The 144,179-nt window shown below is 42.5% G+C and overlaps 1 protein-coding gene across 1 annotated transcript; it reads right to left on the minus strand.

Moving 5' to 3' along the window:
- Nucleotides 1–8,175: 8,175 nt before the first annotated feature.
- Nucleotides 8,176–76,121, minus strand: GALNT2 (polypeptide N-acetylgalactosaminyltransferase 2). Its single transcript, XM_053382491.1, has 16 exons — nt 75,919–76,121; nt 45,524–45,617; nt 37,152–37,305; nt 35,182–35,280; nt 35,020–35,087; nt 34,078–34,143; nt 30,004–30,125; nt 27,284–27,371; nt 23,874–23,961; nt 21,204–21,307; nt 19,629–19,755; nt 18,334–18,426; nt 16,706–16,789; nt 15,240–15,366; nt 12,373–12,492; nt 8,176–11,094 (listed from the first exon to the last, which is right to left on the minus strand). Exons 1-16 carry the CDS (start codon nt 76,027–76,029, stop codon nt 10,939–10,941), a joined length of 1,701 nt encoding a protein of 566 aa, XP_053238466.1. The 5' UTR covers nt 76,030–76,121; the 3' UTR covers nt 8,176–10,938.
- Nucleotides 76,122–144,179: the final 68,058 nt, after the last annotated feature.

The raw sequence follows: 144,179 nt of genomic DNA on the forward strand, positions 1-144,179 counted from the left end.
CGTATAAAAATGCACATTAGTGAAAACAACATTAAAAATGCCTTACGGATGGGGAAATCATGTTGCAAAAATGTGTTTCTTGGGCAAGATTGCATATAAATATACATTAGGAGATGTGCACACTGCGGGCTCATCTCATTTTTGTGGCAATATATATATATATATATATATATATATATATATATATATATATAATGAAACTGATGCAGACATGTGCTGAACTGAATTCAAGACTAGAAATATAAGAAAAAGAGATAAAAGCAAAACTGACTGACTTGCCCCTTCCTAGATTCCAACCTCCAGAGGAAGATCTGTAGCCAACAGCTCTGCAGCTAAACCTGCTCAATAAATAGATACCTTTCAAAGTTAAACAGTGAGCTCTAATATTGATGCTCAGCAGTGCTTTTCTTCTAGAAAAAAAGGTGTCGGTACTCACCATGAAGTTGTTACAGTGCTTTTCTTTTAGAAAAAAGAGGTGCAGGTATCGCATACCGTTGAGTACCCCCGGGGGGAAAAGCACTGCTGCTCAGTGAGGTTCATAACAGAAATATTAGAAGTAACACCTTATCATTGTAACAAACTATTAGTATGTATAGATTTGAAAGAGCTCCTTAGTCTTCCTTCCATTGTGTCTTCTCATACTCTCTGTGAAAGAGCCTTCTCAGATATAAAGCAAAATAACACCCTGTAATAATTACAGGTAGGTAGCCGTGTTGGTCTGCCATAGTCGAAACAAAATAAAAAAATTCCTTCGAGTAGCACCTTAGAGACCAACTAAGTTTGTTATTGGTATGAGCTTTTGTGTGCATACACACTTCTTCAGATACACTAAGTGTGCATGCACACGAAAGCTCATACCAATAACAAACTTAGTTGGTCTCTAAGGTGCTACATGAATGAATTTTTTTTTATTTTGTTTCAACCCTGTAATAAGTTTAAGAGACAAGAGCAGAGGGGAAAAGGGGAGTTGTGATCCACTGTTCGAAGAGAGTAGCAAAGCCAGCAATATCCCATATATTAATGTAGGCTTTACTGTGGATTTTGAAAGATGTGGCAGACCTTCCTAAGGCTTACAGTGCAATCCTATTACACATTGACTCAGAAGAAAACTTCACTGATTGCAGCCTCACACAGTGTCTTCCCCAATTTTTCCAGATTTGGATCTTGGGATGAACCTCAAAAGTGTTGATGAGCTGGTACCATATGATGTTGCAACAGACCTTTTTCTTTTGGCCACAAGGCTATTAATCCATAGCCACACTGCAGTTCACTGCCTTTAGAAAACAAATTCAACCTGACTAGGATATATGAGCTTACCAGAGAATTTGCGATGGGTCTTGAGCATTAAAATCCACCACCACGGCCCACATACAAATACCCTGAGGCAATGGCAGCTTTCTCCAAGTAAGAAAGCAACACTCGTTCTCTGCACTTATTATATGCATAAGTCTGCCTTTGAAGTTAAGTTTACTTAGAGTTTTAAACTAAACAGTCAATTCCTATGCACCCAAACCCGCTGATCTCAAGCAGTTCAATTTTCTGTTATTAAATGCTATTTCTTTTAAAAACAATATCCTGTACCAAGATTCCTCGTTAACGTGTGTGTCACAAGCCTTGATTTTTTAAAGCATCATTGGTCCTTAAAAAGCCATTTTTGACTTACACTCCCGTAAGTGCTTAGACCAGGAGGTACCAGCTCAACCCCTCATGTTACACCAGTGCAAGTATGAAAATGCAAATCATTTTCAAGCATTGAACTTTGGCCATTTAGGTATGTAGGCATGTGTGTAAATTTCATCCAAATCAAGACAGGGTATATTGATGGCAATCACTGTGACAGGGCAACCTATTGTGGCAAAGATATCAGAGGTATCCCATCAGCCACCATGCTTTTTACTGTATACTGCATTTTTCTTTTTGGTAAATTCTATTGGGACACAGGTGACGCTGTGGGTTAAAGCACTGAGCTTAGGGCTTTCTGATCAGAAGGTTGGCGGTTCGAATCCCCGTGATGGGGTGAGCTCCCGTTGCTCAGTCCCTGCTCCTGCCAACCTAGCAGTTCGAAAGCACGTCAAAGTGCAAGTAGATAAATAGGTACCGCTCCAGCGGGAAGGTGAACGGTGTTTCCGTGTGCTGCTCTGGTTTGCCAGAAGCGGCTTAGTCATGCTGGCCACATGACCCGGAAGCTGTACGCCGGCTCCCATGGCCAGTAAAGCGAGAGGAGCGCCACAACCCCAGAGTCATCCACAACTGGACCTAATGGTCAGGGGTCCCTTTACCTTATTATTGTGCTTAATGGGATCTTGGTAGGCTTTTTAAACTGCACATGGCATCAACAGCTGTCTGGAGCCCTGTTCAAGTATACCTACATATCACTATGAAGTAGAACTGTATTAGATGTGGTGTGTATAAAATGTCACTCCCTTCAACTATTCACCTGTTTCCGGAAATAGATATTTGCCATCATGTGTGTTATGATTTAAACAGGAGAACAGCCCTGTTTCTTGATAACCTGTTACTGTTGTACTGGGGCAGGAGGTTTACTAGATGAAGACAAGAGCTATCTAGGCGCAGATGATGGGAGATGGCAAAATCCTTCTGAGCAGAAGACAAGACGGGAACAGCACAAATTGGGTAGCAGCACGAGAGGTTTTTATCCCAAGCAAGGAAGGGACAATGCTGCAGCTAAGTTTGAGGCAACACTCAGAGGGGTCTCCAGAGGGCAGAAATTCTAGTGAGCCTGCCTTCCCCACCTCTGATCAGAACTTTTGGCACCATTTATGGAGAACCTCAAAGGACAGAGCGTTGGGAAGTGTGGCTGGAGCATCTATTTGGCATGTGGGAGATTCTAAATTCAGTCCCTGGCAGCTCCAGTAAGGGCTGGACTGGGAGTGACTCCCGCCTGAAACCCTGGAAAGTCAGTGTAGACCGTACTGAGCAAAATGGACCAAATGAACGGTCTGACTCAGTATAAAGCAGAACCCCATGTTCCCAGTTTTGTAGCAATGCTTTACAAATTAATCTGTATCAAGGAGCAGAGACTCCACACTTCGCCGCAAGCATGGAACGCTGCTGCTCATAAAATTGGTACAGGGAAGATGTTGGACATTCAATTCAGATTGTTCCCACTATACACTTTATGGCTTGTTTTGTTTCCTGGGCTCTGATTCTGTAGCCACTTTGAAATCTGACCTGGAGAGAGGTTTATTTACAAAATCTGTATACTGGAGAGCAAAAGTGAAACTGACCCAAAAAAATATTATTATTTTTCTGGCAAAACTAAACCAATTTAGCAGTTATGATATGATGGCTGATATAAGTGGCTTGGCCTGTGGGAGGAGGTAGTCTAAGAGGAACCAGAAGTGCTGATAAATCTGAAAGGAAGAGTCAGGTTTTAGTGGCTTCCTTCACCAATTTCAATTGTTCTGGTTTAGGAATGGCTCAGTTTCTGGTTATTCAGTCCTCTTTTTCCCACAAAAAACCACACAAACAAACCCTACAAGCGGTTTTTGATATAGCCAGCCTTTGCAATTCCCCCTTTGGTGCACTAGAAAGTTATGGTTGAGATAGCACCAGTCAAGGCACTAAAAAAAGATATTGGGATTTGTTGTCACTTAAACAAAGGTAACACAGAGGATATTGTGTTTTGGAAGGAAGCCCTATGAGCTACTATTTTTTTTAAAAAAAACTTTTAGTTCTTTCCACCTTTGCAACTTACATTCCATCAAATGAAATGACTGTACAGAACACTATTGTAGTGCTGTTGTTGTGAAAAGTGCATTCAGCTACCCTTGTATTATCAGGCTATGTTCACAACACGACAATGATAGCAGTTCAGTTGCAAGCTTCCATTTTCTTCCCCAAAAAAATGTTCTGTTAAACAATGTCAATTATAGATTTAAATGTGCGGTGCTGTTTTGTTTACCATTTGGTTTGAAACTTTTAAGATCAATTTTATACATATATCTATCTATCTGTATTTGTTCAGGAAATGCATGTGTGGGGACCCTAACAGAATGTTCCCATCAGTATTCCTGGCTCCTTGGTTCACGTGAGGACCTAAATTTTGTGACTATGGTTTTTGTTCTACACAAAGGCACGCTTGCAATAAAATTTTTACAAGTTTTCTACACCATAAGCTAAATTCTGAGTTCCAAAATGTGAAGTGTGGTAACAAAACAACTGAATGGATTTATAGTATCACTCTGATATCTTGTCATGTGATTTTCCCCTTCCCAATGCAAAGTTTGTTTACAATCAACAACTTTGAAATACAGTCAAATATAGATTATATCTTCTCCTGTCTCATTTTTGCTGGAGGGAAGGGTGGAGGACATGATTAAACATCTGAAGCAGGGATGGGGAACCTCTGGTCCTCCAGATGTTATGGGACTCCAATTCCCAGCATCCCTGGCCATTGGCTATGCTGAATGGGGCTGATAGGAGTTGTAGTCTATAAACATCTGGAAAGCCACAGGTTCCCTAGCCCCAATCTAAAGAATCCCATCAGCCACAAAGAACCAACCTGTTCAAAGCTCAAATCTGATACCTGACAGTTTGGATAAACAACTGGCATGTTTCTTGTTACTTGGCCATATTTGTTTTAGCTGATGGGGTTCAGTATTTTGACAGTATGTGATAATTGCCAGGCAATGGTATTTGATCTTTGAGAACTATTATTGGAAAAACTGGTAGGTTTTGAAAATTGTCAGCTTATGGCATTTGTTCAACAAACAATTTCCAAGCAGTCAGAAGCACTCAAATTTATAACTCAAATTTTGAAGTCAAACATTTTGAAATTATATTAATTTCATTATCTTAATTTTAAATGCCCAGAATTTGGCTTAAGCAGATGCACTGCTTTTTCATAAATTCCATTCTCTCCAGTAGCATGCTGGATTTTTATAGTTACAGTTGTACCTCGGAAGTCAAATGCCTTGCAACTCGAACGTTTTGGCTCCCGAATGCCGCAAACCCGGAAGTGAGTGTTCTGGTTTGCAAATGTTTTTTGGTGTCCTGCAGCCAATCGGAAGCCACACCTTCATTTCCAAATGTTTTGGAAGTTGAACTTCCAGAACAGATTCCATTTGACTTCCGAGGTACCACTGTATTTCTCTTTTTTAAAAGCATACCAAGTGGGGTATGTAGACATGATTTGCAAGCCACAAGACGCAGCAGGCTCAAGTGGAGCCAGAACTAGGAACCAGTTGCTTGCGCTGCTGTGCTGGGAAGGCAAATTACAATTCCTGATTCATGCTATCCAGCTAAAAATATCTGAACACATGACTGAAGATATTGTGTGTCCCTGTCATTGGCAAAGGCACCAGCAGTAACACATTAGATCTGAGAGTTCAGCACAGGAGATTTCACTGGAAGAATAGCCTAGGACACACACAACCAATTAGGCAAGCATTATGTGCAATGATTGCAGACACACTGGAATGCATCCAACTGTGGCTTTACATTAGTGCCAGGCACTTCAATTTGCACAATGCTGTGTTAATTGGCAAAAACTGTTTATCTCATCTTATGCACAGAAGCCACTATTGGGCGCAATCCAGTCTCTTCTGTAACTCAATGAATTCCATCTCATACATGATGGCTATAATTATTAGAGCTCACATCTGTTAAGTCACATGTTGTGACATTTGGAATGTAATGGTTTCAGCAGTATAATAATATTTTTTTGCATTGATGCACCACCTTTCCACCAAGGCCCCCAAGGTTTGCAGTACTTACATGCAGGAACATGGTTTCTTTCCTTCTTAAGAAAGGACGGGGAGCGTGTGGATCTCCTGATATTGTTGGACTCCCAATTTCTATCATCCGCAGTCAGCTACAGAATGACGAAGGCTGTACATCTAGGGTCACAGGTTACCCACCCCTGCTCTGAGTAGTGCTGCATGGTCCAATTTCTAAAAAGGTTGGTGTATTTCTGCCTCGTTAGGAAATCTTTAGAACTGGGGTGGGTGCAGGGTTTTGATTTTACCTTATCACAGCAAGGTGACCGTGGACAGGGTGTGTTTTTCTTTCTCGTAAACATTTCACCAGCCCTCTGCAGCCTCCCTGGCTGTCCACGCCATCTGAGGGAAGGGTGGCTTCCTGGTCTCTTCCGCAGGGCTTTAATTTAAATATGGGCACCTGGGCAGGCTGCAGAGTGCAGTCCATTTCTAGAATGAAAAGCAAGGACACCCACAAAAACCCTTTAGCCACCTCAAAACTATGGTAAGTGCAATCTCACCCCACAACCCCTCTGCACCTGACCCATGAGAATTGCAGAATAAATTTTCTCTTTGTAAGTTCTGAATGAAGGACGTGGGTGGCGCTGTGGATTAAACCACAGAGCCTAGGGCTTGCCGATCAGAAGGTTGGTGGTTCGAATCCTCACGACGGGGTGCGCTCCCGTTGCCCGGTCCCTGCTCCTGCCAACCCTAGCAGTTCAAAAGCACATCAAAGTGCAAGTAGATGAATTGGTACCGCTCCAGCGGGAAGGTAAACGGCGTTTCCCAGCACTGCTCTGGTTCGCCAGAAGCGGCTAAGTCATGCTGGCCACATGACCTGGAAGCTGTACGCCAGCTCCCTTGGCCAATAAAGCGAGATGAGCGCCGCAACCCCAGAGTCGGTCACGACTGGACCTAATGGTCAGGGGTCCTTTACCTTTTTAAGTTTTGAATGCAATTTGTTTTCTCATTAACTGGTGAAGGGTTTTCATTAAAGCCCCAGACAATTATCCCCCATGCCACCCTACAGGATAATAAAGCTCTCTAGATTGTAATCTACACTGGAGGGTTTCCCAATCCTCTGAAGCAGATTTGGGCGATTCAAGAGAGAAGAGGGGGAAGTCCACCAATGCAAGGACACCATTGACTACAACTGTACCTAGCATTTTAATTCCCTGCTTGGACAAAGGAGAGGAAATTATGGTTTTCAACAGCAAGCATTGATTGTGAAGGGTATACATGTGGAAGAGTTATAGGTAGGGAGGTGAGAATAGGTGAGAACACTGGAAATCTACTACTTGGCAGGCCAACTATTGCTCTGCAATCCCTTCACTTTTCCAGATACTTGGTTCTGGATATCGACCCCACCTCCAGGAAATAGCAACAGGCTATTCTAACATTTGATACAAATCATTTCTCAGCTGTGGCTTGATGTGAAAGTTGAGGGGAGAGATAAGTTTCCGGAGCCCAAGTTGTCCTGAGCAAAAAAAGGCAAACTTTTACACAATTTGAAATCTGTTTCAAAGTTGTGATGAACTTCAGCAGTTGTTACAGATAGTAATATAGTATTACATTAGTAGAAATGGCCAGGAACTGGAGGAGGTGGAAATAGAATGTTTCTGGTGAGGAAGTCAGCTTCCTCTTCAACCTACATTAGATGCAACAATACTGTCTAGTGGGTATGGTGGAAGCAACTCATAAAACAGTGGAAGCAACTCATAAAACAAATCCACGAAATCGAATCCAAAGCAGCACAAACCAATTCAAAGCATCCTTGGTGTTTTTCAAATACCCACTGACCACGACAAATCTCTTAGGGAGATTCAGAAGCGGTTTCAGATCCAGCGTGAAGGTTTGCTGTTCAAAGTGAAAACCAAAAACCAAATCCAACGGATGCACCTCCCTGACTGGAAATGCCTCAAGCATTCTTTGGATCTGCAAAACTGGTTTACAAAAACACAGGCCCGGTTTGCACACTCTATTCAGCTACAGCTTATATGAAACTTAGGATTCGTGTGAATGAGCAGCATGCTGGTGCAAAAATCCCTGCAGATGTGCCTCTCACACACCTTTCTTCACCGCATGGAAGAAACAAACCCGGAACTGGCTTTTTTTAATGTGTAGACTAGTACTTGTAGTTTATTACTTGTGTAACAAAACACAAACATACCGCCATGGCTTGTTAGGAGAGAAGCCACCCACAAGGTTCACATGTAATGGCAATCCAGCCTCTTTTGGTTCACTCCATTCAGGAAAGGAAGCAATGTGGAGGAGTGCTGCACATGTTCACTTTAAAACCATAGTTGAATTTAATTTATGGTTAAAAGCAATGTCCGAACTAAGTCACTGTAAGAATGCTGGCTAGCCAAGGAGATCAAGTGGTCTTAGCTGAAGTTCATGTATTCTGGGGCCAGTTCCTGAGTGTACACAAAAACAGAATGGCAGCAAACCTCGCTATCTTATCTATAAAGTATTTATTTCCTTAAGTTAAACAAACAGGTTTTTTTTTTCAAGGATGGTTTCCATCTATAAAATGAACAAAGTACAAGCTCTGTACAGCAGATTTTAAAGAACCAACTGAAACGACAGTTTCCAAATGACATCTGATTTGCAAAACAAAATTCACATGTACCCCCATCATTTTTGCTTTGAAGACACTCAGATAAGGTTAGCACAGAGATAGCATTGCAATTTGTTTCCAAGTCTCCTAGTGATTTATTATAAAAGGAAGAGGGGTGGGGGTGGGGGAGAGATGTTGGCTACTTCTGATACCCAAGGTCAATATCTGCCACTGGCTGCAACTGCACACCCTCCGTTCATGTCAAAGGTTTTCACACAGTGCCCCTTAGTACACCCCACTGACAGAGGATCTGTGCAGCAGCAGTCGTTGGTGCATAGCACCAGAAATTCATAGACTTTAAAAAAGGATGAAGTCACAGTAAATAACTTTGGCACACTGTGTCATGTAAACATAGCGAACACCACATTACCATATTTCCATTCTCATCCATCACCCACAATTTGCGGTCTCAGCATGGAGATACTGTCTGCGTAGGATCTCTAGAATTTTAAGAACATATTCTCATTTTATAATACATAGACATTAGAGTTTCTGGAGTGGGGAGATATTATTAATAAAACTTACTAGCAACTCTGGTTAGGTTAACAGTCAAGGCAGCAAACTCCTATTATTTCAAAAAACAGCAGCTGGTTTGCCTACTAGCTTTTAAATCACAAGGAAAAAAATGTTAATATTTTAGCTCCCCTTCATTAAGTTCTTTTCCCAGAAGCGCTGGATCATAACCAGTTGGCTGTATAGTTGTGAGTTGAATGCATAGTCCCTCAAATATTAAAATATCACCACCTTCATCTTCGCTAATATTTTTCATGTCAAGTGTTGGGTGGCTGAAAATAAAGCGAATCTTGAAAAACTCGAGTCCAAAGTTTCTCTCTTTGTTGCCAAGGTCGTATGTAAATAGGATATACATGGGAACTTGCAGTGTGGGAGAAGGAAATTTGGTCTGGAAGAGGATTATATGCACAAATCCACATTCAAGGAAAAAGCAATGTGGATTCAAACCATGTAGAATTCATATGACATCTGTGAATACTACCTGCAGAGATCACAAGCATGTCATATAACAGTTCATCAGCCTGTTTTAAACCGGTACTGCAAATTTCAAAGCCTTTGTGTCATTTTGTGGCAAATACTGCAGCTATAAGGGAAAATACAGTTTATGGAAAAGTCTTTAAGACCTATGTAGCTGGAAGAGAACACTGTCAAAACATGATTGCATAATAATTTGTCTTTGTCCTTTGTAATCACCAGAGGGCACCGTTAAAAACTTATATAAGCTGTGTTTTTAAGAAGGGGGGGTGGGGTTTACAGGCAAAGACGTCAGAGTAACCCCAGACATTACGTTGATATAAAAACAGCAGTTGGATTGAAATGGCTCCTTCAATGTATCCAGAACATTTTCCTCAAGCCAAGTTTGAAACACCAGTTTAAAACAGGACACAGGTGTAAAGAAAAAACCCAGACCATGATAACTCCCGCCCCCCAAAAGCAGAGGCATAACAGCTGAAATGTTGATATTTAGTAGGTAGCTGCCCATGCTTCCACGAGAAGGCTATTGTGATCTTGTGCTGTCAGACAACTTTTTAAAAGGAGAAAAAGAAGCACATATTGATAAGAACACAACCTGAAGACCAAACCCTCCTAGCTGCATTATTTTAAGAAGGCCAAACTAATTTTTTTTTAAGTAGCCCCAAATTGCCCAATACAAATACCAAGTTTATAGATATCCAGAGCACATGGCATGAATTCCCCAACTGGAGGTGACAATGCTGGTGAGATGAAGCGTGCGAGCTCCTTTCTGCCATTTGATCACCCTCCTCTGCAGAGGTCCGACATTTCCCAGGAGGAGGAAGCGCAAAAAATAAAATAAAAAATAGGCACACTTCACAAAGCAGAAACATCCAGTGTTTGCATGAACACAACTCAGCAGCACAAACCTGCATCTTCACAAAGTTTTGTTCTTCTACCAACTGTCCAGTCCACTTCCCAGAAAAGTGTTAAATTGCTTTTCTTTGTTCTGTTTGTTTTGTTTTTTGGATAAATTACAGGATGATGAAAAATCGATAGAAAGTTGAAAATTTTGACAATATATATTTTATATATATATTTATATATAAACATATATAATGTTTATATTTAAGAGTTCTGTCATAGAAAAGTCCATGGTGAAATATACCAAGTACACATGGCAAAAACCTTCAAAATGCTTTGATTTCTGGAAACAACGAACACTGATTTCTATGTAAAATGGAGACTGCCAATGATCTTCTCCAAACAATTTGCGTCCCTCCCCATCAGTCCCTCCCTCCCTCCCACCCTCCCCCTCTTCTGTGTGTTGAAAGCAGTTTCCTACTACTGTACATCTGTTTTTCCTAGGAATCTTAGTCATCTGCTGTGGAAGGATTTAGCTTGATGCCGGAAAGGAACTGGTGAGCCTTTGCGGTGGAAGGGAGCGAGTCGTGCAGCAGCTACGTCTGACCAGGCAATGGCACGGTCCCCAGTTCACTTGCTTCCCTTTTGTTCACTTGTCGCCTACTTTCAGACAAAGATGGAATACTGAGGTATATAAAGTATCAGTAATGCAATCAAAATGTTGCCCAAGGTTTCGGAAAGGGGAACAGTCCTCCTGAGCAAGCCCTACTATTGCTGCAGGTTCAGTGTGAACTTCCACTGCTGCGACAGCGAGGGGTTGCAGACTTCAACCGTCAGACCACCGTTTTTGGCATTTCGGCTGTCTAAGCAGAGGTTACTGCCCACGTGCCTCAGTTTCGCGTTGCTTTCAATTTGTTCCCATTTCTGGAAGGAGAAGAACATTTAAAAAGTCACTCCAGTTAGATAAACGTTGATTTTAAAAGCCAGTATTTTCTAGGGTTATTTTGTCTACCATCTATTTTCCTTACAGCAAATAATTGCAACTCCTTAAAGTCACTACTGTTAAATTTGCTTTGCAAACCCGCTGTGGCTGTAAATTTTCCTTCAGCATTGTCCATGCAAACTTCCCAAATGGAAGCTGAAAGCCCCTGGTATACTGGAGTGGGAGATTAAATACTGGGAGGTGAATGAAACCTAAGGATTTAGTTACACTAGACAGCTTGCTGTAAGAAAGGCCAGCCATCAGTTCTACTGTTTGTGGAATGTTCTCTCCAGGGAGGCTTACCTGGAACCTTCATTATATACCTTTAGGCACCGGGCGAAAACATTCCTCTTCAACCAGGCCTTTGACTGAATAACATGCTATCTCCACCCCCATCGTTCAGCCCAGACATTGAGATCCAGTGCCGAGGGCCTTCTGGCGGTTCCCTCATTGCAAGAAGTGAGGTTACAGGGAACCAGGCAGAGGGCCTTCTCGGTAGTGGCGCCCGCCCTGTGGAACGCCCTCCCAGTAGATCTCAAGGAAATAAGCAACTATCTTACTTTTAAAAGACAACTGGAGGCAGCCCTGTTTAGGGAAGTTTTTAATATTTAATGCTGTATTGTTTTTAACACTTGATTGGGAGCTGCCCAGTGTGGCTGGGGAAACTCAGCCAGATGGGCGGGGTATAAATATAATAATAATAATAATAATAATAATAATAATAATAATAATAATAATATAATGTGTTTGTGGGAGTGGGTGAGGGGGTTATTGTTTTGTTTTTATTATGTATTTATTGTTTTATGTTGCATTTATATGCTGTGAACTTCCCTAAGATCAACGTATGAAGAGCGTTATACTACGACTGTTGTTGTTTAGTCGTTTAGTCATGTCCGACTCTTCGTGATCCCATGGACCAGAGCATGCCAGGCACTCCCGTCTCCACTGCCTCCCAGAGTTTGGTCAAACTCATGTTAGTATACTACTACTACTACTACTATTATGAGTCTCACAGCAGCCAATCCAATGGGCAAAGTGATTCAATGACACAAACCCAACAGTGCTCTACTGCCAGAAATCCAGCCGACATATATAATATCCTATGGAAAGGTAGGTGGCAGAACAAGGCACAGGGAAGAGGAATAAATATCTACAAGCATGCACATGATATTGGTGTGCTCTCAGCCCTATTTGCACATGGCTGTATTCTGTGTACTGACCTGTCTACCATCATTTTCTCTACAGCCCTGAAGTTTTATGAGTGAGCCAGGAGCTCGGTCTACAACAGTAAGGCACAAATCCATATGTTTCACTGACTTGTCCTTTGTTAAGGCCCATTCCTGCAACAGAAAGGAAATGAGACATAGTTATATTCATGCAGAATGTTTGCAAAACATTTCATTTACCTGATTGTTACAAAATTCTACTAATATAAGAAAAGGCTCTTACAAAGACAGAAGTGTCTGTTATGAAATGCAAATTGCTGATTTTCCTCCCTCTCCCTCTCTCTCCCCCTCTACCTAGGGAGAAACATTTGAGAACTCTGCCCCAATGATTTTAGATGGTGCTTTGGAATCCAATATTAATCCTGGAATTGTGAATCTGGAAGTGCCATACTGCTTTTAAGATAAACTGGAGAGAGTTGTCCTATACTGCCCTCTGCTGGCGGTACAGCACAACATCATACAGCTGGATCCTACCTTCTGGGAATACCTAAATGTATTGAATGAATTTTAAGGTTTTGCTTCACCCCTAAGAAAGTAAGAAACAGGAAAGACTCACAGACAGCGTTTGAACTGCCAGTGACATTTTATACCCATCTCTCTTATAAAACCTGTATTTCAGCATGTAAGGTAAAGCTTGCCTGGACAGTTAAGTCCAGTCAAAGGAGACTATGGGGTTGTGGCGCTCATCTTGCTTTTCAGGCTGAGAGCGCAGGTGTTTGTCCACAGGCAGTTTTCCAGGTCATGTGGCCAGAATGACTAAACCGCTTCTGGTGCAACGGAACATAGTGACGGAAACCAGAGCGCACGGAAACGCCGTTTACCTTCCCGCTGCAGCAATACCTCTTTATTTACTTGCACTGATGTGCTTTCAAAGTGCTAGGTTGGCAGAATCTGGGACAGAGCAACAGGAGCTCACTCCATTGCGGGGATTTGAACCGTCAACCTTCCGATCGGCAAGCCCATGAGGCTCAGTGGTCTAGACCACAGCGCCACCCGCGTCCCTTTCAGCACGTACACCAGGCCATTTCTGATGACTATCACCCACATAGGCAATGCATATTGAGGGTCTTGTTCCATCTCCAACTTGCTTTGAAGTGCAATTTCCCATTATTGGAGATGACCAAGATCGATCTCTCCGCTAACTACACTGTAAGAACCCAGCTCTTCCATAGGAATATTTCAAATGCAGAACTGCAGCAGCGCCACTTCATTTTCAGTAAAGAAACATGCAGCCTACTTCTGGGAAGTGGCAGCAAATGAAATCTGATTGTACTAGGAGTCAGATTAGGACGAAGGCGCCACTGAGCAATTGACTTAACTAATGGGGTTTGGCAAAGAAGCTATTTTGTAACAGTGTTTTAAAATGATTAATGGGCAAGTCAGCCCCTGAATGAAAACACTGAAAAACTATGTGAAGCATGAGATGTTAAAGGGTATTACAAGCATATCTTTTTTTTAACAAACAATTATTCTTGGTTTTCATTCCATCAGCTTAATTTTATTTCCCACATGATCTGACACGCCTAAGTGGAGACTCGCTCCTCAACTATTGGGGCAGCTTAAAGTATTTCCAAAATGGAGCAACACTCATAGCGAATGGGGAGGGAGGGAGACAGTGTGGAAAAGGATTGAGGCAAAACAAATGTAGAAAAAAGGCTGTGGAAGAAATTAGCAGGCTAGGCTGGAGGGAAAGGAGGGCTGCAGAGAATGAGGGCTTCCGAGTTGCAGACAGCATGGGTAGCCAAGAGGAGAATGGAACAAGGAGGAGGCATTTAATGAATGGCTGCAGTTAGAAAAAGATAAAATTATCATGCTTAAGGAGAAGGGCCAGGAGCTAAAGGAAAGCGTTCTGCTTTGACAAAAAGGCAGGAGTGATCTGAATTGTGGGAACTGCCTACTTTCCTTAAGTTCCACTCCTGCCTTTGACCACAAGATGGTGCCATTCCCAAACAATGACCTTCACAAGCCAAGGGGGAAAAGCAACTGAAGTTGCAGTGCTAAGTTGCAAGATGAGAACAATTTGACTGCAACTCTGCTGCAGGAAAAGATGACCACAGGTACTTAATGCATCCATTGCTTGAGGTCTGTTGTGTATGCATGCTCCACTTCTCCTTCAGCCTATGGAATTTGTGCTCCTGTAGTCATGCCAGATATTTTATTTCTTTTCACTCAGCCAAACTATCCCCCATGCACTGCGTGGGATATGGAAATAAATACGTATGTTTATTGACATCACCTCTGCACATCAGCTCAATGTGAAGCAAAAAGGCATGAATTTTGAAAATGTCAGCTTTGTGTTCTCTTGTTTAAGGCACCATTTCATTGGTAGCTGTTTAATTATGTTTAACCCTGAGGTTCAAGAGCTGTTAATGGAAATCCGTGTTCTAAAAGTAAGAATGTCTCTCTCACACGCATATACACTCAACCCATTCATTCACCCACCTTATCCTCAACATGAAAAAAAAAATGCTTGCAGGCCAAGTCTCAGAAGGATGAAGTAATACTTCAAATGTCTATATGTTAAGTTTCTGTATCTGCACAAACAATGAGAAGTTAAGCCTATTTACAGCCCACAAAAGTTAAATTATCCAGTATCCTTTCGTTTGTCGTGTCATATGTCCTTAACACAAACGGAAATCCACAAAGCCATATTTGGCAAACGTCAGAAGGAAAGGTGAGAAAACACAATTTAACAATGAATTTCCAAATAGGCAGGTCTAAAAGACTTAAAAGAGTAATATAGTAATAAACCTACTTTCTTTGGGGTGATAAAGAATATAAAATGTGATTTTCCCATCAGTCTTGTTTCTAACATGTAGTGAATTTAATTTATTGCCACTTATGAACCTGTGATTACTAACCTGGTTTCCCCCGGCATTATGACATTCATAAACACCAACGACGCCATCTGCAAAATGGCCTAAAGTGTCAAGGCAATTGGTTCCTTGCTGCAAGGCCCCAAAAGCTATATCTTGGTGATCAGGTACCCTGAAAAGTAAAACACCACCAAATAGTTTAGAATTCCAAACATCCGTCAATATTAAAAACTACTCTATGTTTGAGTAAAATTCAGAGGCAACACAATGCAATTCTTTTCTAGAGCTTTCCTGTTGGTAGCTTTCTTAGCCTCCATCAAAACGGCATTTTAAATTCCCCTGGATTTGAAGATAAATGACGCAACAGCAGCCAACTGCACCACAGGAAGTTTTCCAATAAGCAGGTCTTCAAACACAGTTATGGAGGTACAGCAGAGAGCAGAAAAATACTCAATGTGCTGTGCATCTCTCTGCCTTGTATCCTTTAATATAGGCGTTCAAAATATTCTTTCAAATCCCTTTCTCCCCATAACACACCTGATGAAGCAGCTAAAATAAACTGAACTGCATCCAGAATGACAATTGACAAGAGATGAGAAATTACTGATCTGGTTTAAAGTACTGTCAGGGCAGATACTCCCTTAACTAAACATGAATTCGTTATTCCTCAATGTCTTTTCACCCCACCCTGTTAAATTCACATTTATATGCAAAATAGGAAAAACAGGGATTCTATCTACTTTAGTAATTATGAGTATGAAATAAGGAGTTGATAAGAAATAAGGAGTTCCAGATTATTTCCCTAGAAGTGACCACACACAGAAGAAAAAAAAATATCCATGTGACTTTTATATAGTATGGGAAATACATGGCTTGAACCAGAAACTTTGTGGTTGGGGCCCAGTCTAGTAAGCCATCTGGGTTTATATATTCCAATCTTCAGCTGCTTTTTAGGTGCAGATGGGAATAGGGACATGAAATGTTAGCTTTTGTGATTGGCAAGCAGTGGCTGGCCTCTGAAGCAGCCTCCTATTCCAGCCTAGGCCAAATGGCAGAAAGGCAACTTTGCTTCCCAACAGTACAGGACACCACTTTGAGCTCCTTAGATCAGGCATAGGCAAACTTGGCCCTCCAGGTGTTTTGCATCTACAATTCCCATCATCCCTGACCACTGGTCCTGCTAGATAGGGATCATGGGAGTTCTAGGCCAAAAACATCTGAAGGGCCGAGTTTGAGGAAGCCTGCCTTAGATGAAAGGAAGGATAGAAATGAAACAAACAAACAAACATATATATGCTATGTGTTGTGTTTTTAGTGTATTGTGGATTTACAAAAGCAGCAAACCTAGCAATACTGTCACACTTGATGTACAAGCTGCATTTGAAGGTATTAAAACAGATGGACAAAAGCCACAAAATAAAAGTTAAATGAGGAAAGGATAATGTTGTTCCCACTCCCCAATTTGCTGAAAAGCAACAGCAAACATCATTTGTATAAAATAGATGACTCACCTTAGCTCAGGGTACACATTTTCAAGATACCATTTGAATGGTTTGCAGTTAAGTCTCCTTCTCAACTCCATTCGGCTTTGAATACTATTGAGAGAAACAGTGTTTATCAGCTATATTTAAATTGGCACAATCTAAAAAGAACCATTGGTTCCTATCTCAAGGGTAGTTCTGTGTTGATGGACGAAGAGCATCACTCAGGTTGCCACCTTGTGGTCAAAGGCAGAAAAGAGAACTTGAGGGAAAGCTCCCAGAGTCCTAGCCAAGCTCCAACAGGTTGCTCAGACAAGACACAGAAACATACACAGAGAGAACAAATGGCCACTTCCCTAATAATAACTAAATGGGAAAAGCATGTTAAGCTGGATAAACTATGGTGATTAATTGGAGCAGCCAAAAACAGGACGAGACCTGATGCCCCTCACTCAGTAACACAGAACTACCTTTCAGGCATGAACCAACGCTTCTTTCTCTCGTTGCTGGAGAAGAGCTTCAATGAGGAACATGTTAAATAGAAAGTACGAGGTTTGTTCTTCCACCCGAGATCCCTCACTCCACTCCCCTGGATCATATTCGGGGTTAACGAAGGGATCCAGTGAGCCCAACGCTGGTGCTAGAGGAGGGCGTTGCAATAATGGATAAATATTAGCTGTCCCTTGGGAAATGTCAAAAGGGTTACGGGAGTCTGGAGCAAGTTCAGCCCAATGTGGAGGCTTAATGTGGATGGGAGACCCTTTTGTTGTGGAGCTGTGACTGATCACACTGTCCGTTCTGTGAAGGCAAGACAGAAGTAGGTTTTGCCACAGGCAAGTCAGAAAGGATAGCAGTAGTGTGACCCCTTAGCTCCACATACGTATCTGCCAACAAAGCTTCCTTTATTTGTTGTGAGAATGTCAGTAGTAAGCTGAAAGATAGGAGCCTGAGAAGCAGTTTGTAGAGCGCTTCAAACAGGGATTTTATTGGGCACAGAAGGCTGAACGGACTGAATAAAGGGATGTGGGGGAGGGTGAAGGAGTTAAAAAACGACAACACAAAACCATAAATTGCCCATCCTCAGAGGACTGGGGAGAATGCAAAACCTCTAAAAGGGAACGCTGCGAGTTGTCACACAGTATCCTTAAGCCCTCACTCTTTATAAGGAAAGGGGTGGCAGTCACTAGCCTCAGTCAGGAGGTCTGAGTGCTGCTAGGAGGCATTCCTAGATAATAAGAGTAATTGGCTTCACATCCATTTGCCGCTTCCCCTACAGAAGCCTCAATGGCTTTAAGGTTTTGTGTTGCTCCGCAGATTACAGGTTGGTTAGTGCCACCTGAGGCCACATTCTCTGGCTAGCCGACTATCACTAGAGCAGCAAGGAGGAGCCTGAGAGGCCAGGAAGCTAAGTTCCCTTAAGGGAGAGAGCTAGGTGCAGAAAATTCTGGATTCTGGGAGCTTCCCTCACATCTTTCTTATCTTTGACCATAAGGTGGGACTGAAACCTTCACTGATGCCCTTCTCTGGAGACATGTGAAACTGTATTTCTATAGTCAACGATACTTTAAGCATTAACTTTATGATATTTCAAATCCAGGCCACCTCCGAAAGGCAATCTCAAAACGCACGAACAATAGGAAAGGAGTAATTACACTTACTTGCCATAAGGTACATTTCTGGCTGAAGGCACTGCTGCATAATAGAAATTTTTGTATTCATCCATCCAGACTTCTGCTGCTCTACGTGTATTTCTGGAAATATAATTCAGTATGTTATGATATTTTTGCTCTTATTAATGTGGCAGGGTCCTTATTCCCTTCTTATCTGAGTACTGCAGATCCTTGAACATTAAAGATGCTGCAGGAACCAAAATAATAGACAAGTTTCATTCTTTCCCTCCTTTAGGTCATGATCTTACTCAAAAAAATGAGGATCTTCCTTCTCCATTGACCAAGCGTTTGTAGAAAAACTGATTTTCGTGCCATTGTCAGTAAGATACATTTTGAGGTTAACATGTTCACAACTAGCACGGCATGTTCCTTTCCAATTTGTATTTTTATTGCTCCCAGTAATATTGTTTGAGGATTCATTTTGATCTCATGTCCTACTATACTTCTGATACACTTAGCATCTGATCAGTGTTGGCTAACCCAAGGACCTTGATACCAAATATGGGCATATGTGCACTCTTCCTCTTTTATACTAACAACTCTGACATATTCGGCTACATTTTGACTCCTAATTTTTTCTCGTTGCCATAGAAACATGCTGAAATCCAAAGACCTTTATTAATTCAATATGTATTGATTCATGCTCACTGGAATTTATTCAAAACCTTCTATTTTATCTTAACAGGCAATAAAATAAACATTATTGGTGGAAGTACTTACACAAATATTTGGCAATATACTTTCATTTTTCTGACTACTGCCCTTCCTAACCATGAACATGGTAGCTAGGTAGGCCTAACTAGTCATGTTCAGCTTTGCTTTTTCTACACTGGCCTGAAATTAACTTCTAAAAGATTTGCTGTATCAGTGAGATCAACCCCTAAACCTTCTAACTACAATTAGGACTTGTCACATTTTCAATGGTTGGTTGGTTGGTTGGTTTGATCATCGATACTGGTAATATCGGAATTCCCTAAATCGATTTTGTATCCCAGCACTTTTCTATAATATGGTTACTTTCTTCAACAACCTTTTCGACTGATGTCATTGGTCTTTGAAGGAGAAAAACTATACCACCAGTGTAGCACAGAATTTTTGCCCCATACCAGGGAATGTTTGCTAAAGGTTAGCTCATTTAGTTATTCTGACAGTAGTTTAAGCTGCAAAGACTTTTTAAAAGCCTCAATAGCATTTTACTCTTTGATAAAGAGCTCAGCCAGCTAATTATAAACTAATCATCTTTGGTTCCATTGGTTTACTTAAAGCAATTTCTTGACCGTTACCTTGCAAAAACAGTACCACTTCCTCCTGGGAAGGTATAAGGGTGTTGTTTTCGGAACACGTGGCCAACTCTGCTGCATGGAATTATTTCTAGGCTCCCTCCGCACTGCCAAACACGGAATGAAATCTCTGTCATTGGGAAACAAGCAATAGATAATAAAAAAGAAGAAGACAAGAATGCAGAAATAGTTCTCTGTTCCTCCAAACATTCCCACTGCCCGCAATGCATGCACAGTATGTATATTTTTAAATCCCTGGAAATTTCTTGGGATTTTCTTGCATCCTGAAAAAAGGGAGTTGGGAGAGTTTTTATTACTTGATTGACAAAAGGAAATACTGTGATGGGTGATGGGAGAGGGGCTGTGCATGCACAAATCCGCAGGAATATCTGAACCAACATTTCCCATTTATTTTCTTTCCTTTTTTGTTCTTTAATATGGATTTGTAGGCTATGGAAACAGTGCGGTTGCCTAGTCTTCTGAGGTTATTATCCCATTTTGCTTCAGCAATTTGTGCACACTGAAGCAACATTACATTAAAAGAGCAAGAATGAATGATAAGAAACACATCAATGTCAGGGGTGGTGGGATACATTTGTGCAAGAATCAAGCTTGTCTCTCCCACGTAGTTTCTATATTCTTATATACTGCAGCAATGTAGATGGCAACCACTTCCCTCAGAATCAATAAGAACAAAATTGCTACTTTTGTTCCAGTTCTTTCTACCCTGTGCTATTTTTATGTCCCCCTCATGTCAACACTTATGGCAAACCTGCGACTTCACCTCTCAAATTCCCATTTTGGATCAGGTTAATTTACTCCCTTTCTTTCCTAATACAGTAAAAAGGAAAAGCTTATGTCATCAGTACAAATTATTTAAAATGTCCACCCACTTACAATTAGGTAATTTAAAATGTTTAAATTCCAACATTCAATAGGCTACCATAACTATGTGGACATTCGTATTTCTTGACTCTTACATTAACACCTTGAAATAAGGACCAATAACTAAAGTGGGCATGGGGTGGGATCAATATTTGACGGTGTAATAGAACTATAAAATCACAATCCATCTTCGGCTAAGGTGCCAAGTGTCTACTAGGAATGATAATCAAAATTAATTAGCTCATCCCTCAAGTAACGACTTTACAATAGATTCCTTAAAGTATTCACAAGAAAATTAAACCCATGAACTGTGTGTGCCCAACTTTAAGTTTTAAAAAGTGTGGAACGTTTTTTAAACCCTGCTAAATGAGACACTTTTGCAACATTTTAATTAACACAGAATGGTGTTTCCAAATTATGCATGACTTGTTTAAAGGCTAAAATCCCTTTAGTTTTTGTCTGCTTCTCCCTTGTACAAAGAAGTCCTCTCAGCTTTTATTTTTCAACATAAAGCTCTAATTTTAGAATGCAGCCCTGTTGTGGCTGAATTTTTTGCCAATAATCCACTTAAAGTATTAGCTGTCATTTTAACCCACTCCAGACAGTGAACTAAAGGCCATGAACTCACAAAAATTAGATTACAGTATAATTTGCTTTTCTTCAAGAGAGAATTCTATGCAGGAAGATTCTTACCTAGATTTTCTCCACCCCATACATCCATCATCATATCATATTTTCCCAGCTCTTCAAAATAAAATTTGTCCATCACAAAGAGTCCACCAGCTATCATTGGTGTTCTAAAGAGACAGGAGGGATAAAAGAGGGAAACTGAACATTACATACTGGCACAGGATAATCGGATACGAAGACTCTTCAACAAAGCATTTTCTGTTCATACCTTAAATAGGCCATTTTGCTCAGTTCTAGCTATCTGAACATGCTACCGCTCTGAAACATGTTATCACGTAACTAATGCGGTTAAAACTGATTCCTGGTTAACCATTTCTCAGATTTCTTGGAAGTAGAAGTGGCTATTCCTAGAAATTGAAAAATGTTATCTGCACGCTTGTTCTGAAACAGACCATAAGTAGCCAGAAACTAGGATCCCTAGTTCAGATTATACAAGAAGCGGAAATTCAAACTGAAAGTGAATTCTGCTGCAGTCTTCCTCTGGACTGTGCAGAGATAAGTGGGGGAGAAGCGTGCGAGTCCAAGGCTTGTTAAGGCTCCTTCCTGCTCCTGCATATTATCATAAATTAGTATGATGTGCCCTAGAGCAAGTTATAGCTTAAGATATGTGAAAATATAACTCTTTGTCCTCTGAAGTTCTTTAAGTATTTTACAAACCAACATACAAATCTATCCCATTTATCAATTTAAATTCAGGATAACGCATATTCTGCTCAAAACATTCTTCGCCTTAGATATGAGTTATGTACATTTGGTTATTCTGCTTCTTGTGTTCATGGAGAGGGATAGCAACTTATGTGGCACACAAATCCCACACCTCTGACCACTGGAATTGTAGGAGATCCCCTGCCAACTTTTAAGTGTATCATTCTGAAGGAAAGGAAATTTACATTAATTTAAAGTGAAGGCAGATATCCCGTGAAAGAGCGTTCTATGCAGAGAACTAAATTTAGGATCTGCATGGAACACACACAGTGCAACAGTTTAAAACAGGGGTGGCTAACCGTTTCTTGGCCCAAGGACTATCTATTCACCCTTGGCCAGCCCTCTGAAGGGTACATACCATGGTGTGGCCAAAGTGGGTGTGGACAGCCCTCTCTTGCTCTCTCACACAATCCACACACCAGCTCTTGCAAACCACACACCCCAGAGGCTGCTCTCATTTGCCATGTAAAGTTCAGACTGCTGCCATTTTATTTCTGGTGGCGGGTGGGTGTGGGGCACTCAACCACACCAAGCTAAAAATGAATCCTGTTTTTGAAAACATGTTAAACTGAAAACCAAAACCAAACTTGCCAGTATCAAGCACAAATTGAGATGGGAGGGGAGTCAAGCTGGGAAAACACCTTGCCCGGGGGGGGGGGGGGAATCAAAGCAGCAACCACATAGACTACACTTTGCACATTCAACCTTTCCTATTTTGGATTTCTTTTCCTTGATCCCAAGGAGATGCAAAGTGCAGCTGGGACCAGTCTCAGCAGCCTGGCTCCACCCTCATTCCAAACTTGCATCTTCTCTTCCTCCCCGCAGGCAGTGGGTGTGGAATGCAAGGAAAAGGGGAAGGTCATCCTTAGAAGGCTAAGGGATGATATGTTGGCTGTGTTACGTTTTGTTTGCTTCAGAGTGCTGCTCCCTTCTGGGAAGGGGCTGACAAGGGAAAAGGAAAGGAAGGAAGGATGCACCACCAGCAATCCATTGCAAGATCTCTGTTTTTGAGCTAGATAACCATATCTGCTCATCCTGCCCAGCAAGAGCCAGTGACTTCAGCTACTCTAGGGAACAGACATATGTCTTCATTCATTAGGCATTGGCACAAAGGATGCTAAGCATTGCAGAAGCTCCCTTAGAGGAAGGAGCTCTTAATAAAGGAAGTGGCAGCTGCCTCTTGCAGTGACTGCACAAAGGAAATTCAGCCCTGCCAAACAATAAAACACAAACAGCCAAACACCCATGAAACACAGTCTCAGCGCCATTATTATTATTATTATTATTATAAAAAAGCTGCAAAAATTGAGGGGGTCCCCAAAGACCCACCAGAAACCCTTCTGGGAGGCCAGAGATTGCTCACAGGTTAGCCATCCTTGGTTTAGAAGTTAATAGTTTAAAAGTTCAATAGTAATAAGAATCAAACTGTGTACACAATAATAATTTGTATGCTCACTTTATGCTATTTGGGTAAAGCAGCAACTAAAGAATGAATTAAATTAGTACGCTATCCATTTTGTGAGACCACTACTGTTAAAGGAGTCTTGTATTAACTAATTTTCTATATTGCTTTCTTGGTATGTTGTGCACAACAGAAAAACACTAAGGTTCATAAAACAGTTTTCAATTTCTCCTTCCCTGAGGGCAGTTCAACCTCACCTTAAACGGAAGGTTATACCTTTTTATGTTTTCCAATGGTAAGTCTCAGATGACTCAATATCACTACCACAGCAAAGCTCTGGTATTTAATACACAGTGAGCAATATTTGACTTCAAGTACCAGCCTGCCATATTTCAAGTTGAGACTTTAATTTGCAAGACTTTCCTCCTGCATTTAGAGTTTGTGATGTGCAAAGTAATTCAAGAGCAGCCTGCCAAGCATAACCTGGGGAGATGGTAACTCAAAGTTGCACTTACTAAGAACCACAACATTGTTTTGTGAGGGGAAGGGTGGTGGCAGGAACATACTTTATGGGAGCAACTGGGTTTCCTTGCCGTGCTCTTCTTTGCTCAGGTGTCATGTAATCCCACTTGAATACCAAATTCCAGTCGAAGCCTAAGAGACAGTGGGGAGGTGGGGAGGGAAAAGAAAAAGTTACAAAAGTGCAGATCGGATATTACAACATTTTGTTTCTTTTAGTTTTTGGACCCATGGTTTAAAACAGACAAAAGTTTGCTTTAATCTATGGTTTCTCGTTTGCATGTAATGACAAGCAAGGGTTCTAAAGTTACCGTATTTTTTGCACCATAACACTCACTTTTTTCCTCCTAAAAAGTAAGGGGAAATGTTTGTGCGTGTTATGGAGGGAATGCCTACGGGTGGCATGCCTACGGATTTTCCTCCTCTAAAAACTACATGCGTGCTATGGTCGGGTGCGTGTTATAGAGCGAAAAATACGGTAAATTAAACAGTGTGGAAGTCCTGTTGTGCAGGAGAATGCAAGAACAGGAAGAATGCATGAGATTTCCAGCTCATTCACGTAACATGGAACCATGTGTGGTTTGTAAACAACAGCTAAGGGTTTAACAACAAATGCATCTTTTGAGGTTGTTTGTTTCCTCTCTGCTGATGCAGAGAGGAAACAGTATTATGAATGAATCGGGGACCGTGTTGTTTTGCTGCAACAAAGCACAATGAGCGAGCCAAGAACAAATAATGGCTACAGACCGAGGTAACAATTCCAGGTTAAGATGTAATATTATACAGAGGTCCTGGCTTGTCTGTTCCTCTCTGTGTGCACTTAGAGGGTCAAAGTGACCAAGATCAGAGCCCATTACTGGGATGCGCAAGAGAGACCGCTGCCTCCGCTCTGGCTGGGCTAGGGGAAATCAGAATGAAATTAAGGCTGCTTTTCCCTGTGCATTTGTTCAATTACTAATGCTAAATCAGGACAATAGTTGTGAGACGTAAATTATTCCCACTGCTCTGCAAAAACAGCCAGAAATAGCTTGCAACCATAACTACTGGCGTTATGGTTAAAGGTAAAGGTAAATGACCCCTGACAGTTAAGTCCAGTCGCGAACAACTCAGGGGTTGCGGCACTCATCTCATTCTATAGGCCGAGGGAGATGGTGTTTGTCTGCAGACAGCTTCATGTGGCCAGCATGACTAAGCTGCTTCTGGCAAACCATTTACCTTCCCACCAGAGCGGTAGCTATTTATCTACTTGCACTGCGTGCTTTCGAACTGCTAGGTTGGCAAGAGCTGGGACCGAGCAACGGGAGCTCACCCCGTCGCAGGGATTCGAACTGCTGACCTTCCGATCGGCAAGCCCTAGGCTCTGTGGTTTAGACCACAGAGCCACCTGCATCCTGGAGTTATGGTTAGGAGCTTGTAAATAGCTTGCAACTACTAACCATAACTCCAGGGCCACATGCGCAGAGACCAGCTGTTAGCTGTTACAGAAAATCTGCTGATATGGAGCTTACAGACAAGCTTCAACTAACAAAGAATCAGTGATTACAGTGTAGGGCTAGGATTGTGAAGACCCAAGTTGAAAGCCCCAGATTGACCTTGGGCCAGCCACACACTCTCAACCTAGCCTACTTCAAAGGGTTGTTGTGAAGTTAAGCAGGGAGGGGAAGAACCATGTTCTTCAACTTGTTCTCCTGGGTGGAAAAGCACAATTTAAATGTAATACAGGAGAGACAGATATTCTTGTTACCCCAGATGATTGCAATAATGAATATTCTGAATGTGCCACAACAGTGTAATTTATAATCCTTTTATAATTGCTGGATATCTGACACCTAAAAAGTTAGACAATTATGCATTTCCAAACTTTCCTTTGATGAAGAATTATTTTATTTTCCCCAGAAGGAAAGCGGCATACTTTTGGAATATGTATTTCCCAAGTCATACCTAAACACCGTCCAGAAGCATTTTAATATTTTTCTGTAATTTGAGACTTTGTACAAGAAGCCATTTTATTTCCCTAAGGCTAAGGGACTCTGCTTATCTTGCTAGACTATACACAAGGGGACTGGAAACTGGTTAGAAGTGTCAGAATAATTCACTGAATTTCAGTTGAAAATGAAGTCCAATGGTAAAATGTGCATAATAGGCTAATTAGTATGATAGAAGCAAAATGAGTCTCAACTGTTTTTTCTACATGTGTATACATGTGCTGTTCTTATTCATATGCCCTCCTCTGCTTAGCAGATCTGTAGGCTATCGGAAGCAATATACCAAATAAGATGCAAGCTCAACTTACTTTCATTGTACTTAGATCCTTCATCAGAAAAGCATTTTGCATACTAATTTTACACAGCACTAATTGTAGTGTTGTGATCACTAAAATGCTTTTTCAAATAGCAATTTGGCACAGAATGTTCTTAATCCAAACAGTAGAATAAATGCAACTGCTTCCCAGCTATTATTGAGCCAGAAGTTGTATGCACGAGAACGGGCATTAGGGGGCTCCTCTGGAGCAAGAACGAAAAACATTGAGCATAAGATATCTTGAAGGGCTGGCAGGATTAAGGAAAGTAATCTGACATGGAGGCATCAGCCCAATTTGATCAGACAAGTTCCACCTACTTTAAGGCTAAATGGAAATTGTGTACCAAGATGATTTGTACAGCTAAAATGGACAACACCATAAGGAAGTCTCCCCCCCTTTCATAAGGAAATTAAGTCACCATCACCTGCTCATAATGATTATCTGAAACTAGAAGACATGAATGGTTTTGAGGGGAAGGCCTCAAGGATATGGGAAGGGAAGAGAAAGGGCTTTTCTGTTCCCTTTTCCCTTTCCCGAAATCCAGTTCAGCCCTTGTAAAACCTGATCAGGACTGTAAGATAACTGTTTCAGGTTTACAGAAGCCCTCTTACGAGGAGTGGTGATATACTGAACATTCTGCTTGTTCTTCTTGTTATTTTATTTGTTGCTTTCTCCAAAAGATCTCCAAAGCTAATTACAGCAATAAACTTCACACAAATGTAGTTCATACAAATGCAACATTTAAAATCAACTAACAGAGAGAAATAGCAAGAGAACTAGGCATTGTATATTCTGTTTCCATGCATGCTACTCTGGCATATATGGACTTAAATTTGAGGTAGAAACATCCCACTTTATATCTCCTGAACAAACACTTCTGTTTTCATGGCTTAAGTATAGCCTTACATTTTTGTGAAGTCATTATAAAGATCCACCATTTCTATCAGATTTTTCAATTCAGAAAGTAACATTTCTTTTTTTAAAAAAACCAAACAAACTTAACAGGTATTCATTCAAAACTATGCCATAAAAGACCTGATTCAACAAGAACACCCCAACTCTTTTTTTTCCGATTTCAGCTGTATGTTGTGATACTTTGGTGTGTTCACATTTAGGGGTCCCGGGAAGATCCTATATTCCAGTGAAGGTACGTACCTCCTTTTAAATCAGCTGATGCTCCCACATACTGGAAGTTGTCCATATTAATCACATCAATTATAGGAGACACAACTCGGGTCTTGTCCTAAAATAAATATTTGGAGGGGGGTGGAGTCAGTGTAAAATATTCAGAGATGGAAAGTCATTGAAACTTTTTGAAATGGATGGAAATTGTCACAAAATCCATACAAAGGCAATCTACTTTTCTGATTATACCTCCCTTGAAATGTATTTGCTAGAAAATATTTCTCTATAATTAAGTTTTCCTTATGTCCTCAAGCCCCATTGTTCATTCTATACTTTATTTATGTGAAAAGTAAACCTGGGTACTGAAGGCACCATTCACATGGCAAGCAACAGTAATTTGTGCAAGCCTGGCCCTGCAATAGTCTCAAAGCTGAACTCTATAGCACCTGCCATCAAAGTCATAAATTTATTGGTATTCTATCTTTCCTATAAGAAGTGTTTAACCTCTAATGCATCTGTTGGAGGGAGATTAGGCAGATGAGTTGATCAAGAACCCTCAAGTGAGCCTTGGATCTGAGCAGGGATTTGAACGTAATTTCCCCCCACATCCAAGGCCAATAATCCAACTGGTAGGAGGATCATGAGGATCTGGGGAAGGGTGAGGGCAACACAGTGGGATGGCACCAAATAAAATGGGTCAGTAAACAAAGAAAGGAACAGTCCAACTTGTTTGGGTGTGTTCAGGAAAGCAGAGGGGGGCTAATTAGGGAACCCTACAGCTATTTCTCAATAAAATGTGTGCCAGGGAGGTTAGACGGCAACCAAGAGGAACCCCCAGGTAGCTGTGGGGCACAGGGAGCCCTGCGAAAAAGAGTGGGGGCTTATTCCTCTGTGTCTAGGCTGTACATGATCGCCAAGCAGGCAAGAAAAAGCAAGGAAGTGCTAAAGATCCTGTGTACGACACACAGAACTATTCACTTCTGTCTCTATCTTCTCTGCCCTCCATTTCTTGCTTTGACTCCTATGACCTGCCTCTTTCTTCTTCGCTCCATGACCCCCTTCCCTCTGCTTCCATTGAGTCCTTGTCCCTTGCCTCTCTAACCCATCTCTTTCTGTATTTTTCAGCTTGGTCTTCAGTCCTCCACCTTTTGCTTGCTCCCCCATAAACCAGCAGAGCCAAGAACTAGCACAGTTAAGTCTTAATGGTAAAAATGCAGGTCTTGAGGCAAGTGAGCAGCTTCACCCACCAGCTCCCTCACCTTCGTGTTTATCTCGGTTCATCCTCCTCTCTGGCTCTCTTTGTGAGTGCACACATGTGCACTTTTTAAATATAAAGATGTTTTATACTTGTGCATACCTCGGGGCTCCCTCCCCCAAGTCTCCCAATACCTCCCTCTTGAGTATGGTAGTGATGTTTTGGCTACATAAGCACTGTCCCTTGAAGACTAAAAAGAGTTGTAATGATGATTACAACAAGATTATGCTTACTCCTATTATACTGTCTATCCTACACTCAGTGCTTTTCCCCCAAGGGGTACTCAGGAGTACTCAAGGGTACACAGTACCGGCACTTCTCTTTATTATTATTAAAAAGTGTGGTATGTACTGTAACAACTTCATGGCGAATACAGGCACCTGTTTTTCTAGAAAAAAAGCACTGCTAATGCTACTATAAAAGTACAGTGGTACCTCGGTTTTCAAACGTCTCCGTTGACGAATGTTTCGGAACTTGAACACTGTAAACCTGGAAGTAAATGCTTCGGTTTTCAAACTCGCCTCAGAAGTCGAACAGGAAATGCGGCTTCCGTATTGAGTTTTCCATTTTGAGGCTTCTGTTTTGAGTTTTTGGACGTTTCGGAACTCAAGCGGTATTCCGGAACGGATTATGTTTGAAAACCGAGGTACCACTGTGTAACGTTTGCCAGTATCATTGCCAGTTATTAAGTAAACCACTTCCAAACTGTCTATAACAATAGCTGATTATAATATAAAAATTTCCTGAATTCAAAGTAACACTAAACAGAAGTGACAAAACTTGCCTGCTGTTAAAATAATCTGCTTTACAATAATGCATAACACAAAGGAATTTGACTACATTTTCTTGGAAAGAACTTCCAAACCCTTGTTCACTGGTTTCCTTTTCTGCAATTTTCTCAGTCTTATGGTATGCTTCTTGATATGGGTTAAGTGTGTATCCCAAGTGTAACTATGCTATAGTAACATTGCACTGTGATATGACCACTGTTTTCAAACACTTTCCTAATACCTAACAGAATTGAGGTCAAATCAATTGTTGGCTGACATGTCAACTATTGCTAGGTTTAATTGTGTGCCCTACTAAACCAAGAACTACCCTCAGGAATTCTTTATTTTAAATCAATGATTATTTACAAACAATTCTACTCTAATCATATGAGGGGCAAAATGTACAAATCTCCCTGCCTGAAATACTACTTTTTCAAATTTCATTTCATTCATTTATTTGGTTCATTTACAGACCACCCTTCATCGAGTTAGGATCACAGGGTTGTTCACAATACAGTAAAAAACCACTATCCATGGATGAAATCAGGAGTTCACAACTCTTTGTATCAAATTGGCATGCTAGTTAGTACACTGGGGATTATTTTGGAAGAGCGGTTTGAAATGAGATGCAGATTGAAAACAGCCACTACAAATGATTTTAAGCAACACAGAATTCAAACAAAACAGTGTTTATGGATCAATAGTCTATGCTCTTCATAACAAACCTCAGCTACTCTCTCTAGAAGAGGCTCCAGCCAGTGCTCATTGCATTCACAATGACTATCCAAGAACGTCAGTACTTTCGCCTGTGCTGCATCTGCCCCTCGGACACGAGAGCGCATCAAACCTGAAAATCAAGACCACATATTAGCCAATTTCTTTTCTTTCTTTTTTTGTTGCTCACTATTCCATCAGTTCTCAGGGACGCGGGTGGCGCTGTGGGTAAAAGCCTCAGTGCCTAGGGCTTGCCGATTGAAAGGTCGGCAGTTTGAATCCCCGCGGCGAGGTGCAGTCCCGTTGCTCGGTCCCAGCGCCTGCCAACCTAGCAGTTCGAAAGCACCCCCAGGTGCAAGTAGATAAATAGGGACCGCTTACTGGTGGGAAGGTAAACGGCGTTTCCGTGTGCTGCGCTGGCTTGCCAGATGCAGCTTTGTCACGCTGGCCACGTGACCCGGAAGTGTCTCCGGACAGCGCTGGCCCCTGGCCTCTTAAGTGAGATGGGCGCACAACCCCAGAGTCTGTCAAGACTGGACCGTACGGGCAGGGGTACCTTTACCTTTTTATTCCATCAGTTTAGTAATTCAGTTCAAAAAGAATCAGACTACTGACAAAGGGCAAAACAATTGAGTTTACTTATCATCCTGCTATACTTACACCTTCTACAACATCTAGCAGAGGCTGTTGTTGGGTGACAGGAATGTGAGCTAGACAGCCCATTAGACCAGATCCTAATAAACTTCTCCCGTGACTAATACAATTGCACTCGGCTTTCCTATTATCGTGTTACTGAGATTCACAACTGCCTTGTGTGAAGCATGAATCTGGTGTGCTTGTGGATGGACTTGTGCCGGTATTCTAAACTGGGCCAACAACTTCCCGCATCCTAACCACTGTGCGTATCCAGAGGTTGCAGCGGAATGAGGGAAGTCTCCCCTCTTCACATCATGGTGCCTGAAAATTAGGAGTGCCGCTGTAGCAAGTTCCTAAGCACTAAGGACATTATGAAACATAATTTCCCCAGCATCCCTGGTACCCAGGATGTTGCTGCTGCAGCAGCAGCATTCTAAATTCCAAGCACCATGGAGGAAAGAGAGCATCTCCCTTCCTCCACGTCGTTATCATTGCTCCTGAAGTGGTACGCTGCATTCGCCATAATAAGGGGACTGTGGGGGGAAGAATTAGGGAATCAGGGAGTGCTGTACTTCCAGGGATGTAAACAGGAGCACAGCATAGCCCCAACTGAGCTCTGAATTAACATAATTATTAGTTTGCTTGGGGGAAACAGCTCTATCTGCTGAGTCCAGCTCTAAACTAACCTAAAGTGAAATGTTGCCCATCACTACTTTACTTGGAAGCACTTAACACAAGAGGAAGGGGAAAACTTTCAGCAAACACATAAGCCTTGATATCTTACAGTGTTTCCATTTTTACATTCATCCAAAGAGTGTGATAGATAGCCTTGCAAGCATCACACAGACGCTAGTGCATTGCAGTTTGAATTTTTAATTTGCTTATTTCTCTCTGCACCATATTGTGCTTTGTTCATCTAATAAGCTACCCATGTGTGCATCACTTCATATAAAGACTGAAAAGACTACAAACATCCATGATGTAGTAATTAGATGTAATCACACATTCTAGTGCAATCCTCATTACTTTCTAGCTCTAATTCTTATGTGTTAGGCAGTCCCTCTCTGCTATAAAACTGATAATAGGAAGAACATTTTAGAATAATTTACGCTGAGATATTCACAACCTTAACCCTCTTCACACCTCTGGAAACAACACTACTAATGAGCTGTTAAAAATTGTATAGACCACACAGTTTAAACAAAACCAATGGGATGTTTTGTAAATCAACTCCAGTTTAAATTATTTTTTAATATATTTTGGTAGTATAAGGTCATGATAACTATACAAGGAAGGTATCTGGGATAAATAAGCAGTCACATTATTAACAGATAACCACCAGTACTCTAGGTCAAAATGATGCTCATGTTTCAGAAATAGAGAATATACGGGGGGGGGGGGGAATACTGCAGTAAGAAATAAAGGAAAACTTAGAAAAGGCAAATTATATAATTTAAAATTACTTGCACATTTCATGTTCAACAAATCTCTTCAAAAACACTCTCCTGGAGATACTACCTCTTGAACTTTTCAACTCCCTCCCATCTTTTTGTTTCATTTGCCCAGTGGAAAACTTTTCTTCTGATCATATTCTCCTGATTTATTTATTTTTTTAATACTGCTCTCTCAGAGATGTTTATTATGATCCAATAGCAATACTGAAAGCTGACTATCTCCTCAACTTAGGAGCTATTATAATTTTTATGCGCGAACCCAGTGGTCTGAATAACTTGCCACTCTTTCTGCCTTTGAACATACAGCTTATAATAGTCAGTGTTGCATTTGGGCGTATACTGATCTATACATTTGTCAGGATCAATATAATAATTTTACTGTTAACCTCAGCTGACTATACTTCTCTCTTTCTCTCCGTCATATTTGCAAATATCTGTTAATAAGATAGTAGTAATCAATCATCATATCCAGCTCTTAATGACAGGTTATTGCTTTTATTACTCTGTTTCTCAATGGCTGAAACCTAAGGTTTTGTATATTTTTGGCTAGCTTACAATATATACTTTTTAATATCTTATAGTGCAATTATTATGCATGTCTTTTCTTTTTTTTAAGAACCCTGTGCATTTTTTCAGCTCAGGAATCAATTGAGATGTGAATAATGAAATGCTATTTATGCCTCTACCTGATCTTGCCAAACATTTCATTAAAGCTACTTTGTGAGCAATCTATACATGTTATGAACTCCAAAAGAAAACAAAGTTTTAAGTTCAGCACAAGAACATCATTTAAACTTCACAGAATATAAGAGCACTAGAATACTGCCACTGAATGATGAATTTGTTCAAACTTTGTAACAGAAGTTCCTGCAGATGCAACTATGCCACTACTGACTATGAACTGAAAATACCTTCCATCTTTTAACTGCCTCTCGGGTATATGTTGCATGGTTACAGGAATTTTGTAGATAATACAGCAGTTATCAAATGTAATCAATAAATTAATTTAATTTCTAGCTCACCCTTCCTCGCAAAGGAGTCTAGGGTAGAAAAGACTCCTTCTGGGCCTTCTCGGTAGTGGCGCTCTCCCTGTGGAACACCCTCCCTTCAGATGTCAAGGAAATAAACAACTATCTGACTTTTAGAAGACATCTGAAGGCAGCCCTGTTTAGGGATGTTTTAAATGATTGATGTTTTATAACTTTTTTATATTTTGTTGAGAGCCACTCAGGCTGGCTGGGGAAACCCAGTCAGATGCGGGGGGGGGGGGGGGAGAGAATAAACAGCATCATCATCATCATCATCATCATCATCATTATTATTAGAACAAAGCGTGGTCTAGCCATCCACAGAGAACAAATTAACATTGACTTTGAAAGTTTCCATTCTACTGGAATGTCGCTGACGGTTTTATTGCTGCTGGTATTACAAATTACAATTTTATTTTTATTTTCTGACAATACATGTTACACCTACAAGGCAAGATTCAATAATCATCTCCTACCATTAGGGAAGAAAATACAAACATTAATTCATATACTTCTGAATGCTTAACTACTTCGCTTTACAATCTTTTGCAGATATCTAGGAGGCCAGGATTCTAACTGCTTGTAACTTAGTCAGTAGTTTTTCATAAAGAGCACCGACGATGCGGTGCAACTGAACAGTCATTCTTTCTAACTTATGGCAGTAGAACAAAGCAATTAGACCACCAGCTTTCCACACTTGACTTCTAAAGCCTCTATATAGTTAGGAAGCTGTTGATTTAGGAAGGGCTCCAGGCCTCCAGTACTGTGAAATGAGAGCATTTATAAAGTGAGCCAGAAGACAGAATAATAAAAGACTATCAAATTAAATAGCTGCCTCTTCTGCTCTATTCAGTGCATTTCATTTCTCTACGTACCATACCTGCAACAAGAGCATGTTTTTCCTAATAACAAAAGTAATTCTGCCTGGAATTCTTCACATTTTCCCCACTCAAAACAAAATGCTCACCTTCCCGGCGATCATTTCGAAGTATCCGCACTTTCTCAATTTTACCAAGGAGCGCACCATCCTCAGCTGAGGAAAAAGGCGTAACTGGTTAATCATTTGTTCATGTTGGCTCAAAAAACAGATGGGGAGAGTAACAGTCAAAGACCTACAACTACCCAGGTTTTGGAGCTAAGAAATACCTGATAACTTCTTTTCTGGGGCAAACCTGCTTTACAGGACATAACTATGAGCATGGGTACAAAAATTCAGCTGAATACTACTTAAATTTGTTTTTAAACATTCTGCTTTTAAATAGTGTTTTTTAATGTTTTTATTGTTTGATTATCATCTTTTTAAGGTACGCTGCTGTGATATGTTGTGTGATTTACAGGTATATAAATCCCTCTATAAATAAATAGATAGATGGAAACTCAGCTCAAGCAACTAGATAGATCAATTGCTTGTGATCACAAGTCAAATTGCTGTATTAGCAGCACTGAAGTGAGCTCCCCGGGTTGCAAGCTAGGCAGCGTGTATGGAGGTCCTGGGCTGCCCAGACAACAAGACACACACACCCTGGCCTTGTTGATGCGGTCCAAAGGAAAGCAGAGCAATATGCTTGGCACCAGCTTGGCTGCAAGAGTTGCTGGATGGAGGTGTACAAGGTGCCATCCAACTGCCTTAGGGACACCACTCTGGATTTGTGCAGGGTGTTAGCTTTTTCTACAACCCCAGGGGTGCACCCCATTGTTTCTCAAGATGGATGGATGCCAACAACAAGCTATTTCATTCATGACATCATAAAGAAAGTGTTAGCTTTGGTTGCTACAGACTAGGTAGGACCCTGACAAATACATGCCAACCACAACCACACAGAAATCCACTAGAGGTTCAACAACTATTTCAATATGTTATTTTAATCTTGAGATGACTTCAGGAGCAGAATCCTGTATGAGTACTCACCATCATTACTGTAGTCATCTACAAGTATGATTTCCTTGATAAGATGTGACGGGCTTTTCTTGAGAACACTAAAGAAAGAGAGGAATTTCAATTCATATTATCACCATATATCACCACATTAGAGCAGCCCCTTGCAGGTGAAGAAATTATTCTCAGAAATACCTGACAACTGTTCGAAGCAAAGCCGATCGTGCCTCATTGTGAAAGGTGATTACCACACTGGTAGCTGGCAAGTCTATCCGCCACTGCTTCCGTTGACACCTTGACAGAAACACAAAGCATTTCAAGCATTAGACCTCTTATGTTTAGCGGTGCCATCTAAGCAGAGATGCTTACTGAAAGATTCACAGCAGGCATCCATATTATATCTTGTAGGAGAGGAGCAATGGCAGAAAAGTCTGATGAACAATTGCTGCTGTAAAAAATAAACTGCAATTCCGTATGCTAAAATAAGCTCAGGAACAGTGTTAAAGATTGTGATTTGAGAACTGGTGGGAGTTCTGGGGCTGTTCTGTATGGCTGTTCTGCATGACCCTCACGGTCCCTTCCAACTCTACAATTCTATGTTTCTATGTGTGTGGTATTCTGAATGTTGCTGACATTTGAGTACATGGCATGGAGTACCAATTGTCATATAGGCCTCTGTAGAAATGTTATCCTTATGTTGCAAGACTTGTGTTTTTGAAGCATTCCCTTGCATAGGTGCAAGGTCTACTTCTGTTCCTAGGCACAATGGAGAGGATACCAACTTTTATAACCACTCAAAACTCCCACATCATCTCTGCCCACTTATTATTATAATAATTTCTTATTTATATGCTGCCCATCTGACTGGGTTGCCCCAGCCACTCTGGTGCTTCTAGCAAACTTCAGTGAAACATCACGCATAAAAAACTTCCCTATACAGGGCTGCCTTCAGATGTCTTCCAAAAGTCAGATAGCTGTTTATTTTCTTGACATCTGCTGGGAAGGCGTTCCACAGGGTGGGTACCATTACCAAGATCCATGCTGTACTAAGAGTTATCATTTCTGTGCGAGGTGGCATTTTGGCAAGGCATACTCTTATTGGGTTGAAGACCTTCGAAAGAGGAAGCTCATCCTAAATGGCTCAGACAGTCCTCGACAATGGATAAGTCAAGCTGCGAGTCATCTGCACAACGGTATCCCATTAAAACTAGTTGTCAAACTGAAAAAGTATAATAATCACAAAATGCTTGTAGCTTAAGAGCAGTGTGGTGCACCAGTTATGTTTAAATCAATTCCTACCAACGGCAGCAGAAAATTGTGTCTAAAGCAATTCATTTGATCAGCTTTAATAGTCCATGTTGAATATAGGCCTTCTAAAGTGAACCAAATCCTCAAAATATTTAAAGGGTCCATATAAAATTAAGCTGCTTAAAAGTCTCACTGGCAGTATGACTGAAAAGCCTTATTAATCCTTTGTTTATTCCACTCCAGAATTAATCGGGGCAGGTAACCTTCATGCATTTCTAGGCCTCTTTTAAACACATGACACAGGAAGGAAAAAATATATATAAATGTTTTTTCTCCATGCATAGCAGGGCAGGTACTTTTATCTTTAGTCTATTTTATACATTCCAATAGACCCTCAAGTATTTTAAAGCTTCTGTCCGAATAGAGGCCGATCCTTACATTATATTATGAAAAGCTTGAATACTGAAATATCACTTTAGAACTAGAGAAGACCACATTTCCACTGGCTTCATCCTTTGTAAATATCAGAAAGACTACAGTTTTAGAGAGGGGGCTAAAAGAAGCCACTAACTGGGAAATAAGGGGCTGACTTTGTTTTGCCAACTTGTAAGGGAGTTTACCTTGGATATGAAGCCACATGACAAATAGGCATAGCTTTGGAAGACAAACTGATGCCATGCAAAAAAAAAAAAAAAAACAAGGTAGCAACACTGAACCTAGTTAATCAATGATCCCACCAAAAGAGCCAAGCCTTAGTTCCTAATGAGGTAGAAAACATGTGTCTATATGATTTCAGATGGCATGTGGGTCTCCTATGAATGAATGAGTCCCACTTTAAAAAGGTTAACGGGGTGAGGGTGGGGGGAGAGGCAAAGCTACTTAAAGGAAGCCAATATATGCAGCAAATTGGTACTTACTGATCATGTCTAGTATCTGGTACACTTCTGTCCATGCGCAGCTTATCACTTTCCACTTGATTAAACTTATTACGGGCATACGGGTCTTGGCCAGCTTTGACCATGGTGACTCCAACATAAGCTTCCTGGTCAAAATCTTGCCACCTAACTTTCCCTAAGGAAAGGAAAATCTGGTGTTAAAAGTTTCAAACACAAAATGCAGGTTTTGTAAAGGCAATATACAATTAATAGAGAAGCACAGTAAAATTTCTAAATAGTCAGAAAGGTGGGTGACATCTTTCCTTCAAACTCAACAGGTTCCCCCTCCCCTCCAGTCACACACCGGCCAAGTTTGGATTATTAAATTTTGGTTAAACGAGCCAAGATATGCAAACGTTTCGGGCAAACGTTTCGGGCCACTTGCTTGCCCCTTTGTTCACTCACTCGTGCACAAGCAACCTCAAAAGCCCCAGTTAACCACAGCTTCCTATTCTATCCAAAGTAGGAACTATGGTTAGTGGCTTCCAAAGAAGTCAGAATATGAAACATAATTTAAGTTGGCTTCCGTACACTGGCATGTTCGGATATAACAGAAAGTTGGGTTAACTGCAGCATTCCAGCTTGTTTCTTTATTCATTCACATGAAAGGAAAAACAAAATGGCTGCATATGGGTTTGAGACTCCAAACATGGCTAAAGAGTCTTCCATGCCAGCCCTATCAACAGCATTTTCTTACAAGGTTCTGCAAGTACCATGCACTTTGTTGTAAAATAACAGCAACAACTCTGCACCAGCTGCTCAGTTTTAAAACCTATTGCAGAACTTGTGAAAAACTTAAAAGCGGGGCAAAACTACATGTTGCATTAAATGCATTAAGGAAGTTAAAATGACAAAAAAAAATTGAACTAACTTAGCTGGGGCTGGCCCTGCCATTAGGCACAGTGAGGGGGCTGCCTTAGACAGCAGATGCAGAGGAGTGTTGGAAGACAGGGCTGTATGTCTAGCTCTATACAGTGGAACCTCTACTTATGGACGTAATCAGTTCTGGAGGTCCGTCTGTAAGTCAATCCAGGTCGCTGGTAGAAGTGCCACTGTGCGCAGGTGCAATTGGCAGTAGTGTGCTTTTGCGCATGTGTAGACAGCTGCAGCCACTTCTGCGCGTGCGCAAATCACGGCAAACCCGGTATTTACTTCCAGGTTTGCAGCGGTCGCAAGTTGGATCGCATCCAAGTAGAGGCGGTCGTAAGTAGAGGTTCTACTGTACTCCCTTAAGCTAGTCTGCTGCCCTCAGCTGTAGTGAACACTGCTGTGTCCACAGTAAGATTCAGTGATCTGTCGAGTCTGCTTCTGTGCATGGAATGCACTTTTATAGAATGTACTTTTATATCTGTAAACCGCCTTGCGATCCTCAGATAAAGAGATGTATTGAAATAAATTTAAATAAAGAAACAGAATGGAAAGCGCCATCTTCTCATTCTCTCAGGCAGCAAGCATTTTGGTCTGGTTCTGAATTGCCGGGACAGTGACAGACCAAGAGGAAGAGGTTTAAGGGTTTGCTCCTGCCCGATGCAAGTCACATCCCCCAAGCTGCAGTGACAAACAACAGTTCAAGAGGGAGACTGTGAGCCTGGTGTGTGCATGTATACATTCGTGTGGGTTACGTTTTCCCTAATACTGTGACCGTTCTAATCCCTCTCCTCTCTCAGCAGTGGCCATTCAGGCCTGAATACCCAGTCGCTTTAAATGCAATTAAGCTTTTAACATAATGTGTATTTCGGACCTTAAAAGGGTTCTTTACCCCAGCGACTCTGCTTACTTTTCTTTCTTTCTTTGGTGATCACTCATAGCTGAGTAAGATTGTCTTCCATGAAGACGGTCTTAACAGTGAGTCGTAAGTGACTGTGGAGGCCATTGACTTGTCCACAAACTACTGGAGATGAAGTAATATGATTTAATTCCAGCTAAGCCAGTTGACCCTGATGGGACTAAATCTGCTTCGACCCAACAACTCTAGCCTTACAAGTTAATGAACTGAATGAGTAGGTGCAGCAAAGCATCATAAACCACTGATAAACCTACATAAGATCTCTCCCTCCCTGCCCCTCTCTCTCTCTCTGGAATGCATTATCATAAAAAATGCATACGCACAAGTGATATGAAGCACAAGTAAGGGTAAACTGTCTCCATTTCAGTTTGGCTCAGATACACCTGGTCAGCAGATACACATGGACTACTGAATCTAACAGGATCTATTGGGGTTCAAGTCTATTTGGGTTCAAGTTATACGTAGCACTTAAAGATGCTTCAAATGCATAAGGTGCTAAAAGAGGATCCCTTTGAACTCTGAAAGATTTCTAGATCTTGCATTAACTCCACTATTCTAACGTTCCAGTAGAATAAGAAATGTCCTAAGGCTTAAGCCACTTTGCAACTATTCCTTATTTCAGCATTTGTACCCTGCTTTTCCTTCAAAAAAGGAAGCTCAAATAAGCAGCGCCTGGTTAAGGGCAAGACCTACACCAGAGAGGCTGGCAGAACGTTCCTGTTCAGCCCAAAGTGAATTATGGCTATGATTGAATAATACTGAGTCTGTTGGTGCCCAGAGGCATAGCTGGCAAAGCAATGCATCAATCATGGTACAATGCAAAAAAAAAGGGAGGGGTGTGGAGTGGGGAATGAAATGCAAGTTCCAGTATTACACCACAGTAGTTCTCTGTTAACAGTTAAGCAATCGAAACCTGTACTTGCATTCATACTTGGCATGCGCCTGATAAGATTACAGGAAGAATCCATCCTAAAATAGGTTGTATCATATGACAAGGCAAAAGAGGCTCAGCTTCTCCTTAAATACCAGTTTAAATAGAAGTTAGCATGGGGGACCTCAAACAACCAACAGGTCCAAAATTGGGGGAGTTGTGGCCTTCACTTTTTAATGGAGACATAAAATATTAGTAACATTTCATTATTATATTAATAATATTTCTGAAAGATAAGAGTGCAAGAACGTAAGAGGAGCCCCGTTGGATCAGGCTAGTGGCCCATCTGTTCTCACAGTGGCCAACCAGATGCCTGTGGAAATCACACAAGTGGGACCTGGGGGCACTGTTACTTGTAAAGCCTGTGTGCACTCTGAAGTGCAGCCATTGATTAATTCCATAACCAACAAAAATATTTCACAAAACGTAGCAATAGCTTCATGCATAATTCAGTTTACAAGTTATAGCACGCATCATGACAGACCTGCTTTAAGGAAGCTCTGCTGCCAATGAAACATTTAAGAACTTAACTTTAAATATGTCATCCTTACAATTGTTAATAGCAACGAAGCTATTTATAACACGAACTAGGTAATGTGCCGTTTTATTACACAATCAGTGAGACCAGTATTTGTTTTCTACTCATCCACTGCACTTTTTTCCAGAGGTTACAGCAATGCAGATAAACACGATAGTATAAATTTGAAATACTCTGCTTAACTGTGACATTTCTTCAATATAAGCACACTGCAAAACACACAAACTCAATCTCAAGAAATATGTTCGACTTCCAGAGCACATCTTCTGAGTGCAAAATGACATTTGCATTTCAAAGTAAAATTTGATTTAGGGAGCATTTATCCTTTTGCCATCTCAGAGCAAATTACTTAGCAGCACCTCTATCAAGTAAGTTTTGTTTTAAATGTCTTTCTTGGACTTTTGGCCCAGGAATCTGGATCCTTCATGGAACCCAATGCTATTGTAACCCTAAAAACACTCTTTTATTTGATTCTGGAGGCCATTAGGGGGTTGTTTTGTTAAGCTGAAAAACATTAGCAGGCAAGAAGTGGTCTGAAAAACAGATAGGCCATTTACTTGAAATACTTTTTAAATATACATACTTAACATCAACTTGCTTACCAATTTGTATATTTAAAGACATTTAGTTTATATGCAACCCACTGCAATAAAATAAACTCTCTCATCAATGTTAACATAGCAACATGAACTATTGTTTCACCTTGGATTTGGAGTCCTTCCACAACTGCTATGGATGTGAACTCAGCAAGAATGAGAATGTAACTACAGTTCTAATACAAGAGGGAGCTACATTCAGTCACACTGCTTCAGGCACAAAGCATCTAGTTAACTGTGCCTAAGGAGACTCAAAGCCTTGATTCATCCCTGAATTCAGGTTGACAGATTCAAAAAGAATTTGGGTCAGTTTTTGCTGGTTGCTGTTTATGTCAGCAAGGTGACACTATAAACACTGCAGAGAAAAGGAAGCATATTTGCTTATTTTGAAGAGTATACTGCTGGAGGGACATGGTAAGAGATAATGAAGTGTTTCAGAAACCTGTATTAACTCTGGGTTGCATTCAGTTGTGTCCTTCCCCTGATGAGAGAGTATTTGATCCAGTGGAGACTAGAGGGGGTACAATCTTTGCTGGTTCCCCAAATCAGCTCTTTGCCCCCAAAATTTGCTTTGGAGAGTCAGAAGACCAATAGGTAGCAATATGGGAAGGAGTGCAGGAGAAAGGGGGAATCTGCAGAAGTCACATCTTCCCCCTTTCTACTCAACTCAAGCCTCTGCTAGGTCAACTAGTCTTGTATCAGCAGAAGAACATTGCTGGATGCAAGTCTACCTTCACCTCATTTCTAATGTCATGCTTTGCTCCCATCTAGTCCTTCCCAACACTTCAGAACACGGATCAGGCAGCCTGTCTCAGATTAGACATCATCAGAAAACAGATTCAGAAGTGACAGGCCACCAATAAGGTACTCAGTGCAAAGCAGTACTGATTACATTCTCTGGTAATAGGATAGGATGTAAGTGGAGGAGCCCATACTGGGAAAGTAGCCAAAGAGGAAATATTAGTTATAAAGGGTGCTTAGATTTATTCAACCTTTGTTAGTCTCAACCTTAGTTTTATTAATATTTATCACAGCTAAAATTAAAAGATTAAAGCATATTAATTACTACTTTATTAAAAAGGTCAACTGCAAGCCTTTCATTACAAAGTGTGTGGTCATAAAATGTTGGTGCAATTTTAAAATCATAGTAGCATTTGCGGGCTGGGACACATTAATTCACAAAGCTGCATATAAATCTTTCTTTTAAGTTGAGTGTCAAAAGAGAAGCTCAGGTTTTTATGTCCTGCATAAGCCTGCACTACTAAATTCAGTGAGCTATAATCCTCATACTTTATTAACAGCAGTGAGGTCATCAAGTTTTGCAGGATTCAGAAAATTCTGTTTAGAATTTCAAAACACCGAACATCTGTTTACCTTTTAAAACTTAATGGCTTGCAAAAGCCCATATTCTTTTCTTACTGGTTTGCGATCTTAAAAGATGAAGCTAGCACACAGAATTATCAATAGACTAAAGCCATTCCGACTGGACATTCCAGTTCAGTCACAGAAGGGACAAAGGGGCACAATAATGCTTATTGCTTCAATGCCCGGGGTCAGATTTATATGCCAAAGTGAACATAGGAAGAGAGATGAAGGACACTCCAAGAGGCTATGATCTTTATCACCAGGTTAGTAGTACGCATGTGTGCTTTCTATCAAAGGCCCTGCCAGAGAGATTATTTGCAGCTAACATAAGTGCTGTCCAAGTGTCATTCTAACAACTTGATAGCCCAAAGTAGGATCAGGTGGACATGCAGATATCATTCTTATGCATGCCCATTCAGCAGGGTTACTAGTCAGATAACACAGGTGTCACTCTAAACCCTTGGTAGAAGAGTAATGGGTTGGATGAAGTGATAATGAACAAAGCTCTGCTCAGGATATGGGCCTTTCCTGCCTTCATCTCATTGCAATCTGTGTAAAGGTAAAGGTAAAGGTAAAGGTAAAGGGACCCCTGACCGTTAGGTCCAGTCGTGACTGACTCTGGGGTTGTGGCGCTCATCTCACTTTATTGGCCGAGGGAGTTGGCGTACAGCTTCTGGGTCATGTGGCCAGCATGACTAAGCCGCTTCTGGCAAACCAGAGCAGCGCATGGAAACGCCGTTTAACTTCCCGCCGGAGTGGTACCTATTTATCTGCTTGCACTTTGACATGCTTTTGAACTGCTAGGTTGGCAGGAGCAGGGACCGAGCAACGGGAGCTCACCCCGTCGCAGGGATTCGAACCGCCGACCTTCTGATCAGCAAGTCCTAGGCTCTGTGGTTTAACCCACAGCACCACCTGTGTCCCTGCAGCCCATGTACTCTCTGACAAAGCCATTGCTAAGAGTGACAAAACGAGGGGCTATGGCAAGAAGGGGTAATTGGGATAGCTATACAAGATGGAAATGCCTTCCGCTTGCCTAGGGAGCAGTCTGGATCCAAACCTATTTGTTAAAGTGGATTAATAAACTAGAAACAGTGCAGCAATTAATTTAAAACCACCAGGAAATAATGTGTTAAGCAGACAGGACTTTGTACTTTAGTGTGCACTTACTAGGAAAAAACAATATTATCAAAATATGGCCTGCTTTTCTAGAATAAAAATTAAGCTGGGCTACAATTTCTCAGAAGAGGAACATTTTCCAATAATTTCTCTTTTTGGGGTCCCCCTAAACTATAAGTGAAATATCATCCCCCCCTTTTTTTGCTGCCCATGAATAACATGGAGAATTTCAGGCACAACTATGGATTTAGTTTTAATATTAATTCTAATTTATTTAAAAAAGGGAGTAATAAGCTTGGCTTCTATTTCTTCTGGTCTTCCTTTTTAATCCATAGCTCAAACTGCTGGTGAAAGAAACAATACAGTCCCCCCACCCCTCTCACTCACTCAAAATAAAGAACCGAACCTTGAATCTGATACGCCATACTATTGTGCACTATTATTGTTTTAGTGTATACACATTTCACTTTCTGTGCTTTAGTACCCCCAAAGCTGTGCACTGACACAGTTTCTCACAGCTATTCCAGAACAGCCCAGAAGCCAAATATATGACTAGTGACACATTTCATTTTTCGGAGATTGCTCTTGGCAATGATGAGAATCATAGCCTAGTCAACCACAATGTCCAGAAACTTCCTAGCATTTGCTTACGCTGAAGATTCAGTTACGAGTTGCTCATTCTCTAAAACATGGTATAAAAACACTGTCATCTTGATGCTTTAAGTGTCACCCTTTAGCAAACACTGCCACTTGGGGCCTCTCCCCACAATTGCAATGACCGGGGACTTTACATATTAATGATACTGAGATTTTCAGGGGCAAAACTTTCATTGGAGGAAAAAACAGTTATAACAATTATCATATACAGTCGTACCTTGGGTTGGTTGCCTATAAAGACAGCATGTTTGGGAAGGTGACAAGGAAGCACAGGGCATTAGCGACTCTTTATCAGGGCAGGGCCTACAGAGTTGTACAATATCCTCTGCACACCATGCAGCAGGGCATCATTGGTGGGCCAACCAGAAAGGGAATAATTTTCCTTTGGGGATGCCACTTCTTTGTTGATCTGCTCCTTTGTTTTTAAAAACCTATGCTCTTATATATTATTATTATTATATTTATAAAATTTGTATACCACCCTATACCTGTAGGTCTCAGGGCAATTCACTGTGGAATGGTAAAGGATACTTATTATCTGCCTTTTGGGACAATAAAGAGGGAGAATGGAAGCTTTTCCGCACTCCAGAATGAGAACCGACTGTTGCGGATCTGGCCGCCCTGGCTGGGAAACAGGTGAGGAGCGGGATGTTGTATGCCTTGTATGATTTTCTCTCTCTTCAGGATCTAGTTATAATAAGAAGTTGGTTACCTAAACTTCTCAATCTGGTTTCTACTTGAGGGTGAAATCATCCTGGGGATACCTGCTCCCCGTGATGAGAAGTGGGAGAGAAGTGCATGCACCCTGGGTGAAAGATGGGGGAGACTTGTTTCATGACTGGGGGGGGGGTTGATGCAGGGTTGTTGGTTCATACTTTTGCAATTTATACTGTTCTGATTAAAGTATCTTTATTGTTTTGATGCATTTATTGTTCTGGAGCTGGGATAGCTCAGTAGAGCATGAGACTCTTAATCTTACTCTGTCTTTACAATATATCTTTTCTGTGTATTTATATATTAAGAAGTGATGTCTTTATTTGTTAATGTTTTATTGTTGCTGTGCTTAGTTGCTGCAAAAGCAGCAAACATTAAATCAAAACGTAAAAAAACCAAATCAAATCCTATACATGCCTGCTGTAGAGTTCATGATGCTGACTCCCAAGTAAATGGATATAGGATTGCAGTCTTACAGGTTCTAACATTTTATTGTTCAGTTGTATTTATGATGACTTATCAAAACCTTAAAACACACCTGTCCCCTTCATACATATACCAAGCATATTTCCTACTCCTGCTATTAGAAGCTAATTTTCATAACTGGCCCATACTTTACCCTAAAATTAAGAAATACTGTTCAAATACCTGGAGGTAGGGTCTCGATGTTTTGCAATTTTTCGTTCCCATTATTGCTGCGTTGTTCTTTGTTGTTTAATGCATTAACGTTATTTGGGTCATCCTGAGAAGACAAAAAACAGATTTGTCATTAAATTCACACTTGACAAAGTTTGTCAAGGAGAGAAATAACTACTTTACTTCCTGGAATCAATAAAATTTTAATTCAAAGTAAAGTGACAGCCTCAATTAGCAAGAGGGATTATTGAGCAATGGAGCATATATTCAGTCATTTCAGACATCCACTATATGTGGAACAAGTGAATAGTACAAGATCTACTGCCAAGGCTACCGCAAAAAATCCTTACGACGACAACAAAAACCATTTACTAGAAAACTACGTACCTTTACAGCTAACACACTGTGGCTGGCCAAAAATTATTAAATATCCAATATTCAGGAATGTGCATGACATGCAATGTGTTAAAATATATGCTGGGTAATCAGACCACTTTATCAGAACCGAACACCACAACTGGGAACTGTCACATATCTACAGCAAGTTATTTTTCCCACCTGTCTAGATTTTACTAAGCTCTGTTGTGATATTCTACTCCACGTGGGAGTTATTCGACCATGCATTAACTTTCCAAACATCTGTTTCTAATTCTGTATACTATGAAAACGAGAAAGTACCCTGTGAGTCACTCCTCCCTCCAAGCAATGATGAAATAAATGAAATAAACAGCTTCAAATTCTGAGAAATTTTAAGATGCAGGGCTTGTAACATGAGCTTGTTTTCTGTGTCATAGTTGTTTGATTTGCCACGGAAGGGATTAGACAATATGCCTTAGACTAGCTTACAATTTTATAATGTTAACAGCCAAATTCATTTCTGCGTTTTCACAGAACCAAGCACGAGGTCCTCAGCAACAGAAATTACATGGCAGTCACAGTAATCTATAAATTTCCCCCTTCTAATCGCAGGTATATACAGGTGGGGGGGGGCAGCCAGGTGCACTTGTCCTAGGCCTTGGAGGGCTAAGCCGGCCGGCCGGGGGGCACCAGAGACTGGCTAGGAAGTGGGCTAGCTTCCTTCTGCATATATTATACTGAATATGAATACAGCTCAAATCAGTGGATTCATTGCTATCTTTAGCTTTAAAAATTGGGCATCCCTCCCCTCATCCCCCTATGTGCACTGCTGTACAATAAAGACAATATATTATGCTAACTTTTGTAAATCTTGTGTTTTGAAAACCAGTTCTACCCCAGTGTATTTTTAATGAGTTAACAGCAACTGGAAGAAATACCAACAAAAACCAGAAATGAGTAAATATGCCTATTTTATGAACTTGTTGGTCCTTATTCTACATCTTGCATGTGAACTTTTCTTCAGAGTCATGCTTTCGTGTTTTGGCCTATTGATTTCCCAATAATCGAGTTTAACTCAGGTGGCCGTTAAGACTTTAAAGTTTGTGAAATATGAGCCTCTATGTAAAAAAAATCCAAGAGAGAGAGAGAGAGAGAGAGAGAGAGAGAGAGAGAGGAAGAAACAGGAATATACTTATCGTCATTCTGATGGCTCTGTATTGGGGTGTTAGTTTATATCATTTTAGGAATTACTGCATTTGGTACACACCTTTAAATTGTTGCATAAAAAGGCAACCTGTTTGAAACAGAAGGACCACAAGTTTACTCTTCCCAAATTAAAAATGTTTGTAGTTTCTTTTAAAGGTTAGATTGTATTACATTTGCAACACAGCAAGCTGTCAGTCCAAGTCAGACTATAAATTCAGAATTCTACGCTGAATGACAGCAACTCTCCAGGGTTTCAGACAGGAATCTTTCCAAGCACAACCTGGCGATGGCAGAAATTGAACCAGCAATGTTCTGTGTGCAAATCATGTGTTTCACCACTGAGCTACAGCCCTTCTTCAATTGGGGGTGGAGGTAGTGAGAGAACTAGAACCATGTTTTCACTATAATCCTAGCCCTGAACATCTGCATTCCGGGAAGTAGGGAGAAAATGATGGGACAGAATATTAGCTGAGGAGATGGCAGATAACTGCATAACAAAACAGGCTCCGTTTATGGTGCTATAATCCATAATTAAACGTAATTCTTACTGAACTCAATGGGACTTGGCAATACAATTGTGACAGGTTAATGCCAACATAGCTTATTTGCTAAATTTAGTTAATATACACTCCACTTTTAGGTAGAAACAACCTCCCACAAGGCAACTTACAGCACTATAAATTTCAAGGAATATTGCTTAGATGGAGTTAATACAGCCCCTGCTTTGATTTGCTCGTGCTGTATTTTCCCCTATTGTGTTTCCCATGAAACATCTGAATGGAGAAAAAAGCTAAGCAGAGAACTACACAATCACCTCTACTAGCTGGATATATCTTCACAGAAGTTACAGAGCCAGGGACACCAAGTGGAAAAATCAGAATTTCCAATGGTAATAAAGAAAAGGGCACCCCCACCCTCACGGGGGCTTTGCCCTTTGAGATATATGACAGTTACTGCCCAAAAATCATGCACAACTGTAATTTTAAAGGAGACGATGGCAGCAGCCATTTCTCACGAACAGGCTTTAGTAAACTAAGCACAGAAGCCAATTTCTACAGACTCACGCCTGAAGCAAATATATAAAGGAAGTTATAAGTATTTAGATTAACTGACAAAGACAGCATGACGCACAAGCTTCACAGATGAGAATAATCCCCGTCCTGCAATGTTTTATAGCAATACATTTACATCAGCCCATGTAAAAAATGGCAGATAAAGCTAGGCAAACACTATTAGACAACTATTCAAATGTTCAGCATTGGGGGACTCAACTAATGATGCAGGAAGGTTTCTTCCGCTATGTATCGACTAAGCACTTTTTGTTTCAAGACACAATACAGTTTGGTATGTTGTCTGTTGTAACACAGTGGATTTAAAAGCAGCAAATCTATCATTTTCATGGTACCTTAGCTTTTTATTCCTATTTCTTATATTCACTACAGTACAAAAAGATGAAGGTAACACGACCTGTAGCATTCTACATAGACAACCAAGGTACAAAATTTATTTGACCGTGTTTCTAAAATATGTCTAGATATCCTGACCAGATTGGGCTGAAGCAGACTTCAGGCCAGACTGACTTGTTCTGAATTGATTTGCGCAGATCTGTAGCTCAAAACAGGCTCTCAGAAAGCCTGCAGTGTGTTTCTGAAATGTTGCAATTATTAATTACAACACCATATAAGGAGAATGCCAGGGTAAGTAGAGGGCAGGAAGGAGTCGGGAAGGCTAGTCACCCCAGCCAGCACTCTCCAATCACAGTGCTTGGGAGCTTCTGTTAATGTTGGGGCTAGTTAGGTAATTCCTGCCTGTGGTCCACAAGTGGGCAACCTGTAGCATAGAGGTGCATTTATGCAGCCCCTCGTACTTCCTGAAATTGCCTATCAGAGTTCCTTCCATTTGTTTTCTCCTTGTTTTCATGGATTTTAAAAGTCTAAGTGCTTGCTAACCGGGGCTCCTAAAATATGGTGTTATTTTAATCTAAACTTAGGATAGTCAAACCTAGGAAGAGGAAACAGCTTTTTATCATATATTTTATTATATAAAAATTCAGAGTAGTAATTGAATGCCGTGGGGTGAGGGGACAAAAATCAAAACAGAAAAAGTATCCTTTGGGACAGTAAATCTTCCCAGCTTGTAAGAGCACTAATCTTATAAAACTAACTCATCAAAATAAAGGGAAAAGATGTTTCAGATATATTCCAAACAGCCAACACATTGTAAGAATCTCAAGCAGGGATATAATTTGGAAAACATGGGAACATTTAAAAACCCTGTCAATGACTGCAAAATACATCTTCACTTAATTATGGTCATTGTTGACCCACCATTATGTTTAGGTAGTTTAATGCAGCGAAGTTTTCAACTGAAGGTTAAAAAATTCACACTCTAATTGTTTGTATCTAAAATGAGAGTCAGTCCATATCTGTGCAATTATACACAGACAGCTGGATGAATGCTAGGTTTGCTGAGATGAATTTCTCCAGACTGTGTGGAATGTCAATTATACCTTAAGACTGGCTTCTATAAAATAATATATTCCAAGCCATTGCCATTATTCTGAATAATGCCTAGTACTTTGGTTTTACAAAAAGATTCCCAAAGGATTATTAAAATGGACACTGCATAAATTTGGAGGCATTGGACAGAATGTCATTTGCACAGGGAAAATAGTTTGTGTGTGGATGGTTTAATAAAATCCAAGAACACAATTTAAGATCTAGTGAATAGATTTATACAATTTAGAATGCTGAATACAAAACACATTTCAGTCACTAGCATGTTCTCCATCCCAAGATGTAGTAAAAGGCTGGGAAAGGTAAGGTTGGGTTGCAGCTTTTAGGAGGAGTGTCCCTCTGTGTACTTTAGGAAACTCCAAAATTAACTCTGCCCAGAAAGCACATATCTAAGAGATATCTAAGTTAATTTAAGAAAGAAAACACATACCAAAAACTATGAACTAATCCAAGTAAGTTAATCAAAGAACCAGGTGTGAAATACAAAGAGCTTTTCTATTCTAGTAAAGTTCCATAAAATATGAGAGATACAATGCTCAAAAATGAAGAACAGAATTGCCTTTGCTACAAAAATAGTGGGTCAATTTCATAGTTCCTATGAATGGGGCTCCATTTACAACTTACAATTGCCCCAGCTTCATTGTTCCCATCCCCCCAAATCTGCTCTGAAGGGTTGGAGCAGGGGTCGGCAGCGTGTGGACCATGGGCCAAATGCGGCCCACGAAGACCGTTTTACCAGTCCACGAGCCACCCCCGAACCAAGCCGCTTGCTTGGCGAGTTCCCCACGCACTGTGCTAAACCAGCGCAGCGCAGCACAGGGACTCGCCGAGCAGCGCTGGATATTGCAGCTGCGCACGCGCAGATATTGGAAACTGCGTCTGCGCATGTCTAGACGCCAAAAATCGCTTCTGCACAGGCGTGATTTCCAGCATCTGGGCATGTGGAGAAGCGATTTCCGGTGCCGTTGACATGCGCAGACACGATTTCTGGCATTGTGCTGCGCCAGTCTGGCCCATGGACAATCTCTGTGGGAGTGATTCAGCCCATGGCCGGTAAACCTTGGCGACCCCTGGGTTGGAGGTTCCATACTGGGAGGTGGCACAGAAGGGAAGGAGAAATAGTGACAATCACTACTCCTCTCCCTCTGAGATTAGCAGCCCCCATGAATCACTAGCACTTTTGCAAATAGAAGTGCAACTCTGGATCTAAAACACTGTTTATACCAGATTAACAGGCCATTTCTGGAAAATTCAAAATGCATTGTGTAACAGTGTGACAGACATGAGAACAGCCTGGGATGTGTTGGAAGAGAAGATGCTTGCAATTTCTTAAGAGAAGCAATTTAACAGCCAAGTTTTCTACATATCCTGAAATAGCCATCTGTGTGTTTTTATGTCCACTTTCCATTTGTAAATATATGCAATTTCTTTGCATTTCAGTGGTGCAATATTTAACACATTTACTTCAAGAACGAAGTCATACTAATAGAGTTTTAACTATGGTAGGTTTAGAAGGCTGCAATGTGTATTTGTGTACCACGTTCCCCTTACAAGACCCTCAGACATTTAAATCAGATACAGATAACAATTTGCAGTTTAGCAAGCTAGGTGGGCCACTGAATAAAAGAAAGGTTTGCAGTACAACCTGTCAATGTAAGCAAAACTTGACACCGTGCTGTGTTTCTCTGAAAAGCAAGATACAAGTAAGACAGAGTGTCTACATCTAGCTTTCTCAACCTGGTGCCCTCCTGAAGTTTTGGTCTGCAACCCCATCAGCCCCAGCCAGCAGAGGGGGAAATGAAATGGATCATCCTGAAAGGCAACACGGTTGGATGGAGCCTAACAGGAGCACTCCATGCTCATGCTACATTTTATTGCAGATTCCACTTGTAATATTTGTAAAAGCAAAAATCAGGTCAAACTTCAAGACTGGCTAGGGGAGTTTATTACATCATATTGCTGACATTTCAAGCTTGCTAGTACTGAACCCAAGTTGCAACCATTATTGCCAACCTGTGCAGCACTAATATGAGCAAAGCACTTCACAATCGATATTAACTGGGGAAAGTAACTACTAGCATTTTCTGAATGTCAATACAGAAGTACCAGAACAGAACAGTATCGCGACGGCAATCCAAAGGCATGCATAATGTGCATGCATAATGCTATGTGTGCATACTGGTGCCTTTCCACCTTCCCATCCAGTCCTCCACATGCCCCTGAAATGCAACTTCTGGGAGTTGGGAAACTCTCTTAAGCTACATGTAACGGGAGAGGGATCATTTGATTCCATTTGTGTGTAGAGAAGCATTTTCAACTGGCACACAGAGCCCTTTGGGTCCTGGAAAATACTTTTCTATTATGTCATGAAAATATTATTATAGGATTATAAGAAGCCAAGAACAGAATTGTCCTCATAGAAAGGGTGCTCTGAGCACATACTAATAGAGACTGGGGCGGGGGTCATTTTCCCTGTAGGTCCCGGAGAGCTGCAAATTCTCCAGAAATTGGCAAAACACCTCCTCTCCTTCCATAAATGAGACCCTCTGTCAAATAACAAAAAAGCTCTTCTGTTCACATTCGGTGTCTGAAAGGGCACCTATAGGATTTCAACTGCATGCCAGTCTCTGATTCTATTGCCTCTGGAGTGCAGGCATGACCAAAGTGATTTTTTTAAAATCACTGCCCCGGAGAGAAAGCGAGACACAATACACATAAAAAGCTGCTGCCATGTTTGCTTCAGCAATAGCAGTGAATACCTTTCAGCTACTTTTCACTAGTTAAACTCTCTCTCATTTGAGAGTTGACTCAGTCCTGGCTCAAGCAGTTTCCATCTGCTAAATGTGCTTTGATTCTTAATTAACACCAATATATTCAGAACCAAACACTGCTAAGAAAGCTGAAAATAACAGTCTTTGTACATAAATAAGCAAAATAAAATTCTGAGAACTGAAGCCAGGCAATAGCAATCAAGCAGGAGCCTGTCTTGTGTGGTCTTGGCCATCTGAAGAGTCTTTCTGAAACCACAGATTAACAAGAAAGGGCAAGGATCTCTCATCCATGGAGGTAGGAACCTTGCAGGTAGCCAGCGGCTCACTAAACAAGAACTTGCTTTCTCCTTACAGTGCTCTGGCTAATGAGGTTAATGTTACTTGAACTACAAACAACCCTCAACTCTATCTAGTTTTATTAACATCTAATGAATTAAATACTTAAATATATTATACCATGCATATACTGTGGTATCTGAAGAAGTGTGCATGCACAAAAAAGCTCATACCAATAACAAACTTAGTTGGTCTCTAAAGTGCTACCCGAAGGAATTTTTTTATTTTGTTTCGACTACGGCAGACCAACACGGCTACCTACCTATAACTAGATTATTGGATGTTACCTGATTCTATAAATTATAAATTTTAATAAATTAAAATGAGTAACTATTATTTGTTTTGAATTCATTAAACATTTACCCATGCAAACATTTGCCTCTTAGAAGAGACTTTCACTCCTATTTTCCCCATGGGAAAGGGACACACACCAAGGGAGTCTAGCAATCTACCTTGAAAGCCTTGCTGCACAAGGCAAAAACCTGATCCTATGCATGTTGACTTAATAGTAAGTCCCACCAAGTTCAAATAAGCCCAAGAATACCGGTTCTATTTATCCAAACAAACTTCTGTTTGCGACACAAACACTTCCGTGTAATCTTACTGTAACATGGTGGTTTGATGACACAACCATGCCAAATCTTTATTTGTAGATCAAGAAAATCTTAGGACTAGTATTGCAAAAAAGTAAGTTCAAACAGGTAAGAGACAGGCATTACAGTAGTTTGCAAAGCCCTAGTATATTGGAATGAATTATTATATACAGGGTTATAGAAGGATTATTTATAAAAATCCTTCACATTTTCTCTTATAGGAAAAAAAATCATTTCCCCCCAATATGAAAATAAGTAATTATAGAGATGAAAAACTCAGCTACAATCAGCCCACTGAGCTGACAAGGATATTGCAATCTCACCCATATGACATTTGTTTAGCATTGCTCAGATATCGGTAGTCATTTGAAGCAGTCATACCTGTAAAATATGGAACTATGACAGCAGCATGAGCTGAATTCTTGAGCTTCTGAGTATGCATTCCTAGATCAATATACCAAGATGAACCCAAGGATGCATATATGGTATTTAGAAGAATTGACAACATAATGACCAATAACGCAAAAAGAATAACTGTGTTAAAAAGGCATGACTGCATTGATGTTATTAGAGAACATAGTAAGCCAGCCTAGACCTCGGAGAAGTGTTAATTTTTTCCAAGGCATTTGTCAAGAGAAATATTTCCTACTACAACTAGGTGCTTCACAGGAAGAGAAAACCTTAGTTAAAAACTGCCAGAATGACAGTAACAGAACCAACTCAAGTCTACAACTGACTGAGCAACTTTAAAGGTCATGTAGAAAAAGCAAGCTGAAGCAAGTTACAAACTGAAGTCCTAAAGTTAACCGAGAGATGTGTTAACAGTATAATATTTGTTTCTGGAAGACTTCAGTGTATCATTCTTAAAGCAAATCACACAGAAGGAACTTTGTTTCCAGCAAACAGACACCAAAGCACAGGTCATTTCATGATACACACGCTATCAAGAACATTATATAATGAAGAATATCTATCGGGCAACACTAACATCTGCAGCAAAACACTGCATCCTTTCTTGAACAGGCACAAGACCAAGCGCAAATCCCCGTCACCAGATAAATCCAAGTGCAGATCAATTAACCGCTGTTAAGTTTTGAACAAGTCAGACAAGGCCAATGTAGGAGCACAACAAAAGATTTATTTCTGACTACACGGATTTTTAACTTTCAACAGTTCCTTCCTCTGCAAAGGGAAACTTTTGACTTATTAACGCATAACTTATACATAGACTCAACTTTCTTCCCTTTTAGGTTTAAATTGGTAGGGAAGGCCATTCTTTTCTACTGAGCATTAAGAGGAACAGTTGTTTCACTCCCTACTGCTTATTTTTTTAAGCCTGCAGTTTGTTAGTTCAGCTTGCTGCTGTGTCTTTATGCTGTGTTTTTGTTATGGTTTTGGTGGGTGGAAATTCTTCATCTTTATCTGTGAGGTACCCTTGTATATAATTTTTGGGTAGAAAGGCAAGATATGTTATTAAACAAATACCGTGGCACCTCAGGTTACATATGCTTCAGGTTACAGACTCCGCTAACCCAGAAATAGTGCTTCAGGTTAAGAACTTTGCTTCAGGATGAGAACAGAAATCGGGCTCCGGCGGCGCAGCAGCAGCAGCAGGAGGCCCCATTAGCTAAAGTGGTGCTTCAGGTTAAGAACAGTTTCAGGTTAAGTACGGACCTCCGGAACGAATTAAGTACTTAACCAGAGGTACCACTGTATAAGTATAATAAAATAGCACCTTGAACATGCAACAGTAGAGTTGTCAAATACAAGTCCTTGTTATCAAAAACAAGAGACAGTACATTTTAGGAAGTTTTTAACATAAAAAATAATTGCCTTAGAACAGCACTAAGCATTGGGTTATGACTACACGTGTGTCTGCTTTAAAAATAGATTCTAATTGAGTTTCCTCGGTGGTTGATTTTATTATGCTAAACAACTAAATTGCTGAAAAATCAGTAACTAAATAGCTGCTTTTTCACAGGATTTAGAAACATCTGTTTGCTTTGATAGAAACCAAGGCAGGTCCAGGAGTCTGCTGACATATACAACCCACTAAGAGAACAATGAGGTTTATCAGAGATGGCATATAAAAACCTTAATTTGAAAACCATACTAAAGTATTAACAAGCACCAAACATTCAAGTCAAGGTAACAAAAAGTTTACTAATGAGTTGCGCCACAGACTGACTAGACTATAATACTTTACAGTAAAATCCTATGTGCACTTACCTGAGATTAAGTCCCACTGAACTAAATTGGACCTGCTTCAGAGTGAACCATCACAGAATTGATGGTTCACAGATATCCTTTTTTTCTTTTACTTCTCTGTATTCCCCTCAGCTATCTCTGCTCCTCCCAACACACGCAAATGGCAAAATCCAACTGTTGGGGCAGGAGTAGTTTCTCCAGTCCTTTCCACTATTGCAACCCACAAAATTCATCGTGTTTATAAGGTGTTCTGCCTTCCTCTGTGGTGTGCAACTTGACTCACTTGCATCAGTCAGCTGCAAATTCATTCTATATGCATCGTGCAGAATGGATCCATTTTCTTTGTGACATTCGGTTGCTTAGGTTTGTGTAATCTGATCTTTGAGGGTCAATGTCTGCTACATGAAAATAATGTCTAAAGGCCGTGATGAGAGGGTTTTTGATACAACAAAATACATTAAAGAAAAGAAAGCAAAATGAGAGGAAAGAGAAAATTTTGGAAAAGATAAAAGAAGGGGAAAGGAAATTAAGACTGAAGCCAAAATCGCAAGAGATTTTAAGAGAAATTAAACTGTACCAAACACAATATATGGAACTGATGAATCAAGAAATAGAATGGAAAATTAAACAAATGAGACAAAAGACTTTTGAATCTGCAGATAAATGTGGCAAGTTATTGGCTTGGCAAATAAAGAAGAGACAAAAACTCAACACGGTAACAAACTTAGAAGTGGAGGGAAAGAACATATGCAACCCAGTGGAAATTAGGAACTGTTTTCAGAACTACTTTAGACAACTGTATACACAAGGGCCGCAGAAAGAAACAGATATACAACAATTCCTCGAGAAAAATGGGCTGAAAAAGATTTCGCAGGAAAGTAAGACAATTTTGAACCAGGAGATATCAGCACAGGAAATAGAAGATGCCTTTCAAAACATGACGTTGGGCAAATCACCTGGACCGGATGGATTGACTTCCAAATATTACAAAGTTTTGAAGGAAGGGCTCATACAACCTTTGAAGGAAGTCTGCAATGAGATCATTGAGGGGAGAAGGGCACCAGACACGTGGAGGGAGGCCTACATTACACTTATACCAAAGACAGAGACTGAAAAGACCCAACTTAAGAACTACCGACCCATCTCGTTACTAAACGTGGATTACAAAATCTTTGCTGATGTTTTAGCAAAGAGACTGAAAAGAGTTTTGATGGAGGAGATTCATGGGGACCAAGCGGGCTTTCTCCCGAAAAGGCATTTGTCGGATAATGTAAGGAATATAATTGACATTTTGGAGAAGTTGGAAGTGAATATAAACACTAAGGTTGTTTTGATATTTGTGGACGCTGAGAAAGCCTTTGATAATATATCTTGGAGTTTCATGTTGAAGAACCTCCGGGGGATGGGGGTAGGCCAAGGGTTTGAAAATGGTATAGGTGCAATATACTCTGAACAGAAAGCAAAATTAATTGTAAATAATGTGGTAACAGAAGAGTTCAAGATTGAAAAAGGGACACGTCAGGGGTGCCCTATCTCCCCATTACTTTTTATATCGGTCCTGGAGGTTTTGCTTAACATGATTAGGAAGGACCAGTTGGTCAAAGGGGTTCAGGTCGGAGCTAAACAATACAAATTGAGAGCATTTGCAGATGACCTAGTACTTACTTTACAAGAGCCAGAAGCTAGTACGAAAAGAGTTTTGGAAATAATTCAAGAGTTTGGTCAAATGGCAGGATTTAAATTGAATAAGTTAAAGACTAAGGTATTGGAGAAAAATTTAACACAGATTGAAAAAGAAAGGTTTCAGAATGAGACGGGGTTGACTGTGGTTAAAGAAGTGAAATACCTGGGTGTGAATATGACAGCTAAGAATGTGAATTTATTTAAAGACAATTATGAAAAAACTTGGACAGAAGTGAAAAAAGATCTGGAGATTTGGTCAAACTTGAAGCTTTCCTTGTTAGGTCGAATTGCAGTTATAAAAATGAATGTATTGCCAAGAATGTTGTTTTTGTTTCAAGCATTACAAATAATGGATAAAATGGACTGTTTCAAGAAGTGGCAGAAAGATATATCTAAATTTGTCTGGCAGGGCAAGAAGCCCAGAATAAAATTTAAGATATTAACGGATTCAAAGGAAAGAGGGGGGTTTGCCCTGCCAGACTTTAAATTGTACTATGAAGCGGCAGCTTTCTGCTGGCTAAAAGATTGGCTGCTTCTTGAGAACACGGACATTTTGGATTTGGAAGGTTTTAACAATATTTTTGGGTGGCATGCATATCTGTGGTATGACAAGGTTAAAGCGCATAAAAGTTTTAAAAACCATATTGTCAGAAAAGCACTATTAAATGTCTGGGTAAGATATAAAGATTTGCTGGAAAATAAAACTCCAAGGTGGCTGTCGCCAATGGAAGCTAAGGCAGTTAAAAAGTTAAATATGGAGTCGAAATGGCCAAGATATTGGGAAATTTTGGAAAAGGAAGGGGACAAATTGAGACTGCAGAGTTTTGAAAAATTAAAAGGAAAGGTGAGAGATTGGTTGCACTATCATCAAATAAATGAAGTGTTTAAATTGGACAGTAAAATTGGCTTCCAGGTGGAAAAATCAAAATTAGAGACTGAACTGTTAGAATCCAGTACTAAGAATTTGTCAAAAATGTATAACTTGCTGCTGAAATGGAATACACAAGATGAAACGGTTAAATCAACTATGATTAAATGGGCTCAGGACATTGGTCATAATATTTTGTTCGCTGACTGGGAAAAGTTGTGGACCACCGGGATGAAATTTACGGCATGTAATGCCTTAAGAGAAAATATAATGAAAATGATTTATAGGTGGTACATAACCCCAGTCAAGCTCGCAAAGATCTACCACTTGCCTGACAATAAATGTTGGAAATGTAAGGAAAAGGAAGGTACATTTTTTCACCTCTGGTGGACGTGCCCGAAGATTAAGGCATTCTGGGAAATGATTTACAATGAACTGAAAAAGGTATTTAAATATACCTTCCCTAAGAAACCAGAGGCCTTTCTCTTGGGTATTGTCGGCCAAGGGGTGCTAAAGAAGGACATAGTCTTTTTTATGTATGCTACAACAGCAGCAAGAATACTCATTGCAAAGTACTGGAAGACACAAGATCTACCCACTCTGGAAGAATGGCAGATGAAGGTGATTGACTATATGAGCCTGGCAGAGATGACGAGCAGAATCCGAAACCAGGGAAGAGAAGCGGCGGAAGAAGAATGGAAAAAGTTCAAGGACTATCTAAAGAAATATTATAAAATTAATGACAGTTAGAATGATGTTGGACTAAAGTAAATGGTTACTATTAGTAATGGTTAAGACAAGGAGAATAAGGATGATTAGCTTAAATTTATAGTAAAATAAAGGAAGATTTGCTGAACAATTGATTAGAATTTGGAATACAGAAACGGGAGGCATGAGGAAGTCGAAGAAGAAAGGTTTAAGAAATTAGGACATGAAATGGTACTTGTTTCTTGTTTTGTTTTTGTCTTCTGTTTGTTTATGTATGTTTTGTTTGTATGAATATAAAAATTGTTTAATAAAAATATTATAAAAAAAAAGAAAATAATGTCTAAAGGGAGAGGGACTGACTAGATCAGGATGGCCCAGCCTTTCACACCAAGTGGGTTGCAAGAGTACTTCAAGATGGAACCTGCGGGCCGCACACTGCCTTACTGTGCAGGGTCGGGGAACGAGTCAAATATTTGACACCCCTGCCAGCCCTCACAATGACTTCCCAAAGCCAGCTAAGCAAGGTGCCCATTGTTCTGGTCTTCAGCAATACCCTGTTTCTTAATGCCATCATTATATGAAGTAACCATTGAAGAAGCATCTCAAAACACAAACAGTTTTGAGATTCTGAAGGTTTAATGGTGATTCCTTTTTGTTTCAGCCACAGACTGATCTGGCTATAGTCCAGAATCAGAAGCAGATTGCTGACAAGGCAGTTCCGTTGAGAACAATTTTTAATAGCAAAAGTATGGGTTATGCATACTCAATGAAGGCACCTGAACTCACTCACATTCTCAACCTTGTGTAGTTCATTAGCCCTTTTACTTAAAAACATACAACAAAGAGTTTTCCTAAGCCTAGAAGTGGGTAGGTGGGTGAGTTCCTCAAGCAAAGCCTCTCTAAAAGAGTTTGAAGGCTGGCGAGCCTTGCTGAAAGGAAAGTGAAGAGCGATGAATCCCTCCTGGGATAAGAGAACACTTTTTTTGTCAACTTGGGAAAGCAAGTTGCCTCGTTCCAACAGCCTCCACTGAAGCATGTACAAACAATGTAAACAACAGCAAACATGTTAAATTACGGGGGAGGAACATGGAATATATTATGTCTCTTGTATATAAACTGATGCACAAAGATTTAGGTACCCTGCTTCTCTAAGATGAAAAACCCTATTATGATCAATATTAATTCTGTGCCTCATCCCACTGGGGGCTATAATCAACCAAGTCATACTTGACAAACTCAGTGGGTGGTATCCAAATAAATAGATCCACTAACCCAAACATTTCCACTTGCACAACAGAACTTTTCCGTCTCTTCTCCCCACATGCCCCATCTACATCTGTTCTGGGGGTTCCTGCAACCCTATGGAATAGATTTGGGGAGGCCACAGGGATGCACAGGAAGAGGACAGAGAGAAGTTCTCCCTCTAAAAGGACTTAAGGTAGCAATGTCTATTTATTTCAATGCAGTAGCTGGCTGAAACACCCAGAAATAAGCTCATTGTACTCCCCCTGCCCCACTGAGGTTTTGAAACAGACTCTGTAGGAATGAGGAGATAATTTTTTATTCAAAGGGTGGAAACTTATTCTCTGCAAAACAAGATTATTTCCAGGTTTAACTTTCATTCGCCACCCAAAAAAACGTGGTAGTCCCTTTAATGGCACTACACTAAGGAAAACACACACATCCTATATTCCAAATTGCTTCCACAGCAAATGTTACCAGCTGGAAGGGAATAGGAACCTTCTGTTGCAAATTAATTCCTTTAGCATGCAACTGTGATTCCGCGCCCGACCCCCAAGTTGTTCCTAGTTTGCTTTTACTTTACCTTTTCTCTCAAGAGTCCATAAATATTTGTGTCTAAGTTATTAAGCCATTAAATAAACAATCCAGTCATCATAAAATAAGTTTGATAGCATGGGTGGCATTTGGAAAAGATGTGCTAGATTGAGCTTCAGAGTATTTCATTTCTTCAGCATATGAACAGGTGCTGCCCTGACAACCATTCAAACAGCTGTTAGACAGGCTTTTTTATTATTCAAGACAAAAAGAAACATGCAGTTCTCCAACCATATTCTTAACTACTGGTTTAATTATGTCTTTCAATAATAAATTTGAAAAGAGAAAGATGGCAAGTTTTTGATCACATGTGGATGATTATATCTTGGCTTAATAACCCAAGATATATATGAGACTTGCACCTACACATGCAGCCAGTGACTTCCCTTCTCCCTTCACAGTATGAATTCAATGCAGAAGTCACCGGTTAACCACAGTTTTCTATTCCATCCAAACTGAGGAACTGTTTAACTAGCTGCTGGGAAAACACGGCTCATTCATTCTATGGCTAATTAAGCTGAGATACAATTGTCCAAAGAAGTTATCTGAGTATTCTTTCAAAACAGAAGTATCCTAAACAGTGAAGACTTGAAAGAGTAAAATCCTAAGAATTGTTTTTGAGAAATGTTAATTTTTTTACCTGCCTTGAGTCAATGTTGTCAAACCTTTTAAAAATGCCACACAAAATCCAAAGGCTGGAAGAGACTTTGAATTACCGGTAGCACCTGACACCTGCTCTCTGCCTAGCTGTTTGGCAGGTAGGACCAGTGCTTTTCTGGCCTGAGAATACTCCTTTATGGTAGTTTTGCTGCTTTCTGAAGAATACATTCCAGAAGTGGCAGCGTACAACTATAGTTCCCCATAGGAGTTACTCTGGGCTTCAGTTGTGTCTCCCATGCTTTTATCATCAAAATAAAACCACCAGGAAAGGTCATCAAGGGGTAATATATCATCACTATATATTAATAATACCCAGCTGTCTTGCCTTTCCATTAAAAACTACATTTTTTGACTCCACGGAAGTTAGCAGCTATGGTAAGGAGCTTTGCAGTGGGGGGGGAAATGACATGAAAAGAAAGGTTACATGCTACTCTCCCCCTGTGGACCTGATCCAGACTGTGGTAATAGACAGCTCCTTTTTGATCAAATCACACTTTTCAATCAAGGAACTCCCATGCCACATTCGGGTTGACTTTCAAACCAAAAAGGTATCACAGATGAAGTCCTCCAACCTAAGGTTATGAACTTGCAACTCTGAAATGATAATTCTCAGCAAAGAATTAATTCGTACAAATGGTGTTATTCTGTATTAGGCTATAAGGTTTAACAGGAGGAGCATTCCATTTACTAGAAACAAATCACAGTATAAAGAACTGAACCAGAGTGGTTGAAATGTTGAACTTGGATGAGGGAAGCCAAGGTTCAGACCACCACTTAGCCATGAAACTTGCTGCATGGCCTTGGGCAAGTCAGAATGAGGTTACTGTGTGACCCTGGGCAAGTCACCATTTTTTAGCACAGGATGGCTAATCTCCCCAGGCAATTTCTTCTGTCTCCGCAAGAACACACCCATTTTGGCGGCAACAGCAAAAAGAAAAAGTCACCCAACTTTAAATACAAGCCCGCTCTTAACTATTTATTTAGGTTGTAAATTGTAACTAATTAATATTGTATTTTTATACTACTGATATTCACTCTCTGACTTTATGGTGAAGGCTGGATAACGAATCCAACCATTATCATCCTACCTAGGCTCCTTGGGGGAAAGATAGGATATGAATGTGGCAAACAAAATAACGAAGACAGTTTCTACTTCTACCTAAGTGGCAAACATTTTGTATAACATTAAAATGGAAGGTTCTTATCTTAAAAGCCATTTCTTCCTAGGAATTGTAATTCTGCTACTGGTATTATTATGCAACCATGAAGGTCATCAAACAATAATAGACATGGTTGCATAACTACTGTTCCTTAACTTTACCATCCACTTCAGGGCAGAGAAGTGGAGGTTGGAAAGATATGAGGCCAACTCTCCATTGCAAAAAAAACAACAACAGAAGTCCTTTGCATCCCACAACTGCTAGAAGCAAACACTGCACTTGCACACTTCCCCTTGATTCTATGGAGGAATAATCCCAACAGTAGAGAGCAGCACATGCACTAGTCTACTAGGGCAAAGGTTGTACCCAATTCTCTACCCACCTTCCATCTCTCTGATCACTCTGAGGCCACCTAGGCACTGAAGTGATCAGCTGGGGGAGGGATTCAGCTTCATCTCAGACCCTCCCCACCCCCTGTCCAATTCTGCCTCCTCCAACTTCTGTAATCTCCTTTCACTGAAATGACTGTGTAAAAGAGGCTTGGGCCTGGAACATGCCTTCCCCATTCGACTTGACAATCCTTTGCCCTTGCAATTCTTTTCCCCCCAAAGGAAAAAAGATTTACGGATTCCTACATTAGTTTTAGAGCAGCCATGTACAACACGTCGATCGCAAGCCCACGGTCGACCGCCGGGTTGTTTGGGTTGTTTCTATTCGATCGTGGGGCCTTTCTCTGCAACCTCAGATGCAAATATAGTTTGACTTTTCTCACTTGTTTAGTTACTTCTCCATCCAGTAACTATTTGGATCTGTCATAATGATATCCAGACATAACTACTATATCTGTGAAATAAAGATCCATTTATTTATTTATTTAATAAACTTAAATGACTTTGGAGGGTGGTAGATCACTGCCAGTTTTTGATACTTGGTTGGCAGATCGCAGGCAATTCAAGGTTGGACGTGCCCGGTTTTAGACTATGTACCAAACTGGATAAAGGCTCTGATGAAACTACTGCTGAGATTTTCAAAAGCAACTGCAGAGTTCTCTACTAAAATACAAAATCTTCTTGCCAGCCTTGAAGCAATAGGGTTTCTCTAAAAGAAACTGGGGTTGCTTCCCCCGTAAACCTGTCAACGGATTACTGTTGAGCATTAAAGGCGCTGCACATGTTTGCTCGTTCTACTAAATAGGAGATGAGGATTGAGAAGAGGCAGACTACACATAATTTAATGCTACAGCCTTTGCTCTATCATTCAACCTCCAAACGACTAGAGAACAGCTAGGATTTGATGAAACTCCAGGTGATAATGCAGCTCATTAAAATGAAAGCCTACCATTAATCTTCTCAAGTCCTTTTCATCCCAACTTATCAAAATTGTTCCCAGCACACAAGGCTACCTCTTTCTTCTTCTTGGATGCCCCATAGAGCACTTGGCCTTTTGCCTTGCTTTTCTTCAATGCTTTTGACAGTCAAAGGAAAGTAACACAAATAATGAAATAGGGAATACAAAAAAAAAAAAAAGGAAATGACAGGGCACCTCACTAAGTATTATAAAGAAGTTCGTTATTTAGACTTGCTCCCTACTTTTGTTACTCTTCACTGAATGTTCTGCACAGGCATCGCTCAGTCTCATGCAAAGCCCAATACTGTGGTTGTCAATTTGTCTCAAGACCCCAGTGACTAAGCAAGCTGAGCCAAGAGATCTGGTCTCCCCGGGCAACTACAAAACCCTAACAGCACAAGAAGCATGGGTTGCAACAGGGACTGGCTGGCAATTTCCTCTGGTGAAAGATCTGCCATCAGGGCTAAGCACGGCCTGCACTTTCCCAACTTCACACACCCACAAGAAGTGCCATGCCCAGCTGATGTGGAATAGGGCTGGCACTCTCATCAGGGCAAACTGCCTGCCAGCCCTGTCCCACCTAAGCTGGGCATGGCAGTTATTGTGGGGGTGCGAAGTTAGGAAAATGCAGGCCATGTGTGGCCCTGACGGCAGATCATTCACATGCTTTGCAGTTCTGACACACTTTTGCTACTCATTGCATCTGCATCTTCAACCCTCAGGTGGGTAACTGAATGCTCGATGTCGCAAACTTGGATAGCCAGTCCCCTTCTTAGCTCTGCATTTACTGACTTATACTATTGCCAGGTGATGAAAGGTGAGATCCAAAACCCCAAGGGTTTTGCTTTACAGCTCTAATTTCTATCTATCATAAAATGAGCCCCAAAAGCTATTTTTGTTTTGTTTTCTGACTTTTTAAATTGGCTGTTTTTATTTTAAAGGAAAAGCAGCTGTGTGGGGCTGAAACTGAGGTCACAATTTTGATACAAATTGCAGTCTCTTAGGAGTTTCTCATTAAACACCCTCCCCCCTTTGGTTGTATATGACTAAAGGTGCTGTTAGCAGCTGGGAAGGGGAATGAGGACCAAACTGGGACTCCACATGGCTTCTTTTCCTTCAAAATTTGCTAAACTGTTGTTTTGATTGCTGTAACCCCCCCTATGATCTTCTGATGAAAGGCAGGTAATGAATCTACTGCTACTATTTATTGTGATATTAAAAGTGAAAATATTTAACACTTCATTGAAAAGTGCTACTGAGTTCATAACAGTGTTTTTTTTTTTGGTTGTTATTATATATATTCTCAATTAACAGAGCCTAAAATTAGAACACAGCATGGGGGTTGACTGTACTTGTAAAGGTTAGGAACAGCTACTATTAACTAATAGTAATGGCTAGTTCAAAACCAGCAAACTTCAAGCTGATTTCTAATGCTGGTTTTAATTAACCATGGTTAAGGTGAGCCACAATACTGGGCATGAACAATATGACACGCTGTGATTAACTAAAAGCATAAGTGAATATTTCTAATTGGAGCTCTCAAATGAAACCAATTTCAGTCAAAAGCAGAGCAACTTGCATTTGGAGTGATACTTAAAAAGCACCTTATGTAAGTGGTGGCTGCAAAAAGCCACTGCAAGTTTGCTTTAAGGCTCCCCACTGTTCCTTTGCAGCTGCAGGCTTACCTGTCCCATACCAAACATGTATGAGGTCAGGTGGCTTGCCCAAAACAGCATCACTAGGCAAACTGAGAAGCCTCTTGTGCTTGCTGACCATAAGGTTGGGAGTTTGAATCCATGCAATGAGGTGAGCTCCTGTTGCTTTGTCCCAGGTCCTGCCAACCTATCAGCTCGAAAGCATACCAGTGCAAGTAGATAAATAGGTGCTGCTGCAGCAGGAAGGTAAACAGAGTATCCATGCACTCTGGCTTCTGTCACTGTGTCACTGTGCCAGAAGCGGTTTAGTCACGCTGGCCATATGACCCGGAAAGCTGTCTGTGGACAAACGCTGGCTCCCTCAGCCTGAAAGCAGAGATGAGCATTGTACCCCATGGTTGAATTTGGCTGGACTTAACCATCTAGGGGTCCCTTACCTTTACCCTACTACTGGGATAGTGGAATGTGCAATCAGATAAATATAAGGCCTTGCAAGGGAAGAAACACACAAATTTTACATACCCTTCAGACAGGTATGAAGGCTCTCCATGTGTGGAGAAGGGGAAGGTCTGCAGTTCACTCCTAGTTCCTTAAACCCTTAACAAAAGCTGTGTCAGCACTGATTCTTTTTTCTAGCACAGGGAGAAGGGAGCCAGCAGTCATGGCAGTTCAGGAGTCCAAATTCCAGAATAATTTTTTTGCCAGTTTAACTGGAGGACAAATTTTAATCCAGGCTTCCTCAACCTCAGCCCTCCAGATGTTTAAAGACTACAATTCCCATCATCCCTGACCACTGATCCTGCTGGCTAGGGATCAAAAACATCTGGAGGGCCGAGGTTGAGGAAACCTGTTTTAATCTATTGTTAAGAGTTTGCTAATTGCCATAATTCATCAATTAAGAGGCTTGCAAGCTGGTACTTTCAGCGTAATCCTAACAATATCGATGATAGCCAATTTATGACCTAATCTCCTGAAAGGGTAATATACACTTGCATTTGAGGGAATAACACAGAGGTGGGGGCCCTGTGGGCCTCCAGAAGGTATGGGGCTACAATTACCACACCTGGCCATTGAGCATGCTGGTTGGGGTTGATGGGAGTACATCACCATGTGAAGGGTCACAGGTTCCCCACACCTGCAATGATTTTTCAATGTGTATAATGCTCCTTTCCTTCCAACACTGCAATTTTTTCTTTTTCACAATAGCCATTTCACACAAATAGCTCCCCATGTGAAAATGAAGTGGCAGAGGATGTGAGTTTATCATGCCAAGAATAAGCATACTGAAGAGCCATAATAAGCCCATTCCATATTTACGAGGAAAGAAAGACCAAAAATAACACTGTGTGTTTTCATGAGCAGGAGTTCGTTCTGCAAGTCCCTGAATTAAATGATAAAACTCTATATACACCATTGCTGAGAGCAACTACTCAGAACTAGTAATCAGCAAACGCATCTCGCCTAAATTCACAAGTGGATCAACTTAACTTCAAAAGCTCCCTGCAAGTAATCAGTTTACATAGATATATGGCAAAAGAGATGCCATTCATCCAGAAGCCCTCTGGATGGAGAGTAAGAAGAGGTGATCCCACTCACTTCTGAATCTGGCCCTGCCCATAATAGGATGCAGCCCCCAACAACTTATCCCAAATAGAACGTAGCGCCCTTGACAGGAGAAAAAAGAAAAGGGAAAAATATTTCCCATTGCTGTCTTACCGTCAGATTTCTTTTATTTTTCATTTAGAACTTAGGCAAATTCTAAACCAAGAAATTGGGAACCACAGCTTCATCGCTACTCGGAACAGTTTAAACTGAAACCAAATATGTACACATTAGTTACATATTTAGATACGCTACTAGACAGCTGGGAGAAAGCACAGAGCTAAAAGCAATGAAGCTTCAGCGCCTAGAAATGCAATAAATTATCATGGCTTCTAAACAGTGTGATATTTGAAGCCAGAGAATATCATCTACTTACCATTCATTCTGGGATCACACCCTGCTTAATTATAGAAGACCACCATTTTCAACTCTGGAGTGCAAGCTAGGCTTTAGAGATTGAATTGTAAATTCAAACAGCATATATATGTTGCATTATAGCACATAATATGTAGAAGTATGACCAGATCACATATTAGGCAGATGTTCAGCAAAACATACCTCTGTTGCCTACCACATCCTTAGGTTTGCATCATTGCACCTTTTAAAAGTGTGAACCACCCTATAACACAACAACTATCAGAAAACATAGTGTCAAGATAGGGAGAGAGGGAGAAACATCCTGTAGTTTGGGCAGGCTCTCCTGCTGAATACAAAAAAGCAGCCCAGAAGCAAAATATGTCGGGTTTGAATATACATTAACTATACCCATGTCAATAACAAGAAACACACTCCTTTTGACCATATTAGACTATCTCCTACATGGGTTTCACATACAGTGGTACCTCTGGATACGAATTTAATTCATTCTGGGGGTCCGTTCTTACCCTGAATCATTCACATCCAGAAGCGCCTGTTCTGTGCATGCGCACACGGTGGTAGTCCGTCTCTGCGCAGGCAGCAAAAACCTTTCCTTTACTTCCAGGTTTGCCGCGTGTGTAGCCCAAAGCATTCGTATCCAGAGGTGTTCGTAACTAGAGGTACCACTGTACACCAAAGCCATTTGTTTTAAAGTGGTTTAGGAAGGATATATTTTCCTAAAGAAAAGCAGTTAGGTCATGCTTTTAAAAAGCAGTGGGAAATCATCTACTCAATTTTTAGTAACTTAAGTGGTAACTTATACTGCTATTATTTTTCACTATTAGTACACATTATAGGACTTCAATCCCTGCATGAATCTATTACAACTGATCAGCAGTACAGAAGTACAGGGACACTGTCATGCATCTTACGACTGAAGAATAATGGACCTTGTTACCTGGTGCCAAATTAGGACCAAGAATCTCTGTTTTTAAGGCAATACAAGATATGAAGAGAACTTTGCTAGTTCAGCAGCAACAGTCAGTGTCAGTGATCTACAGCAACCTTGGCTATGAAGATACACATTCTTCCAGGTTTAAAAATGTAGGGCATATGTAGCTATAAACTTTTGATATGTGCCAACCTGCTGCTTTTATAGTTAGTTTGTGGATCTAATAACTGTTTGTAACACTTTGTTGTTATTATTCTGTGACTAACTTGGCTTTCACAGACTTCTGGCATGGAAGCTAAAGAACATTGTGTAAATCCATTATTTGTCACTGATACAAATCCAAATTTCAGTTAAGCTCCTCATCAGTAAAGAAAAGGTAATGAACCCATCAACTGTGCCAGCTAATTCTCTAGCTGTACTGCTTAGACCTACATTTAGCAACATTCTTTAAAAGGCTCTAGCTTGTCAACCACACAAGCAGCTGGCACCGATGGACAATGCACTTGCCATATCAAAGAAGCCTATGGAAGTGCAAACTCTTATTTTTGCCCATTGTTTCTAGTTAAGATAAGCCAGCCTGCAGCCTACATAACCAAAAGTACTTCCAACATAACCAAGTTTACTATAAACAGCCAACAGAATTCTGTTCTTTATATGCACATATTTACTGCACCATAAAGATATCACAACTTCCTGTCCTGCTGCAGTGAGTGTCAAGTATCTATCTGAAGACTGCCGGTATGACCGACAGGATATTTGAGTTTGGCTCTCATGATCAGACTGTATAAATCTCAACTACATTTGCATGATTCTCATGGGGAAGCAGTATGTATGTATTAATTACCTCCACCAGGGGACTTCCATTACTGAATGATAGACTGCACTGGGGAAAGTAGGCATGATCTCCTGTATCCTGTGGAGGAAAGACTATGAGTGGAATTCAACATTGTGCTAACATGATCATTCCATCAGCACATGAATTTTGCTTGCTAAATGAAATGATATCCCCTCTCCTCCCCTGACACATTCTGGGAGTTTTCCTGACCCTCCAGAGCAGATCTGGGGAATGCATAGGGGAAAACATCAGGGGAAGGAGAGGAAGGAAAATCCTGTCGCACTACCAACAGTCCTTGCACTGACTTCAGTTAGTGCACTGGTTTAGTTGAATCCAGCCCAATGCTTTTAGATGCAGGCAATGGTGCCATACCCTCTGTGCAGGAACCACAATTGGCTAATGGGATTACCCAATCATTTTGCCGTAGAGGCGGCAAATGCATCTTGATATCTGATAATAAGGTAGGACATAGGCAAACAGATTTGTTTAAATGGCAGATTTGTTTAAATGGCAGGAGTTGGATTATCTATGAATATTTCTGACAAGAATACAAGCTGTTTTAATATATCATCTTGAAGAAAAGCTGCTATTAAGATAACATGCTAAACGTTAAACACAGTTCTAATTTCTCACAGCAGGTTATTTATTGTATTTTTTTACAATTATTTTGTCATTCAGCTGTCACCCAGAGAGAACATCAAAAGAAAGCCAGATGTTTTACTAATGGAAGTGAAGAAAACATTTAGCAATTAAAGCTATAAAAAGTATCGTTTAACTACTTCACTATGAACATAGCACTAAACAGCTGGTTAAGCCCAGAAAAATCAGTTGCCAATTTGTGAAAACCATACTTTAAAAACTGTGTCTCAGTGGGATTTTTCATAACAAAGTGAATTACCCAGTGCCTAAATTTTAGTTAGAGGTCATGAAGAATTTTCAGCACAACCAGAACAGTGTTTCAGTAATTAAGCAATCATTGATAACAGCATGCTAAAGAACATCTATTGTCAATATTCCTCTGAGATTATGAGTACTGATTGATGGTCCTTCTTCAAAAGCCACACAATATATAGTCACCTCCTTTTCTGGCAGTGCAAATCTTGACACAACTCTGCCATTTGCATGATTCTCAAGCTTTTTACCATATGTGGCAAGACTGTTTAACCCTAATCTGATGAACTCCCTAAAGCAAGTTATGTAACTAGGGCACAGACTGCAGCAGTGGTTTCATGAACAGTCATGCAGATGGAAGCTGCCATTATGTGGTTAAGCACTTTCAGCTAAATCAAACTGACCTGGTTTACCAGTAGTAGTATGGTTTTCATCTTCCACAAAAGCACTGTGGCAGACAGACAGCAGGAATGAAATGTAAACTTGCTTATTTTATACAATCTGCAAGATAGGCTGGGAGAGGAGGAAAGGACAGAGAATGAAGAAAGAGCTGTGAGTGCAGGGGGTCCTCTTCCCATTCCTTTGAACCTCCTGGGAAACTCAACAAACCAGTTGTATCTGAAACTGGGTGTGGAGAGGGCAGCTGAATGGCACACAGCTGTCGGTAGCCTGAGGAAACACTTATCCACCTTGAGCCTGCCCGTAAAAAGCAAATCTAGAGAGACTAGGGTGAAGACCACTGTTTCCAGGAACTCTTCTCATTGTGAGACCTTTGTGGGTGAGCTGAGAATTTGTTGGACCAGTGAGTAAGAACCCAGAGACTGAGAAGGAGGGTGTGTCAGAAGGAAAATAAATAAATGATATAGAAATTAAATAATCTCAATAGAAAGGACAAATCTTGTAGGATAACCAGTCTCATATAACAACATGCTTAAGTTTAATTAATGCATGATGGGGTTAATGCTGCAAAGTAAGCTGTCCTGCCAGGCTTAACCTAGGTCGCTTCCCATTACCAGGTGCAGTAGTAAGATGTAGTTAGGACACCAGACAAATACAAAACATGACAGAGCCAGTTTTGATTTGCATATTCAGCGTAAACAAAAATGTATTACTAAAAAATCACTTATGAATGACTTTCAAGTTGCTAGCACACCTTTTAAAGCAGCTTAAGCTAAAATTTATTTTTAACAATTCAAGTTACATATGGCTTTAAAAAAAGAGCGAAGGGAATCCTTCAACAGCTTCTGCAGAAGACTGGAAAACTGCTAGGACTGCCTCATTCAATAAGCCACTGTTCACCTGCCTGGCAAACATCCATATATATGAGAGCGACTTAAGTCACCAGCATGCAGCAGTAATGGCAAGTTATTCATCTTCAGTTAATTAAGTAATATTTTACACACATACACAAAAAGCTACTCTAATTTGCAACTTGTCAATTTCACTATTTTTAGCATCACATTTGGTGAGAGCCGTCTATTCAGTAGGGGGGGATTTGACTTCCATTTTGTGGGAAGCTCAGTTGGAATTCAGGAGTGCATTGTGGTATATATTATTCCATGTCCTTCAAAAGAAGAATATATCTAGTATACCATCAATATGCTAAAGTATTTATTTTCAATATATTTATGACCAGCCTTTCATCAAAGAAGCTCAAGGGAGCATAACTCATTCTTCCCCCCTCCATTTTATCCTAATAGCCCTGGGTTCTAATCTCACCTCTATCTCATGAACTCATCAGGTGCTTTTAGACAAATCACTCTCCCTCAACCTTAGGCTCACACCTGGGTGAAACAGTACCAATTTTCATTACAGAGTTGTAGTGTAAGGCATATGTTGAGCACACTGAACACTGAAAGCACTATACAAAAAAGTACTATCATTAAACTGCTAAAGAGCCAATCTAGAAGTGTTTTCTCAAAGCTCTGCTAATCTTGTCTCCAGAACTCTGCAAGTCCTGTTTTCCACTGGGACCACACAACATTTGGAACAAGGCACTGACAGATTAATGGACATTGAAAGCCATTTGAAACCTGTTTTTTAACTTAAGATTCAAAAGACAAGAATTATACAAGAGTTGGAAATCTCTCGCCCAAAGTAGGAAAATATCTTAACCTTCAATACAGTAATGTTGTGGAATGACTACTCTGTCTGCCTACCACAGATCCCTTGAGCAAAAGTTAAGACACAATTTTTCCTACAGCCACAAAATATTTCATACTGGACAAGATTTCACAGCTATGGAAATGAGTTCGGTAGAGGCACCAACGGATGTTGATAATCAAGGTATAATGTTTACTTATTTATAGGATACCAGTACCTAATGACCACACCAATCTTTTTTATTTTGTATAAAATGTAAGGTATTATAAACAAGTGAAATTTATCACCCAATGTATTTTCACAAACATAAGCTGAAATTAATATATTCTCAATATACACAATCACAGTCTGCATCACAGGGTTGAAATTAAGAGAAAAGCAATGGAAGCACATTGCCCTCATTGGAAAAATGTTATATGCCTGGACATCTCAATAAGAATTCAGTTAGCTCTGCATAATACTCAAGGGTGGGGAGGAACACTCTTCAATTTGCAAGTCTATGTGACACTCCTTCATCAAGATTAGCTTGGTGAATAAGTGAGTCAATGTAAGATAAAGGTTAGAGTGCTGCTACTAGGAACCAGAAAGCCAGTGGTTTGCTAGATCTTGTGACCTGGTCTTGAAGGTCACTGTGTGACCTAAGGACAATTCCTACCCCATAGCCTAACCTACCATACTAGGCTGTTGTGAATATAATAAAAGACAGAGGCCCATGCACATCTCCATTAGCTGTGCACAGAAATAAAGGATAGAAATATAATAAATATACTGCCATTTCAATGTTGTACTATGAACTAAAGCCCTATATAGGCTCATCCCCCACTTCTTCCTCTCTCCTATAGCTTGTACCTCCTCTACTAGTCCCACTGGCTACCAATGGACCAGTTTCCATAGAATACTTATGATATTATACATACATAAGAAAGCAGTGACCAAAACTAAGACAACACCAAGGATAAGTGACAGAACAGGGGCGCACACACCAAAAACTGGCTGAACTTAGTAACTGAATGAACTATCACTTGAGTACCATGTAAACTAAATAATCAAGATTTCAATATAGCCAATCTGATATGTTAAAGTTGTAATTATTTGCTTTGTAAGTAATTAAAGTGAATTTCCCAATTTCCCCAGCAGTAGGATTTCTATTCATAAAGCACGCACACCACTTCAAGCTTTATTTCAAAGTCTGACATCCCCGTTAATGAGCCTTTTACAACAATTTCAAAAGCTATTACGTTTACACACCTCTTCCTCTGCTTACAATTACTAGGCCATTCTAAAGGTTGGAATTAAATGTTATGCTTCACTGAGAGAAAATAGAATCCTAAATCACCAATCCATGTATAATTGTTCATTTCCCCCACTTGTGGTCACAGACCTTCAGCTCAACTGGGTCATTACTTCAGACTTTCTCCACTTTAGATCCATGTTAAGTTTGTAACTCATTTCTGTAATTCTAACCTTTTACATTCCACATTTCTTAGCTCCCGAAATGACAGGTTTTATTCTCAACTTTGAGCACACTATTCATAACACCCAATACGACAACTATGCTAATGGAAGCTTTCATGGACATAGGGCAACAATTCATTTGTTTACTCCTTTGGACCAGTACTTTGAAACACTAATGTGGTCACTGGTTCTGAAAGAGTGTCAATATTACAATCAATGCCAATTTTTGGCACACATGACCAACTAGCTTGGTTGGAGAATCGTTAAAATAGTACTAGCAAGAATTTCTTGAGCTTCTATAATCAGTTTATTACTTCCTGAATTCATAGTGACAATTTACTACATAATATTTCTGGCCACATACTATACTGTGTTTCTAATACTTAATCCTCGTACTTTTATTTGCCAAAGCAAGAAAAGAAGAAAACTTTCAAATCATCTTGAAGTCAGTTCTTGGTTTCCCTTTTATATACCAGAAACTCGCAATATATGAAATGAATCCCTGGATTACAAAATCTTGCATTTTTTATTTATTTAAAGCAAGTGAATTCCATTATAAAGACAGACTGTCAAACCACTGAACTGAACTCCAATGTAAAAATTTTCCAGGACTGAAGAAAAACCTCTAATTTTAGGGCAGGGGTGGCTACTTGTCTACTTGTAGCTCTCTAGATCTCACTGAATTACAAGACCCAACAGCCCCAGGCGGTATGATAAATGGTTTAGCAACACTGAGACTCTGGACATGAGTTAGTAACACTGCTCTATGCCTCTGATTCACATATTGCCTGAAATATTGCCTGCTCAATGAACTATCATGATAGGCCACCTGAAAGATTTAAACAGCTTAGTAAAGCAACTGTTTCAGCACTGCACATATTCAGCACTACCCAAATATTTACAGAATTATTTCAAGAGGACAAAGCCAAAGAACAGGTACTGGAAAAGAGGCCTGCTCTTTACATTCCAGAAATCTGAAGATCAACCCACTGGACCCAATTATAGCTAAAGAACACAGCACTAAACGAATACAGTGGAAAGCAGTCAATTGTCTGAAAAAAATAACATTCGCTTCTAGCTTCAGCAGTATTTATACCCTCAATACTGGGCCGGGGGTGGAGGTGAGATACACTACTTCACCATAGACAAGAGGGGCAATGAAAGTATTTCCAAGGTCGGAGCCTATGCAGAAGAGAGACTCGTCACGCCATAAATAAGCAATTCATCCAGAGAAGTGACAATCCGGAGCAATTCTTACCAGCTTCCCCCCTTTCCCCTAACAACGCTCCCTCCCACGCCAATTCCCCCACAAACTGCGACGTGGCTCGCTTCTGTTGGCTGCGAAGCGACTCGTGCAATGACGAGTTGGAAACCAGGCTGAAGTCCACAAAGAAACCATCTGCTTAATTTCTTTTATTTTCTTTCTCTATTTTTTTTTTGAACAGGGAAAAATGGGTAGAGTCAGGGACGCTACTGTGTTCCTCTCCGAAGAGAGCCAGCAAAGGGCGGGGGGGGGGGGAGGGCAGGCGATCCCTCGCGCTTGGAGGGCGAACTCCTTCCACAGAGCGAGAGAGAGGAGGAGAGGCAGAAGCAGCAGCGGCAGGCTAACCTCGTGTCGATTCCTGGATGGGGTGGAGACGGAAAGCGGAAGAGGGAGACGCTGGAGGGGAAACCCCCCACCCCACCCCCACAGCCTCGCTTCCCTCTCCCTCCCCACGTCGCAGGCGGCTTTCCCTCCCCGCCAAGACAAGGAAGCAGCGCCCTCTCCCTCACCGACCGAACGGAAAGCCCCCTCGACCCCCGAAATAAGAGAAGGGGCAGCTGGGGAGGAGGGGGGGCGCCATATTTTACGGCGCTGCTTTCTGCCGCCCAAACCCCATTTCGAAGGGACTCCTCGCCCTGACGGGAAAGGGAGGGGGGCAGGAGAAAGACGCTCGCCACCTCCTTCGCCCATCGGGGAGGCGAGAAGAGACGCGGGGGAAGCCGAGGGGGGAGTTCGTTCCCGCTCGCCTTCGGAGCAGGAGACGTGAGGAGGAGGAGGAAGCCGGTCCTCGAAGCGAGGCGCGTGGGGCGGGGAAGAGGAGGCGCCGGGCGGTTCTGCGGGCGGCGGGACGGGCAGGGCGGCGGGCTGAGGTGAGCCGCGGGGAGAGAGGAAGGGCAGGGAGCGGGACGCCGCCGCCGCGGTCACGGGGAGGCGGCGACGGCGGCGGGACTGGCACTGTTCCGCCACGGGAGGAAGCCGGCCAGGGAGCCGCGGCGTCGCCCGGCCGTTGTGGGCGCCTGCCTGCCTGGCGCTCTTCTTGCTCACCTTCCTGCCGCCTCCGGCGAGCGCGGCGCTGCCTCCCGAGTACATGTAGTAGGCGATGCCCAGCACCCAGAGGAAAGCGAAGCAGAGCATCAGCCGAGACCGGCGCCGCATTCTCCCGCCCGCCCAGTGCTGCAGCAGCGGCACCAGCCGCCGCCAGGCCAGCAGGAAACGGGCAGCAGGCGCCGCCGCCGCTACCTCCGCTGCCGCTGCCGCCGCCGCGCAGGGTCAGGGGGCAGAGGGCGACGGCCCACCCCCTGGCCAATCGCGAGCCGGCCTGTCCCGCGAGGGGCGGGGCCAGGCGCGTCGCCATGGTTGCAGCACGCTAAGCCTCCTGGGGTCCCTCCCATCGAGGCACGGCGGGGGGGGGGCTCGCCCGGCCTAAGTGCGTAGTGGGAGGGTGGGGGAGGGGTCCTCCTCCGGCGAGACGGACCGGAGATCTGAGGAGGAGGCGGAGGAGCAGCAGCAGCGGGTCTCCCCTGCCGCTGCTTCTTTTTGCCCAGCTCCTCCTGCAAACGCGGAGCTCAGCTCAGGCAGCAGGAGGAGCCGGCTCGGAAGGGCTGAGTGATCTCTGGAGACCCCCGGCGACGGCTGTGCGGGTCACCTCGGAGGGCAAATCGGAGCAAAATCGCGACCTGCCTTCCAGCAGAGGTTTCCAGAGCAGCGATGGGAGATGGCGCGCAGGGCAGCCCAATGCATGGTTTAAAGTTCAGTGGGGGCTTACTCCGGAGTAAGTGGGACCGCTCGCTCTTGTGCGCTTACTTGGGTGTAAGCGGCATCGGGCTCACTTGCAAGGAAACGGGCCTAGGATTGCACCGTGGATCGTGTTTCGGGGAGAGGGTGCAAACAGGCTCCTTAAGCCGCTCGACCTGTGCAGAGATGATTTCAAATGGCTTCTTGTGCCTGTGTAACTGCACGGGGGCAGGGGGCTCTTTGTGCAAGCTGCCCGACATTTGGCATATCCGAATAACGGAATGTCTGAAACTTAAATGCTCTTTGCATTAAATATGCCACTCTTACAAGCTGCGGGAAGAAGCAACTGGCTCTCCGATTATAAATAAGAATTAATGGGGAGAATGAAACGAATGCAGTTCAAGTGAATGGAAATTGAAACAAATTCATTGCAAATGAATGGGAAAACAGTTGGAACTTCTTGAATTAAAACAAATGGGAAACTAAACATTTCTTCTTCTTTGCATACCCATATTACCAAGCAAGACTACTGGCCTATACACCCATCATTCATCATACTGTACTGTGTCAGGTGTTTGTATGTGCCACCCAGAGTGGCTGGGGAGGCCCAGCCAGATGGGCGGGGTATAAGTAATAAATTATCATCATCATCATCATCATCACCTTCCCAGGAAGCTCTGGCTACAGATCAAATCCAGGTCTTCCTATATGTTAAGACTGTGCCTTTCCACAAACTTACATATGGCTAGGGACAAGGAGGGCTGGCCTGGGCTAAATCTCTGGGCGTCTATAAGGGCCCATTTACAATCTGTCTGTGGCTATGTGACCAGGGGTTGCTTTCTTGAGCATGGAAGATAGGTTCTTATCTGGCCATTCTTTCTTTATCCTGAAAGACCATAAGCTTTTGGTCCTGCCTCTCCTTGAGATTTTCCATTTCAAATGGTTAATAGAACCACTTGTAACTAATAACTTGAACTTGAGTTTGCATACCTCCCAATCAATTTTTCTTTTTGTGCTGTGTCTTGTTAGTCCTTGGCCTCAGGCTTACAATCTATTTCTTTTTTTAGTGATTTGTAAGCAGTCCAGGGAGCCTATTTTGACTGAAGAACAGGATATATACAGTGGTATTTTTCTAGAAAAGGAGTTGCTGGAACTCAACATGAACGCCTTCATTGTTATCTTGTAATGGCAATGTTGTCCACCTGAGAGGTGCTGGAACTGAGTTCTGGCTGTAAAAAAGCCCTGGAGATATATATATCACACACCCTCTGTAACCATGTATCTGTCATGGAAAGATAGGACATCTGAAATATATGAGAATTTAGCTCAGTAGCACCCAAGTTTCTTAAAATGCTCACTTCCAAGAGACAAAGGGTGGGAAAGCATTAGAAGAAATGCTAGCCCTTCATTGTCTTTACTCAGAAGGGGGTGAGAGAACTTGTCCCTGTTGCTGAGGCAACTGGCCTTTGCTATGCTGAATTTGTGGGCTATTAAATCACCTGGGCAGTGCAAGAACTGGGGGACATCTGCTCAGTTGCTTAGGCAAAATGGGGAAATCCAAACAATTCAATGCACTGCACTGGCTCATTCTGGCCACATTCCTTTTTAATGAACGCATGTGTGAATTGGAATAAGACATGAATAGGCAACAGTACTATGTAACAAGAACAATACTGGAGGCAACAGGCTAGTTTAGCAGGTATTGAGCAGCCTAGCTTAGGAAGCCCATGTAGAACCGTGGGGCCAGTTTATGCCTCTTCCCCCTGCCTCCAACACACCGGTTTTGCCCCACAGTTGGAGGCCGCAGTTCTTCAGAATACAGCTGCTAGAGACCACAGGAGAGCAGAGTCATCTTGTTCTTGGATTCTGCTTGTGGGATAAGGGGGAGATAAGACATGAGGCAGAGAGGGAGGGTCCCATACACCTTGCCTCTGCACCTCCTTCAATCAGAACCGCCCCCCGTGTTTTTTATATGACGGGGCACATTTTTACTTAAATGTAGGGATATGCCACTGCTGCTGTCATACCCTCTGTTAGTTTGGCTCTCACCTAACAGAAAATGGACTTTGGAGAGGAGTGATCCATTTTCTCTGTTTAGCAATCCTGGGTTTTTATGTTTTCATAACAATAGGCCATGCCTTGGAGTGATGCCTCTGAAAGTCAAAGCATGGCCTGAATAGTCAATCAAGTTGTTATTCTTTCTTTTTCCAGTCACTTAATGTTTTTTAACTCACTGTTCTTCTCAAGAGTAGGAAAGCATTGGAGCTTATCACTCTAGTAGGTCTCTTAACACGAGATGTTAATAAAAATAAAGGAAACATTTTCCGCCTGACTGGAATTTTGGTGAGATCACAGCGCTCATTGCTGGATTGCTGCAGTGTTTCTTTCCTTTTTTCTCTCTCCCCCCACCCCCGCCCACTTTTTACGGTGTTTTTTTCTTGGCTCAGTAGCCTGCCTGCATGTCCTGTTCTTTAGCTGACAATAACAAAAAGTGGAGGAGTCATAAGGAAATTAAACAGAATGGGCAGTGGATAAATTGGAATCTAAAAGTCCTGGGCAAATAAAGGGGTTTTGCCCAGCATGAAAAGGCCAGCTCTTGTGGCAGCATTAAGGGCCACAACAAAATCACTGCAGTCACCTATGGGATCTCATGGGCTAGAAGCACAGCTTCTGTCAACAAGGAGTCCAAGGAGTCGTGCATTCAGTGTGGTGAGCCCAACTCTAGGGAACTGCCTCTCAGCAGAAAACAGGCAGGCAGCATCCATGCTGAGTTTCAGTCACCTGCTTAAAACTGTTTTATTTCAGGAGGGCTCAGCACTATGCATGTTGCTCTCTGATCTATGATATTTAATTTATGTTTTAAATTTTGTATATTTTTATTTTGTAAGCTGCTTTGGGATGGTGAAAAGCAGGTTATACGTTTTAAAAATAAACAAGGGTGCAACTGATTCTCTACCCTGGGCCCCAGCCCTACTCAATTCTGCTTCTTTCTGACACACACATAGAGGCAGCTCAAATCTCTGGTTCTTGCATTAGAGTTTGTGCCCACAATCTTTTATATTGTAAACCACCCTGTGAACCTTGGATGAAGGGTGGTATAGTAATTTAATATAAATAATAATAATACCAACAACCAGATGTCTCTATTTATTACAACACATGCTCCCCAGTTGGGGAGGTGACAGATTGTGCGGTGGAGGTTTATTTTTAACACTAAAGGGAGTAGGTGGGAAATGAGAGCAAAACCCTGACAGACCCACCTCACCCCCAAGCTCTGCTGCTTTAAGATTCTTTTCCACAGCCAGTTCACCCCTGGTATCCAAGCCATTCTGGTGAAGAAAGTCTCAAAGCACTGGATTACTGATAAGGTGTGTGAGAGAGGGCAGCTTTTGTTTCTATTCCTTAAAAGTGAACCCCTACTTAATAACGGGGGTTATTTGGAAAACTTTCACCCGTGTCTGGTTTGTTCCTAATAGTCCTAGTGAAAACAATTGCCCTGTTGTGGTTTATCTATATGACCTGTATCACTTTCTCAGCATACCTTCAGTGCCCCAGGAGAATCACACACCAGGCTGAGCAACAACCATCCTTTTCATGCTAGGGAGCTCAAGATAATCAGTTGTTCAGATCCTGTCTTCCGTTCCTGTAACCTGAGTAGAGATATGGTTTAAATGTTGGAAACACTTGATAGCAATCTACACTTACCCCTTGAAGCTTAGCATTTGGTTGTTCCAAAGGCATCCATTGACCCTTTAAGAACACATCAACAAAGCAAAACACTCACTTAATGCAAGAAGAAAAAACCAACCTACAATCATTTTAGGTAAGAAAAATAGAACAACTTCCATCCTTTTTCTTACATTCATCTAGATCAATGCCATTCATGGCACTAATTGTTGGACCCTTCCATCCTACATCTTCATGATAGCTGATGTAAAAGGATTACACAAAATCTTTATGTGATGTTTATCATCTGTATAATCCAGGGGTCCAGATGTTATTGAACTCCAACCCACATCTGCTCCTGCCAGCATTTTCAATGATGAGAGCTGAGAGTTGTAGTTGAACAACATCAGGAGGGCAACCCCCGGTAGAATCCACCGGGAAAATTATTGTTGCTTTTTGTTCTCTTGCTCTGCAGGTGTTCTTTTTTAATGTCTGGACACATTTTTCACTTTGATGTTTGTGGGGGAAATGAGCCCCCTTTCTGTCAGTTTGTCTTCAGTTTGCATTATATCAGGCAGAATTAAGTGCTATCTAAAAATTGTTACCTTGACAGGCCCATAGGCTCCTCTGCTTTTATAATAGCAGCATGAATTTCCCACCAAGGAGTCTCAAGTTGACCTCTGCCAAAAGTTTTAAAGCCCTTGTCGTTTTTGAAGAGTTTGAGACATAGCCTTGAAAATGGATGGGATGTAATAGCAAGGTCAGCAGCATCCCTGATAAATGGGTCAGGCACCGAAGCCCCATACACTGTCTTGCCGCTGGACTGTTGATGCAATCCTTTCATCCACACAACCCCAAAAATGCACACACACAGATTCAGCAGATCTGATACTACAGCAAGAACTCAGAAATGTCTAAATTACATAGCCTGGGATTCCAGATTACTCAAGCAACATGGAATGCTGAAATGACACATACTACTTAATATCCAAGCTACCCAGCCTCTCTTGTCTGTATCCAAAAAGAAGTGGGTAGAACTTGTATCCAGTGAAGATATACAGTAACAGTGAGCCCTGTGTGTAAACCAGGGATGGGAAACCAATGGCCTTCCATATATTGTTAGATGCCAATTCCCACCAGCCCTGGTCACCATGGCCAGGGCTTTTATTCAGCCAGAACTTATCGGGACCCAGTTCCAGCACCTCTCAGGTGGGTGCTGTTCTCATTATAAGAGAACAATGGAGGCGTTCATTGTGAGTTCAACATCTGTTACCATAGTGCAACAACATCTGGAGGACCTAGATGTAAATGAAATAGTTCAATTGACGGTGCCACCTGGAGTGTTCAAGGTAAGGCAAGGCTTACATAAAAACAAAAACAGGAGAGCAGTTTGGTTCTCATCCATTCCCAGTGCAGGTCCCATATTGCAAAGGAGATATGTAAAGGTTCTGAATACAATTAAGTGTTGTCTGTATCACTCTGCAGATACTTTTGGTTTGAAATGCACAGGAATACTTCCATTTTACAAGTCTGGAAATACAGATGTTACATCTCAATGCTTGAGTTATGCAATTCCTTGGGCGGCGGAGACAGCAGAATTGCACAGATAAACAACTGCTTCTCCCAAGGGGCCCTTGGAAAGTACTGGCCCTAATGCTTTGCTAAAAGCACTTGAAAATGTGTGTGTTTTGGGGGGAGGGTTGATAGGAAACTACTTAGACTTAATTTGACAAAATCATCCACTTAAAGAGCAGGGGGAAGGGCAGAAGAAATTCAAATGGAAAATATACCTTATTTCAGTTTGGTAGAACAACAGCTCCCAGATAATTCCAATGTGTATATGTTTGTTCCAGAGTTGATGGCAATTACATGAAATAAACAACTCCAAAAACGGCAAATACTTTAAAACAATATGTACATAGAATAAGAGGCCATCTATGAGAAGAGAAAAGGAAGAGGATTTGGGGTTCTGACGTTCTGCTATGAAGCCAGTCAATTTTGTGAATGGCTGTGCTCTCACTTGAAATCTCAGATTACTTTTATTCATTAGAAATGCAAAATAGTTAGCAATAAGGGTGATAGGTCTAGAATGTGATTCCATTTTTGCCTGGTGCTCTGAGAAAAGTGCACATCAGGAAGTGCAACATCCATGTTGGTGAAACTCAGCGTCTGAGAGGCTAACAAAATCACCTTGTTTTATTGCTTCTTGGGCTTGGCATTAATCCAGAGAATGAGCCCACAAAAGTATTCCCATTTGTGGTTAAACATACGTTAAAAAGGGTTACGTTATGTAGGCTTGCAGACATGGGGTAGCATTCATATGTGGGGCTAGAGGCAAAAGTGGAAAGAGCAACAACTGTGAATTTCACCTTTGTACAACATCTAGTTTCTACGTATATATTCTTCCACAGCCATCTCTCTTGTCTATCATCCCAGCAAGGAAGAAGCCTGATCAGAGATCAAGGACACATTCCAGCCAAGCAAAACCACTGAAGAAGAATGCAGAGGTGGCAAGAGATGCGGTTATGGGAGGAGTGTGGCCTGGGGAAAGTTCCATGGAACTTTCCATAGAAAGATCGGGCAGGTTAAATTTGGTCCCCAACTCTGAGGTATCCCCAGGCATAGAGAGGTACCATATTCACTGGATCCTGCCTTCCATCAACAGTCTAGCAGTGCTAGCTGACATCCAAGCCAGCTGACAATCCAAGACCTGCCCATAGCAGCCCAGTTACCATATATCATACAATCACATCTTTCCCCTCAGGGCTCCAATCTACCACCTCCAACATTCATGCCATGTCAAGTTCTCCCAACCACTACGGTAATCAGCCAGCTCCCATTGTCCCAGTTACCTGCCAGCAGTGTGGGGGAGGTGAAGCCAGGCAGACAGGTGAGTAAGCAGGAAATCCAGTGACCTGGGAAGCAGATCAACAAGTAAGAGCAGTCTGATAGCAAGTGGTCCCTGATCCAAGGACTGAGGGCAGATAACTGGTTTTCAGCCTTGCGATATTACCACCAGCTAAACATCACAATGTATTGATATATCACAATGTCTGGAATAAGGGTGGAACTATGCAGAGGTAAACAAAGAATAAGGGGGTCTGGGTCCAGGGGTATGGTTCGGGACTCTCTGGGCCTTAAGATAGAACAATCTTTCTTCATATCCTCCTCCTCGTGCCTTCAGAGGAGGCTTTCCTGTGTATTCCATCATTAAGCTCCCAGTACGTTTCCGAGCACAATTCAAAGTGTTGGTGCTGACCTTTAAAGCCCTAAACGGCCTCGGTCCAGTATACCTGAAGGAGCGTCTCCACCCCCATCATTCTGCCCGGACGCTGAGGTCCAGCGCCGAGGGCCTTCTGGCGGTTCCCTCATTGCGAGAAGCAAAGCTACAGGGAACCAGGCAGAGGGCCTTCTCGGTAGTGGCGCCCGCCCTGTGGAACGCCCTTCCAGCTGATGTCAAAGAGATAAACAACTACCTGACATTCAGAAGACATCTTAAGGCAGCCCTGTTCAGGGAAGTTTTTAATGTGTGATATTTTACTGTATTTTTGGTTTTTATGGAAGCCGCCCAGAGTGGCTGGGGAGGCCCAGCCAGATGGGCGGGGTATAAATAATAAATTATTATTATTATTATTATTATTAAGAACATAAGAAGAGCTCTGTTGCAGGATCAGGCCCACCTGGTCCAGCAATGTGTTCTCACAGCAGCCAGCCAGATGCCTATGGGAAGTGCAGAAGCAGGACCTTAGCTAGAGTTGAAATGACGTGGGAGCTCCCTTGATCAGCAGGCAGGCAGTTTTTCTGAAGCCACTTGGCCCGTAAACTTCTTTTTCAAAGAAAGAAAGCTGAATATGACACCCCTTTAATAAACCAATGTTCCGCTTTGGAGAGCCAGATTCCATTTTCCTGAGCATGACTGCTGAGATGCAGATTTCTAGTGTTCCCTCTGCAATAAATGACTCAGTTACTATTGGCTGCTAATCAAGATTAGTTTTGTCATTGCAAAAGCGGACTGTGTCTTAGTCAACGGAGGAGAAAGGACATGCTTCTCAGATGTGCTCCACTTATGTGTCAATAGTTCAACCCTTGCAAATATGTTTAGCCCAATGCGTGCCTTGAACTCTGCATATTTATCGGCATCTGTTTTGTGCAGCTTCGTATGTATGTCATTTCCAACCACAACCCTTGCACTTATACAAAGGAGGATGACAGTCATATTCACCCACATACCATTCAGCTCTGTGGGTGGCCTTGGATAAAACCACCCTTCCTTAGCTTAAATGTTAAATATCCAAGTGTGGTTGTGAGTTAACAGTTGCTAGGCACACTGGGGACAGTTTATTTGTCCATGTAACTTATTGTTCCCATATTACCCCCTCCCCATTTTTAACCCAGATTTAGTGTTTTTGCTGGGGTTTTCTCTTGTTGCGGTTTCCATGCAAATGGTAAATCCGGATTAACCAGAGAAATGATATGGGATAGCATTTTATTTGTATATATTTCTAAAAATATTTGTATACCGTTGTGCCATAAAAAATATATCAAACGGGGACTTCCGGGTTAGCGCCATCGGCTAATGGCGGATTCCCTCCGAGCTCCGGAGGGAATCGGCTCCGCAGGATTGGGTCTTGACCGCTGCGGCGACGCGGGGACCCTCAAAAATCACAGGTGGTGAAGCCTGTGAACCTGGTGACTCGGCGGGCACCATTTGCGCCCCCCCGACCTGTGAAGGAGCCTTTTTAAAGGCTTCAGAACGGGGGATGGGGTGAGCGGCGCGGTGCTGAGAGTCGACTGCTTCTCCTGCGGAGTGAAGCCGCATTGCCATGGTCGGAGAGCGCTGACTTCTTTTTGTGAGCAATTGGACTTTAAAGCAACAACCCGTGTGTAGTACGGAAATTGGAAAGAAAAAATTTTCTTTTGAATTAGGCACGATCGGGGAAGGCGCAAACAGGAAGTCCGTCTCCCCGTCTTGTAAATAATCTAAAGCAAGGACCTGCTAACTAAGGTCGAGAGAACCCTTTCTTTTTTACTTGGTAAAAGACATTAATTTCATGATTTGGCAATATAAGAAATCTTACTGGAGGATAAAGAGCTAATTTTGGGAGCTGAAGTGCAACCCCCCGGACCCGGGAGTGCTCCGCGAGAGAGCCTGCTGATGAGGTATTGAAGAGTTTGACAGCTGTCAGATTAGCTGTCAAGACGGGAAAAGAGAACTTTGTTTTTGTTGCTTCTGCTGGCTATATTTGTTACAATTTGGTTACAATTTGTTGAAAACAAGGAAGAACTGTTACAAACTAACTTGATTTTTGGATTTGAACTGGAAAGAATATTAAGTTACCAAAATCCCTCTAGAGGGGGATTTGGGACATTACAAGAATGGCTGGAGGAGGGAAAATTCAGGCTGGGTTGGACAGAGTTTTTGTTCTCTTGGGAAAGCTACAAGGCCAAATTGATGTTTTGGCTACAAATGTTGCAACTCTGAACTTAACAGTAAATAACATCACTGAATTTGATAAGGATTTGACTCAGGAAGCCCATGCAGCTGGACAAAAAGAGAAACTTGAGAGTTTTGAGAGTGTGGAGAAGGAGATATATGTTGTTCCTGAGGAAAAGGAAGGAGGAGCTGTAATTTTGCAGATGACAAAGGAGAGCCAGAGGCCTGACATGATGGCTACAAAGGAAAATAAGAAATTGACGTCAAAAATCTGGTCTGAATTGGAGATTGAAGAATGGAGAGATCTCCTTATGTGGAGATCTGAAGACCCAAGGATTACAAATTTGCTTAAGGTGGAAGTTGGAGCTTTGAGGACATTTGGACTTGAAAGGAGTAAGAAACATGATTCGGGCTCCACTTTTAAGTATGGAGGTCTGGCTGGAAGAAACATGGATCCCGTTGGGCCAGAGCTTCTCCGAGATCTGGTGTTTAATATTAAGGACTATAAAAAAAAACCAGCAGAGAGGAATTGAGAGAGAATTAAGAGCCTCGGACGTGAGATCTCCAGGCTGATAGTAGACTAAGACTGATGGATATTTGTTGGGGATTGAAACCGGGAAAGGGGGGGGTGGAGTTTGGGAATCCAAAGGGTGCATAATTACAATCTGTTTTGTTTTTATTTTACTTTGTTATTTGTATGAAAATTGGGGAATTCGTGGAAGGGAATTTGGGTCGACGTTAGAAAAATGTTTTAAGAATGAGTATTGATGTATAAGTATTGATGTTTAAGTTTGGATAAGGCAAAATTAGTTTTTTAAAATGAACTAAATAGAAAAAGGTTAAAATTAGGGATAAGAACTTGCTGAACTAATATTTTGAATTGGAATATAAGAAGGGGAGGTGTGGGGAAGTCAGGGAAATATGTTATAGAAAAATAAGGATTGTGAGCGTTATGTGTTTTTAAACTTTTTTGTTTTTTCTTTTTTGATTCTTTTTTAATGTATTAAAGTTGAAAATTTCAATAAATATCTTATATATATATATATATATATATATATATATATATATATATATCAAACGGCCAGCAGCAATAAAAACATAAAACTGTACAATAAAAACTGTAAGCAAGTTAAAAGCAGACATAAATTAACTATTGCAGTATTATTAATTCTCTGCAGAGGCGCAGTAGAATATAAAAGCTTTCAGCAGGCATTTAAAAGTTGACACAGAAGGGTCCCACTGAATTTCTACTGGCAGGGTATTCCATAGGACTGGGCTGATGACACTAAAGGCCCAATTACTTCCAGACCCTCCAAGTGTCCCTATGAGAGTGTTGAGCCAAGCATGCAATTCCCAGGTCTCTCTAGTCTAGGCAAAGGTAGGGGTGGACAATGTGGTCCTTTTCCAGATGCTGTGGACTCCCATCAGCCCTAACCATCATGGCCAATCATAGAATCATAGAATTGAAGAGCTGGAAGGAACCACAAGAGTCATCTAGTCCTGCAATGCAGGATAATTTTTTTGCCCAACGTGGGGCTCAAACCCAGGACCCTCAGATTAACAATCTCATGCTCTACCAACTGAGCTATCCATGGTGGTTCATGGCTGGGCATGATGGAAGCTGCAGTCCACAACATCTGCAGGTCACCTTGTTGGCCACCCCTGGAAAAGTCCATTTCTTCCCAAAACACAGAAATGTCCTTGGCCCTTAGCTGCCTGAGAAAACAGTGATTGTATCATAACACATGGCATTTAAGGCCTTAGGAAAATAGCCCGAGGCAAGGGTGGATGAAATGCTATCATAAATTATCGCAAGAGGTGGCATTGCACAGGCCTATAAAGGAGAGCAGTAATGCTCTAGGAATTGTGACTGTGCCGTAAACATTTCTGAATTTGCCATTGTAATTTCCAGCCCTCCATCTCGAGTACCTGCCAAGGTTGTCTACTGTGCATCATTTATTAGCAGGATGGAACTGGAGGAACACTGGTCATGTCAGAACAATAAAGGGCAACAGGAGTGCAAATGAAGCAAAGCTTCTCTCTGCCTGCCTTTGGCTGTGTATATCTCTCCAACCGTATTTTCTTTGTTACCATGAGTCCCAGTCCAGCAGCTACAGTTTGTGGACTGTGCTGCACATGTGGGCTGCCACAGTCACTTCAATGGCCTACTGATGTGCTGCCCTGGGGGGGGGGCTTAAACCAAACGTGATCCTCAATTAAAACCATGTCGAGCTTTAATTCTTACTATTCTGCCGCATCCCCTCACCAGAGCAAAACCTGAAGCACTATTGGAAAATCTAAGTAGACCCTGGACCAGAACTGGCAATGGGAGGTGGGGGAATGCAATGGGGAGTCACCCAGAAAGAAATAGGGTTTGGTTTAAAACAGCCCTCGAGAAGTTGTTGGACTATTGCTGTGGATGTACACCTTCCATTTTAAGCATATTTATTCATTTGACAAAATTTATATACCATTTGATTGTAAAAAAATTGACAAACTCTGGTTTACAATAAAACAGTTTTAAGATTTATTAAAAATATTCAAAAGATGATCACAATGAACTGTATTTAAAAAACAACATCTATGTGTGTGGATGGGCTTAAAGACTCTCCTCCCTGGAAGAGAGGGGAGTGGTTGTGGGCAGGAGCCCGAGCTCCGCCCCTGGCCGGGGGCCTTAGCCCCCGCCCCTCCTCACCTGGCTGGCGCCCACGCCCACCGAAGGCAACCAACCAGGTGTCTCCGGGGGGCGTGTTTAGCAGCTTAATGCTGCGGCTCCATCTCCGCCTCCTCCTCAGTCGTCGTCCCGCAGCGAGTCACCCACCCTCCACTCCCATTTAGCTCAGGGTCTAGGTTTTTTGGCCTTGCTATGGACCTTAGGTTGGTCACCCCGGTTGTCTGGGGGGCCTGGTAGGAATTTTTCCATTTGGCATTAGGCTTTTTGGTTTTTTCGCCTACCTCGTGGCAATCGTCACAACTTTTGTGGTATTGGTGGGTAGGTTAGGCATTGGATTCATGTGTGTCAAGGGCTAGGTGTGGCCATCGCCTATGCTATCTACCGTGGGTTATTCCGTTAAAGGAATCTGGCGGTCGTGTATTCCGTCCGATGCCTGCTTGGCGGGAGGCCATGGCACGACCCTCGGTGACATCAGGGGGTGAGCCTATAGTTGGATTAGCATCAACAGGCTCCACCTACTGTTGAATAAACCCACCTCCTATAGTCATCCAATGCCTAAGCCAATACCTTTTCACTGCTGTAATCAATAAAGTTGTGGCCTTTCCTTGCCCATTAACCTTATATCACGTGTCCTTGTGTATTTATTTCACATAGCGGGGGTCGGGCCCTCGATCCACAAAGCCTATACTTCTCCCAATTAATCCTGGGAACTGATGTGTACGCCTCACAGAGCCATAATTCCCAGCACCCTTAGCAAACAATAGTTCCCAGCATTATTTGGGGGAAGTCATGTGCTTTAAATGTTTCACCTGAGTGCTGCAGGTTAGCTACCCCACGTTTCAAATAAGAGTTTTGCTTTAAACAGTGATATTTTCAATGGTCCTAACCTGAATGAATCATGGGGATAGTCCTTATCTTCATATGTACTTCAAGGGTAAAATGAACTAACAGGTGGAGGGAGCAACATTACAGTAACAGGTTCCACCTCTGCCATGTTGATCATTTCACCCTAGATCACAGACTCTCCAAGTGTCCCTATTTTCCAGGGATGTCCCTCATTTAGAGAAGCCATTCCGGTTTATGATTTGATCCCACTTTTCCTTAGGATGTCCCTATTTTCATTGGAGAAATGTTGGCGGGTATGGAATTATCAGACCTCCAAGCCATCTGAAGGCAATCCTGTATAGGGAATTTTTAAAAAATGTTTAATGTGTTATTATGTTTTTATATGTGTTGGAAGCTGCCCAGAGTGGCTGGGGCAACCCAGTAAGATGTGTGGGGTATGAATAATAAAATTATCATTATGGAATGGGATGTCCCTATTTTCATCAGAGAAATGTTGGAGGGTATGAGATCAGGGCTTGAGAGTCTGTGGGCTTCTAGATATTTGCAGTTAAACTCCAATTCCCATCAGCCCCTGCCAGCATGACTGGTGGTCAGGGATGATGGGAATTGAAGTCCGGCAACATTAAGGGGGCCACAGGTCCCTCAGCCCTACCCTAGCTGAACTTATGAAAAGCATTAATGTAAGCCTTATGACAGGGTGGTTTTGGTTTCTTCTGAAGACGTTTTGGGTTTATTGTTGCATCTGTCATCTTAGAACACATGAGGTCAGAGCATTTGCCCATCCAGTACTGTCTACCATTGACTACCAACATCTCAGGACCAGATCTTTCCCATCCCCTGTTCACCACCATTAAGTAAGAATGCCAGGGAATGAACCAAAGACCTTCAGCAGGCAAATGCATGCATTGGGAACCAGGAAAAAGGGCAGACCGACCTGCTCCTTCAAGCATAAAGATTAGAATCCACTGTAGATTTTAAATACTACTTAAAACACATTTATTTCATTCTTGCTGCATAGTAGTTACCAGTCATGCCTGAAACTTTAGTAGGTAGACCCATATAACTTGCTTCACCACATTTTTTTCATTATTCTTTTTATGTAAATCAGCACTCTAGTGTCAATCACATTTTAAAGTTTTCCCATATGAACTGGAATGGAACAGGTTTCAGAGGTGCGCTGAACTGACTGTAGGACTTTTATTAGCTTGAGCTCAAACCAGCCTGGAAGGACACAAAATATGGTCTGGAACTGGCTGTTTTGTTTTTAATGAATAACTTAATTTCCTTGTCAAGTCCTCCATCAATAGACACTGTGAGTCTCTGAAAGGATCTCTGTAGTTTGATGTTGCTATTATTACTGCTCCCGGATGCAACACTTCCTCTGCTAATTATATCAAATAATGTTTACCTAGAAAGAGCTGGTTATTATCTCAGGAACTCTCTGAGCAATTACTGTAATCATCCACACAGAAGTTCAGTGGAAGGTCAAATTTATCCCGATAATTTAGAGGCAGCTCTAAAAGATCTTTCTCTCCTTTAATTCTTAGGACTTTTTTGGAAGGAGGGGTCACAATCCTGGTATGGTATGACAGATAGCCAACATGATGACCTCCGAATATTACTGAACTACAAGCAGAAGCAGTCTGCCAGATGGAGTGCAGTCACTATGCTACTTTCCTGGCAGGTGGAATATAGTTGCTTACCAGGAGGGGGACGGCTGAGGCAGCAAGGGAGGTCAGCATGGTGCAAATGCATCCAACACTCCTGCTGGTGTGTTTGCACCCTGCCAACCTCCCCTTGCTCTCCCTCACAGGAAGGAATAGCAACCCACCTGCCGGAAAGCTAGCACAGAGGTTCTGCCCTACCTGGCAAGCCACTTTTGACTACAACTCCCATAATCCCTTGTCGTTGGTAATGCTGGCAGGGCTGTTGGAAGTTGGAGGTCCAACGACATCTTCAGGGCACCATGTTGGCTACCCTGGTGGCAAGAAATGAAATGCTGTTTAAACCAATTGGATTGGTGCCATTGGCAGCAGAAGACTAGGAACAAACTAGCCCATTGGCTCAGGGGTATAACAGAGGATGTGCAGGCCAAGCAAAGAGGATCATTGGAGCAAAATATATGACATTTCTCTCCTGACCATCATTTGCAGGGGTAGAGGGCATTCTTCCTCTGCTTTCAGCTTCCTGCTTGTTTGTCAACACAAAGACAAACCTCTCCATTTTTCCTGTCACCCCTCCCAACCTTTTTAGACATTCACAGCCATGTTTTACCATAAAACAGCTGGCGGCTTAGTGAAAAAAAGGCTCTGATTTCTTCAAACCTCAAATTGGCTTTAACTATAGGTTCTGTTTCCCTAAAACACGTTCCTCAGCGGAACTGAATGTTCAGGAGGACGGGTAATGGAATACAGAGGTTCACCAGCTTTCACTCTCTCATTGCTTGGTAATGACCAAAAATTGTTACTGTCTGACAGGAACCGGTGTTTGGCAGTCTATTCAGGGTTGCTCATCCAGAGAAAAATGGTGTTGTGTGTGACACTATTCATCCTATTAGCATGTTGTCATTTCATTGTAGATATGTCAAAGCCTCTTTTGGCTGCTTCACACTTGCAAAAAAAAGATAAGAATTGCACATTTTGAAATATAAGACACACCATCGTGGTCTGAATATTGGATGCACTTTTTCTTCAGATCTGGCTTACATAAAAGCTAAATGTGGCCTGTAATCACACTCTTATAGGTAGAGAAGCTGTGGCTTAATAGGAATCCTCAGGAACCATGTGTAGTTTTTGTAAAAGCGTCACTTGCCCCGCTCAACAGGTAGCACTGTTTGCCCAGGGAGTCAGTGGCAGAATTGGGTACTATGGTACCCTGTGCAAGGCCAACATTTGGCACCCCCTCCTCCTGTCCTCATGCTGCCTTCCCAAAGGCAGGTAAGGAGGGGCCTGGCTTTGGGAAGGCGATGAGAGCCTCTAGCAGGGTCCTAGAGCCCTCCCATCTCCTTGCCAAAGCTGGGAAAGCGCTAACTAGGCTTTGGGAAGGAGATAGGAGGACTCTAGGAGCCCTCACGTCTCTTTCCCAAATCCCAGCTTACCGGGCTTTGAGATGGCGCCCCCTTGGCTCAGCACCCAGTACATGCACACCTCTCACAGAGCCCTAAATTCGCCCTGTGGTGAGTTATTCATTGTGAGATGAGTCTAGAGGAGGCACATGTGTTGTTTAGATTCTACTGGATAGTGAAAATTCTAAGCACAGAGACCATGCCTCTTGTTTTGTATAGCTCCTAGCACCAAAAAATGACAAACAGTAGTGGTACCTTAAGGACCTTTTCTAAATCCAAAAGGCGTCAGGTACAGTAAATGCTTTTTATAAATAAATAGTGGTTGTAGTTCAGTATCTGCAGGGCCCTGGTAATTTATTCCTACTTTTTTTTTTTTTTTAGAGGAGGATATTTTGCAAAGCTATTTCAGAGTTCACCCTAGTTCATAAATTATCAATATTTTTTTAAAACCCACACATTTTGGCAGAGGAGCCTGCTACTGTGCAGCAAAGGACTGTTAACTTTATGGCACTTGTTTAGTAATGGATTGCTGCTTGCTTTTGAACAAACACGTTTGAGAAATGCACATTATCCAAAAGCTCATTATCTCTCTTGCCACATTTCGAGCTTAGGCACTTTCTTGATACACCAGGGTTGAGGTCCCATTTTTGTAGGAGGTTTTGATGCTTCAGGAAGCAAAACAGCTCAGACAAGGTTTGGAAATTATAGCTAATCAGGATAGCTATTTCATCCAGGCAACTAAGGTGGATGCCAATGATTCCATTACGGAAACCACAATTTACAAGAGTTTATGTGACGCAGCTATTCTGGTGGTTTCCAAGTGGAAACCTGCTTTGCAAGATCTGGAAAGAAAAGGTTACATCTGGATTGCCTTTATTTTTGAATACCATTTGCCTTGCTCATACTTGCACCCCTGGAGGTGTATATGACACCGATTGCCGTTATTGTACAGCATGGCAATAATTGCGGAACCAGGCCCTTGGGAGTTCAGCCAATGGGGGATGACATCTGCCAAGAAGTAGCTGGAGGAGCCCAGTCAGTTTGTTTACACTTCTAATACCCTGGTCAAAATGAAGACATGGATGTGCACCAGCAGTTCCATCATGCTTCTGGCTAGGAATCCCAACAGCTGAACCTCAGGAAAACCTTGGCAGCATTCATGGTTGCAAAGAAAAGTTTAAAAGTGAGAGTAGGGAGAAGGCTACTGGACTCATGTCTTGCTTGTTGGCTTCACGTAGGGATATGGTTGGAGAGAGAATAGAATGCTGAATTAGATGGGTCTTTGGCCTGATCCTACAGGGTTCTCCTTTCATGGTCTCAATGTACACAAGGCCAACATTTTACTGAAGCTAAGGAGGCCTGGGGTTGATCAGTGCCTGGGTGGGTAATCTCATGGGAGATCCTTGTCTGAAACTACAGACAGCTGCTGCCAGTCACTGTAGAGAATACTGAGCTGGACAGACTAATGGTCCAACCAGTGGCGGACAGCAGGCGGGGGTGGGCTGGTGCACATCCTGGGGGAGGGGGGCAGCTGCGATGGAACCCTGCCAGGATCGTGCTGCCGGGGGCAGTGCGCTCCCCCTGCACTCTTCTTCCGCCAGTGGGTCCAACTCAATAAAAGGCAACTTTCTATGTTCCCAGTCACCACACTAGCTAATTATTACCCTCCGTCAGCAGCCAATGTCATAGGCACTGCCCAATAAATTCCCTCTACACTAGGCATTTCATTTCCCCAGTTCAATCTGACCCACTTTGAAAACTTGCAGAACTAGTTTTCCAGGGCTTGCTGTGGGATAGAAAAGGGTCTATTACTTGTACTGAAAATGTCAAGGGCACTTTCAAATCAACCTCTGTCCTTGAAACGGAACTTATTCCCCCCCCCCCTTACTTCCTAACTATCTTGAGCTCTATACTGTCCTTAATTTAGCTGTATGCTTTTGGCTGTTAAAAGAATCAAATATGGCAAGTTCAGTTCCACCATTTCTGTTTTCTCTCTCCTATCTCCTGGGCTCTAGCTCTAGCCAAATCCGTGCTGGCACAGGGATTGGATTGTAGGGCTCGGAGGAGGGTGACCATGCCAATCATAGCAATGTCTTAAAAGGGATGCCAAAGAATTCCCCTTGTGGCCAGCAAGAGTGGCATTAAACTCAATGAGTTGTCATTGCTGGCAGTGGTTTGGATTGTTAATTAAAATCTCAGCGTTAAGTGGCATAAAAGGTGGTCCAGTATGCAACCTACAAATGAAGCATATCTGGATTTAGTAAAAGAAAAAAGTCATTTGGAGGCTTGTGCAGTCTTGTAACAGGTAAAAGACCTTCTGTATGTTGCTGACAAAACAATGCCTGAAAATAGCATTTGCAACAATAACTTGCATTCTGGTGTTGTTGACTGTAGATTTGTAGATTTGTGTTATTGCCCCAACTCTAATCATTATTTTCATTGCCATGATCCTACACTTTGTCAAAGGGAAACTCCCCACCGGAGTAGAAATCATATATTGAACAGATGGAAAGCTCTTCAATCTGAGCAGGCTGAAAGCAAAGAGTAAGGTTACCGTAACTTCCGTCATAGAACTTCAGTGTGCTGATGACAACGTAGTGTGTGCATGCTCAGAGGATGACCTCCAAACCATCCTAAATATCTTTGCAGAAGCTTACAAAAAGCTTGGCCTATCACTCAACATCCAAAAAACCAAAGTGCTGCACCAACAAGTACAAAATAACCCCTCTGCAGCGCCATAAATCCAACTCAATGGTGTAACATTGGAAAATGTTGATCACTTCTCCTACCTAGGCAGTTATCTTTCCACAAGGGCCAACACTGATGCCGAAATCCAGCATCGCCTGAGCTCTGTGAGTATGGCTTTCTCCTGATTGAAGTGTTTGAGGACCAGGACATTCGCAGGGAAACCTTGCTATATGCTTCTGAAACATGGACCACTTATAAACGCCATCTCCAACTCCTCGAAAGATTCCATCAACGATGTCTCCAAAAAAATTTACACATCACTTGGGAAGACAGGTGAACTAATATCAGTGTACTGGAAGAAGCAAAGATCACCAGTGTTGAAGCAATGATTCTTCAACATCAATTTCGTTGGACTGGTCATGTTGTGCGGATGCCTGATGATCGTCTTCCAAAGCAACTACTCTATTCCAAACTTAAAAATGGAAAACGTAATGCTGGTGGTCAACAAAAGAGGTTTAAAGACTGTCTCAAGGCAAAGCTAAAAAAATGTAGTATAAACACTGACAACTGGGAAACACTGGCCTGCAAGCGCTCCAGTTGGAGAACAGCCTTTACCAAAGGTGTCATGGGCTTTGAAGACACTCAAACTCAGGATGCAAGAGATAAACATGCTAAGGGGAAGGCACGCTTGGCAAATCCACACCGTGATCAACTCCCACCCGGAAACCAATGTCCCCCACTGTGGAAGGATGTGTGGATCCAGAATTGGCCTCCACAGTCACTTACGGACTCATTGTTAAGACCATGTCCATGGAAGACAATCTTACTTGGCTACGAGTGATCGCAAAAGAGAAAGAGAAGAGCCTGAAAATAGCATTTGCAACAATAGCTTGCATTCTGGTGTCGTTGACTGTAGATTTGATTATTGATAAAAACTGCCTTCTGGCCCCAAATCCACTTTCCATTTCTTTATAGTACTTTAAACATTTTGTCTTGTGTTGGCTATAACTAGCCAACTCAACCAGTGCAGAATGAAAGACAGGGCCATGAAGTGCAGTGGGAAGACATCAATGGAAGTATTAGCTGAGCTGGTCATCCAGAAGACAGCAATGAGTGTGATCATCTAAAACCAAATAGAGAAGGCTACCCAACAAACTAATCAGCAGCAGAAAAATTGTGAGCTCTCTTCTGGGCTCCAGCAGTAGGGGAAGTGACATCATTGACTAATTTCATAGACTCTCAGAAAAGCCCCATTCATACATTACCAGAGCATCATGGGAGCCGCTTCCCTATAATTCAGTCTCATGTTGTTTGGATAATGTCTATAAGAAGGAACTACATGAATTCACCAAATGATGTGGGTCTTTCTCACACTGTCATCACTTAGCTCCTCAGGAAGAGCCTCTGGCAAATCCTGATTGATCATTAAATCAATATGTTGCGTACACACCATACATATAAAGCGCATTTGTTCCCCTAAAGTTTACCCTTCATGGAGTGACAATTCCCAGCATCCTTAACAAACTACAGTTCCCAGAATCCTTTGGGAGAGGTCATGTGCTTTAAAGGTATGTTGTGTCTCCCAAGATATTTCTCTGTGTGCAGTCTTCGCCCAGGATCTGGTGATGACATCTTGCCTGTCTTGGAGATTTATCATTTGGCTGATAACATGTGGTACTCCTGTGAATGCAAAAATCAGCCAGAATTTTCACATTTCCAGAGGCCTAGAATAGTTTATTTACTTGGTTGGAACCCGCTATTTGTGGCCATTAACAATAACTCTCCCTTCTCAGTGACGGGCAGAGCACCCATTTTAAGAGGGATTGCTGCTTCTGGACATTCCTTCCCATTTTATTTCAGCTGATCGGGTTTTTCAGGCTTATAAATTCTTGCATGACCTGTTTGACTGGAAGGAATGGTGGGTCAAAAGAAATACATGTGTAACCTTTTTGGAAGCAAAATCTCACTAAAAACATTTTCAGTAGTCCAGAGGAGCAGGGGAAACAGGCTGGTTGCTTAACAGCAGTTTTAGGCCTTCAGGGGTTGAATTGCAGGGGGAAATTCAGTAGTGTGAGCCAATAGGATAGAGTGAATGAACCTGAAGTGGGGATACCTGGTTCCAATTCTCCACTTAGATTTGAAAGTTACTGGCAGTGCAACCCTATGCGTTGTCTGCTCAGAAGAAAGTCCTGCTGAGTTCAATGGAATTTACTCCCAGGTAAATGTGTACAGGATGCTTCCTGAATTATGAATTACCCTTGGGCCACCGTCTAGCTACAAACAGGAGAGAGCCCATCCTTACACCATCATGTACCTGCTGAATTCCTGCTTTCCATGCAGCTGATAGGCGCAAAGACTTTGCTTGGTAAAAGCTGGCAGCCCTAGACATAGCAGGAACTTCTGACAACGTAGATTTTTAAGGCGTTTTGGGACAGCAGAGAACCAGCTGTATCTCAGTACCACCATGTTGGCTATTTGGACATAACCTTTTATAATGAGCATCTGGCAGGCTGTGTAGCTGCCTGATTTCTCCTGACTTGCCAAGTTTAGAAGACCAGGATAGCTGCATCAGCACCAGTGCCTCTGAGGGATGGTTGCAGCTCTCTGGGTAGGCAGAGAAGGAAAGCTCTGGAGTCTGTGTTTTCGGCATGATTAAACACAGCTATAACTGACTCATACACAACGGATCTGACAATTATATTTGTCAATGTAAATGAATAAAGAAAGCCCAGGGAACTTTGTTTACTTGCTTTGCTAATTTGTGCATGTCAGGCTTTGAAATGAGAGCACGAGGGAAGAATTGTCTTTTTCGTCTAGATATTGCTAATTGCTGCATGTCTCTGTGTATGTGTGTGTGGTGCCAGGAGAGACAGTGAAATTACATGTTACAGCAAAACAAGGCCTATCCCACATTTTCCAGTGCATTTCCCCACAACTTTCCTTACTGCAAAAAGCCCGATGCTTTGGGGAAGCGTTTTCATTGTACAAGACCTCCCCATTAACAACTGCACAACCTGAATATGCCGGTATGTGACTGAATCCCACCCCCAAATAGCCACAGCCTGGAAGCACCCTTATTTTCAGGTTCAAATCTCCATGTATCAGTTGCAGAAACTGGCTGGGTGACCTTTTCTCTCAAGCCACCCTATTATTCCACAGGGTAAATTACCGGTAGCTAAGAACTGTGAAGCACTTTGAACACCAGCTGGAGGAAACTGTTTTGTAAAAATGAATGGGACAGTTTTGCTGGATCAGAAATTCGGGGCTGTTCTGTCCAGTGGATAGGGGTGCAACTCTAGAGCAGGCATGGCTAGCGTGTGCCTCTCCAGATGTGGTCAGCTATGGTAGCTGAGGCTGATGGGGATTAGTCCAGCAGCACCTGAAGAGCCACGGGTTAGCCACCCCAGCTTTAGAGTCAATATTTTGTGCAAGGGCTCAGCCTTGGTAGCTGAAAAAACAAGCAGGTGCCTCTGGCCATGTGCAGAGTGTAATTCAGTCACGGTACTATTGTTCCTCAAGAACAATCCTTCAAGTGAGTTTCTCTCCCACCATTTACCTGACCAGTTTGCCCGCAGAACATGGGGCAGGAGAGAAATACCCACACTTGCAGCTAGGATTGGTGAAGACATGTGAATCAGTTTCCAGTCAAAACTGTCAAATTTTCACTAAGAACCGAAACGCAGTCACCCTTCAAAGTTTGCACTTATCCTAATTTTGCAGTGCAGTTCTCCACCCAACATATATTTACAGCAATTAGGGGAAAGTGTGAATAAAAATGAATATATTGGTGAAATCAACAGACAAAAATGCTTTACATTAGGGGAAACCACTTGCCAAAATATTGTCCATTAGTCAAAATGGCATGCAAAAATGTATTTATTAGGAGAAATTCATCTTAAGGTGCTGGTGAATTTTCATGAGGGTGTTTGTTTGTTTGTTTGTTTGTTTGCTTTTAAATTGCTGATTGCAGCAGAAATTTGGAGAACTGAATTTAAGGCTGGAAAAATGAGAAATGGAGAGAACTGGAATTGACAGATCCTTCCATCCCCCCCCCCCCCTTGCAGGATTGGCTGTTCTGCTACTACGGAGCATTTCCTCTCCTAGGCACACAACCAGGGTGGAAAGCAGAGGAGACTGCAGCTGCTTGGCACCCCATCACTATGTTTCCCAGCTGTCTGGCCCAGATCCAGTTAGATATAATAAATAAGGCTGCAATTGTAGCAGTTGCAGCAGCTTTTGGGCAGGGTGGAAAGATTAGAAGGCTGCAGTAGTGGGAGTGCACACTTTTTGAATGGCTCCCCTCCCATCAAAAGGTGCATTTTCTCCTTATGTACAAGACAATGGTGGATGTCCCACACAGCATGACTTAAGTCATAACAGGCAGCGTCAGGTTACTATCAGGCAGGGATAGCCAACACACATAGCTGTCAACTTACAGATTTGAAAATAAGGGACCAGCAGCCTCGAAAATAAGGGATCAGCAGCCAAAATAAGGGATTTTCTGGGCACAGGTATGTTCAACTTCTGAGCCCCTCCGAGCCAAAGGCAGAAAGCCCAGCCAGCAGCCAAACAAAGCCTCAAGCGGTGGTTCCCACAGTGCAGCAACCAGGCAAAGGGGATGCAGCAAAGAAAACCACTGTCACCTCTCCGCTGGGAAGTGCTGAGCAAAGGCGAGTCCCCAGGCAACGTGGCCGATTTGATCAGCACAAGGCATGCAAGCTCCACCCCCCAGTCGTTCTTAGACTCCTTATTGGGTGAGCAACGCAGCCAAGCAACACAGTTGGAGCCTCCCTCCTCCCTGGCTGGCAGGGAGGGAGGGAGAGGAGCTGCTTCCTTTGAAACCCGGGAAATTTAAGAGACATCATCAATAAGGGACAGCAGCAGGACACGGCGCTGGGATAAGGGAGTTTCCCACCAAATAAGGGACGGTTGACAGCTATGCCAACACAGTACCCTCTGAATGTTGCTCAGACTGCAACCCCCATCAACCCTCTCACAGCATGGCCAGCAGTGAGGGATGATGGGAGCTGTAGTCTAATGGCATCTGAAGAGCACTAGATTAGCTAACCTTTTTACAGGGCATTAATTTCAATGTAGTTTACTGCAGGCCAGTTTCTTGACGCTCTGCAACTACTCTTCCAGTCTCATGTACAAAAAACCAAAAAAAACCCCACAACTGTCCAAATTTAGCTTCCTATCCAATAATACTTTATTGCGTTCAGGGAGCCTGTTTCACACAGCAAATGTGAAGCCGTTCCGGCTCTGAAGGTTAGACAGATTACAGGTTACAATCCATAAAGCTCTGTTTTTGGATCCATTCCAAGTGAAGTCATCCTCAACCAATCCCAGATTAAATCAACAATCAAGTTAATGAGTGTAGCTAAGGAAAGAATTAGGGATGGGCTTGTTTTCTGCTCCATCGCCATTGCCACCGCGCACTCACAGCCCTGCTCTCTTGTGTTGTGCTTCAGGCTATTTGCGATTTCATGCGTGTTTATATCTCTAGCAAGTTCCACGTGCATTTATATCTTCAGCAATCTCAGAAGTTCTAAGTAACTATTACAATATAAAAGAGCCTTTAGGTGAGAACCAACCATTTTAGGTCTTTGGCAACATTTTGACTTGTGACTGAACGTTGTGGGAATCACACACTCTGGTAACTTCTCCCATCTGCCTTGAACCATGTCCCACAAAACAAAGAAACAGAGAAAGAGAAACCATACGCAAAGTTTGCTTTGGATACAGCAGAGTTAATCTGAGCCTTGGGAAGCACATAGAGCTGAAGGGGGAAGTGAGAAATAGCAGTTCTTATTTGCATCTACGTAGAAGAATACAGCAAGCTGTCTTATACCAAGTCTGACCATTTGGTCCATCTTTCTCAGCATTGTCTACTGTTTCAGACAGGAATCTTTCACAGAGCTGTCCAGAGATGCTAAGGGTTGCATTTGGGACTTTCGGCATGCAAAGTATGTTGTCGTGGCCAGTGGCTAACCCAAGAAAATTATAATGAACTGAGGGGAAATTATTTGGACTGTGTGTGTGTTAATATTCTGGTAGTTTTCCATTTCTGGTTTTCCTTTCATAGCCCCCTCCTCCTCTTGTTGAATTCTCATTGAAATAGCATTTGCTTGGTATTGCAGTGAATGGAAAAAGTTTAATTTCTGGATTGTTGGTTAAAGGGGGAAGGAAGATAGACTTCTTGCAGAATTCCTAATAGTTGAGTTCTAAAAGGGCCCCGGAATCCCAAAATGTGTGCCTTGTAGCAGCTTCCATAGGTTGGAACAGTGTGTGTGTGTGTGTGTGTGTGTGTGTGTGTGTGTGTGTGTGTGGAATTCATGCCATTTTCACTAGCAATATATTGTGAAGCAGAACTGGAGCTTTGCTTTCCACATATAACAAGAGAGAGAGATAATTCCAGAGAGTAGATTGTAGCTCCTGCTGCTGCATGGTGTGTGAGATTCAGTCTTCCCACACGCTACCCTGCTTGCCTTCCTGGAGCCATTCAAATAACAGATGCTGCCTCTGGAGCAGGAGGTGGCAACTCTCCTCCAACTCTATTCTGTGGGCTATTTTAATATTAACTTCTGCCTGGCTGGGAAAGACATCACTACCAGCTGCAACTGCTCTCTCCATGGATTCCACTGAACTTCTACCTAGTGAAGGGGGAGCCGCAAAAATCTTCTGCTGCAAGTTAATTGGTTTGCTGTTACTCTTTGTTGTTTTTCGTGGTGCAGACTCACACAACCCCCTCCGCAAGTGATAACTTGTGCTATGTAAATAACTATACAACTTTTAGAAGACATCTGAAGGCAGCCCTTCAGAAAGGGAAATGTTTAATGTTTTATTATGTTTTTTAGATTTGATGGAAGCTGCCCAGATTGGCTGGGGCAACGCAGTCAGATAGGCAGGGTGCAAATCATAAAATTATTGTTGTTGTTGTTATGTGTCATAATTAAGCTTTTGCCATTCTAAAGCTATAATCTTAAGGGTTCAATCTCCATGAAGATCATCACCCCTTCCTGCACCTAGGCTTGAAAAGAAGAAGCTAAACTGCTTTTTTCAAGCATAATTGTTGAGTTGTAAAAGTCTTTAAGTGTGTGTGTGTGTGTGTGTGTGAGAGAGAGAGAGAATGGGAATAGGGGTTTGGAAGGAACGACTGAATGGATGTCTCTGTGTGAGAATAGATGTGCATGTGTGTCTCTATCATGAAATGAAAGCATGAATGGGTGTGTGCTGTGTGAGCATTTTGTCTGAGAATGGATATGTGAAGGTTATATTCTGTGGCTAAATAGCAGGAGTGGAAAATCCTTTTTCAGCCAGGGAGCCGCATTCTCTTTTGAGCAAACACCTGGGGAGCAGGGTCAGAGGCAAAAGTGAGCAGAGCAACGAATAAAAAATTTGTACAGGAGGCTACTTTCTACTTTCTACACACACATCTATCTATCCTCTATTCAGGCAGGCAAAACATATTATGAGAGTTCTAGAGGACATTTTGACCGAGCAAAAATGCTCAAGCATGCAAAAGCAGGAACAGAGAGGAATGTGGCTGGGGATGGATTGTGGCCTAGAGAGAATCCCAAAAACAGGACTGGAGGATGCTCCTTCATTGGAAGTTTTTAAGCAGAGGTTGGATGGCCATCTGTCATGGATGCTTTAGCTGAGATTCCTGCATCGCAGGGGGTTGGACTAGATGACCCTCAGGAACCCTTCCAACTCTACAATTCTATAATACAATCAGCAGCAGACAATTGGGTGCCTGGGGCAGCGTGCCTGGGGGCGGGGCCAGCCGTGCGCGTGGGCACCGCAGGACCTCCAAGGAGTCTGCCTGCCTCCTCCCACTTAGCCGTCCTACAGCTGAGGGGAAGGCAACAGGCAGACTGTTTGGGGCAGCACAGAGCCTGCGGGCGCTCAAGCCACTGCGTCACTCCCAGGAGAGATGCGTGGCTTGGGCGTGCTGCAGGCCCCGCGGTGAGTGCTGCAAACCATTTTGTCACCCCCCTCAGTGGGGACACCCAGGGCGGGCCACACCTACCACACACCCCTTGCTATGCCCCTGGATATAATGCAATGGATGTGCCATTTCCTGTTTCCAGCCACAAATGACCAAGACATGCCCTTGGTCTGCGAGCCTCATTCAGGTGGTCCATGGAGCACAATTTGGAAACCCCTGCTCTGGACCATGAAAGCTTGTAAATGTGCAGGTCTTTAGGGTATCACAGACAACTTTACCATGAGTCTCCTTCACTGATTATAGTCAATAATGTTGGCCAGTAATTGCAGTAAGGATGCATATGACACTGGTGCTGTTCAGAAGAATATGAGAGTCTACTGGATCAGGTCAGTGGCCCTTCTAGTCCAGAATCCTGTTTGTTTGGTGCCTGTGAGAAACCCATAAGATGGACCCCAGCACAAGAGCACTCTCCCCCAGAGGTGAACAAAGGCATCATGACGTCACTTCTATGATGCATGCGCCATACGTAGCGATGCCACACGTGCGCTGTACATAGCAGTTTGCCGGCAGCTCCACTCCAGCGCCATACGGATGGTGCTGGGATCTTCTGCTCGCAGCTGCAGCTGCAAATGGAGGATCTTCTACATGCAGCTATAGCAGCAACGGAAGGATCCCACCGCCGTCCATACGGTGCTGGAGCAGTGCCGCTGGCAAACCACTATGTACAGCGCATGTGTAGCATTGTTACATATAGCACATGCATTCAATGCCACACATGCGCTGTATATAGTGGTTTGCCGCCAACGCCAGGATTCTCTGCTCATGGCTGCAGCCGCGAACAGAGGATCCTCCACATGTGGCTGTGGCAGCGCGATAGCTGCTCGCGCTGCCGCGGCGAGGTGGGCCCTGTTAGTTTCTGTTTCTCACTGAGCAGCTGCTGGGAGTCACAGGACTCTGTTTACATTCCAGAAACCTTGCAGTCTCATGGGAAAGGGAGACAGGATGTGACGTTAGTGGTTTCCTGTTTCCTTTGTTCCTTTGTTCAGTTGCTCTCTGCTTCCATAGAGAGAGAATGTCTTTTCTGTTCTGCGTAGCTTAGAAATAAAACTCTTTACAATGTAGCCCAAACCTCTCATCTCTTCCGCATGCTGCTGGGAACTCTGCTGATTGAAGAATGTGCCTTGGAGCCTTATCAAAGGCTCGAGGTTGTCAATTAATCGTCAGGAGGCGATTCCGAAGATGAGCCTTATCAGCTCGGTCAAACGGAGATTCCGACAAGCCCCCGCGGGGTGCCTTCTTGTCACTTTCCCCCAGACATGGCACCTGGGGCGCATCGCCCCCCCCCCCGCACTCCCATTGCGACACCACTGCTCTCCCCTCCTGTTGCTTTCAGCAACTGGTATTCAGAAGCATTACTGCCCCTGAACATGGAGGCAGGGCATAGCCATCATGGCCACTAGCCGTTGAAAGTCTTATCCTCCATGCATTTTTCTAATCCTCTTTTAAAGCCATCCCAGTTGTTGACGAGCACTGCCTCACTTGCACCTGTGCTGTTTGAGTTTGACAGCAGCAGCTTAGTGTAGGAGAGTGAATAAATAAGGTACCATGCTATCCCTTTGCCTCAGCAAAGAGACACTTGCAAGTTTTTAACAAGTGCAGAGGAAGCTTCCCTAAATGATGACTTAAAGAACCAGTGACGATATGCGACTGAGTGACCTTCCAAGATATCTGGAGCAGAACTGTAAATTTAGCACTGGAAAGTGCCTTAAGAAGAAGGAGATGACCACACATCCATATTACATAGCTATATATAGTTGTTTAATCTTTTGTGCAGGCTTCACGGTCTGACGTTCCCAGCGTTGGAGGCCAGGCTAGGCTCCCTCTTCCCCTTCATCCACTGTAACGTTCAGACGGAGCTCTCCTGCTGCTGGAAAATTTATTTCCATGCAATAATTAACTCACCAACAGAGATAACTGAATCACATGCTTTCCAAAGTATTCATAAAGCAAAACCTCTAGGCGAGTCTGGAAAAGTTATTCCAACTGGCCCTGCTTTTCAGAGCTAGAATGACAACTGCAGCTGACTGGCACCAATCCCATATTCTCTACGCTCATCATCCCTTTTGCCAGAATGGATTGCCTTTGTATTAGGGAACAAATGGCCAGAAAAGTAAAGGAAACTCAAACATCTGAAATGTGTTTACCAATTACTATATAAGACGGACTGAACACACTGAAATTCCTAATGCATTTGAACTGAAGGCAGGCGAGTGTGTGTGTGTGTGTGTGTGTGTGTGTGTGTGTGGTTGGCAGGAGAGCATTTAGGCAGAGAAAAAGCTGTTGAAAAGTCTAGCAGGAGATTTTGGAGATGGGCACGAGTTTCTGGCACTGGTTTCCTACAAGCCTGGGTCAGGCGACTGTAAAATCTATCCTGGCCATTCATCCAATACAATGCACATTACAGCTGGCCACACAGTGAAATGGTTGTCTGATCCGGCTGCACAATGACTGCAATGGTGCAATGAGATGACCACTTCACAGCTGCCAAGACTCTGCACAGAGTTCCCGTCCCTCGAGGTTTCGGCTTAGTTCACCAGTCGAAAAACATCTCTTCCCAGCTCCTTTTGTTCCTTGGTGTCCTAAATAAGTGAGAACGATAGGGGTTTGATTCACACAGCGCTGGCTCCGCTGCACAGACTGATGCTGCGCTGTTTGTGGTCGCCCAACAGAAAGCGCCCCTGACAAGCAGCAATCACATAGGAACATCAAGTGTTTCCTAAGATATTAGAGCCCAGGTTTATTGAGTGAATCCTGACTGCTCTGCTCCCTACACCGGCCAGAGAATGGAGTTAGTTCCCTGTACAGTGTATGGGACTGCCTGCAGCTTAATTAAATATCTACCCCACCTTTCTTCCCAAACAACCAAGTAGTAAAACCACACCATTTAAAATAAAATAAAGCCACATTTAAAATGTTATTAAATGTTAGGAACATCTCAAAATTTTAAAGAGCCTTATAGCGGGGTAAGAGAGCTTAAAATAATGCCAATATATTTCACATCGGGTCACCAGGGTGCCCCGTTGATTCCAGATAGTACACGGGCAGATGAGTCTAAAAAGCCCAGGACACAAATTTTCATGGCCCTCTAGCAGCTATGGTGGCTCATTTTTCAGAAGCAATGTATTTAGTGTTAAGTCTAGAAGTGTATACCTGATTCTGACCAAATCAAGCCTCCTGGTGTCTATTTTGCTCTATAAGAGTTATGTAGTCTAGTAAGCCAGCCTCTCCCCTGCCCTAGCTGCAGAGGCTGGGGGGGGGGGGAACCCATCCCTCGCCAGCCCATGGCTAGAAGAGGGTCAGCAGTGGTGGGGCTTCTTTCCCCTGGAAGTGGTCGGTCTGCCTGCAGCTGCACCCGCATCCTAGTAAGGAGCAATATCTGTGAAGCGCAACAAAGCAATGAAGGGAGGTATTCCTGTATAGCATTTGACTTTCAAGACAAACAAAGCAGCATCTATGGCCAGGAAGCGTTCGTTTCCCCCTCCTTGTCACATCCAACTTCCCCTTGAAAGTCAATCTAATAATTCTACTGGAACACTGCTAATTTCTAAGGTGACATTTATATATAAATCTAATGACAAGGGTAATGCTTCAAAGACATATGCCATCTCTGCCATGCGTTACAGGGCTGCCATTCATAAGTCCCACAAATAAGAATGCTGCCATCAGAGCTCTAAACCTAATTTCCCTCCATTGCCAACCCAATTTTAATTGCCCCATTACTTTGTCAATAAATCATGTCTAAACTAAGAAATGTTCTTGTCAAATTGCGGTTTCCCTTATCAAGCCGGAAAACATATTTATGTGGCATGTGCCTAAAATCACAAGCTAACCGTGGAATTAAATGTGAATCAGCCTTTGCAGTTTGATTATTTATTAAGTACTTAAAAGTGTACTAGGTGCTGAGCAAGAGCTCCGACAACAACAAAACCAGACACGGCTCCTGCGTTCTAAAGCAGTGATGGGAAATCTGTGGTCCTTCAGGTGTTGATGGACTACAGTCCTCATCATCCTTGACCATTGACCATCCTAAGTAGGGATGGTGGGAGTTGGAATCCTAGAAACATTGGGAAAGCCACAGGTTCTCCATTCCGAATCTTGAGTGAAGGAAAGGATGTGCAACGAGAAGATGCTCAATATTCAGTGGCTCACACAGTGCCTCAGAATATATTGGGCACTTTACAAAGATAGCGGTACAGGCACACAAGGAAAAGGAAGGTGTCAGGGAACTGCCATCGGAGCTAGAGGCGGAGGGAAGGCTCCAGAGGGATGCCGGAGAGGGTCCCAGTAGAGAGAGAGGCAGCCCATCTGCTGGGGAAGGAAATCAGCGTAACACCAGTGGAGAAGGGGGGCAGATGGGGGGATCGGAGAGGAGGCTCCAAGACTCCTCGCCGGAGACCAGCGGAGAGAGTACGGGTACTCCGCTGCCCACACCCTCCCTGCGCAGAAGACTTCCGCACAGGGAGAGTAGGAGGAGACTTGGCGTCAAAGAACTTCTTTGCTGGAAGAAGTTCAAGAAACGCCCACTGACGGATTCTGCCAGCAACTGAGACAGCCACGAAGCTAGAGGCTGTCCAGACAGAAAGGGTTCAACCAGGTAACCTGGCCAGGAGTGGCGGCAACTTACGCACGAGCAACCCCTAGAACCATTACAGAAGGTATAGAAGGAAGCTGTCAAAGCTGGACCAGAGGCAGCAGCCTGAAGTGTTTCAGGATGAGTGTGGAACAAGCCAGGACCAAGGAGCAAGTGTGATCCAGGAGGCACCATCTCGGAGCAAGCCAGAAATCAATACTGAAGTGCAACACAGAGTACTGTAACACAGCAGAACTCAGGAAAATCTTGTTGCTCAACGGGAACAGGAGGTTCTCTTATACTCACTGATGTGCAGGAGGATCCGTCAACCAGCCTGGCTGGGCAGAGTCTGCCCAGGGGCAGAGGGTTCTTCACTGAGAAGACTAGCACCTGTGGTTCACCACAGAGGACAGATCACAGGAAATCCCAAAAACAGGAAATCACATGGGTAACTCCTGAGCCCCACATTCTATTGGAAGATGATGATGACAGAGTCAGATGGGAAAAGGATGCCCCTGTCAGTCTCCTCTAGGGAACGCCTACTGCTCTGTTGAGAACTGAACTGAGGAACTTTGCATTACGGGTTGAATGCCCCATAGGAAGGTTCTGCATAATGCATTGGATAAAGCTTCATCAGATGCCAGCAAATAAATTTCCTTCTTTTTTAAAAAAAAGTATAATTGAAGAAAGAGGTGGAATGTGCAGTGTGAAAATTTGCTGATCTGTGGATTATCCTGCAGATTTAGAACCTGTGCCATTATTAATTACCTCTTAATATCAAAATAAGCTTCTAAGCAGCTTACATTTATAGAAACCAATTACCCACGCATTGAAATATAAACTTGCATAATTAAAGTACACTATTAAAATGTACAATAAAACAATATCATTAGAACAATGCAGTAATTAAAACAAGAGACTCGGGTTGAAATATAAGTGGATGTCTTTGCAGACAGGTATTAAGGAGAGGAATCAATGACAACAACCCTTAGTTTTGTACAACACTTGAGGGAGTTTTATGATTAAGTGACTTGTAAATCTTTCTAAATAAATAATAACTAAAATAAACATTTATTTGATAGTCTCATGCTAATGAGTCAGAATTTCCACTTTTCTCTTTGATATCAAACAAAACAATAGGAATCATACTTGACAAATCTGTTTGGAACATTTAGTATTGTATCTGCTCCAAAAATAGCTTTTACAAAATTAAGGTTTCAGACCATTCCTTCAGTCCCCATAAATAGAAAATACTCTAAAATTCAGTCAGATCAATGTTTTTTGTTTTTGTGGCTGTAGGAAATGGAAGATATTGTACAATATATTTCATACTCTACTTCGTATAATACTCTGGTGGCCAGGCTTTTGCAAGCTATTCTTGATAGCTGTTCCAGATTGAGGGACATAAATATGATTTGTCTTTTGCTATTTGAAATGGATAAATACATAACCAATGAGTTACCCATGTTTGCATCAGCAGCTTATAAGATTCAATATAAATGAGTGAAATCCAGTTAAACTATACAAAGAGCAGAGCCATTTAAATCAATGGAATGAAGTTCCTTAGGTCTACTCTAAGTATGATTAACGTTAGCTATTATTATTATTATTAAATTTCTATAAAGCCTTCATCTAAGGATCACAGGACAGTTTACAATATAAAAACACAAAAATACATAACATAGTAACAAACAAAACAATACCCCCCATTTGAAAGACCATCGATTGTTTAATTAGCCAAAGGCCATAATTGTTGTCTACCTGGGGCTACCCAATTCTTGGTACTATTGGACATATGTATGATAGGTTTTGGTTCTGAACAACCAAATGGTTGGGGGCATAGGCTGGGAGGGGGCATTCCTGTTAAATGGGACTTCTAAGTTGAAGGAACACACAATGAAGATTGTGGACTTAAGAAGGTTGTTGTTGGATGAGGAGAGAAGGTTGTTGTTGGATAGGCAAGAGACAGGTCCACCACTGGTGGTTAGCCGAGCTTATGCATCGACAGAGCTCACTGGTGTGGCCAGCCCACCCCTTCCAGCCCACCCCTTCCTTTATTCTGTCTCTCTCACTCATCCCATGTTCCTCCCTCTGCCATTTGCTCATTTGAGATCTCCCTCTCTTGCACAAGTGGGAATGCATCAAAGTCCTCCTACCCCTTCCTCCTAACTTGGCCTCACACTTCTGGGGCCAGCTCTACCATTCAGCATGACTTACAACCTCCTCCAAGAGGTTATATAGAAAGAGGACAGGTGGCTGCTGAAGAAGGATGGTGGGGAGGTGACCTGCAAGGAGGAAGAGCTGGACACTTCCACTGCTCCTCCTCTTCCTCACACATAGAAGGGAAGAATCAGGAGGGAGCTCCAACCAGATCAGCTCTGTAGGAGCCACTGCCAAGGCCTTGAATGTGTGTCTGAGGGTGGGGAGACCTTAACCATGGAGAGAGGGCAGCTACTGTATGCCTCTTACCTAGACAGGCCACCTTGGAGACGAGAGAACAGGTGAGGAAGTGGAGGAGCTTCAAAGGTCAATAGAAGAGAAAGTTGGAACCGAAAATGAAATGGTAGAGAAAGACCATGAAAGGGCCAGATCAAAGCAGATGTGTAGACAATCTGAGCCCAGACCAAAGGGGCTTGAAAGAGAAAGTGAGCAGACAGAATATAAGCGCAGTCAGCCTCTTTTCATAAGAAATAAAGATGAGAGGATCAAAGGTATGTTTATGCTTTCTTATGAAAGGGCAAAGCACATGGTGATGTGGGATTAGTGGGGGGAAGGACTAACCAAAAAATGATGGGTTATTTATATTGCAAAAGCATTCTGGTCTCTGTTTTTGGTACCAAGCATATTATAACCACTGCAGCGGGTGGGGGGAGGATGGGACTTTCTCATCTGGGGAGTTTAAAATGCATGTTTAAAACACATCTTGTTTTGATCTTATCTTCCTTGCACACACCTATCTAATTTTCCCTCTTTGATTGCTAGGCGGCTTCTGTAAGGTAACCACTATTTGTAACTGCCAGGGCTTAAGTCATGTCTTATCTCAGCCCTGCAATGTGTAGGCTTCACCCTAAAGCCTTGGGATGCACAGGTTGGGTCAGATGTTACTCCCTCAGCCTGATTCATGCTTTCAAATGTGTTTCTCCTCAGGCAGAAAGCTGCCCGGTATTGCTCAGCTCCCTGCCTAGAAAGAGCCAGGGCTGCCCCTATCATGAGAGTGAAGTAGTTGCCTCAGGTGGCAGATTATGAGGGGTGGAAAGTGGACACAGCCATGTGTGCATGGGCCATGCAACATGTCCTTAGACTAGTCTTCTGCCCTCAGGTGCTGTAGAGGATGCTAAAATAAGATTCAGCTGCAAGTCTGTTCGGCTTATGTATATGGAAATGGGGAGGTGCCATCTTGTCTTTTGATTCAGGCAGCAAAATGTCTTGGGATAGACCTGAGAAAAACTTTGAGTTGGTGTGAGGCAGCTCACAGCCAACCTGATTTGCACCATCAAAAAGGACCCAGTGATCTCTGAACCTCTCCAATTCATGCACTCAAAGCTCTCCTCAGTGAGGGAGCAGAAGGGGCGGAAGAAATTCAATAAAGGAATAGATAGATAGATTCGCCACTGTTTAACTAGAAACTGACTACAGTGGTACCTCGGGTTACATACGCTTCAGGTTACACACTCTGCTAACCCAGAAATAGTGCTTCAGGTTAAGAACTTTGCTTCAGGATAAGAACAGAAATCGTGCTCCGGCGGCGCGGCAGCAGCGGGAGGCCCCATTAGCTAAAGTGGTGCTTCAGGTTAAGAACAGTTTCAGGTTAAGAACAGACCTCCGGAACGAATTAAGTACTTAAGCCGAGGTACCACTGTATATGCAGCAACAGATATGAGTCTTGCATGACATGCAAAATCTAGAAGTTTCTACACACCCCTCTCTCCTTCTAGGCCCAGTAAGTGGCCCCATCACTGTTCAAGGACATGGTCCAGCCAGGCAAAAGCATTTGAGGACTGAGGGAAGAAGAGTCAGTAAATAGAGTTACCGGGTACCTGGAGAGAATCCCAAGAGTAAAAATGAGAGGTCTTGAAGGCCACATCTTGATCCTGGTCCTGAGGCTCCCTACCCCTGGTCTATCACGTATAAGGCCTAGTATCCTATTACTCACAAAGGCCTCCAGGAACAACACCATCAAGTGGCATAAAGGCAACAACCTTCCCCGCATTACTAGAGTTGGAATTGCCATCTCATGGTCCTTCTATTGACCAGGAATCTACCAGACTACATGAGCTACTTTCCTCCACAAAAACATGACTGAAATATTATGTTTCGAGAATGCCTTCAACCAGCTGACCCAACTACACAGGCAAGCCAGGCAGTCACCGGGGTCAGCAAGGTCTAAGAGATACCAGTGAATCACTGTGTGGTCCACGAACTGTGTGACCCAGAATGTTTAGAACGGTCACAGAGGCTGCTGGCCCAGGACTCTCTCCGATAACTTAGTGCAGCTGCAGGAAGCAGTAAATGCCTGATGGCAGTCCTACGTTTTATTATTTCAGTTTTGACTGGAATGGGGGGGAAACGTACAATGCTGCATGCACCGTATCAATTGTGCTATATGGCTGCTTTTATTTAACTGAATGTGAACACAAATTGGAACACACAGTAGAACTACTGTGATCCGTTCTTTTAATCTCAGCAGTTATTTGTGGCACACTTTTGCAAGTTTGTCCAATGCACAGTGGCTCTCTCCTATTCCTTTTCTCCTCCATTTTGAACAGATTCCACCTGCCGTTTCGATGGCCGGCACACGAAGCTTTCAAATGTCAGCTGCCCTTCTCCCCTCGTATTTAGCAATTTACGTATCAGTCAATTGGATTTAACGTTCTGCCAGCTGGCCTTTAAAAAATCCAAGATGCAGCTCATGAGATCAGGTACCACCTGACAGCCTGGAAGCGCTTTCAGGGAAGCGCTGTCATTTTGTTGACTCTTGCGGGTAAAAAGTCAAACAGCGAAAAACTGTTTAAAAGCAGAGCAGAAACGTGAATCCCCAAATGGTAGGAAATGAACTGATGACATTTTGAAAGAAGCTGAAAAGCAAACAGCAAATACTTTCCAAAAGGCAGGAGAAAGCCCTGGCATTACTGCTGCAACTTGTGGATGCGATGCACAGATTAGGAACCTTCTGGAATCCTGCTTATGGCTTGGCCATTAACAATTTATTTTATTTTTATTTAACAAAAGTTACAAACTGCTTGATTTACAAGAAATATTGAAATGGTTTAAAACGGTTAAAAGAAAAAGAAATTAAAATACATGAATATTTACATGTCTGGACAAAAATGTGATTTATTTATGCTTTTCAAGTTTATACATATTTTACAATCATTTTGACTTTTCAAAACTTGACTTCCTTCCCCTTCTTTCTGTGGTTCCTTCAATTTATTTTTAATATCTTCTGCATATCCAAATTAACCTAATTTGCTCATTTACTCATCCTCTTGAAACATATACTCCTATGAAACTGCAGGTTATTACAATAATCCTGCCAGTGTTTTTATGTGTTTACAATTTATCTGCAAATAGTCAATAAACCATTCCCATTCTTTTATTTAAAAAGATTATCTTGATATCTCATTTATCCGGTAAGTTTTGCCATTTTTGCATATTCTGTTAGTTTTTGTATCCATTCTTCCTTTGCTGGGACTTCTTTCCAAAAACGTGTTAAGCAGGCACTAAAAAAAAAGTACGGTGAAAGTGATTGACAGATGTCAATAAGCAGGGAGTTCCAAAGTGTCGGTGCTGCCACACAAAAAGACTGATTTCTTATAAGTGTGCAATGAGTATTATGTGGTACCTGTAACAGGACCAGTTCCACAGATTGAAGTGCTTTGGTTGGGCACATATGGAGTGAGGCAATCCTGCAAATAAACTGGTCCCAAGGCCAGTGTTCCTAATGGGTATTTGAGGGACACTAGCAGTCTGGTAGGACTGGTGGGGGCTACCAATTATGGTAAAGGTAAAGGGACCCCTGACCATTAGGTCCAGTCGTGGCCGACTCTGGGGTTGCGGTGCTCATCTCGCTTTATTGGCCAAGGGAGCCAGCGTACAGCTGGTCATGTGGCCAGCATGACTAAGCCGCTTCTGGCAAACCAGAGCAGCGCACAGAAACGCCGTTTACCTTCCCGCCGGAGCGGTACCTATTTATCTACTTGCACTTTGACGTGCTTTCGAACTGCTAGGTTGGCAGGAGCAGGGACCAAGCAACGGGAACTCACCCCGTCGTGGGGATTCAAACCGTCGACCTTCTGATTGGCAAGTCCTAGGCCCTATGGTTTAACCCACAGCGCCACCCGCGTCATAGTTTTATGCTATCTCCAGGATTTGGGAAAAGGCGGTAACTCAGTGGCAGAGCATCTGCTTTGCATGCAGAAGGTTCCCCATTCAATCCTCAGTGTGATGGCCTGGGACTAGGGCTCGGACTCGGAACCAGAGGAGTCTCAGTCTGCACTGAATCCTTTGCCTCAGGCATCATCTGAACCAAGTCTGGGCCTGACCCTGAAGAGTTCCAGTCTGCACAGGTTCCCCTGCAACAAACACCAGCTGGGCTGAGTCAGGGGCCTGAGCCTGCCCTGGCTTCAGATGCGGGGATTGCCTCGTTGCCTTCAGCTGGGCCATCACTTACAGCTGCTCCACTACCGGTTGGATCAGGGGAGGCTGAGGTACCCCCTGGGTCTAGTAACCCACCGACGTCTCCCAAGCTGCAGAGACTACGGTCTGAGAGAAGGAGAGGCCTGAGTACTCGCAGGAGGAGTGCTCGCCTTTGGGCGAGACAGGGAGGTGAGTCACCAGGGGATCAGGACTGGCCATTACCCCGACAAAGATAAAAGGCTGTCAGACCCTGCCCCAGGTTGCGGGAGCAGGTATGCCAGATCCTGTACCTGCCCTTGCCTGGTTTCCTGCCTCGTGTCCTGCCTTGGCCCTGTTGGACTGACTCCTAGTGGAACCTTCAGATTCTGGACTGGTCCTGGACCGTGTTTCACGGGTTACCTCCGGGGCCAGCACACTCAGCATCTCCAGGTAAGGCCAGGAGAGACCCCTGTCTGAAATATGGGACAGCTGATGCCAGACAGTAGGCAATAGAAAGCCAGAAGGGCCCAAGGGTCAGTGTGAGGTAGCTTCCTATGTACCACTTGCTGCGGGACACATGGGGAGGATGATATTGCACTCGTGTCCTGCTTGTGGGCTTCCTTTGGGCATCTGGTTGGCCACTGGGCAGAATCAGGATGCCAGCCTAGGCAGGTGAAATATACTTGGAGTTGCACAGTGCTTTCATGCAGCTCGTAAAACAGTGAATGAATTTCCCCCAAAACCTCAGGCTTTATATACGCTATTTACACAATGGGTCCCAACTGATTGGCTGATTCTGCTTTCCTCCTGGAGCCTGATTGGGCTGCTCCTGCAGGCCGATCAGGTTGTTGCATTCTAGGATCCTACCTGCCTATTGTACTAGGATCCAAGCTCATTATGTAACACCAGGGCTCTTCTCATAGTTCTATTTTAAGAGGTGGTCTTGAACGTAGTTGTTGAAGGGGCAAGAAAGAGGATCTAGTTGACTTTTGGAAGTAGTTGTCAACAAGCTGTCTTGCGAAGCTGCAAAGGTCTGTGAGGTCACTTTGACCAATGCAGCTTTTGTCATTTTTGAATTTACGGATGTGTTCTTGTATTTGTATATTTGTATTGCAAATGCTCTGTAGTTTTTAGTGTTGTCTGTAAGCCCTTTTGAGCACGGCCCATTCTGGAAAAGCTGCAAATAAGTCAACACAAGCAATCTAGCTGAGGTTCCTGCACTGGTTGAACTAGATGACTCTCAAGGTCCCTTCAAACTCTACAATTCTATTATTCGAATCAATCAATCAGCTTTCTGTCTGTTCAATGTCAGCGGTGCCAACTTGAATAAAATATTGGGGGGGGGGGTTCCTAGGCAGTGCTTTTTTCAGAAAAAAATGTTTAGGGGTACTCTCATTTTGACTCAAGAAAAATCACCATTTTAGAATTCAAATTGGGAAAAATAAATACAGTAAATGGACAAAAGTACAAAAATTCACAAAATGTTCAGGGGTATGCATACCCCTGTGTACCCCCGGGAAAAAAGGACTGGTCCTAGGTACAATGCAAAAGATTACATACTCAGTAAGCAAAAGAGAATGTGGAAGGATTTCCACTTGTGGAGCAGTACATGTTCAGGGAGAGGAGAGGATGGGAAAGTTCTGCTGCACAGAAATCCTGATGGAACGAGCAGGTTGGATATTGCCCACAGTTGTTATACCATAAATTACTGGATCACATTTTAGAGAAAGCCTTCTTCAGTTAAAACGTCTTCAACGGCTGCTATGGAGCTTGGCTCCACTATATTTGATAGGGCTTGGAGTTCACTGCAAGAGAATTGCTAGGGAGATTTTTCAACCATCTGCGTTCCGTCCAGAACTGGTGACATTTTAATTAGTGATTTGCATGAAGAAATGGAAAGCTCTGCTGTCCAATCTGCAGCTGATACAGGTTAGCCAGAGAGGGCAAACATTTCCATTCTCAGGATGGTGTGACAAAAGCCAGGCTATACATAGCAAACCCACAGTAATATTTCAAGATTAATGTCAGAAAATAAAACTGAAAGCCAGAAGGACTTATCTAAACATTTTTTTATCCTCCCAATTTATGTGCACAGGGGGGCGGGAAGGGAGACTGAAGTGACAAGACATTTAAAATACTTTCCCACCCCCTTCTGGGGACAGGGACTGATGACTTCATTGATCTTCCTATCATTGATCAGCACACACTTATGCAAAGCCATGGCACCCACTCAATGCAGTTTTGCTTTAGTCATCACTGGTGTTCGTTTTCCGCAAAACAGAGGTGCTTTTTTAAGCTTCCGTGCCAAACATTCTCTCTCTCTCTCTCTCTCTCTCTCTATATATATATATTGCACAGAATATGTTAAAAGCTAGATTAAAACAATATAATTATACTTATATAAGGCTAGATATGGGACGCAGGTGGCGCTGTGGGTAAAAGCCTCAGCGCCTAGGGTTTGCCGATCGAAAGGTCGGCAGTTCGAATCCCCGCGGCGGGGTGCGCTCCCGTTGTTCGGTCCCAGCGCCTGCCAACCTAGCAGTTCGAAAGCACTCCCGGGTGCAAGTAGATAAATAGGGACCGCTTACTAGCGGGAAGGTAAACGGCATTTCCGTGTGCGGCTCTGGCTCGCCAGAGCAGCGATGTCACGCTGGCCACGTGACCCGGAAGTGTCTCCAGACAGCGCTGGCCCCCGGCCTCTTGAGTGAGATGGGCGCACAACCCTAGAGTCTGTCAAGACTGGCCCGTACGGGCAGGGGTACCTTTACCTTTACCTTAAGGCTAGATATGGCATGGAATGAGACTCCATCGCATGACCAGGGCCCCTTGCTATAAAGTGTAGTGTGCTTCTTGGGGAGTGCCATATCTATATTCTTCACAGCTCAAATATTTTTAGGGATTCTTTCATCATTCTACCTTGGGTAGTAGCTGAGGCGGATGTGACCAGAAGGGTGTTCACATGTAACATTTGGCGAGTTTACAGTCTGTGTGCCCCTGTACAGAATAGCTGAGCTGTACAAATCAACTTTTGTATACTCTTTCACACAAACACGTGTACATGCATAGAGGCAGCTTTTACCTCTGCTCAGGGTTGCATGTTAACAAGCCCTGTATGAACTCAACTTGGTGTGAGAATGCGACCCTAGAAGAAGGCGCTTTTTCTGATAGGAAATCACGGGAAACAACTGGCAAAAGTAAGAGTTACCCATGTGTGTAGGAGAGGGCCAGTGTGTGTGACGTCACGACATTGAGAGGGCCTGGCCCCCTTCCAACAACTATCAAGGGGGTCAAAGGCACCTTGGCCCCCTAGAGTTGACATGCCTGTTACCCACCATGGTTGCTCCATTTTAGGCTTAGCCTTTCCTAGTCCCCTCCAGACTCTCACTAGTTTGTGAGTGGGATCCGGTCACCTCACTGACTGCAGAGGTTTGACAGCAACTATCCGTGCCTTCTTCCAAACATCTCTTGAAAACTATAGTTTTTAGGCAGGCCTTTGCAATATGTTTTTTTAACCAACTAGTACTTACAGATTTTAAAAATGAGCTTTTATGGATATTTATAGATTGCTTTGCTAGTACAGTCAAACCTTGGTTGTTGAACGTAATCCATTCCGGAAGTCCATTCGGCTTCCGAAATGTTCAACAACCGAGGCACGTTTTCCGATTGGTTGCAGGAGCTTCCTGCACTCACGTGGAAGCTGTGTGAGACGTCCGGCTTCCAAAAACCATTTGAAAATCGGAGCATTTACTTCCGGGTTTTCAGCGTTTGGGAGCTGAGATGTTCCAAAATGGAGGCATTCGGGAGCCGAGGTTTGACTGTATTTTATCTTGTAAGCCACCTTGATAGATTTTATGAAAGCATGGATCATAAATATTCAAATAAATAAATAACTACTAGAAAAATTAGGTTTGCACCTAAAGCTTGTTTCAAACAAATCAGGATGAACTCTTAAGAAGCAGATCATCTCAAGGCACCATGGCCACTGTGCTGTCATATAGACAGATGCTTGGAAATGCTAATGATTAAGCGATATATAAATGCCCTCAATCAATGAATGAATAAATGTTGTTTGTCACAAAGATAAGCACCCATCAGGAAATAGCAATGGTACTCTATATTCCCCTTAGTAAGCGTGTTCAAGGGAGGGATGTGATACGGACATAAATTGTTTACGCAACCCTGATCCAAAAATGGAGTTGGAAAACCAAGTGTGGGTTTAAAAGAGGGACACCCTACAATGTGTTCAGTCAACAACGTTCCTTCAACACAGCTCTCAAAATGCAGGCTTGCTGCTTGCTGCTACGTGCTTTGAAGCTATGTGCAGATCACCAGAACATATAGTTAGCGCTAAGAGAATTAAGGGAGAAAATTAACAGGTGCTCTGAATTGTAAAGAAAGCACCTCCCTCTTCTCTATCCCCGAGCCTGCAACACACGGCAGCACAGCACACAGATACCAGAAAGGCTGTGCTCAAGATCAGCTTCTTGGTTTCGATTTAGCTCTTCCCAGCAGCCCACATTCAATCCTCTCCTTTCCCTCCAGGAGAAAGGAGGTCTCTATGCAGCTTTTATCTCTCAGGCTGACCTCCTTTCGGATTACCTCTTGCATTTGTTTTACTGGAGCCGATTCCAGTCACAGATTGCCCAATCAATTTCCCTTTTATTGAACTGTATTTCACAGTTTTATGTTTGGGCTTTCAGTCATGGGAGAAGAATCAAGGCACACAGAGAAAGAGGAGGAGAGGGAGGGAGGGAGGATTGCCAGATTACAGGAGTTTTTTTTGGGGGGGAGTGTTGTGTAGTTGCTATGCCAAAAATGGGCAACTGAAAAAAGAAAGGCAGGAACCAGAAAAAAATGTGGTTTGTGACACATGATTACTTAATGTTGAGAAGGTGCTGGGAGTGATGATCCTCCTCTTTCATAGACAGGGATGCCACAGAATTTTCTCCAGTCCATCATATCAAGTTCACTCATGCCCGTCCTTGGGATTTAAAATTTAGTTGGCTTCTTTAAAAGAAAAAGGGGATGGGGTGGGAAGCCACGTATAAAAACAGTTTGTCACCTTCCTGGAGTCCTAGATGTTGAGAATACCTTAAAGAGATCTTCATCTCTAGACTTGTTTTTTATGGGTATGCCTAAGGTAGAATTAAAGCAATGACAAACCTGGACAGCATCTTAAAAAGCAGAGACATCACCTTGCCAACAAAGGTCCGTATAGTAAAAGCTATGGTTTTCACAGTAGTGATGTATGGAAGTGAGAGCTGGACCATAAAGAAGGCTGATCGTCAAAGAATTGATGCTTTTGAATTATGGTGCTGGAGGAGACTCCTGAGAGTCCCATGGACTGCAAGAAGATCAAACCTCTCCATTCTGAAGGAAATCAGCCCTGAGTGCTCACTGGAAGGACAGACCCTGAAGCTGAGGCTCCAATACTTTGGCCACCTCATGAGAAGAGAAGACTCCCTGGAAAAGAGCCTGATGTTGGGACAGATGGAGGGCACAAGGAGAAGGGGATGACAGAGGATGAGATGGTTGGACAGTGTTCTCGAAGCTACCAGCATGAGTTTGACCAGCAGGTTGGTTGAGTTTCCCAGGGGGTCCAGAGGATGGGGACCCCTTGCACTCACAGCTCTTTCTTCACCCTCTGTCCTCCCCTCCTTCTCCAGTTCAACATAAATTAGTGATAGCAGTCTTCAGACTTTTACAACCTCTGTAATTTTTCAAAAGGGGTTCAATCATTTCCAACATTATCCTCTTGAATGCTTTTACTTTAACAACGTTTCCACTGAAGATGATGAAACCAGAAAGAGTTCCTGTTTCCAATTTCACAGCTAATAGACACATAGACAGAAATCAACCATTACAAATGACATCCAAAAAGCCTTAAGACCAGGCAGAGGGAAACTCGGCCCTCCAGATGTTTTGGGACTACAACTCCCATCATCACTGGTCCTGTTAGATAGGGATGGTGGGAGTTGTAGTCCCAAAACATCTGGAGGGCTGAGTTTGCCTATGCCTGCTTAAGACCCTGGGTCAAATCCACAATTTGGTATTTCCAAATCAGTAGGAAAGTGTTATTCTATCTAAGGGGTTGCAACCATGAAATTCTTGGAGATAAATGTTCCATGATTGTAATCCAGCCATTATGGTAAAACCTGGTTTTGGCAGGGAGTATGTTCCATTATTTTTATATATTTTTATTTCTGTGCTTCATCTTACAGTGGGTTTTTTTGGGGGGGTTTTTTACAGTGGAATCTTTATGATACAGTTTATAGACTGCAGGTCCATCTAGCCACTGTGCTAATACTTTAACTGTGTACTTAGTTTGCTTTCATGCCCTATGAACCTCTGAGGAGTAGAGAAAGGAGAAAGAAAATGCTAGACCAGATGGACCTTTGGTCCTTTGGCCTGATTCCACAGGCCGGTTCTTAGATTCTCTTTTTTTAAATATTAAATATTTATTAGCATTTTCAAGAATTAAACAAGAACAAAAAATAAACAAAAAAATACATAACAAAATTAAACAACAAAAAAAATAAAATAAAAAAATAAAAAATAAAAAAGAAACACATAAAATTATTCATACTTATTGTTCTTAACCTTATTTCTCAGACCTCCTCACACCTCCCCTTCTTGTATTCCAATTTAAATTATCAGTTCAGCAAGTCCTTAACTTATTTCTTTACCTTAATTTATACATTTGTTCTAACATACCATTATTTTACTTTGCCTCTTTTTTCCATTTCCTCCATTTATTTTTTACAATCTTATTTTCAATTAATTTAAAAAAAGAAGAAACCAATTTTACCTTATTAAAAACACACATCAATACTTATACCTCATTAATTGTTCTTAAACCTTTTTCCTAAAGTCGACCAAAATTTCCCTTCCACGATTTACCCAATTTCCTTACCACTAATTAAAAATGAAAAGAAAAACAAATTATCCTTATGTACCCTTTGAATCCCAACCTCCACCCGCCCTTTTTCCCGGTTCCAGTCCCCAACCAATGTCCATCAGTCTTTATGTTATTTATTTAGCCTGGAGACCTCACGTCCGAGGCCCTTTTATCTCTCTCAGTTCCTTTCTGCCGGTCTCTTTGATAGTCCTTAATGTTAAACCCCAAGTCTCGGAGGGGCTCCGGCCCAGCAGAATCCTTGTTGCTTCCAGCCAGTCTTCCATACTTGAACGCGAAGCCTATGGGGGGCTCCAACTCTTGTTTCAAATTTCTTACAGATCCAGATGTCCCCAAGGCTCCAGCTTTCACCTTCCGCAGATTTATAATCTCCCATTCAGACCAGGCTTTCCACATCCAATTTTTATTGTCCTTTTTTATCATCATGTCAGGCCTCATATTGTAACTCTCCTTTAACTCCTGCGCATCTCCTGCTTCTCCTTCATTTTCTTCAAAGACAGCACCTTGCTCCATCATTTCTGCACTTTCAGTTTCATCTATTTGTTCAGTTAAGTAGGCTTCCTGTTTCAAGTCCTTATCAGGCTCAAAACTGTTGTTCACTGTCCAGTGTAGTAGTGATATCTTTGTAGACATAACATTGTATTCATCTTTCAAGTTTCCCAAGAGAGCGAGTGTTCTATCCAGTTCTGCTTGAAATTTACGTGCTCCAGCCATTTTTGTAATGTAGTATCCCTATTACCCCTCTAGGGGGATTTTAGTTCCTTAATATTCCTTTCAGCTCAAAACCAAAAGTCCAGTTAATTTGTATCAGCCCTCGTTATTTTCAAATAAAACAACAAAAACAGCAGAAACAATGTTCTCTTTTTCCAGCTGGCAACTAGCTGACTCGCAGCTCTCTTGACAGCAGTCAAAATCTTCCATGCAACAGACTTTCTCTTAGGACGTTCCCGGGTCTCGGGGGGGGGGTGAAATTTCAGTCCCCAAATTCTTTTTATCCTCCAGTAAATCCTTATAGTGTCAAAACCGTGAAATCAAGATCTTTTCACTAAGAAACAGGTTCTCTCGACCTTAGTTGCCCAGTCCTTTGCTTTAAATTGTTTACAAAGAGGGGGGGGTGACTTCCTTTTTAGCCCCTTCCCGCTCGTTCCAAATCCAGAATTAAGTTTTTTAACGTTCCAATCTCCGTATTACTCACGGGTTTATATTTTAGAGTCCAGTCGGTCTTGGAAGAAGTTGGCGCTCTCTGTCAATGGCTTGCGGCTTCACTCCGTAGACGAGGGAGTACTCTCAGCACCACGCCTCACCCTGCCTCCGTTCCGAAGCCTTTAAAAAGGCTCCGGCGCGGATTGGGGGGGCGCAAATGGTGCCCGCCGAGTCTCTGTGTTCACAGGCATCCGCGCCTGTGATTTTAAGGGTCCCCGCTTCGCCGCAGCGGCCAGACCCAGACGCTACGGAGCCGATTCCCTCCGGAGCTCGGAGGGAATCCGCCATTAAACAATGGCGCCAACCCGGAAGTCCGGTTCTTAGATTCTCATGGCTGTGTACAGTACATGTTGTATGAACCTGAGACAAGTGTTTCTTTTGATCATGGTGAGTTCAAAATGTTGGAGGAGTTATTAGAAAGTACAGAGAAGAAATAAATGTTTTACACAGGAACATAAAACAAGGGACAAGCAAATGAAGTACAGTGGTACCTCAGGTTAAGTACTTAATTCGTTCCGGAGGTCCATACTTAACCTGAAACTGTTCTTAACCTGAAGCACCACTTTAGCTAATGGGGCCTCCTGCTGCTGCCGTGCCGCCGGAGCACGATTTCTGTTCTCATCCTGAAGCAAAGTTCTTAACTCAAGGTACTATTTCTGGGTTAGCGGAGTCTGTAACCTGAAGCGTATGTAACCTGAAGCATATGTAACCTGAGGTACCACTGTAGTTCCCATACCTGTCATTTAATCTACAAAGAATAATAGTGGCAGTGAATCCTTTTTGTATCAGAATTTACTGTATGATTGTTGGGTGTGTGCAGTTGAGGATGCTGACAGGATGCTCCTGATTTAAAGTAACTATAGGCCAGTTTCTAGTCTCTCCTTAGCAAAGTGATGGAACAGGCCATAAGGAGGCAGCTCCAGATTGTTTTGAATGAAACAGATTTTCTGGATTCCTTTCATTCTGGCTTCCACAAACATTGGGGGGGGGAGAGATCCATTGGTATAAGGTCAATTTCTATTCTGTAGGAAGTTTCCAAACAGTTTTGAGGCATTATGGTTAGATACCTTGATGGTAGGTACATTGTGGAGTTATCTCCACACCCATGCTATGTAATACTTGCTTCAAGGATGAGGAACCTGTGGACCACCAGATGTTGCTGGTCTCCAACTCATTGTAGCTGCAGCCAGTCAGGGAAAGTGAAGTTGTAGATCAACATCTAAAAGGCCACAGCTTTCCCACCCCTGATCTACATAAAACCTCTGGGAGCAACAATCTAGGTACTGGGAGTGAAATATGTTCAATACACCAAGACCACCCAATGTACTTCCATTTAGATCAAACAATGATGTAGTGACGACTCCTGACTTATTATTGTTTGAAGTCAGTAATAGACTGGATAAACAAACAGAAACTGAATTCAGATACACAAGAGCTGACAATCCAGATGCAGCAGAAGTGCTTGTGATGGTTGTCTGAGGGACCCAGAAACTGATGGATCTGCCTGAGTTAGATATGGGTCACAGTTTGAGATGCTTCTGGGTTTAACTTTACTTATGGATAATCAGGTGGCTGCTGTGGCCTAGAGCTCATTTCACCCATTTCAACTGGTTTCCCAGTTCTGCCCCTTTCTGGATGATAAAAGTTTCGCTATTGTACTGCATGCCCTTTTTGACTCGACTTTTATCATCCACTGGACCCTTGAAGACACTTCGGAAACTTCAGCTGGTCCAATATGCACAAGCACAACTATCATTTGACACCATATCCAGGGAGCTTATTGTATCAATTCTGCAACAGCTTCCATGGCTTGCAGGTCATTTCTGGGCCAAATTCAGAATGCTAGCTTTATAACTTTTTTACCTTGAGAAGACATTTTCTCTAAGGTGAACCCTTCTGAGAACTCAGATCAAGTATTGCAAGACCTGTTACCAAGCAGTGCCTTCTTAGTGGTGGCTCCCACTTCACACAATTACCTCCTAAGTGAAACCTGTCAAATGTGCCTGCTTGTCTGTAAAGGGAATTGGGGGTTGCTTGTGCGTAAAGGGTGCTGCAGCTCTAGGCAACGTTGCCTGGCTAAACCTTTCCCTGGCTGGACAGCCCTTTCTCCATGGCTGTGTCAGTCGCTGGCAGAATCCGTCAGTGGGCGTTTTCTGAACTTCTTCCAACATAGAAGCTCTTTGACCCCAAGTCTCCTCCTAGCCTCCCTGCGTGGAAGTCTCCTGAGCAGAGTGGGCGTGCCCAACGGAGGTCCTGGGCTCTCCCCGCTGGTCTCTGTAGAAGAGTCTTGGAGCCCTCTCTCCGCAGTCCCCCCTTGCTTCCTGGTGTCCCTCCTATTTCCTTCCTCAAAGGAAGTTTGCTCTCTCTCCCTGCTGGTCCCTTCTCCTGCATCGTTAGGGAGCCTTACCTCCACTCTAGGCTCCGATGGCAGTTCCCTGACATTGTCTTTTTAAAAGGGCAGTATATTCCTCTTTGCTTTTTCAGGATTTTAAGGAGTGCTTTTAGCCTGGGTTTGTCCTGAATTTTTTAGTATTGTTACGGGAGTCATTATGTATTAAAATATTATTTTTGTTTGTTGTTGATTATGATAATGCTGTAGTCCACTTTGGTGTGAGTAAATGGTTGTGTTGTTTTTTTAGAGGCTTATAAATGGGAGAAACTATCATTTGCAGCAATCCTCAAAGCAAATATTCAGATTTCTGAAATACTTGATGAAAAATGCCTTTGAAAGATGAAGGTTAACAGAGTTCAGATAGTGATTAATGACATCTTTGATGGATTCAGGAAACTGTGGGTCAAAAACACTGGAATCAAACTATATTTTCTAGAATAACAATTCACTATGCAAGTGTCAGGGTGGATTTTCGAAAAATAACATACCACGCAAGTGTAGTTTAGTTTTATCTTATAATGAAGAGGAGAAAGCCCAACTGGACCGTGTGTCCTTTTAACAAAAATTAGAGTGACATCTCTTTCCCTTTGTGATTTAAAACCCCCAGAGTGAAAGTTTGGCTCAAACAAAGTCAAGCGTGTCTGCAATGCTTCTCTTGCTTCTGCCATTATCTACACACACACACACACACACACACACACACACACACTGCACAGTCTTTTATCAGTACTGCAGCAGCACCTCTTCAGGCAAGCAAGTTGGAGGACTGAACCCAGCCCAGGAAAGGCAGCATTCTCTGTTTCTAGGTGGTTGTGAAACGTTGCACAAGACTACGCCATGCGGCTGATTTTCCTAAAAATGTCTTCTTCGCACAAGTAACCTGTGGCATTCATTGCCATAAGCTGTAGTGATGGCCAACAACTCAGACGGCTTTAGAAGAGTTATAAGGATTCATGAGTTATAAGGATGCCAATAGCTACTGGCCATGATGGCTATATTCTGCCTCTGCTAGCTCTCCCTATGCTCACCAGTGCAAATAATGAACCAGGTGGGCAATAACAGAGAGGAGACAGGCGTGTCTGATGTGATGGCTCCCAGGTCTTCAGTCGGGAGAGTGCTGCTTTATGCTCCAGGAAACATCTGGGGCTTGAGAGTAGGAGTCTGGACTCAGGCTTCAGACCTTGTTGGAGCAAGAGCTCTCCAAGGTCCTGTAACTCCAACCTGCCTTGGTGTGGGGGATTATACACAAGACAGGACAAGGCAGCCATGTCTCTACGATCAGGTATCTGGTTTGGCCTCTAGGTCACCACCAAACTATTTGTGAGGATTTGCTGGGGGCAGAAGATGAGGCCCCATGAAAGAACAGAACCTTCTGCCTGGCAGCATTGACAAGATTGCTGGGTGACTTCCAGGCATCCCTGCTGTGGTTCAGTGATACATGAAGTGGTCGGATACTTAAATATATTTCTCTTTAAAGAAGAACACTGAGTATAATAGATTATTTGGCAAAATTTCTGTGTTACTTAATTAGCAATGTAGAGAGAGGTGGAGCTTTGATCAGCTCACAACAGAGCTTAGCCCAGCAAAGGTCCACAGCAGACTGAGTGACTTATATAGTCACAGCCTCTACCTGATCCTCTGCTGGGTCATGGCCTGAAACTCAGTGACAGATTGCGGTTGGGTCTTCCTCCTCCTGCTGAGTAGATCTTTCCTCCCAGGTAGACCCCCTTCTGTCAGTTAAAAGAGCTCTCCAGCAGCCAAACTGGTGCTCTTCCTATAATTTTGGGCCTCCTGTCTGGTCATCACCACTTTTGCTCCTGAGGCCCAGGGAGTAATGGGGGGAATTGGGAATCAAGGTGAGGCTGCGGAAGGGAGCCGCAGGTGCAGCCAACGGAGCAGGAATAGGGCCCTTCCATCTGCCTTTGGGCTGTTGCAGATTTCTTCATGTCTTCAGCGGGAGTGAGGTGCTGCAAGCCAGGGTTTGGGTCGGTCAAGATCCCTGGTGTTTTCTCCTCTGAGTGGCAAACAGTGTCTTGCACACTGGTATCCTATTTTCTCCTAGGCCAAATCCCCAATATGACTGAAATCCTACTGCACACTTATTTCTCTGTTACTCAGTAGGACTTAAAGGTAAAGGTAAAGGGACCCCTGACCATTAAGTCCAGTCATGGCCGACTCTGGGGTTGCGGTGCTCATCTCGCTTTATTGGTCGAGGGAGCCGGTGTACAGCTTCCGGGTCATGTGGCCAGCATGACTAAGCCGCTTCTGGCGAACCAGAGCAGCGCACGGAAATGCCATTTACCTTCCCACCAGAGCAGTACCTATTTATCTACTTGCACTTTGACGTTGGCAGGAGCAGGGACCGAGCAACGGGAGCTCACCCCGTTGCAGGGATTCGAACTGCCGACCTTCTGATCGGCAAGTCCTGGGCTCTGTGGTTTAACCCACAGCTCCACCCGCGTCCCCAGTAGGACTTACTTCCTAGTAAATACATGGAGTGCCACTGTGCAAGAATTAACTGCTCTGTGGGGAGAAAAAATGCACATTTTGCATTTCCTTTTTCTGTTAAGGCTCACATCAGAAAAAACTATGTCTTTGTTATCTTAATCTTTCTTCTTCCGCTGTAACTTTGTTCCTGACTTTGGTATGGGAATCCAACATTTGTACAGCAGCTACAGTATCAGAAAAAAGCATTCCGGCCTTTATGTATGGACCCAGGGGCCCTGCGTCTGTGTTTGGCATGAGGTCTCAAAAGCCTGATGTGACAGTGCAAGTCAATCACCCGCTTGTTCAAGGATAGTTGGCGCGCCATTAACCAATCGCTCTCGTTTGCAGGAAGTGGCTCGTGCTCCAGTAACAGAATCTGCAAACCAGAGTTGAAAGGAGTTTGTTCCACTTTGTAAGTGAAGAGTGCTTGCGGATGACAGCTGCCCACTCATGATACACTTAGTGCAGTGCCCTGCTTGTGATGAGACAAGAGAGCTGCTCCAAGAAGGGTTTTTGTGTTTGATGTAGTCAGTGGCAAAATGAGAAAGGCAGAAGTATATATTCTGTGTAGGGATAGCAAAAGGTATTGCCTGCAAGGGAGCAATTAGCAGGCAATGATCAGCTCGAACAAGCAGCGGCATGAAAGATTGTCATTCCTTTGTCCCTGGAAATTCAATTAAGTTGGGAGGGGGCGGCAAAATGCTTTTCCTTCGAGGCTGCTGTTTTCTGCATTACGGGTTATTTGCAGTATAGTCCTTTGCTGTGAAGACATGGGAGTCATCGCATCATTTAGGCCTGGGTGCAGTTTTCCCCCCTACCTGGAAAGTCTCATTAATGCTTTCATTGATCCATGCCGTTGCTCGGTTCAAAATGCCACTCTGTGCCATGCTATTGCACTGATTCAGCACTTGAACTCTGGGCACAGACTGTTACCCAAGCACAACACCGAATCATACTGTCATACAGTTGTCAGTTAGAATTAGGTCAGGTAGCTCAATTCCTGACTTCTACTATTTATTTATTTAATGTTTTGGAGACAAGGAGCCCAGGGCTGTGTCTGTGTGTCTGTGTTTAGAAATTTAATGCAGGCATAAAAGCAGAACGTCAGGCACTTGAAGCATCATCATCATTACATCATTCCGGTTTCCCATCACAAAGAGGATTCCTGTAGTCATTCCATGGCAAGACAAAGATTCCTCACCTTTGGTGTTGGCTGATCATCAAAAGTAGCAGAGTGTATTTACGAAGTAACAGCTCATTCTGCCCTGAGATGTTGGAAGAACATAATGTGAAGCAATCCTAACCGAGTCCTCTTGGCCCAGAGGAAATGTATTGGTCCCATGTATCACTCTGACACCTCCTCCATGTCTGGACAAAAAGGGAGAACTCAGTGTCATGAAAGAGCCTGTGTGCCACCAGAAATGTCACATTTACATTTGCTCCTCTCTCTGGGAAAACTCTCAGTGTGACATAATATCATGATCATATTGTGAAGTTTGCCCACCATTGCCAGAATCAGCCAATTCTATATTATTATTATTATTATTAGTAGTAGTAGTAGTAGTAGTAGTATACCACCCTTCATTTGAAGATCACAGGGCAGTTCACAACATAAGAATACAAATACGTAATAAAACTACAGAGTAGAAACATGGAAACTCATAGTCATGCAAACAGCTTTCACTAAATGTTATGGAGGAAAGGGGAGAACAAGGCGCAGTGCCCGCAGCCCCTCTTCTTCCATAGTCCAACCCAAAGAGGGGGTGTTGCCCGTGGAAATATGTGGAAGTAGGAAACCAATAGAATTCTTAAACCCATTGTGTCATGTGGCCAAACTCAGTCTTCAGATCTGCTACAATGGAAGTGAAAGAGGCATGAGAAAAAAGCATTTCATAGAGTACAAAATAGAGGTTCAGCTCCAAGGCCCTTGTGGTGGTTCCCTCACTGCAAGAAGTGAGGTTACAGGGAACCAGACAAAGGGCCTTCTTGGTAGTGGCACCCGCCCTTATGGAACGCCCTCCCATAAGATGTCAAGAAAATAAACAACTATCTGACTTTTAGAAGACATCTGAAGGCAGCCCTGTTTGGGGAAGTTTTTAGTGTTTGATTTTCCCTTTCTCATGCAGCTATCAGTTCTCAGCCTTTCTCAGAGTGGCTGGGGAAACCAGATGGGCAGGGTATAAATAATAAATTATTATTATTATTATTATTATTATTATTATTATTATTATTATTATTTTATTTCAAGCTTTAAGTATGGTGGAATGCAAGAAAAAGCACAAGATAAGCATTTCAGTAGAGCCACGTTCTCCCTCATGTCCCCAATATACTACAAGTCCTAAATCTCTGCAGGCCTTCATTGCTGGCTACACCTGCAAGGAGCAAGTTATCAATGGCTGCACAGATTTGGTACATGTCCTGTTTCATTGCTTCAGCTGAATTTGGAAGTGCTTCCTTGGCTTGAGGCTCCTGATGCTCCCACTGCCACCTACCCACTCCTGCCTCCATTGCCTGCTCTACCACCGCCATGTGCCCTGCCCCATCTGTCACTGGCATAGGAGCTCTGCCACCATAGGTGCCAATTCCAGGCATGATCACACCAATTATGGGTGAGACCTCACCTCAAATCACATGAGGCCTTACCCAAAATGGACACAACCTTGCCCAAAATTGGTACCAATGATGCTGGCGCTTCTTCACCACTGGCAGAGGCAGAGGGGCAGGTGGGGGCACCCATGGGTGTGCCGCCTGGGGGGCTTCTGCCACCTGAGGCAGTGGCCTCAGCCTGCCTAATGGCTGGGCCAGTTCTGGTTGGGAGTGTATGTGTTAGTAAGGTGAACACTGCACAGTGTGAGTCAGGGTATGCTTGGCAAAAGGGAGGGTCAAGAGGAAAGGAACCCCTAAGATGTTTTCTAAATGTGCTTTTTCTGCTTTCTGGGAATGTTAATGTTTGACTTGAAATTGTTCTCTTCCAGTTTCATTATACCACACATAGCAGTTGTTATTTTTTTTAATCCACTTTCGGGTTAAGTAAGACACAAATATATGACATGGAATGAAATGTGAAGGTTTCCATTAAGAGAAGCGTAGGGTTGCCGTGTCTCATACTGAACGTAAACGAACTGTGAAAAAGACTCTGTGAATCGAAAGTGGAGATGCTATAGGTACATTTCCTTGTTTATTAGTTTGTTTTGTATCACAAGAAAATCTTTAATAAAAAACTAATTTAAAAACGGAAGCAAATGGGAGGCCATTTTTGCCAGTTGCCTTGCCAGTCCTCCAGCCTACCTTCTGAAAAGTCTTCCAGTCCTCTGAGGGAATTTTCAAGGGGATGATAGGAAGCTGCCTTTGAGCCACCTAGTTCACACTGACCAGAAGTGGCTCTCCAGGATTTCATACAAGGTTCTCTCCCAGTCCTACCTAGAGATCTCTGGGAACAAACCTGAGACCTTCCACATGCAAAGCAGGTGCTCTACTTTACTTTCCCTAAAGGCCTGCAAGGGGAAAGGAGAAGGAGTCAAAATCACCCCCCCTTCCATTAACAGAGGTGTTTGCTGGGTCAAAAGCCTTTCCACAAACATAATGGTACAATCAGATACAAGCCATTGTATTTGTGATTCAAACTCCACCCCCATTTAGTCTGAACTTTTAAGAATATATGAAGAGCCTTCCAGATCAGGCCAATGGTGCATCTAGTCCCACATCCTGTTCCCTCAGTGACCAACCAGATGCCTGTGGGAAACCCACAAGCAGGACCAGAGCACAAGAGCACTCTCCCCTCCTGTGGTTTCCAAAAGCTGGTATTCAGAAGCATTACTAATTTTTGTGAAAGGCAGGATATAAATATAATACAACTCCCACCCTGTATCTCCTTCTACTTGTCAGGGACAGTGCTGAGGAGGGCTGCAGTGAGGAAGAATGGTGGGAGCCACCCCATCCCCCTGACTCTTCCCAGAAGCAGGAGGACAGTATGGATTTGGAACAGTGGTTTGCAGAGGGGCGTAGTTCAGAAGGCAGAAGCTGGGAAATACTGGATGGGGAAAAGCTAGGATTATACAGATGTATAATTTCCTCCTCCTCCTCCTCCTCCTCCTCCTCCTCCTCCTCCTCCTCCTCCTCTTCTTAAAAAACCCCTGTAGGAAAATAGCTTTGCTGAAATGCAAAAAGAGAGAGAGAGGCATGGTAATGTTTCTTTGTTTTGGGGACATTCAGCACTTTCCCCGAAGTAAAGTGTGTAGAAAACTCACAGCAATAAAGCATTTTTAATTAGATAGCACCTTGAGAAAGAAAGTGAGAATAAATAAGAGACTGGCTGAGGGAAGTTGAACCAACTGGAAGTAATCGTTTACATTTTCTAAAGGAGCAATCGAAACCCAAGATCCACCAGGATGAGCAGAGTTTGGAATAGACAGATCTCCGGCTGAGCCAACCGTGTCTCTGTTCAGCTGGGGCTACCCCTGCTGAAGTCCCTCATCCCAATACAGCAGGAAATATGGTGACACAAGTCCTCCATCCTGCCTCAGCCGGCTAAGCCAAGGCTGAGGTAAATCTCCCCACAAAAGGAGTGGGGTGCAGCAGGGCAGATGGGGCCCTACCCCTATTCCCAACCCTGTTCTGCTCAGTCACATGACCTAGCAACCTAGTGGAAATTACACTGGCAAAAAAATGTGGTGTAGGTCAAACTCTATTTTAAAGGCTTGTTTTCTCTCTGCAAGGTTCTGCTTGACTCATCTGGCAGCTGCCCTGCTCCTGAGCGACGTTGGGAATGTTTATTAATTATTTTATTATTATTTTATTTATTTAACCAAATTTACCTACCGCTTGCTTGTGAACCAAACCTCTGAGTGGTTTACAAAAATATTGAATACAACATTAGAATTATTTATTTTAAAAAAACAGCTGAAAATAATGCTTACAATCAACAATAGCTAGAAAGAAGTAAAACACACACAAATCCTACATTTCTGAATAGGATTGCCTAAACAAAAATGTTTTAAGCAGGCACTGAAAAGGGTACAGTTGAGGCAGCTGTCTGAGGTCAACAGGCAGGGAATGCCAAAGTACAGGTGTTGCCAGATGAAAAGATGGAATTTTTTACAAGTGTGGTATTATGTGGCACCTATAACAGTGCCAGTTCTGCAAATGAAAGCAGTTGAGTTGGCACATATGAGGTAAGGCAATCCTGCAAGACGTCAGTTACAATTGCATAATTTACCCCAACTTAAATTATACAGGCTTCCAATCATTTGCAATGCTCTGCCCAGCACTACAATTCATGAGGGATATCAAGAGATCAGTTAATCTCTGTTAAGGTCATAGGATGAGTGTGTATATTATATAGCATAGGAAATTATTATTATTATTATTATTATTATTATTATTATTATTATTATTAGCCACCCAAATGGGCTGCCCCAGCCACTCTGGGCGGCTCCCAACAAAATATTTTAAGCACAGCAAAACATCAACTACTAAAAAATTCCCTGAACAGAGCTGTCTTGGTGGATTTTGGAAGGGCTTACATATATCCTAATGTTAGACTTTCAAATGTTTTACCTCTTGCCTTGAACAGTGACATGACTACAGACATTAGAGGATGACAATGCTGATCTACCATAACACAGAAAAATGTCGCCTCCAGATTTCTGCAGATCATGTGGCTGTCAGAAGTTAAGCAGCGGGACAGGTTGCTTTTTCTTGATGAGATGGACCTCAGCTGAAAGAGAAGTGCCTGGTATTCTGCTGTTGGGTTCATGAGCATTGCTGGCCTTGAAACAAAGAGAATCTAAAGCTTGCCAAAGGCCTTTCATTAGATAAGAATGAATGAAAATGAATCAAAGGTATGAATGACAGAAAATCTTTCAGGCACATATCTCACCATTTGCAAGGTACACCTGCAGCTAATTTGCTATTTCCTATGAGTACATTTTTCAGAATGTGAACAGAGGAATGTGCTGTCAGGAAGAACCTGTGCTCTCTTGAGATCTGTGTACAGAAGCCATTACAAAGGGAGAGAAATGGCGCTCCATTCTCCACTTTCCTCTCTAGAATTCACTCTCTTCCTTTCTTTTCATTTTTCATGCTCTGAAGGTCTAACACAGCCTTTCCCAGCATGGCATCTTCCAGATGTTTTGGGCAACAGTGCCCATCAACCCCAGGTACTTTGATGGGTACTGGAGTTAAACCACAGCTGGAGGGCCACAGGTTCCTCATCTCTACATTACAGGTAGACAATGCAAGATTTCTGCCAACCAATGTCTCTACAGTAATGTGCAGTAGAAGTCAGTGAGTTCATCCCTTTGCCCCAGTCTGCTCCACCAGCTGTCCCTTGTGGAGGTGGGAAAATGATATGATTTGTTTGTTTAAATTACAAATTACTTTTGGTGTTGGTTCTATGGCACCCATCCATCTCTCTATAAGCCTTGATGTTATTTGGTCCTCAGGATCAGGATTTTAGAAATGTCGTGTGGGTGCTGGCTGTCCAAATGGCAAGAAAGTGAGGAAGCTTAGCCATATTTTATGGGATCCTGTCATTCTCTCAAGGCTAACAGAACATTTGATCAATGAAAATGTACAGAATAGTTAGCTGAAAACCAGTCTTGTTATTTTGGAGCCATCTCCAAGGAAGATACTGTTCTGTTTACTGGAAGCTCTTTGTATTTACGAAGTTGTAAAACCTGTGTCTTTCTTTCCAGCTAAATTTAATACAGAAGTAGTTGTGTAATTTCCACCCGGGAAAAGGCAAGCTTTTCCCTATTGTGTAACAGGTATCTGATTTCCCTTAGGGGACAGGGTGAAGCTTCCAATAAACTAGAATCCACCTCACAACCAATCATAGATTACCGCAAAGGTGATAAAGTTTAGCACCAAAGTCCAAGAATTAACTGGGCGTAGAAAATCACTTGCGCTTGAACAAATAGTAACTTTCCAAGCTATGTATTCGAAGTGTCACAGCTTTGACTGGGAAGTGCCCTAATGGAAGAAAGAACCAGTGAATGATTAACAATACTATAGAGAAAATGTTGAGATATGGAACCCACTATTTCGTCTTTTTCATCACTTAAATTATATGGACGATTTCGTGAGACGTTTTAATAAAAGGCTACTGCCGCTTGAGTGAACTATGGCAAAGGGTTGGGAAAGGAAACTATGAACAGTGCCTTCCATGAAAGATTGTATGGATGCACACTTTAGAAGAAGGCTGAATACTAAGCTATTAGCAAACGTCTTATCATTCACCAACATTGTGCTAAGCTAAGGGATGGCAGACCAGACCAGACAAGAAGCAAGCATTATTAATGCCTAAAGGGGCCCCATTGACACATAATCCATTAATTACTCTACACCTGTTAATGAGAACATACCAGCTAATTTTTCCTTAGAGGTAAAACCTCTCATGAAAATGTAATGTGGTCATCAATCAAGATGCAGAATGAAAATAGCAGGATGCAAACACACACACACACACACACACACACACACACACACACACAGCACTTTAATGTAGTCTGAACATATAGATATTTCTGTGTAATTCCTGAGGGGCTCATCTAATTCCTAAAAGTGTAATTCCTAAAAGGAATTGATTTCCTAAGGCTTGCTAGGGAGCAATTGACTGGCCCCTACCTTTAAAAGTATCATAATTTTCAGCACAGTAATGCTAAGTTGAGGGTGCTTCACAGTTTTAACAGATGGGGTTTGTTTCAAGGAATCAAGTCCCCGCAAGAATCATATTCCCTTCGTTAGGTATGGGGGATCTTTGGCCTGGCACACAATGGACCCATTTTCTTTGACCACGTTGGCCACGGCTGATGGGAGACTAACAACATCTAAAGGGCGCCAGGTTCTCCACATCTGCCCTGCATAATAGGGGCTCAAGACAAGCCCCTGAAAGTATGGCTACTGCTCAGCCAGAGTTATTTGGGCCTGCAAATGGATGGATCTGATCCAAGCTAATTGTTTTCTATGGCAGAATGAATTAGGAGCAAGTGAGCATGGTGTGAAAGGGAGGAAGTCTGCAGAATGCCCTTTTCCACACTGAGAGCCAGTGTGGTGTAGTGGTTAAGAGCGGTAGTCTCGTAATCTGGGGAACCGGGTTCGCGTCTCCGCTCCTCCACATGCAGCTGCTGGGTGACCTTGGGCTAGTCACACTTATTGAAGTCTCTCAGCCCCACTCACCTCACAGAGTGTTTGTTGTGGGGGAGGAAGGGAAAGGAGAATGTTAGCCGCTTTGAGACTCCTTCAGGTAGTGATAAAGCGGGATATCAAATCCAAACTCTTCTCTTCCTCTTTCCATTAAGATATACTTACTTATTTAGCAATGCCCTACCCTTGGCTCTGCTTTACTGCCATCTTCCCCAGAGAAAAGGTAACGGTTTATTATGCATGAACAACTAGCAGTCTAGTTTCCATGGAGCATCACACTGAAAGGTGTTTTATGGCGTGTTCTACACAGTCCTACAGTGGCAGAGGCTGTAGACTGATACAAACACCTCCATGTATCACTAATGCGTTGCACTTTTGTGTGAAGTTTAATTTTAAGTGCTTTGAAATGGGCTGAAAAGATTGGGGTGTAAACAACAAAAGCAACTCAGGAAGTGCCACCCAGTGTACGGCTTACGGCTGCGAAGGACATTAGTTGTCTTCCGACAACTTATTCACACATGAATGGTCCGCCATAATAGTTATTGTAGGTCCTATACATTTTCTGCTACATTATCTGTTCCAAAACTATTTTGTAATTAGCTATTGTGAGAACGCCAGAGGTCCACTACAAAAGCTGTCTTGTTTCAGAAAATTTATTAGACATATTACCTTATATATACAATGGGCTAAAATGTGTCGGCAGCCCCTCCCCCTTCGCATGATTGGCTGTACAGCTGCACATATGTCACGGAACATTCATAAACATTCCAACAGCTGAGGGGAAAGTGCCAGGAATAGGAGGTTGACAGTGTTATTTCTGTGTGGTAAGTGAAAAGTCTGTTTGATTTCCAGAACAAGTTCATATAGGAACTATGGATCTGTGTGCTGTTGGCAGGTGAGGAAAGCAATAGTAGGGATGCTTGGCAAGGCAAAAAAGGCTGAGAACTGATAGCTGCATGAGAAAGGGAAAATCCTATGAAGTACACGGGTAATTAATATCTCAAACATAGAGTAGGGTGGCCAAAAGAGAGATGAGAGATGAAGGAGCTGGGCAGGAAAAAATGATGGGTTGAAAGATAAGTGTCTGGCACAAGGGTGGCTTTATTTTAATCTGTTTTTCAAGGTTTTGACTCCGCTTTTACTACTCACCAAGTTTTCTAAAAGCAACCTAGCCACCTAAAAACCATTTGGTGCAATGTGCAATAAATGTGAAGTGCAATAACTAGGACATACTTCAAACCAAGGATGGGGAACCTCAGGCTCAAGGAACAAATGCAGCGCTCCAAATCTCTGTAACTGGCCCTCGGGGCTTTTCCCACACCCCTTTCCCAGCCACACTGCCTCTCTCTCTCCAGGCCACATTGAGAGTTTTTGTCTGCCTGGATTCTTTCCTTAAACTCTTATAATGTTCTGCCTATTTCCCCCTCTGACTCTGCCTGCCTCTGACATGTGGCCCCTGGAACATGGTCCAGAAGGCAATGTGGCCCTTGGGCTGAAAAAGAGGGCTCCTGCTTTAAACAAGAAAAAGATCAATGCAGCACTCTGAAGCTGGATCCTGCAGAGGAAGCCTCTTTCTAAATTATACTGAAGGGAAGGCTTATTGAGGCAGCGCAGGCAGAGAGATATTTCAAAGATGTAAAACTACATTATGAAGATCGCAGACTGAGTATATCCACACAGTATAAAGTGGGTCCAAGAATCTGAACCATGTCTTGTTTTGTTTTGTTCTAACTTTGTTTGTCCTCATGAAGTTTGTCCTGCAATCCCATAAGAACAATGTTCTGTTGTGTTTTGGCACGACTCTCTATGTGTCCCATTTAATCATGCCCAAGTATGGCTAGGAACTGTTTAGTTATGTAATTGACGAAGCCAAGCTATTTAGTATAAGAATATCAAATCAAGTTTTAGGATTGTCAGCTCCCCTGGGCTGTATGCTCCAATGGAATTTCCCTACATTAGCAACATACATACAGGCGTTTTCCATTTCAGTGGGCAATTAGACAATCATACTTCACAGCTACCCCATCATTTTACCTACATGCCAGGTAGAGCAGAACTTGTTGAATTTTTGCCTGTTAAAGGCACACAGCAGCAATTTCAGTGCTTCTTGCATTGAAACTTTAAAAACAGCCACAAATTTGCCAATACTTTGCAACAGACTGCAGTGAGTGCCAAAGGTTATTACCACAGAAGGAAAACAGTATTTGTAACTCTGATTACCTGTCAGTGGAGAAGAAAACCTTTCCCCTCGACTCATAGGAGCTAATTGGACTTGGATGGTTCAATTTACATTATTTCTTTTAAAAATGGAAAACTCCCACCAAAAGAAGCCAAAGGTGCCATAAAATTAATTTGTTCTATATACACACCTAGAAAGAGCAGCTACCCATTAGTATGAATCATGCACAGCAAAATATGTAACCCAACCAGCAGAGGAAGAGAGCAGCCTTTTTCACCTTCCTGGTGAGAGCTTTCAAAGCACCAGCAAGAAAGCAATGCTCCCTATAAATGGGTATTGCCACGTGTGGTGAAATATCTACTACTATTTCTTAAATTGATTAATGTTCCTGAGATTGCAGCTCCTCCCTGCTAATGCACACTATGCTCTGAATGGCGCAGGTTAATTGCAGGAGGCGTGGAGTGCATTTCAGCTGTGCTGGTGGGAACCCAGTAAAGCAGCAAATATAATAAGCCCATGGAACTGGGGGACGGGGGACGGGACTTGGTGAGTTGTATGTATCTTCTCATATATCCAGTCTGATCCAATGCAAAGGAAGGCCATGAATTTGTGGGTTTAGCCCCCCTCTTGATCAAGTTGTCAATTACCTATAATTCCCATATAATATTCAAATTACATAAGGGAGCACATGGGCTTATTCTCCACATTACCTCTTTTGACAATGGTCCTATCTTTAAAAGACATTGGGTAACAAATCGGAATGAATCAGCCAGCAATAACATAGGACATTATTGTGCCTATTATTCAAAGCTCCATGGAATCGGGAAGGTATCATGATGAAGGGGTGGTGTTCATTAACAGAGCCAGACCTGTCAAAGAACAGAGAACTAACAATCTTAAAATGGACAGATTGCACAGTGCTCAGTGATGATGCTTAAAGTAGGAAAGCACAGCTAATACCAACAAATGAGCTAGTTATCCAGATTCAGTGATAATTATAGGGCAGACATGTGATTGTTGTACAGAGGAAGGTCCTCTACTTGAGGTTGCTCATCAGCAGTAACCTCCTGGACAGCAGTGACAAGGCACACACAGCTCACCTGGTCACAGTCTAGTCCCGATGGTGAAATGTACTATCTCTCTGCTTACATTAATTACTTTGAAAAGTCCATTTATACATATAAGCCAGTGTGGTGTAGTGGTTAAGAGCGGTAGTCTCGTAATCTGGGGAACCGGGTTCGCATTCCGCTCCTCCACATGCAGCTGCTGGGTGACCTTGGGCCAGTCACACTTCTTTGAAGTCTCTCAGCCCCACTCACCTCACAGAGTGTTTGTTGTGGGGGAGGAAGGGAAAGGAGAATGTTAGCCGCTTTGAGACTCCTGAAGGGGAGTGAAAGGCGGGATATCAAATCCAAACTCTTCTTCTTCTTAAGGTGGCCCATGAGGTCCAGCTCCGAGGGCCTTCTGGCGGTTCCCTCACTGTGAGAAGTGAGCTTACAGGGAACCAGGCAGAGGCCTTCTCGGTAGTGGCGCCCACCCTGTGGAATGCCCTCCCATCAGATGTCAAAGAAATAAGCAACTATCTGACTTCTAGAAGACATCTGAAGGCAGCCATGTTTAGGGAATGTTTGATGTTTGATCATGTTTTTAATATTCTGTTGGGAGCCGCCCAGAGTGGCTGGGGAGACCCGGCCAGATGGGCAGGGTATAAGTAATAAATTGTTGTTGCTGTTGCTGTTGTTGTTGTTGCAATCTGTGTCCTCTGGTGCTCTTTTTTGGTAATGAATTATTTCTTTTTGATTATGCGTAAGTAATTCCCACTGTGTTCAATGAGCCTTATTCCCTAGTAAGTGTGTTTAAGATGGCAGCTTCAGAGAGTCATAGAGTTGGAAGGGACCCCATGGATCATCTAGTACAGGCATAGGCAAACTCCGGCCCACCAGATGTTTGGGACTATAATTCCCATCATCCCTAGCTAACAGGACCAGTGCTCAGGGATGATGGGAATTGTAGTCCCAAACATCTGGAGGGATGGAGTTTGCCTATTGCCTGGTCTAGTACAACCCCCTGCAATGCAGGAATATGCTTCCATACGACGATCAAACCCACGACCTTGGCATTATTAGCACCATGCTTTAACCAACTGCAACCCGCTTACTAGCATTGCTAGAGATGGGACAGGATTGGGATTAGGCATTCCTCTACAGTCAGGGGAGCTCCACTGCCATGGAGGCAACCACTGTGTCTACTGAAAGAGCAGATTATTGGGATGCTACTGCCAGCAGCTTTTCCATGGGTGCTAGCCAATGATAGGTCCTGAAATGAGGCGTTGTGGGAGCAGGACCAGCCATGGTTCCACTGGGTCTTAAATCCTAGAGAGAGGACTGGAACAGACAAAAATGCTCCCCCCATGACTGGATGCGACTAAGGATCTGCTGCTCTTTGCTTCCCTGGCCTCTCGTGGGATGAATCCATAGCAATTAAGCCAACAGCAATTCCTGCAGGATGTGCCCCCTCTCCTCCCTAGATAAAGCACAGGAGGATCCCCTCCCCCCTGAGTGACTGATAACAGGCTAATAAAATTGGCTTTTCAGAAAAGGAAGCCTTCGTCATATTCTGTAACAGATACAACAGAAATTAATGAAAGTAAATTACTATTTCCCCTTTCTGCCAAAGTTAAAAATAATTACTATGAGAAGAAAGGAGGGGGAACGGTTTTCACTTTTTGCTATCTGGAAGCATTATGCTGTTTTCTCCTTTTGAAATCTCATTTCCAAGAAGCATATTTCCAGAGTGCACATTTCCTGAATACAAATGCCCTTAGTAGACTTGCTAGTATGAATGCCATAATCTCAGAGTCAGGAGGAGGGAGAGCCTTGCACCTTAGATTTCCGAGGAGGGGAGGCACAGTTTACTGAGTTGCTTGATTTGTTTGTTAAATATCTGTGCCACCTAAGTTGAAAACATGCTTCTCAATTACTTGGTTTCTGTTTGCAGAATATGTTTTGTGATGACAGGGATAAGTCCTCCCTCCATATCGTCACCAGCTATTAGGGACTGGTGTTGCACCTAACCACTTTTGGCCTTCAGTTTAAAAATGTATAAATTGCCTCCTTTGGTCTCCCAAATAGCTGTTTCTATAACTATCTTGTGTCCTCTGGTTGCTTCAAATTTTGTTGTTGTTGTTGCTTTCTGTGCATCAACAAGTCACTCCAGGACAAAAATCACAGTCAAGGTTTGATATATGTGTTCGGTTTGTCATGATGTATTTTGCGTTTGCTGGAGAAAATTGCAATAAAAACCATTCTGTGTAGAAATTGCAAAGGGGCAGTTTGCAAAATTCAGTCACAACACACATGGGAAGCTGAATGGTGGAAGTAGCATTTGGCATATGCTGATCCCAAAAGGTAGGAATATATACCTTATTTATGCTGGTGCAGAGGAGGACCAGAATTGGAGCTGTCAATTTACTGGAAGGACTGGGCTTGCAGCCATATAAGTGGGCTTGCTGCAGCTCCTCCCTGCAGCAGCCAACAACTTTGAGAAACCAATAGTGATGAAGACAGAAGGAAGTGGGAAGAGAGGAGCCACCTATACCCTTGCAGCCATAAAAGTAGACTCACTGCTGTCCTGGCTGACCGTGAGGGTGTGGGTGCAATGACTCTGATGCTTGGCTTTTGTCTGTTGCTAGCCCTGTGTTGAGGTTCTGTTAATAGTTGAGCTTATGTTTGTTGGTAGCGCTGTTCTGTGGGTCTTGCATCACAGCATGGGATTTGTAGAGTAGTGTCATTGTTTGATTGTTGGGTGTCATTGGAGGGAAAGTAGTTTTTGTACCCCACTCTCCCCAGGATAGGAGCCTGCACTAGTGTAGAGCTTCCCCTTGCCCCTGGGTGAGAGGCTGGATTAGGGTACCTGTTAGATAAGTGGCAGTGAATTTGAGTTTATTGACACTGCTATTATGAATGTAGGGTGGTTACATGACTACGGTCATGATGGAGAAGTGTGCATACACAAGAAAGCTTATACCCAGAACAAACTTAGTTGGTCTCTAGGGTGTCAGACCAACACGGCTACCTATCTGAATGATGTAGAGCGTTAGGGCCAGCCCATGCATGAGGCAAGGTGAGATGACTGCCTCAGGCAGCAGACTCCTCAGGGGCAATGTCAATCTTTATTTCCTACTCCCACCTTGCTCCTGATGTAGATCTTCACTCACCCCTTGTTGCCTGGTGGTGAGGGGGGAGCAACATTTTGTGGTTTGTCTCAGGTGCCAAAATATATTGAGCCGGCCCTGCTGAGGGTGAAACTGAAGGTGATGGCTATATACACACTGTGCCTTTAAAGTTCATTTGAAGTCCGTTCTTTCCTTCAAAGAATTCTGGGCACTGTAGTTTATCCCTCACAGGGTTGCAGTTCCCAGCATTCCTTAACAAACTACAGTGCCCAGAATTTGGTGAGGGGGTAAGAATGAATTTGTCATTATTAGGAAGGATATCTGTAATTAAGACAAACGTATTGCCAAAAATGTGGTTTTTGTTTTAATCAATCCCAGTGATAAGCAATTTGAGTTGCTTCAAAGAGTGGCAGAAAGATATTTCAAGATTTAACTGGTGAGGAAAGAAGCCAAGAATAAAACATAAATTATTAACAGTTCTTAAAGACAGAGGTGGCTTCTCCTTGTCAGATTTAAAATTATATTATGAAGCTTCTTGCACATGCTGCATCCGGGATTGGATAGTATTAAAAAACACAGATTTATTAGATCTAGAAGGACATGACATGATAATAGATTTGGTTGGCATGCGTATTTGTGGTATCAGAAGGCAAAAGTACATAAAAGCTTCCAGCATCATATAATAAGAAATGTGATTTATAAAGTCTGGGAGAAATATAAGGATTTGTTAGAACAAAAAGCACCATTGTGGCTTTCCCCACTGGAAGCAATATCTGTGAAAAAATTAAATATGAAATCTAATTAAGCAACATATAGAGAGCTGTTAACAGAAATAGATAACCAATTAAAATTGAAGGACTTTCAAGAAGTAAAAGGAAAGGTAACAGGTTGGCTACAATATTTCCAGTTAAATGAAGTATTTAAAATGAGAAAAAGAAAGGATTCACATATGAAATCTCAAATTTCCAGAGAGAAATAATAGAAAGTGGTACTAAATTCTTATCAAAAATGTATGATTTGTTGTTAGAATGGGAAAGTAAAGCTGAAGAGGTCAAGTGTGTTATGATAAAGTGGGCAAAAGATGTGGGACATAACATTCAGATGACAGATTGGGAAAGACTATGGAAGAACGATATAAAATTTACGGCCTGTACCTTATTTAAAGAGAACTATATGAAAATGATGTATAGGTGGTATTTAACACTGGTAAAATTGGCAAAAATGTATAAAACAAGAGAAAATAAGTGTTGGAAATGTAGAGAAGTAGAATATATGTTTTATCATATGTGGTGGCAATGTAAGGTTATTTAAAAATTCTGGGAAATGATATATAATGAATTGAAAAAAATGTTAAAAATAACCTTTGTTAAAAAACCAGAAGCCTTTCTATTAGGTATTACAGGAACACCTAAAGAATATAATAATTTGTTTATGTATGCAACAATGGCCGCTCGGATATTGCTAGCCCAACACTGGAAAAAGAAGAAGTCCACACCAAGGAAGATTGGCAAATTAAGTTAATGGAGTATGCTGAAATGGCTAAACTAACTGGGAAACTTAGAAATCAAGATGACAACAACTATAAAAAAATGGGAAATGTTTATTGCATATTTACAAAAGCAATGTACACAAGTAAATACATTAGTGGGATTTTAAAAAACACTTGTAATGTTATAGACAGTGTTTAAAATTAGAGTAACCAGAGATAAAGATTTTATTGACATGCATAAATGAAATAATACAAAGGAACCAGGGGAGGGAGGGGATGGAAGTTGGGGCATTGAAGTAATCCCATAATATGTATATAGGTTTTACTATATGCTTTTTCTTTTTTAATGTAAGGTTTTTGTTTTTGTAAAAATTAATAAAAATATTATACAGAATTTGGGGGGGGGGACATGCTTCGGATGCGTTTTTAAAGGTACAGGGTGGACCTCAATTCAATTATTTTAATGGATAATAGATGGATGGGTGGAATGGCAGCTATGCAGAGAGAAAATAAAAAATAGCCAAGCAGTTTGTCAAGGACACATGTGGAATACCTATCTCACAACAAAATTATGACCGTTCTGATGAAATATGTTTGGTTCTTCAATTCATGCCCAATAAAACAGATTTGAAACAAACACAACCTCCTTTCAGATATTAAAACCAGATTTTCCTCCAGTCTTCAGTCTGCATTAGATTGAAGCAACAACCTCTGTGCTTCCTGGAAGAGAGAGGAAGAGAGAATGTCAGAGCAAGGCTGAGAGAGAGGAGGGGAGGAGAGAGAGACAGGCAAGCTGTAGGATCCAGCACCAGAGAGGGAGGGGAGGAACAGGAAGCAAGAGAATTCCCTATCCTGAGTCTGCTGAAAAGCGCAGAAGAAGGGAGCAAGACTCCTTTGCAACAGATTCAATCCAAACAGGGAGATTCTCAGCTCATGTTTTGGGATTCACTGGGTAAGAGCACAAGGAATCTGGGGGATCTGGGTTTCCATTGGTGGGTTTCATTGCAAGCCTCGGGAG

The sequence above is a fragment of the Podarcis raffonei genome, chromosome 3 (genome assembly GCF_027172205.1).
Source record: "Podarcis raffonei isolate rPodRaf1 chromosome 3, rPodRaf1.pri, whole genome shotgun sequence".
Taxonomy (NCBI): Eukaryota; Metazoa; Chordata; class Lepidosauria; order Squamata; family Lacertidae; genus Podarcis; species Podarcis raffonei.

Coding starts and splice junctions, on each gene's coding strand:
- GALNT2 (XM_053382491.1), bottom strand. CDS start 76,029: ATGCGGCGCCGGTCTCGGCTGATGCTCTGCTTCGCTTTCCTCTGGGTG. Junction 23,962..27,283: donor ATCAGCTGATTTAAAAGGAG/GTACGTACCTTC, acceptor ACTGTCTCTTAG/GCTTCGACTGGAATTTGGTA. Junction 15,367..16,705: donor AATGTGTACCCTGAGCTAAG/GTGAGTCATCTA, acceptor TTTACTTTTCAG/GGTACCTGATCACCAAGATA.